This window comes from Pongo pygmaeus, chromosome 2, assembly GCF_028885625.2.
Source record: "Pongo pygmaeus isolate AG05252 chromosome 2, NHGRI_mPonPyg2-v2.0_pri, whole genome shotgun sequence".
Classification (NCBI taxonomy): domain Eukaryota; kingdom Metazoa; phylum Chordata; class Mammalia; order Primates; family Hominidae; genus Pongo; species Pongo pygmaeus.
Genome location: NC_085930.1, coordinates 61,171,189 through 61,312,967, shown reverse-complemented (window position 1 = coordinate 61,312,967; position 141,779 = coordinate 61,171,189). Strand labels below are relative to the sequence as shown.

The following is a 141,779-nucleotide window of genomic DNA, read 5'->3' as shown; positions in this document are numbered from 1 at the left end:
ATGGTGGGGAGAATGGATGAATAGACAGAACATGGGGGAATTTTTAGGGCAGTGATAACATTCTATGTGATTCTACAATGGTGGTTATGTGCCACTATACATTTGCCCAAGCCCATAGAATGTACAATACCAAGAGTGAGCCCTCATGGGAGTGAGGGACACTGGGTGGTGATGATGGGTCCAGGCAGGTTCATTGATTGTGCTAAATGCACCACTCTGGTGGGGATGGTGATAGTGTGTATGTAGGGGGGGCTGGGCATGTGTTGGGGCAGGGGGCACATGGGAACTCTGTACTTTCTGCTCAATTTTACTATGAAACTCAAACTGCTCTAAAAAATAAAGTTTATTTTAAAAACTGAAAATGAAAATGAAACAAAAGAATTTGAACATACAATCAAAGAGATTCGCTAACAGAGCTGAAAGAAGAGGGCATTTCTCATTCAGCGTAAATTCATGCTTCACTACTGCTCTCACTCCTTATAGTAACTCCAGATTAATATATACACATGTTTATAGATCTTCTAATGATCTGGGTGAGTATAATTACATTGCAATATTTTTTTTCCTCATAACAGCTTTAAGGTGTTAAACAGAAACACTTAAAACATCCTGTAATTTGGGATTTAAAAATTTTTAAATATTCTGCTGCGCATGGTGGTAGTTCATGCCTGTAATCCCAGTACTTTGGGAGGCCAAGGCGGGCAGATCACCTGAGGTTAGGAGTTCGAGACCAGCCTGGCCAACCTGGTGAAACCCTGTCTCTACCAAAAATACAAAAATTAACAGGATGCGGTGGCAGGCACCTGTAGTCCCAGCTACTTGGGAGGCTGAGGCAGGAGGATCACTTGAACCCAGGAGGTGGAGGTTTAGTGAGCCGAGATTGTGCCACTGCACTCCAGCCTGGGCAACAAGAGCAAAACTTTGTCTCAAAAAAATTTTTTTTTTTTAAATATTCTGGCGGCCCCCACAAATGGAAGTAGTTACAGCCCCTCTCCAGTGTGAAGGGCCCCACCCTCAGTCCCTTTCACAGGCCAGAGATGTCTCAACCCTCAGGCCCTTCTTCACTCCTCATGTGGTCTCCTACTCAATCCCGAGGTGGGACTCCCTCCTGTCATTCCCCTTGGTGACACTTCACGATGCTTCACCTCAACTCAGCTGGCTCTCTTGGCCCTGAGGCCCCCTGGAGAGCCCCAGCCGGCGTGCAGAGCTTCCTCCTCAGGCACTCCAGGAAGCCCTGGAGTTTCTTTCGTGCAGCTTCTCTGTCACCCCCTACGACAGCTCACAGGTCTGAGCTCACCAAGCCGGGGAAGGCAAATGAGCAGATCTAGGCTATTCCTACATGAGCACTCCTGATGTCACTGTGAACCTAGGTTTGTGGCATGAGAGAAAGGGGATACACCATGTGAGATGCAAAAGGTTAAATTAAAAATCCCAGGGTAGTGAACGTGATTGTCTTGTTTTTATTTTTATTTTTATTTTTGAGACGGAGTCTCGCTCTGTCACCCAGGCTGGAGTGCAGTGGCGCAATCTCGGCTCACTGAGATTGGGCCTCTTGGGGTCAGACAATTCTCCTGTCTCAGCCTCCCAAGTAGCTGGGACTACAGGCGTGTGCCATCATGCCTAGCTAATTTTTGTATTTTTAGTAGAGACGGGGTTTTGCCATGTTGGCCAGGCTGGTCTCGAACTCCTGACCTCAGGTGATCCGCATGCCTTGGACTTTCAAAGTGCTGGGATTACAGGCGTGATCCACTGTGCCTGGCTGAACTCGTGTATTTTGTGCTAAGATGTTATGTGTATTTTTTCCTGGCTGTTCAATGAGAGGCCTGAAAACAAGGCCAAAGGTAAGCACCCTTATGTTCTAATTGTGTTCTCTAAACACCATTCCTCACTGAAAGAAACCAGGGGTTGGCAGAGAAATGGCTGATTCCAGGTCTGGGGCAGAAGAGGAAGAAGATGAGGACATCTAGTAGCACTAGAAAGTAAGGACAGTATGCAGGTGATATAGGTTGGATGTCTGTCCCTGCCCAAATCTCACGTTGCAATGTAATTCCTAATGTTGGAGGTGGGGCCTGGAGGGAGGTGTCTGAATCATGAGGCTGGATTCCTCATGAATGGCTTGGGCCATTCCCTTCATAACAAGTGAGCTCTTGCCCTGAGTTTATGGGTGATCTGGTTGTTTAAAAGTGTGTAGCACCTCCTCTGCCATTCTTTCTCTTTCTCTATCTCTCTCTCTTGCTCTCACTCTCTCTCTTGCTGTGTGACATGCCTGCTCCCCTTCTCCTTCCACAATGACTGGAAGGATCCTGAGGCCTCCCCAGAAGCCAAGCAGATGTTGGCACCATGCTTCTTGTACAGAATTGTGAGCCAGTTTAAAACCCTTTTCTTTTCTTTTCTCTTTTTCCTTTCCTTTTTTTTTTTTTTAGACAGAATTTCACTCTGTCGCCCAGGCTGGAGTGCAGTGGCGCATTCTTGACTCACTGCAACCTCCACCCGCCAGGTTCAAGCGATTCTCCTGCCTCAGCCTCCCAAATACCTGGGATTATAGGCGCCCGCCACCACGCCCAGCTGATTTTTGTATTTTTAGTAGAGACAAGGTTTCACCATGTTGGCCAGGCTGGTCTCGAACTCCTGACTTCAGGTGATCCACCCGACTCAGCCTCCCAAAGTGCTGGGATTACAGGTGTGAGCCACCATGCCTGGCAAAATCCTTTTCTTAATAAATCACCCAGTCTCAGGTAATTCTTTTTTGTTTTTTTTTTTTGAGTTGGAGTCTCGCTCTGTTGCCCAGGCTGGAGTGCAGTGGCGCAATCTCTGCTCACTGCAACCTCTGCCTCCCAGGTTCAAGTGATTCTCCCTGCCTCGGCCTCCTGAGTAGCTGAGATTACAGGCATGCGCCACCATACCTGGCTAATTTTTTGTATTTTTAGTAGACCTGGGGTTTCGCCATGCTGGCCAGGCTGCTCTTGAACTCCTGACCTCAGGTGATCCCCTGCCTCGGCCTCCCAAAGTGCTGGGATTACAGGCGTGAGCCACGGCGCCCAGCAGATTGCTGCTAATATTATAAAAGAGAGACAGGCAGCCATGATATGCCTCCTGATGAAAGAATGATTGCCACCTAGACAGGATCTTGCCAAAAAAAAAAAAAAAAAAAAAAATCAGATCTGAATCCAATCAAGCATCTATAGATTCAACCACTGATTCAGGAAATGCAAAGGAGAAGGAACGTGGGGCCCTATGACTCTCAGGCTTCCGAGTGTGCATGAGTCCCTGGCGGGCTTGCCGGGTGAAGAGTCTGGTCCAGCAGGTCTGGGTGGGGCTTGAGACATTCTGTGTTGCTAGCACGCTCCCTGGGGAGGCCATGCTGCTGGCCCACAGACTACTCACCCTGAGTCGTGAGGTGTTAGAGGATGCCATCATGGTGCAAACGGCAAAAGCACATCAGGATAAACTCTAGGGGATGAACAACATGGTTTTCTTCAACAAATACATTGAAAAAAAGGAAGGAGACTGGGCACAGTGGCTCATGCCCGTAATCCCATCACTTATGAGGCCGAGACAGGCCTGGGCAACACGGCAAAACCATGCCTGTTATCTCAGCTACTGGGGAGGCTGAGGCATGAGGATCACTTGAACCTGGGAGGTGGAGGTTGCAGTGAGCCGAGGTCACATCACTGCACTCCAGCCTGGGTGACAGAGTGAGACTTTGTCTCAAAAAAAAGGAAAAAAGAATGAAAGAAAGAAAGGAAGGAGATTAAAACAGTCTTAAGACACATCAACCAGTTGCAGCAGGGGTCCTTGTTTGAATCATGATTCCAAAAAAAGTGACACTTGTGAGATAATTGGAAATTTGAATACTGACCAGGTTAGTTAGCCAGGGCAAAGTACCATAAACTGAGTGGCTTAGAATAACAAAAATTTATTTTCTCCCTGTTCTGGGGGCTAGAAGTTAGATATCAGCTGTTGGCAGGGCCATGCTTCCTGGGAAGGCGCTTGGGAAGGTCCCTCCTTGCCTCCCCCAGCTTCTGGTGGCCACAGACGTTCCCTAGCATGTGGCAGCATCGTTTCTCATGTGGTGTTCTCCCCGTGTCACTTTGCTAGTCTTCCCTCTGTGCGTGTCTGTTTCTGTCTAAATTTCCCTTTTTGATAAGGACACTAATCATGTTGCATCAGGGCCCACCCTAATGACCTCATTTAAGCTTGGTTACCTCTGTATGGACCCTTTCTCCAAATAAGGTCACATTCTGAGGTCTGGGGAGTGGGACTGCAGCATAGCTTTCTGTTGGGGGGTGGGGACACAACTTAACCCATTCCACTAGATTTCTGAGACTGTCAAGGGGATGGCACTAATTTTCTAAGGTGTCATAATGGTATTATGGTTATATTTAAAAAGTTTCTTTTTTCTTTTAGATAAACATCCAAAAGACTTACAAATGAAATGTTATGATATATACAGTTTGCTGTAGAATGATATGGGGACGGCAAATGTGCAGCAGTAATAGACGAAGTGACCCTGCCTCGTGTCCATAATTGTTGAACCCAGGGGAACCTGGGTATATGGGGTCAGTATATTATTCTGTTTACTTTTATAAAAGTTTGATTTTTTTTATAATAAAGATTTTACTTTTATAAAAGTTTGACATTTTTTATAATAAAGGTTTTATAATAAAGGTTTTATAATAAAAGTTTGATGTTTTTTATAATAAAGGTAAAACAAAAAGAAAAAAACGAATAGCAAGCAACAAAAAATAAGAAACTTTCCACATAGTTGACTCGGCCCCTCCCTTGACCCTCCTTGTACTCCCGGAGAGGGTCCCCACGGGTCTCCCCTGCTGGCTGGGGCTTCCCTCCTAAGTCCCCCACCCCCAGGCTTCCTTGTGCCCAGAAACTTCCCCTGAGCCCCGTTGCCACCAGGGCTCCCTCCACGTGGTGTCCCCGCTCCCAGCCCGCTCTCGCCTGCACAGGAAGAGCCAGCGCAGTCTTTGCCCTCATGGGGGCAGCCACCACTCAGGGAAGAGATGCCCGGCCCCAGCATAGCTGCAGGCTGGAGCTCCGCCCCAGTGGGTACTGCTGTGAGCCAGTCTGCTACATCCTCGTCTTCCGCCGGCCTGATGGCCTTTGAAAGGACAGTGGCTGGGATGTGCTTCTCTTGAGAAGGAAAATTCAGCCTCACTCCACTTCGGTCAGCTCTCCTCACCTGGCTCTTTGAGGGGATCTGGGCCAGGCCTCAAAGGCACGGCATTACGGCCCAAAGATCCCCTGGGAGGAAGGCCCCATCAGCAGAGGGAAGGAGGCTACTAGTGAGTGCCCCCAAAGAACCCCTGTGATCTCTGTCCCAGGGCCCTTCCCCCCAGGGGGAGAGAGCCTTCTAGAACCATAAACAATGAGGACAAGACAAACAGCCTTGTGACCAATGATGGGAGCTTGCAAGCGTTTACACTGCATAGATCAACACCTTTAAGAAAAAAACTTAACAATGAAGCAAGTCTTAGGTAAAATGTTCCCTGGCCTCTTTTGGGTCACACACGGCATCTCCCAGGCCTTTCTCCAAGGGCATCTTCCCAGGCTGACCCCTTCCCCACCATGATCCCACAGGGCTGGAAGGGTGGAGGGGAGGAAGTGCAGGGAAAAAGGATGTAGCAAGGGTCTCATGCACTCCATCCATCAATGTGAATATCCCTGTCCTCTATAAATAGGAAACCATCCAGGCAGATGTTTTTTCTACAAGTGTAGACTGCGAACTGCATGCTGCAGCCTGAAGAATCCCACCAGCTAGTGACGCCCCGAGCACACCCTGTTCTCCCACCAGGGGTTTCCACCCTGTCTACACCCTGGAATCACCTCAGAGAGTTTCAAATGCCCCTCCCCAGACGGAGGAGATCAGAACCACTTTCTAGTTTCCCCGAGTGATGGCAAGGTGCAGCTAGGGTAGGCGATCAGGAAGGTCTCTGCCAGCATGAGACGAGGTGCCCGAAGGCGATGGAAGGCAGGTGCCAAGGCATGTTTCTGGTGGATGGAGACTAGTAATGAAATGACAGATACAACGTTGGGGTAAAGGGTCTCGGATTGGGGGAGGATGAAACCAGGGTGGAGAACTTGAATAACGGATGACATTCAAAAAGCACCCACTCCGCAGGGGCCTCTTTCAGGCTGCTCTTTTTTGGCGTGACTTTGGCTCCACAATGGCCCAGGCGGAAGAGCCACAGGGATGTGGAGGCGTTTCCAGGCAGAGGAGGCAAGAACAGTTGGCGGGTGGGCCAAGAAGGACCTTGCATCCTATCTCAGCATCTGTGGACTTTGCCTCATTTGTGAATTTTAAGCAGGATCAGATTTGTGCTTTAGAAAAATTGCTGCCATCTGAAGTGGGGATGGGTTGGGGAGAGACTGGAGTCAGGAAAACCAAGTGAGGAGGCTGTTGCCTTGTCGAGAAGTAATACCACCATGCACTGCAGCAGGGGCTGGAGGTTTGGTGGGGAGTGGCTAAGGTGGGGAGTGTGGGTGGGATGCAGAGATGGGGAGATCCCCCTTTCCTGGAAGGCATCTGGATGTTCCCAGAGTTCCCCACAGCTCTACAGCTCTGGCAAAGAAGGTCAGCCCCTCTTTCTAAGGCGGTCCTCGCTCCCAGCCTCTTTCTTCAAGGCTCGGTGCTGCATGCTCCTTGCCACCATTCATGCTGGTGGAGGAGGCTGCTTGTGGGTTACTCAGAATATCTCAACTCTTCCTAGGGGAGGTGAGAAGCCTCCTGCACACAGGCTATGTTGCCGCCACTCTGTGTCACCAGAAACCACATCAGAAAATTCCCAAGATTTGATCAACATCAAATTGGTGACGCTTTGACCTGCAATCTGCCTTGGTATGTAAATATATCTGTTGTTTCAGATTAGATGTTGACAGGCTTCTATTTCTCCTGCACAATCAAATTGGTTTGATTTGCTGTTTCAGAAACCATGCTCTTTACACTTGATCCCATGCATCTAGTAATCCCCGTGCTTAAGAGAGAAAGCAAGAGTCCGGAGACACGAGTAAAGCCCAAATGGCCAGAGCCAGGATTCCTCTTAGGGAGGGAACCCCCATTACTCAAGAAAACACCTTCCTGAAGTATGCTGGAAGGGGACGAGTTGTGGTTTGGAAGGAGACAGGAAAACAGAGCTAAACTGTCACGTGAAGAAATAAGCTGTGATTTGATGGCCGGGCCCGGTGGCTCACGCCTGTAATCCCAGCTGCTTGGGAGGCTGAAGCAGGCGGATCGCTTGAGCCCAGGAGTTCGAGACCAGCCTGGGCAACAGGGCAAAACCCCATCTCTACTAAAAAATACAAAAATTAGCCGGGCGTGGTGGCATGCGCCTGTAATCCCAACTGCTCGGGACGCTGAGGTAGGAGTATTGCTGAGCCCGGGAGGCGGAGGTTGCAGTGAGCTGAGGTCGCGCCACTGAACTCCAGCCTGGGCAACAGAGTAAGACTCTGTCTTTAAAAAAAAAAAAAAGTAAGAAAGAAAGAAAAAAGAAAGAAGCTGTGATTTGGGAGGGCAGAGAGCTGAAGAGAGGGGGAGGGGTGGGAGGAAGGGGGCGCCAGGCCATGGAAAAGGGAGCCACTAAGGAATCTTGGTGATGGGGTTATTGCTGGGCTCCTAATTACTTTTGTGAAAGGATAATAAAAACTTGGAACCCCAATTCACTCTGCCGAAAGAAAAAAAATTAAGCTGAAAGCTCAGTTATGCAAGAAGCTGCCTTTCCTTTTGTTCCTAAGCAGATAGTGACAGATAAAAAGTTAAAGATCTCTACAGGTAGCTCCTCTCCATTCACCTTATTTTATAGTGCACACCAGGCCAGTTCATTATTGACTATGTGCCCCTACCTGCTTCTTTTCTCTTGCAGCATTTGGATTCAATAATGAGGCCACACCTTCCCTCTGTCCCCTCCAGCTGGCTTTTCCTTTTTAAATATTGAAGCCCTCAAAATCATCTTTGGAAAAAGGCATAGACTTGTCTCTTAGGCACACATCCTTAACCCTGGCAAAATAAACTTCTAAATTGATTGAGGCCTGCCCCAGATACTCTCTGGTTTACACTTCTATAAATCTCTGTGAGTTAGGGTGTTCCTATTTGATGAAGGTTTACACTGCTGTCATTAAAGTGCCCCAAATCATCAGTAAAATCCACTCAGGTGTCTTAGGTGAGCCATCTTGGGAGCACAGGGTGGATTAAGGAGAAGCGGCGCAGTTCTACCTTCAGGCTGGTGCAGAGATGAAGGACGTGGCGGATGAGTGAGAACGTGGGTCCACACGGAGTCACAGGTGATCAGGAGAAGAGCAGCCGCCAGGGCACCAGGAGAAATCTTGGAGAGAGCCCTGGACAGGCCACAGGATGAAGGCTCGGTGGCACGGCCCCATATTGAGCTTCCAAGGTCAGGGCGACCCCGAGGAACACCTGGGTTTTATGTAGATATATGCAGAAGCCACCACATACATCTGCCCACCAGGATAAAATTACCCTGTTTCAAGGTACATATTAAATAAACTCAGCTCAAAGATAATTTCTATAGTAGGACTCAGGATTTTTTTGTTGGTTTTAAGAGACTGACTCAACCCAAACTGACATAAAGAGGGAAAAATAATTTATTGGTTCTTTCATTTAGAAAGTCAGGGGTAGTTGGCTGGGAGCAGTGGCTCATGCCTGTAATCCCAGCACTTTGGGAGGTCAGCGCGGGCAGATCACAAGGTCAGGAGATCGAGACCATCTTGGCTAACACGATGAAACCCCGTCTCTACTAAAAATACAAAAAATTAGCTGGGCGTGGTGGTGGGCGCCTGTAGTTCCAGCTACTCGGGAGGCTGAGGCAGGAAAATGGCGTGAACCCGGGAGGCAGAGCTTGCAGTGAGTGGAGATCGTGCCACTGCACTTCAGCCTGGGCGACAGAGTGAGACTCCATCTCAAAAAAAAAAAAAAAGAAAGTCAGGGGTAGTTGCAGGCATGGCAGACTCAGGGGCTCATTGGGTCAGCAGGACTCCCATGTTTCTTAGATCTGGGCTTCCTTCTGAATTCTTTCCTGTTGGCTCCATTCTCAGGCAGCCTGTCCCCTCCTGGTGGCAAGTGGTGATAATGAAATGCAGAGAATTTTGATGTGTCGAGAGGAAATTAAACCACACGTATGCACACACACACACACCCACACACACACACAGAAATATTGCTGAATAATGCCAACAGAAACTCATTCACAGGGTGTAGCTGGAGAGAGTCTCCATGAACAGAAACGGGGTTTGCCTTTGGAGAGAATTCTCTTGTTTCAAGAGAAGAGAAAAACTGGCAGTAGACCCGAAGCAAGAGGAAATGTAAGCAGGTGGGAGGTCCTTTGGGTTAGAGTCTGCCTGGTCTAAGCCTGGCAGGACAACCTGCTTGCTTCCCAGCCTCCCTTGCAGCTAGGTTGGTCATGTGACCCTGTTCTGGCCAATGAGGCACAAGCAGAAGCCAGCTTGGAGGAATCCAGGCAGACCTTTTGCTGTCCTTGGAAAGCAGGATGGTAGCTGAGGCCTGGGCCGAGCCTTCCCCTCTTGTCCTTGAGCACTTGGGTTGGGTTCACCAATGCTGCTTCTTTCCTCCTGGACCAAAGCCATGCCTTGGAGTCCCAGCTTAGGAAAAGGTTTAGTTCTTGCTAAACCACGCCTATCTATCTATCTATCTATCTATCTATCTATCTATCTATCTATCATCTACCTATCTATAGAGAGAGATAGAGATGTAGATATATAATAGATATACACAACATATACATATATACACACATCTATGTATGTATTCTTAATTCTTAATTGGTGTGGTTTAGCAAGAACTAAACCTATATATGCAACTCTCTCTCATATATATATATATATATATATATATATGCAACACACACACACATATATATATGCAGAGAGAAAGACTTGCTCTTTTGCTCAGGCTGGAGGGCAGTGGTGCTGTCATAGCTCACTGCAGCCTTGAACTCCTGGGCTTAAGCAATCCTCTTTTTTTGAGATGGAGTTTCGCTCTTGTTGCCCAGGCTGGAGTCCAGTGGCATGATCTAGGCTCACTGCAACTTCCACCTCCTGGGTTCAAGCGATTCTCCTGCCTTAGACTCTCGAGTAGCTGGGATTACAGGCGCCTGCCACCATGCCCAGCTATTTTTGTATTTTTAGTAGAGACAGGATTTTACCATGTTGGCCAGGCTGGTCTCGAACTCCTGACCTCAGATGATTCACCTGCCTTGGCCTCCCAAAGTGTTGGGATTACAGGCATGAGCCACCGCGCCTGGCCTCAAGCAATCCTCTTGCTCATCCTCCCAAAGCACTGAGATTACAGGTGTGATCCACCACAGCCAGCCAAGAATATATATATATATATATATATATTCTTCGATTACAAAAGCAATAAGTACTCAATGTAAAAAGTTAAAATAATCCCGAAGTATGTATAATAAGTGCAGTTCCCTCACCTCCCCTTGTCTCCCTAAATGCTGACACTGCAGAGGTAGCCATGGTTCATGGTTTTGGGAGAATCCTCCAGAACTTTTCCTGTGCTATATATCTATATCTATATCTATATCTATATCTATATCTATATCTATATCTATATATGTCTCCACGTATGTATATATGCGTATGTATGCGCCATCCTGCAGCTTTCCCTACTGAAGTCTGTGATGTCCACACACATGAACATATCTAGATCAGCCTCATTCTTTTGTGTGGCTCCAGATGGCCCCATGCTGGGTTCAGTCTTATTTAGGTATTCCTCTGTGAGTCGACACTGAGGGCATCATTTTTTTCCATGAGAATACTAGTATTTGTAGCTTCATTGTCTTATTTTCCCAAGAAAAAAGAAGCCACTGTTATTGTTCTCATCAATGGCATGTAGTGCGTGGCTGCTGTGTACAGGACACTGTGCTCTACTGAGGGGTGTGGGACAGAATGGGACGGGATGCCCACTCCTGAGGGCTTGGATGAGTGGTGGGGAGAAGTATGTCAAAAGGTGAGGTCACCACCTGAGGACTGAGTGAGGTTGCCTGGGAGGAGGGACGTGAACTCAGGTGTTTGCTGGGCTGGGCCTCGCGGAAGGAGAGGCCTTCGGTGCTGGCTCTGGAACCTGGGGAGGAGTCTGTGGAGGGAGGGGGGTGGGGGGTGCCCCGAGTTGGGGAACAGGGTGGCCAGAGATGCAGAGGCAGGAAGAATGTGCAGACCTGGTTCTTCAGGTGTGCCCAGGAAGCACCGTTCTTTCTGACAAAGGTGAAATTAAGGTGCCAGAACTCATTATCTGGCCTATCTCCGTGCTGCAAGGCCCATCCTTGCTTCTGTGGTGGTATTTTCTCTCTTTCTCTCTCTCTTTTTTTAAATAAAAATAACTATGAAGGGTTCAAGGCGCCTTTCTTTCACGACATCTCAGCTCTTAGGTCCCAGCGGTGCATCGGTGGCAAAGAATGTCCCCTGTCACCACGGCTGCTTGCCTTTATTTGAAGTGTCTGGCTGAGCTATCTCCCTGTGACATGCTTCTTTCAGAGCGAATTATTCATCCCCCCGTGGCCCCCACCTCTCCCGGCCCTGGGCTCTGTTCATCCCCGCAGGTGTGAAGACAGGCCCGGCCTTTGTGTGTGAGGAGCCTGCCCCCTCCTTGGCTCCCCTCTTGGATCCCCTCCAGGCCTGTCAAGGCTTTCCTCGCTCCGGGCCCTTGCGGTGTGCGAGGCTGATGTCTCCTGTCATCCAGGGAGGGCTGCGCAGCCTCCAGCCCGCCTCTAATCTCCCCCTCCACAAAGAGCAGCCCTGTCACTCAGGGAGACAGTGGGGGAACCTGGATCCGGGGCCACACAATGAAGCATCCACCCTGCCTGAGTAGGAGGAAGCAGCCTAGCAGAGGTGGCTGTTGGGGCAGAGGGCAGGTGGGCAGGGGCCTGGGCAGAGAGAGCGAGAACTCAGCCATCTGAAGCCACCGAAGTCAGGGAGTCAAGCTTATTTTGGTGGAGTATGCAAGTGGCATAAGCCAGGCGCTGTGGCTCACATCTGTAATCCCAGCACTTTGGGGGGCTGAGGCAGGAGGATGGCTTGAGGCCAGAAGTTCAAGACTAGCCTGGGCAACATGGCGAGACCCTGTCTCTGCAAAAAATGAAAAAACAAGCTGGATGTTGTGGCGCCCACCTATAGTCCCAGCTACTCAGGAGGCTGAGGTGGGAGGATCACTTGAGCCCAGGAGGTGGAAGCTGCAGTGAGCTATGATTGCACCTCTGCACTCTAGCCTGGGTGACAGAGCGAGACCCTGTCTCCAGCAAACAAATAAATAAAACAAGTGGCACAGAGCAAGCTGGCCAATCCTGGTAGTGCTGGCTAATGGTTAGTGCAGAGGGGGCAGTCTCGGTGGCTGACTTGGGGCCATCCTACAAAAATGAGGGAGGCAACTGTAGAAATAGAGTCAGCTTCCCCATCCTTCACCAGACTCCAGAATTCTTCCTCGGCCTCCTGCATCAGTGGTGATGAAAAACTGATGCAGGGAGGAAGGGGTGGAGTGAGCAAGCCAAGACCAGCCTGGTGCCCAGGGCCAGGAGCCTGCTCTTTTGAGTCTCAGTCCCCTGTGTGTCCACAGGAAGCACAGTGCCTACTGCCCAGGGGGGCCTGAAGACACAGGATGGGTCCCTGTGGTGGAGGTGCCCGGGCAGCACCTGCATATAGCAGGTGCTCACCGTTGGTGTTGGCATGGCGGCACAGAGCAGAGGTGGAAAGCAATGTGCCGCCTGCAGACAGGCTTTTGTGACCTACCCCGTGTATAGAAATGTATCTTCTGAGTTACTAACAAGGAAAAATGTGGCCACGCAAGGTCCACCTTACTTCAAGGTATAGCAGGCTGGGTAGAGCAGCGCTGCCCCTGGAGATGGCACAGGGTCCCCCCTGCCTGCACCCCCGGGTTCTCCTCCACCTCCCGCCACTCCCCCTCTGTACACCAGCTGATGACACTCAGTCACAAGCTTTCGTTGGCTCCTGAGACATTTGAGGTTGAGAGCTCTGGGACCTGGAGCAGACTCGGGTTGGCATCCCACCACTTCATTCGCCAACTGTGTAGTCAGCCTTGCTGAGCCTCAGCGTCCTCATCTGTAAAATGGGACTCACAATCCTCACCAAATGAAAAGAGCAAGCATACATCACCTGCCCCTGAACCTGGAAGAGAGAGCGGATTCCCAACCAAAGAGAAGACACATTGCTGAGGCTGCCTCACCGTGGCTCACCGATGACAGAACGGTGTGCACCCAACAGGGCTCAGCTTTCCCCGCGGGTGGGCAGCGTGACCCGGGCAAGCAGGCAGGGCTGCCAGGGCCTTGGCCTCGGCCCAGCAGGGAGAGGGCAGGGGCTGTGGCCAAGGGTCTCTGGAGGAGGCTGCGTCTCCGCAGAGGGGACCTCTCCTGGAACAACCTCCAAGCTGGAAGCTGGCCCCTCAGGGGGGAAAACAGGTGCCGCGGGTGACTCTCAGCTCCCCACTGTAAATTAATCCACCCGAGCAATTGGGAACAGAAAGTGCTTCCTGTCCCAGCCTGAGACAATGGACAATAAACGCAGCCAGCCTGCTGGGCCCCGGCCCCTGACCCCAAGGCTTCAGGAAGAGGCTCCCACACGCACACACCTGCGGTGTGCGAAGCTCGCATTGTTCTGGGCTCATGGCCGAGCAGGGTCCCTTGCTCTCAGGAGCCTCCAGCTCTTTCTGGACCTGAGCCCCGGGAGACTTCACTCCGCCCAGATGTTCTTCCTGTGGAAGGAGACCCCCAGATGACACAGGTGAGCAAGTGTCCTTGGGTTCGGGTTTGTTTTGTGCCTATTCTTGAAGCCGCTACCATGCACGGGGCCTGCACACCAGCAGTACATTACAAGGCCTTTCCAGAAAGGCTGTGGTCTCACACTGAGCACCAGACAGCGCACGGGCCTGCCCCTCTCAGCCTAGCACACAGACAGGGCCACATACATCCTGCTGGGGAAGGCGCGGTGGAGGCGGCTTAATGGAGTGAAAGGCCCTGAAATACCAGAGGCTCCTGGGATGTGAGGCTCCTTCTGGATTTCTGAGGCTGATAACCAAATACTCTTGACTCGAGTAGATGATGAGCTTGTGGAACATGGTGTGCATGTGCACGCCACCACGACGTTAGTGATCAATCTTGCTTGCTGGGGCCACGTGTGTGTCCACATTTTGTCTTTTAATTTTTTTGAGATGGAGCCTTGCTCTGTCGCCCAGGCTGGAGTACAGTGGCATGATCTTGGCTCACTGAAACCTCTGCCTCCCGGTTCAAGCAATTCTCCTGCTTCAGCCTCCTGAGTAGCTGGGATTACAGGCATGCACCTCCCTGCCTGGCTAATTTTTGTATTTTTAGTAGAGACGGGGTTTCACCATGTTGGCCAGGCTGGTCTTGAACTACTGACCTCATGATCCGCTCACCTTGGTCTCCTAAAGTGCTGGGATTACAGGCGTGAGCCACTGTGCCTGGCGTCTTGTCTTTTAACTTTAGTTTTAGTTGGGGTCTCACTCTGCCACTCTGGGTGGAGTGCAGTGGTGCTATCATAGCTCACTGCAGCCTCAACCTCCTGGGCTAAAGCAATCCTCCCACCTCAGCCTCCTGAGTAGCTGGGACTACAGGCACGCACTGCCATTCCTGGCTAGGTTTTAAACATTTTTGTAGAGATGGGGTCTTGCTATGTTGCCCAGGCTGGTTTGAAACTCCTGGGCTCAAGCTATCCTCCCACCTCGGCCTCCCAAAGTGCTGGGATTACAGGCATGAGCCCCACCCCCACCTCAATGTCTTTTAATGTCATTAAAAGACAATCATTTTGTCTTTTATTTATTTATTTATTTTTGGTATGGAGTCTTGCTCTGTCACCCAGGCTGGAGTACAGTGGCGTGATCTCGGCTCACTGCAAGCTCTGCCTCCCGGGTTCACGCCATTCTCCTGCCTCAGCCTCCTGAGTAGCTGGGACTACAGGCACCCTCCACTACGCCTGGCTAATTTTGTTTTTGTATTTTTAGTAGAGACGGGGTTTCACCGTGTTAGCCAGGATGGTCTTGATCTCCTGACCTCGTGATCCGCCCGCTTCGGCCTCCCAAAGTGCTGGGATTACAGGCATGAGCCACTGCACCCGGCCTCATTTTGTCTTTTAATGAATAATGGACTAGCACAGCCTTAGAGAAGGAAAGAGCAGAGGTTCTATGTCCAGTCAGTGGAGAACTGGGAGATTCATTCCGAAAGGCTTTGAGGAGGAACCGGGCCCGGGTCACTCTTTGAAAGGGTGGCTCTCCCATTTTTCCTGCAGAAAATCTGAGCAGTGGGTGAGGCCGAGAGACTGCTCAGAGCCCCAGAGCATGGTAGTGGGCAAGCAGTCCTCCCTGTCCTGGGCATCCCTGTGGCCATGGAGCTCCTGGGTGAGCAGCTGCTCTGAGACAAGCCTGGTGAAGAATACAGCAGGACTCCTGAACATTCTTCCTTAAAATAAACGTTTATCTGTGGAAACCAGAACTGCCCTTGGCGTGTGGCTCGTGGACGTGCTGGGCGGCTGGGTGGGGCAGGTGCACGGGTGGAGCCTCAGCTCTGTTTCTTTCTCTGGGTGGTGTCCCCACTGCCCGGCTTCTCCCGCTCTCAGCTCTCTGGGGAGGTCCCCTGTGAAGGGCCTGTCTTTCCTGTCCCCTCCCTTGGATCATTAATGAACCACTCTCTCTCCCTTTTTCCTTTTCAGTGATTGGGCTGTCGGAATCAAAGAGGCCCTCCGGTGACTCAGGCGTTTCCCATTGCCCTATTCTAGCATCCTCTACTCTTAGCACTGAGAGTTTTTCACGTCCTATTTGGAACTGATAGGAAACCCTTTCATTGTTTCGCTACATGGATATTAGCACTGATGAAGGAAGCGCTCCATCAGATAGTCGTCCGCTGCAGTGAGCTGGTTTCCAGCACGAGCCTGCCTAGACTCAGCGTCTCCCGCCTCCAGGGACCCCCAGACTCTCAGCCCCTAGGCACCCTGGGCTAGGGTGGATGGAAGCTTCTAGGCATTGTGGGGTCTCTGGCATCAGAGACACTCCGGGGTCTGGGGACCGAGTTTGGGCCCTGTACCCACCCACTACCATTTGACATGGTGAGAGAGAGAGATGACAAGCTCAGGCAGGGATGGCTTCTCCAGTGCCCACAATGTGCCAGGACTCTGCTCTGCCACTGCAGGCCTTTCCTCACCCCTCCCTCCCAGACATCAAGCTCCGGTTTCCAGCTGTGCTCCGTGAAGCCCTCGGGCTCTCTGGTGACAGCCACAGAGCCTCTGAGCAACTTCGCTTTCGGCTATTTTCCATGACCTAGTCCTGGGTAAGGCTTCATTTGAACGAAGGGTTCTGCTGCTAAAAAAAAAAAAAGTTGGAAAAACCATCACCTGATCACAACTTTCTAAGGCAGATGTTTTGTTTTGCAATGAGATATTTTCAGTGGTTTCACTAAAGCCTGATCTTCCCACTGGACTGTTGGCCTGTGAGGATGAGGACGTGTCTATCACAATCAGTATACCCTGAATGAACGGGTGTCACCCTCCTCCCCCTAGTGAGAGATAAGGACCTCAGGCTCAGAGAGGTTACATGATTTTCTCAAAACCACACAGCAAGATTTGGCAGGTGAGCCTTACTTCTCTTCCCGGGCGAGCCTGCGGTCAGGGGCAAGGCTTTTGGATGATAAGAGTGAGATGGAGCCAGCTCTAGTTTGGGGGTGGCAGAGGGAAAAGGAGGGGGGGGTTCCCAAAGCACCTTTCTGCTTTCTGTGAGAAGGGGTTTCCCCTCAACAACTTCTGTCCCATTCTTCAGAGCTAAAGTGACAAGCCACATCCACGTCCCTGGTTAAAGGTGCTCCCCCAGCAGGAAACACATGTGCACTTGGGATGGAGCCCTCTGTGCGGGAGCGGCTTGCTCACCTCTCAGCCAGTGCCAACTGGGTGGGTCTCTCCCAGCTCTCGAATCCTAACTGCAACCACCATTTATTCAGCACCTGTTATGCACCAGGCACTTTATGTATGTTATTGCTAACCTTCAAAACAAGCCCTTCCCAACATAAGCGTTTTTGTACCCAACCCATAGGTCTGAAACTGAGACCCAGAGAGGCTGAATGACTTGCTCACAGTCACACAGCAGGCAATGGCAGGCAGTAGTGAAGTCAGCTCTAAGGATTGTATACCTGGGCTCTTCCAGGCCTCCCCGCTGCCCAGCCTGACACCCTAGCAGGTTGGGTATTCAGAGGTGCCTGGGGAGCTTGTTAAAAGTGTAGATTCCAGGCCTCCTTACCCTTAGAGACTGTGACTCAGTAGCCCGGGGCAGGGCCCAGACATCTTCATTTTGACAGGCCGTCCCGGTAGCTGCCATGCACAGGCAGGTTTTAGGAACATCATGGGTTGATGATTCCTGGTCTCCCCAGCCCTCTTGACCTGGCCACAGAGAGCTGCCTTTCCAGCGAGGTTGGCCGAGATGACGCTGCTGGGAGAGCATTCTTCTCTGTAGTCCCAGGAGGGGACTCCTCAGAGGAAGGATGAGTCTGAGGGTTCTGGTTGTCTTGGCCTAAGACCACCCAAGGTCTTTTAACAGAAAAAAACCTCACCCATTCCCAGCGTTGATTTCATACCTTTATTTTATATATCTATTTTTATTGTGGTGAAATACATATAAAAATAAAATTGCTGGGCGCGGTGGCTCACGCCTGTAATCCCAGCACTTTGGGAGGCTGAGGCGGGCGGATCATGAGGTCAGGAGATCCAGACAACCCTGGCCAGCATGGTGAAACCCTGTCTCTACTAAAAATACAAAAAATTAGCTGAGTGTGGCTGCACACACCTGTAGTCCCAGCTACTCAGGAGGCTGAGGAAGGAGAATCGGTTGAACCTGGGAGGTGGAGGCTGCAGTGAGCCGAGATCGCACCACTGCACTTGAGCCTGGGTGCAAGAGTGAGACTCTGTCTCAAACAAAACAAAACAAAACAAAACAAAACAAAACAAAACAAAACAAAACAAAACAATAAAATTTACCACCGTAACCATTTTAAGGTGTAGAGTTCATTGGCATGAGATACAATCATATTGCTTTGCAACACTCACCACTATTCATCTCCAGAATGTTTTTCATTGTCCCAAACTGAAATTCTGCACCCATTAAACACTAACTCCCCACTCTCCCTCCTCCAGCCCCCGGCAACCACCTTCTACTTCTCTGTGTCTGTGAATGTGACTGCTGGGGATCTCATATGAATAGAATCACGCAGGACTTGACTTTGTGTGCCTGGCTTATCTCACTCAGCATCACATCATGTTCACTGATGTGGCAGCACAGCTCAGAACCTCCTTCCTTTTTAAGGCTGAGTAATAGTCCATTGTGAGACAGGCTGCATTCATTTATCCATTCATCTGTAGATGGACACGAGTTTCTCCCACCTTTTGGCTATTGTGATTTTGGCTTATTTTAACATTATATAAATATGAGGCAGGCGTGGTAGCTCCTACCTGTAATCCCAGCACTTTGGGAGGCTGAGGTGGGAGGATCACTTGAGCCTAGGAGGTTGAGGCCACAGTAAGCTGAGATCAAGCCATTGCACTCCAGCCTGGGCCACAGAGCAAGACTCTGTCTCTAAAAAGTCAGTCAACCAATCAATCAATCATTCAATCAATCTGTGCTCACCTAAAACTAAACATTGCTACTGTCTACTACTGCAACAAGATGAAAACGAAAGATAAGTTAAATCCAACCAAAATTACAAGACAAATAAAATTCAAGTGAATGGTATTAGTCTATGCCAATGAATAATGCTGTCTTGCTTGAAACAGGAATGTGGTGCTGATGGCCTCAGTGCAGCTTCTGTGGAATCTGGCACATTCTCTAACCACTGTGACAACTCCATTTTCCTCCTCCTTTTCTCTGTTTGAACTCCTGCAAAGCCTCAGTGTCTTAAAACACATCCAAGTGCCATTGCCCTTCTCTTGTCATGAATGCATCCTTTCCAACTGACATCCACCTTTCTTTCCTTAGTATCCTCTGGCCATTAAAGTCACACCGAATGGCTATCAGGCCATGATCAAACTGAACGTTGGGACTGGAATTTTGCAGGTGCAAATAATCATGGGAAATGACTTCCTAAAGTTAAAAACTCTTGGTGAACTAGCAGTCTGGAGACCATGCCCATTGGCCCCAGCTTCAGAGGCGGTGGTCCAACCACATCTTCAGGTCGCTTCCACCTGCCTGTGGAGTTCTCTGTTGTATGAAGTTACTCTCTGGTTGCCCCGGTTATCAGGAGGCTTCAAGGCTGTGCTGGCTGACTGCAGATAGCCTCTCAATCTATTTCCAAATCCGAGTCCCCACGAGGCACCTGTCGGGCTCTTCTCCACTTCTATTTATTTATTTACTTATTTATTTATTTATTTAAAGACAGGGTCTTGATCTGCCCCTAGGCTGGAGTGCAGTGGTGCAATCATGGCTTGCTGCAGCCTCAACTTCCTGGGCTCAAGCCATCCTCCCGCCTCGGCCTCTCGAGTTGCTGGAGGCCACAGGTGTGCACCACCATGCCTGACTATTTATTTATTTATTTTTGTAGAGATGGGGTCTCACTTTGTTGGCTAGGCTGGCCAACTCCTGGCCTCAATCGATCCTCTCGCCTCAGCTCCTCAAAGTGTTGGGATTACAAGCATGAATCACCACACCCTGTGGCTTTTTCACTTTTAATTCCCAATGCATTGCCATGCAGAAAGGCTATGCAAGATCTGAGATCAGAAAAACCCTCTCCCCAGATTATGGACCCTGCACCATGCCTTTGGCATTCGGGATCTCTCTTTCCCGATTTCTTTCTTCTTTTCTCCCCCAGGCATGGGCCTTGCAGAACTTTTATTATTATTATTTATTTATTTACTTTGAGATGGAGTCTCGCTCTGTCATCCAGCTGGAGTGCAATGGCATGATCTCTGCTCACTGCAAGCTCCGCCTCCAGGGTTCAAGCAATTCTCCTGCCTCAGCCTCCCAAGTAGCTGGGATTACAGGTGCCCGCCACCACGCCTGGCTAATTTTTTGTATTTTTAGTAGAGACAAGGTTTCACTATTTTGGCCAGGCTGGTCTCAAACTCCTGACCTCATGATCCACCCACCTTGGCCTCCCAAAGTGCTGAGATTACAGATGTGAGCCACTGTGCCTGGCTTGAACTTTTATTATTTTTAACAATATGAGTCACCATTATTGAGCACCTACTATGTGCCAGAGACTGTGCTAAGTTGTTAAAAAAGTTTTTTTTAGAGATAGGGTCTTGCTATATGTTGTCCAGGCTGGTCTCAAACTCCTAGCCTCAAGTGATCCTTCTGCCTCAGCCTCCCACAGTCCTGGGATTACAGGCGTGAACCACAGCTCCTGGCCTATACTAAGTTCTTGACACCCACTGTCTCTGTGTCCTCAGTGCACCCCAGGAAGGACCGTAGTGCTTCTGCTCCCTGCATGGGGACCTTCAGAGAAGTCCAGTAGCTCTCCTGGGAGCACACATGCAGGAAGTGGCAAGGCCAGGTCTGGCTCACCCCTCTGAGGCTCCACACTGTCCCACCATTGGGTTCATTCTTTGGGTAAAATGTTGGGCTGGGTGCTGTCTGGTTCTATCAGTGGGAGAGACTGGCTTTGAAGCTGTTCCCAGGCCACCCCTGCCCCAGTGCGGGAAGTTGGCCGTTCTCTTCTGGGCTGGCGCTTCCTGAGGCAGCCAGTGCTGGAGACAACAAACATCTTTCTCCCAACATCAGTTTTTCCCTTCATTGTTTAATGACTGCAGCTCTAACCTGACTCCGTTCTGTTCTCTTTCACTGTAAATGTGTGGGGACCCTTCAGGCGGGATGGGTAAACCAGGCTTCGGGGGGCTAGCTGGGGCATCCACAGCCATTTATAACATTGTTTATGTGGGAAAGCGGTTTCGTCATCCAAACAACAGCCTTACAAAAGAATGTTAGGAACACAATTAGTCTGTAAATTGGTCACTTCCTGTCTTTGTTGGGGTGGAGTGAGGATGGGCACGGTAGTTAGTTTTAAATACTAAATGAGATAGTACTTGAAAAAAAAAGCCCAAAACACAGTGATTAGGGCTCTGGACCCTCTCAAAAAATACGTAGTCACCATGACATTCTTATTATTGTTATCATCGTTTCACATGATGGTAAAATCTGTGTGGCTCAGGAAGGCGGAACAGAGACCAGTGAGTTGCAGGTGGTGACCTTCTCCTCGAGTAAAGGGCTTCCTAATCCATCAGGTCCATTCACAGTGGAGCAGACTGGCAGTGAGCCCCCCATCCCTGAGGGTGTTCAAGCAGAGGCTTGGCCTGGGCAACAGGACCCTTGAACGTTCCATCCAAACGTCGAGTTCTAGCTTCTCTCCCTCCCTCAGCAAGCCCTCAGCTGGGGCCATGCTGCCCCCTGCCCCCAACAGCCAGCACACATCGCTGCTTTGGTTCTGCAAAATAGACCAAGCAGCTGCGATGGGCTTGCCGGACAGCAGAGCGCAATTGCCAAAGGCAAGGACTCTGGAGCGTGGAAGTCCTGGGTTCGAATCCTGACTTTGCCACTGCCCAGGAGCTTAAACATAGTCAGGGGACTAACAGTTTCTGGGCCTGTCAAATTGAGTGAGTAGCACTGATCAGCTGGGGTTCTCGGGAGGATTAAATTAGGTAAAATATGTAAAGTGCCTAGTTTGGAACAAGACTCTAGTTCCATCACCTACCAGCAGGGCAAGTCACTCAGTCTCTCTGAGTGTCACTAACTTCAGCTCTGAAGCCAGGTGGTGACGTCTTCTGAGCACAAGGTCACGGTCATCGTGATGCTGGCAGCCACTCTGGGAAATACCAGGCACGGGGTGGACCCTTGGCAGGTGGCGATTATCCCAGCCTTAGCCAAATCCATCCCCTGTGCCATGAAGCTTCCCTCAGTTTTTCTTTCTAATAACAGCTAACACTGAGCATGTGCCATGTGCCAGGCATGGTGCTAAGCAATTTAAATACAGTAACTCACATTCTCAGTACAGCCCTGTGGAATGGGCAGTGTTACCATAGCCACAGCATGGAACGGGCAGGGGAGGAGTGCAGAGGAGTGTGAAGGGACTCACTCAGATTCACACAACCAGTTAAATGGCAGGGCCAGGGTCTGACAGCAAAAGTCTTGCTCAAGAGAAGATCAATCTGCAGACCCACAAGGCTGGCCAGCTCAGTGCCCTGTGTCCAGCCGTGTCCCTTTGCCACATTGGTGGTGGCCCCAGTATGCCCAACTATGGTCTGGCTGGGAGTGTAAGGTGCTCACGGGCTCAGGGAGGGCTTGGAACCTCCCTTTGTACACACCAGCACCACGCTCTGAGCCTCCGCAGACCCCATATAGATAGTCTCTGGGAAGTCAGTTCCTCAGTCTCGACACCCATCCCCCACAGCTCAGGCTGCAAAAGCCCTGGCCTGGGACAAGGTGGTGTGGCCAAGAGGTAATGTGGCCAAGAGGTAATGTGGAGAGGGGCAGTAAGTCAGGAGGTGGCTGCTGTACCCTGGCCCTACGACCAAGGCTGTGACTTTGTGCAATCTAGCCGAGCTCTCTGAATTTCCCTTCCTCCTCTTTTTTGTTGAATATATATATATTTAACACAGATGGGGTCTTGCCATGTTGCCAAGGCTGGTCTTGAACTCCTAAGCTCAAATGATCCTCCCACCTTGGCCTCCCCAAGTGCTAAGATGACAGGTGTGAGCCACCATGCCTGGCCCCTTCCTCCTCTTTTAACGTGAAGAGTCACTAGAGATTTCCCAATAGCAATTCCAACACAAACTTTCTCTCAGTTAGGACAAGAGCTAGAAATACTATTTATATTGGTGGGAAAGTAGGTTAGGACAATACAATCAAGAAGAGAGACCTTGAGTGAGGCTGAATGTAGGAAGTGGCTAAAATATTGACCAAAATTCCTCCTGAGACCTTAGAGTTCCCTTTGTAAATAAGCTGTTCCCTACTGTGAGAACTAGGGATGGGGAAAGTGAGCAGATGGGCTGAGCTGGGGTCTAGGGCAGAAGGAAGAAAGGACCAGGGGCTGTACTGTACTCAGTCTCTCTTTTCCAGAATGTCTCCAGAATCTGTCTTGTAGATTGTTCCTTCCTTGTCAGATTTTGAGGCAGAGGCTTGGCTCTCAAACCTCCTGTAGTGATGCTGTTCTAATCTGTGACTTGCTTTCGGGCCTTTGTTTCCCATTCCCTACAATTAAAGCACACTGTCACTAAGCGGCAGTGGTGTTTCTATCTTGCCTATGTGCTCGGAAGATTTAACGGTGGCTGTGAATTCAACCAGAACAGAAGACATTGGCTTAAATTTTATTTTATTTTATTTTTTTTTGCGACAAGCCTTGGTCTGTTGCCCAGGCTGGAGTGCAGTGGTGTGATCATGGCTCACTGCAGCCTTGACCTCCCAGACACAAGCAATCCTCCTGTCTCAGTCTCTTAACTAGCTGGGACTACAGGTGTGTACCACTATAGTCAGTTAATTTTTAATTTTTTTATAGAGATGAGGTCCCACTATATTGCCCAGGTTGGTCTCGAATTCCTGAGCTCAAGTGATCCTCCGGCCTCAGCCCCCTAATATATTGGGATTACAGGCGTGAATCACCATGTCTGGCCTTTTTTTTTTTTTTTTTTTGGTGGAAACAGAATTATGCATTAGCATTTTGGCTGCTGCGAGTTGCCAACTCTGTTCTTAATACTGCCTGCCTTTAGGAGTCCATAGTTGCAGACCTTTTCCCTCAGATTCTCATTATATTCCTGATGTAACATCATGGTAGAGATCTCTTTAGGAATGGAAAGGGGAGACTTCTTCTGTGGAGTGAAAAGCTTGTCTTTTTCCTTTGAAAAATGAGGTGAGACTTTTGATTTTTGCAAAGGCGCTAGGTGGTTTGCAGCAGCCCTTCCACTGAGGACGCCCAGAGGAGCTGCACAAAACACAGCCAAGTCGAAGGCCTGCTGGAAGGCACTGGAGAGCTGACCGTGGGGTGAAGATCCACGCAACGGAAACATGGGGAAAGGTGAGCTCAGCATTTGGGTTCACTTTTTCCTTGAGGGCGATTGCCAGCGTCAGAAGAGGTGGCTGAGGGCTGAGTGGTGCTTTCGCAGATTGTGAGGATAATGGAGAGAAGGTGGTGGGAGCTTGTTCCTGGCTTGCATTTTTGGTTGGGACCACGCAGCACTACACCCAGGCATACGGGTGGACTGGAGACCTGCACCAGTCCTGGCGAGACCTGCTGCTCAGTTTCAGAGAATATCAGACTCTATAGCTGGATTTAGGATTGCTCGTGCCTTCGGCACCTGGAAGAAGCCATTTGAATACCTTTCTGGAGGAAGATAGCAGCATTCTAGGTCTCATTATTTCTATTAACAATGTTTAAAATTTTAACGTCAAGCACCCAATAATAGTAGCTAGGCCCAAGCAGAAACAAGACTGCACGAACGAACGCCAGGAGAGACAACAGATAACAGAAAACAGACAAGAAGAAACGGATGCCTCTCATTTTGGAAAATCAAAAAAGAAAAAAAATAGTGAGAAATGGACAAATCCACAATTATAGTAGGAGGTTTTTATATACTTCTTGCCTCTCTCACTAACTCATAGAACAAGCAGAAATACATTAGTAGGATATACAGATTTAAATAACATGATCAGCCAACTTCAGACAGATACAACAACTACTTAGGTTACTCATTTTTTTCAAGCCCACATTGGAAATTTACCAAAATGGATTCATACTGGGAAACAACTCTCAAAAATATTTCAAAGAATTGAAATTATACAAAATATATTCTCTGACCACGATATAATTAAATTAGAAATACTCATTAAAAAGATAACCAAGTCGGCTGGGCGCAGTGGCTCACACCTGTAATGCCAGCACTTTGGGAGGCCGAGGCAGGCGGATCAAGAGGTCAGGAGATCGAGACCATCCTGGCTAACACGGTGAAACCCCATCTCTACTAAAAATACAAAAAATTAGCCAGGTGTGGTGGTGGGTGCCTGTAGTCCCAGCTACTCGGGAGGCTGAGGCAGGAGAATGGCGTGAACCCGGGAGGCGGAGGTTGTAGTGAGCGAAGATCGTGCCACTGCACTCCAGCCTGGGTGACAGGGCGAGACTCCGTCTCAAAAAAAAAAAAAAAAAAAAAAAGATAACCAAGTCCTCAAATGTTTGGAAATTAAACAGTACTCTTTTTTTTCTTCTTCTTCTTCTTTTTTTTTTTTTTTTGAGACAGAGTTTCACTCTTGTTGCCCAGGCTGGAGCGCAATGGCACAATCTTGGCTCACTGCAACCTCTGCCTCCTGGGTTCAAGTGATTCTCCTGCCTCAGCCTCCCGAGTAGCTGGGATAACAGGCATGTGCCACCACACCTGGCTAATTTTGTATTTTTAGTAGAGACGGGGTTTCTCCATGTTGGTCAGGCTGGTCTCGAACTCCTGACCTCAGGTGGTCTGCCTGCCTCGGCCTCCCAAAGTGCTGGGATTACAGGTGTGAGCCACCACGCCCGGCCGAACAGTAGTCTTAAAAAACTCTCAGGCCTGAGAAAAAGCATGATGGCAATTAAAATTTTGTTTTGAACAAACAATAATTAAAATATTAAATGTACAAACATTGGAATGCAGTTAAAGCCATGCTTAGAGGGACAATTATAGCCTGAATGCATATGTTAGAATTGAGGAGAGATTAAAAATAAATGATCCAGGCAATTGTTTCTCTCTTTATTGCTCCAGTTTGAAAGTTGTACTGGGGAGTGTAACTTTACAGAGTGTCAAGTTATGCTATTTTTGCCTCCTGCCTGATCTACGTTTAACATTTTTGCGTGGCAAAACGTTACATCCATCACTGCAGAAGTCCTCAGCTAATTTGACATGTCAACAGCATTTAACATGGTTGTTCACCCTTCATGCTTGTAATTCTTTTTTTGTAACTCTCTGTTTGCTTGGTTTCCAGGCAGTGGGGAGCAGGACAAACTCATAATAGTTTGCAAGAGTTGACTATGTGCAAAGCTCCTGACTCCCTGTTCAGTGACGTCATGTTGGTAGCCTGAAATGGACCACAGTGGGAATATTTACACCATGGAAATTGGCAAACTCTACAAATCAATGCGTTTATTTCTCTATTTTCAGAGGGCGGGTTTACCAGCACACGCTATATCTCCTCTCCTTTGCTGGTATCTCTCAATCCACCTTTAAAGCTGGTTCTTTCTCATCTCTGGGCTGCTGGAATTTGGAGGGCCCTGGGACTCTGTCCTCCAACTTTTTCTATCTGCTCACTCCTTTGGTGACCTCACTCAGTCTCATGTCTTTAAGCACCATCTTCACACTGATGACTTCCAAATGGATTATCTTCAGCCCCAATTTCTCCCCTGACTCCAGGCTCATAAATCCAATTGCCGACTCCAGCATTGTCAGGTTAGATTTGCAGTGCCTGTTAGAAACCCAGGTGGACACGGGGTGTGAGAGAACACTCAGGGTGACTCTGAGGCTTTGGCCTGAATGATGAGAAGGATGGAGTTGCTGTCAACTAAGGTAGGAGATCTGAGGGAGGAGCAGGTTGGGAAGGTTGGGGAGAGAAGCAGTTGTCTCCCCCAGCGGATGTCAAAATACACGGAGGCAGTAAGGTTTAAGTGTATGATTTAAAGTTGAAAGTGTGGGACGGGTGCTTACAAGGGTTTCAGGTGGGATATCAATGGGCAGGGATGCTAGTTTAAATGTGTCTTAGCATAAGATTTAAAGAATGATAGTGAAGTAAATGCTTTCTTTTAAAGTGCTTTCATTTAAAAAAGCAAATCAATTAAAAAAATAAGTAGTAAGTAAACAGTAATACAGGTAGGCACTAGACAGATGAAGCAAAAATTGCAAAGGTGGCACGAGAATGACTGAGGGTTGATAACTCTGCAATGGAGGAACTAAACACATTAAATAAAACTGGAGGAGGTGCAGGTGGCGGCAGCTAGGTTTTAGCTGACTGTCCAGCTCGGCTGTCCTGGTAAGCAGTCAACAGAGCATGATTTAAGTTGATACATGAAATAATGGTAGTTTTAGGCTTAGTATTTAAATGTATGGAGATGAACTAATTAAGGCTGTCTGATCCTAGGGAGAGGGATCGGGGCCAATGCTTTTTATTATAAACCCTATGCTACTTGGTACTTTAAAAATTATTATTAATATACTTTATTTTTTAGAACAGTTTTAGATTGATGGAAAAATTGAGCACTTGGTACAGGGAGTTACCTTATACCTCCTCCCCTTCCCCTACTATGAACGAGGTGACTCTGAGAAACTGTCAAAGCCCAGAGGAGCCTCAAGCACGACTAACTGTAATGTGTATCCTGGAGGAGGTCCCAGGACAGAAGAAGGACATTAGGTGAAAACTAAGGAAAACTAAATAAAGTATGGATTTTAGTTAATAACAGATCAGTATAGCTCATTAACAGTAAAAAATGCACCACGCTAACATAAAATATTAATAATAGAGGGCGCTGGCTGTATATCCCCCGGCTGTGGGATATACAGGAGCTCTCTGTGAGACCTTTGCAGTTTTTCTGTAAGACGTTAATGAGTGTTGGGGAGGAAGTCCACAGAGGTAAGCATCCTTCTCATCACATCATATCCGAGGTCAGTACTGGCACATGACTTACCACAGTGATGCTGGCCTTGACCGCCTGGCATAGGTCGTGTCTGTCAGGTTGCTATCCTGAAAGATTACTCCTTCCCCCTTTCCATCCTGAACTCTTTCAAGGATGTCACTCTGGGCAGCCCACACTTGAGGGGTGGGGTTCTATCCTTGCTTTAGAATGGAGTAGCTTCATAATTTATTTGAAATTATTCTGTATAAGAGATTTTTTCCTATTTATGAATGTATTCAATCATTTATTGATATCGGTATGGACTCAGACTCTCACCCAGGCTGGAGTGCAGTTATGCAATCATAGGTCACTGCATCCTTGAACTCCTGGGCTCAAGTGAGCCTCCCACCTTAGTCTCCTGAGTGGCTGGGACTACAGGTGCCTGCCACAATGCCCGGCTAGATATTTATTTTATACTTTGGGCTACTTGACAGTTTTTTATTGTGGTAAAATGTATGGAACATAATATTTATGATTTTAACCATTTATTATTTCATTTTAATTAATTAATTAATTTATTAGTAGATATGGGGTCTTGCTATGTTGCCCAGGCTGATCTCAAACTCCTGGGCTCAAGTGATCCTACCGCCTCGGCCTCCCAAAGTGCTGGGATTACAGGCACGAGCTGCTGTGCCCGGCCTGATTTTAACCAGTTCAGAGGCGTTTAGTGAACTCACAGTATTGCGTTACCACGCCCACCATCTATCCACAGAACTGTTTCATCTTCCCAAACTGAAGCTGTGTCCGCAATCAGCTCTAACTCCCCATTCCCTCCCGAACCCCTAGCGACCACCTTTCTACTTTCTGGGCTTTTGGACTTTTGAATCCTGTAACTACATTAATGAAGATCTTGATATCGGTTGATTTTTCCAGAAAACAAACTCTGGGGAGTGTCCTGGGTGTGTTCTTGGGGACTGTGCCTCTGAGGGAGCAAAGGTAGCAGCATCGGCATAGCCCTCGGTGGACCCCGCGGCAACTCCGGAGCTGGGCTTTTGGGTCCCCACTTGGACCAGTCATTCCACACCAGCTGCACCCATGGGGAAGTGGGGAGAGGCAGCTGTATTCAGCTGGCAGCAGTTCCTGGAGAGGGACACAGCCGAGAGTCGGGCCGCCAGCCTTGCTGCCGCTGGGGACCAGGTCTCCATCCTGGGGGGCTCCGGGTGCCATAGCGTCTGCCACAGTTCTCTCTGTGTGTGGTGTTCTGCAGTTTCGCTGCGACGCATCCAGGTGTTGCTTTAGTTTTATTTATCAGGTTCGGGATTTTTGCTTCTCCATTTGGAGAATTTATGTTTTCTTTTTTTTTTTTTTGAGACGGAGTCTCGCTCTGTCACCCAGGCTGGAGTGCAGTGGCGTGATCTTGGCTCACTGCAAGCTCCGCCTCCCGGGTTCACATCATTCTCCTACCTCAGCCTCCCGAGTAGCTGGGACCACAGGCGCCCGCCACCACGCCCGGCTAATTTTTTTGTATTTTTAGTAGAAACGGGGTTTCACCGTGTTAGCCAGGATGTTCTCGATCTCCTGACCTAGTGATCCGCCCTCCTGGGCCTCCCAAAGTGCTGGGATTACAGGCGTGAGCCACCGCGCCCGGCCGGAGAATTTACATTTTCAATCGAGTCTGGCTGGACAGTTCTTAGCCATCGTTTTTTCAAATACTTACTCTCCCCAGACCTCTCAGTTCCACCGTTCGGGACTCCTGGTCGATGCGGGGAGAGCATTTTCCTTCTCTCCTCGACGTGGGGTCTCTTTTCCATAGTTTCCGTCTCCTTGCTGTGCTGGACCTGTTTCTGTGTGCTGCATTCGGAGTTTTCAGCTGTCTTTCACTTATGTTTAGATAAACTTCTTATTTTAGAGCACTTTTAGATTTACAGAAAAGTTGCAGAGATGGTACAGAGAGTTCCCATAGACACCACACTCAGTCTCCCCTGGTGTTAATGTCTTCTCTTACTGTGGTGCGGTTGAGCCAGCCGAGGCCGATGCAGTGTAACTGAAGTCCATGCCTCATTCAGGCTTCCCCATTTTACCCAGTGGCCCCAGGATCCCGTGCAGGGCTCCCCATTGCATTTAGTCTTCCCCTTAGGCTCTTCTCTTGGCTGTGACAGTTTCTCAGACTTTCCATGTTTTGGATGGCCTTGACAGTTCGGGGCAGTACAGTCAGGCATTCTATAGCATGTCCCTCTGTCGGATAAAAACAGGTGTTTTTCTCCTGGTTAGACCGGGATTGTTTGTTGGGGGAGGATGCCCGCAGAGGTAAGCGCCCTGCCCATCACATCCTAGCAAGGGCACCTGCTGTCAACATGACTCAGTGCCTGCGCGGGTGAGCCCGCCTTGGTCAGGTTTCTTGTTTACAAAGTTGCTTTTTTCTCTGTTTCCGTGCTGTGCTCCCTGGAAGGAAGTCTCCATGTGCAGCCCGCACTGAGGGCGAGTGGGGAGATCGGGGGTGGGGTTGGGTTCCACCTTCTTGATGCCCCTCCCACTTTTGGCTCTAATGAATAGTCCTTTTTTTTTTTTTTTTTTTTTTTTGCAAGCCCTGTCGTGTATTTAAAAAGATACTTAATATACTTTAACCATTTCTGGGAAATACAAGGCCACTCATGACTGTGTGACCTGGGCAGGCTACTTAACCTCTGTGTCTCAGTTTCCTTATCTGGGAAACAGAGAGGCTGATATTCCCACCACACAGGGCTGTCGCCGGCTGGCACATAGAACGTTCAGAATGGTGTCTGGTTGTAGTAAGTGCTAAGTAAGTGGCAGCTGTCATTAGAACGATGACTGCATGCTGCCCACTATCCTTTTGCCAGAAATGGAATTCCCATATACTTTTTTGATTTAACATTATTTATTTATTTATTTGAGACGGAGTCTCACTCTGTCACCCGGGCTGGAGTGCAGTGGCACGATCTTGGCTCACTGCAACCTCCGCCTCCCAGGTTCAAGTGATTTTCCTGCCTCAGCCTCCCAAGCAGCTGGGATTACAGGTGCCCGTCACTATGCCCAACTAATTTTTTAAAATTTTTAAGCAGAGACAGGGTTTCACCATGTTGGCCAGGTTGGTCTCGAACTCCTGACCTCATGATTCACTCACCCGGGCCTCCCAATGTGCTGGGATTATAGGTGTGAGCCACCGGGCCCAGTCAATTTGACATTATTTTTAAAAGGATGGTGATGGCCAGGCACGGTGGCTCACACCTGTAATCCCAGCACTTTGGGAGGCTGAAGCGGGTGGATCATGAGGTCAGGAGATCGAGACCATTCTGGCTAACATGGCGAAACCCCATCTCTACTAAAAATACAAAAAATTAGCCGGGTGTGGTGGCGGGTGCCTGTAGTCCCAGCTACTAGAGAGGCTGAGGCAGGAGAATGGTGTGAACCCGGGAGGCGGAGCTTGCAGTGAGCCAAGATCGCGCCACTGCACTCCAGCCTGGGGGACAGAGCGATACTCTGTCTCAAAAAAAAAAAAAAAAAAAAAGATGGTGACACCACGGGGTTGTGTGGCTACATACAGAAGCCTGGGGCAACAGCAAGACAGCAGCAGCCATGGCAAGGCAGAGGAGTCAACGCCAGCCCAGGAAGCATCAGGAAGTTCACATCAGGGGAGTGAGATGGACAGGTAGGGCAGGTGGTCAAACAGCCAGGTGCAGCCCAGATGGGCATGCTAGACAGGATACCATGCCAGGAGGGGGCCGGTGGGAACCAGTGGGTCTCTTGAACACCGGACTGGACTTCTTTTGGGTGCCAGAGATCAAGGAAGGTGGAACATTCTAGAGGCCTGAGACCCAGTTGGCTGCCCTCACACTGGACAGACAAGGAAGTTGCCCTGTAACCCTCACCAGAAGCCTGGAGATAATTTTAGAGGCCTGCCTGGAGTTTGAAGAACGCTCCTGGTATTGCGGGCTGAGCTCTCATTGGTTCTAGCACTGAGCACAGCTGTGTGCGGGTGGCTGGAGGCTCATTGCACAGTGGAACTAGGTGGGGCGGGGCCTTGGGTGACCCACAGCATCAATGCCAGATAGCTGCTGTGTAGGTTGTCCCAGCGTCTGTCCCCAGCCCTCTGCTCCCTTGGTGCCTTTCACTATACAGGCTGACAGCCAAATACTTCCCAGACTTCACTATAGCTAAGGGTGGCATGTGACTCATTTTTGGCCCATGATATATTAGCAGATATCTTCTGGGCATAGCTTTTAAAAAGCCTTTCTTTCCTGACAGAAAGAGAGGGACTCAGCTGGTGCAACCCTTCCCCTTTCCTCTTTCTCCTTGCTTTGAACATGAATCTAATGGCAGGAGCTAAGACAGCCATCTTGTGACCATGAGGAAAGAGACTGACAGCAATTTCAGCCGGGCATGCCTCACCCATTGAACAGCACCTTAGATTTCTCATGTGAGAAAAATAAATTCCTGTTTGTTTAAATCACTGAAGTAGTTTTTTGGTTATTTTTTTGACTGAAAACAATCTTAACTGTACCTTAGTCTACAGTCAACCTGGCCACCATGATGACCCTCCTAACACATAGATAGGCATGATGTGCTCCCTCTTCCGCTCAAAATCCTTCCTTTGGAAGATGTCTTTGTCCTCTATCAGACTGCAAGGATACTCCCTGCTTGTAGAAGGTATAGAGAAACAATTCCTAGCATTCACAGCTGGTGGTACAACACTTTGGGGAAATAATTGGCAATAGCTTTACAAATTAAGGATGCTCATAACCTTCTTACCACTAACCCCATGGAGCTGGCGGAGCAAGGCTTCCTCACACGGGGGCCCAGCCCAGGGCTGCACCTCACACCGGCTGGGGAAGCTGGGAACTCAGAGCTGTGGGCCTGTCCCCACCAAGGCCTGCACTGTTGTGACCAGTGGCCATGGGTTTCCACCCAGCTGGACGGGGCTGCAGCTGGGCCCTCCTGACGGTAATGAAGAGCCTGGCGACCTGCTTGCTGCCACAGCCCCGCGGCAGGAAACATTCCAGGAGCACCTGTTTCCTGAGGACCCTGTCAGGGGCTCCCGGGCACCATCTGGGCCCTGCCCCACATGTTGTTTGCATTAGGACTTTAGAAAAACAATTCAACTTTGACTAATGGGGCTTTAAGTTTTTCAGGCGCATCCCAGTCTCACCCCTGCCCCACTCTCTAGTTCCTCGCCAGCTCTTCTCAGGAGGTTTCTAGACTGTCACACACACAACACACACTCTCATACACACACACACATCTACACACGACGCAGTCTTACAACTCACGCACCACACCCACACACACTCAGAACACACTCAGATGCACATTCATACAGACACACTCTCATACTCTCACACACATGCACACCACACCGGCACGCAGTTTTGGGCAATAACCTACTTTCCTCTAAAAAGTGGGTCCTAAGAATGTGTGTGGTTCAGCATCTGTGACCGTGGGCCCTGGGCCAAGATGCCAGGGTCTCATCCAGTTGTCAGTGACCTGGCTCTGGGCACCGTGTCCACCTCTCCCTGCTGCCTTCGCTCCCTTGTTAGGGCAAGGCAGCTGCTGCTGGCACCTGCATGTAGGTGAGGAGTTAGAGCAGTGCCTAGTGCAGAGTAAGTGCTGGATGTGGTTGTTTTTAAAAATTCCAACCAAAGTAACAGCACAAGGCAGTACTGAAATTACGTGCTTTCCCTCCACGGTGTTCTGGTTCCATCATTCCGCTTCAGTTCTCCAAAGCTGAAAGGCTCTTTTTTCAGGGATGCTTTGCTTTACTGCACCGAAGTGGGAGTCTCTGGCCTCCTTTAGAGCAGGAAGCTGAAGCCCAGAGAGGTTAAGCTGCTTTCCTGACGTCACATGGCCTGCCAGGGCTGGGGCAGGGGCTGGGGTAGGGACAGGTCTTCAGAGTGTCCATTGGGGGCCATCCAGAGACCACCCTAGCTCAGTGTCCAGTAGGTTGCCATTGAGGGCTAGGTGGGAGGGAGAGGAGGGAACTTGGTGGGGTGGTCTCTGCTGCAGACAGCCTGCACGGCCACAGGAAATGGGTGGCTTCCGCGAAGCCCCCCAGCTGGAGTTGACACAGCCTATCCAGCTGGACCTGGCCCAGTTTCCAGGCGGCTCCAGGGGCGGGGGGCGCTGGGGGGACTGTGGCGCCGTTGGGTGGGGGTTGCCCGGGGGAGAGTGGCGGGCATGTGGGGCAATGCCCAGCGCCGCAGCCGCTGCGGGCTTCCTGAGGCCTGGCTCTGGCCTGCCCCTGGGCCCCCCCAACAGGTCCGATGGCTCTAGCAGCGCTGCCATCTGAGAACAAAGCGTCCTGCAGGAATTCCGGCCGGGTAAGGCGATGCATTGTGGAGCCGGGCGCCGTGCCCAGCCACTCCCCACCCCCACCCGGGGGCTTGGAGTCACCCCCAGCGCTGAGGATGGCAAGAAACCCAGTCCTCGGCCCGTCCCCGAATGCCACAGCTGCGTGGATGCTCAGGTCACCTCTCCCCTTCCTGTCCTCAAAAGTGCCTGCCGCGGACGCGCCCCGAGGGGGCGGACGGGACGCTTCCTGGCGGGGCGGCCGCGGGCCGGGCCAAGCCCCAGCCTGTTACAGGAGCGAAGGCTTCCTTCCTGAAAAACACGCCGGGTGCCCCGGCCTCCGCCGGTCTCTCCGCAGCGCTCGCGGCCGCCGCGCGCACCCCCGGCCGCCCGAGGCAGGGCGCACAGGATCGAGGTGGGGGACTGCCCGGCTCGCGCCCTGGAACGGCAGCCCCGCCTCGGCTCTAGGCTCTCGGCCCGGTTTTCTCGTGCGTAGACGAGGCTCTTTCCCATGCCCCTTCTGCGGCTGGCTCTGCGCGGAAAGCATCCTGAATCCGGACCCTGAGCCCAATCCCCTGCGCCTCCGGGTCCCCGTCCCCGCTGCCCCCTCGGGACTCCTGCCTTCCGCCCAGGCCACAGCGTCCCCTCCACACGCAGCCGGCAGGGTCTCGTTCATACCAAGCCTCCCCTCTATTCGAGCCCTCCCAAGGATGCCAGCCCTCCTCTCCCCTCTGACCTTACTCCCTCACCGGCCACGGCGCCCCCCAACCCTGAGGCTCCTCAAACCCACAGGCCCTCTAGCTGTGCAAGGCTGCGCCCCCAGGAGTGATTCCTGAGTCTTCAAGTGCTGCCTCTAAATAACCCTCCTCTGCCCTCCGCGGTCTCGGGGTCTTGGGAGGCACTCCCTTCCTCCACACCGTGGCTTATTTCGCCTGCTTCACTGGGGACGCCGGGACACTTAGAACAAGGCCTGGCGCTCAGAAGGTGCTTGATACACAGTCATTGCCCTCGTGGATGAGGAGTGCCCGTCTTGCCATTGTCGGTATGGGCTGAGGGGTCACGAGTAAAGTGCTCAGTCTGACAGGAGCTCGGAGCCTCCGTGGATGCTAATTCTTAGCAGCAGTGGCGCTGTGGTGTAGGTGCCCCTTTGCTGTAAGTCTCTGGTGGACCAGCATCTGCTCCCTCTTCTTTTGACATTCACCTTCATTCGCTCACCCACTCTTAGCCCGTGTGATTTGACTGCGGCTGACCCCATCACGCCCTAGCGGGGGTCACCTCAGCCATACCTAGTCAATCCTTGCATTCCTTTGCCCACAGCAGCTGACTCAGAGATGGGTATTACCATAGTCAACCAGAGGCATTCCCTGTTTCTCCATGGCCTCAGGGCTGAGCAGAGGTAAGGCCTGGAACTGCTGCAGCCATCCTGCCACCAGGAGGAGAGTGTGGTCATCTGAGGAGGTGGGCTGAGCTCTAAGACAGAAGCTAGCGCTGGCTGACCAGTTGTGTTTAGGCCCCAGTGACTCAGAGCCTACCCGTGTCTGGGTTTTTCCAGCTACCTATATCAACAATGCTCATTTCAGTTAAGATAGTCCTGTTAGGTCACTGCCACCTGCCACCAGAAAAGTCCTGTTTGACCTAGAATCTCACCTGAAATCCTTACCTTCTCTCCCTCTCATCTGGGTGGACCTGCTTGGTCCCCTCTGGTCTGGTGTTTGGGAACCAGTGGTTCCCTCTGGTGCCTCTCCTGTGACTCACTTTTCATGCTTTTTGTCTGGTCCCTGGTGATTGGTGTGTATGGTTCCTGCCTTTATTGGAAAACCAGAACTTAGGACATCTGAGTTTTAACACGTTATTTACTTTTTTGCCAAATTAGTGGCAAGGCCTCATTAGTGGACACAAGGCATTCCACTAGAGTGTTCTGGCTGAACAGAGGCTCTGGTCATCAGGGAGCTTGTGTGACCTCTCCAGCTCCTCTGTGAGCCTGTTCCTCCCTTCCTCTCTTGCTTACTCAGCTTCAAGCCACACAGCCACACCGGGGCATGTAGCTGTGTCAGCTCCCTGGACACAGTGAGTTCCTTACCACACCAAGGGCTTTGCCCTCTGTTCCCTCTGCCTGGACTGTGTTCTCAGTTGCCCACAGTGGTCTCCTTTTGCTCTTCATTCACTTCTTTTTTTTTTTTTTTGAGACGGAGTCTTGCTCTTGTCACCCAATCTGGAGTGCAGTGGCTCAATCTCTACTCACTGCAACCTCTGCCTCCCGGTTCAAGCGATTCTCCTGGCTCAGCCTCCTGAGTAGCTGGGATTACAGGTGCCTGTCACCATGCCCTGCTAATTTTTTTTTTTTTTTTTTGTATTTTTAGTAGAGATGGGGTTTTGTCATGTTGGCCAGGCTGGTCTCGAACTCCTGACCTTAGGTGATCCACTCGTCTTGGCCTCCCAAAGTACTGGGATTACAGGCATGAGCCACTGTGCCCAGCCTCTTCATTCACTTCTGAACTTCATTGTCCCCTCTTCTGAGGGGCCTTCTCTGACCATTCATCGCTTTCTATTCCAATCTCCCTGGGACCTTTCTGTAGTAGTTGTCATTTTGGAAATTATTTTATCCACTGGGTCATCCATCTCTCTTGCTGGAATAGAAGCCCCATGAGGCTTGGGAGTTTGTCTGTCTTCCCCTTGCATGCCTGATGCCAAGGTCACCCTATGTGCTCACACATATGGCCTTATTTACCTCCTTAGATACATGGAATCTCCTTGGTCCCATCCACCTGGGTTGAGACCTCAAGGTCATTCTTCATGGCCTCAGGCAAGCAGTGGCCGAGTCTGGCTTACTACTCACCCCCATCCTTCCTGCTGCTCCATCCAGTGTCCTTGCCTCAGTTCCTGCTTTCATCACATCATGCAGTAACTCTGAACTAGGCCCCCGCCCCTGCCTCTACCCCGCCCTCCTCCGTCTTTGGCTAGGTGATTACACGCATGCCAGTGGCTTCATCTGGAACATTATTTGGTGCCCTCTTTGCCTGATGTATTGGTTGCAGGAAACAGGAGTCACTCTAGGTATTTTAAGTGGGAGGAGATTTAATACAGGGACTTGGGTGCTTCAATACCTGTGGAGAGGCTGGTGGACTGTGTCGAGGCTGAAGATGGTCCCAGAAAAACACTGCGGAACTGGCTTGTCAGGGGATCTGCCGCCAGACCTCTGCTGTAGTTGGGGAGTAGGGAGTCATGAGATCACCATGGGAACTGCTGGTTTAAGGACATAGCATCTGAGGCCAGGTGCAGTGGCTCAGGCCTGTAATCCCAGCACTTTGGGAGGCCAAGGTGGGAAGATCCCTTGAGCCCAGGAGTTTGAGACCTGTGTGGTCAACATAGTGAAACCCTGTTTCTACAGAAAATTAAAAAAAAAAAAAAATAGCCGGGTGTGGTGACCCATACACTGTGGTCCCAGCTACTCGGGAGGCTGAGGTGGGAGGATTGCTTGAGCCTGAGAGGTCAAAGCTGCAGTGAGCTGCGATTGCACCACTGCACTCCAGCCTGGGTGACAGAGCAAGACACTATCTCAAAAAAGAAAAGAAAAAAAAGAATGTAGCTTCTCAGCTATGATCCAGGGATTAGAAGCCACTTCAACTGCTGCAGCTGCTGTTGGACACCCAAGAAGCTGAAGCCAGGACCCTGGATTGTCCTTGCAGAGAGACCCACCAACTCCATGCCTCACTTACCAGCAGAAAAATCCCCCAAAGTCACGTGGAGATGGTGTCTGTCTTCCGTTTGCCCTCCAAATCACACAAGTGCACATTATTGGCAGAACCTAATTTGAACTCAGTTGTGAAGGAGGCTGGGGAATGTAGTTTGTTAGTTTCCCAGCCTCTGCCTTAGGGTCTGGGACACAGAAGGAGGTGGGAGCAGACACTGAGGGCCGGCCACGTGGCTGAGCCCTGACCCTCGTCCTGCAGGTCCAGCCAGGGGAAGCCTTTTTTGGCCCCAGTGGAGGCATTGCCCGATGAGCCCCGTCTTCTCCACAGACTGCTCGCTCTGTGACGAAGGGACCACACCATGTCTTCCTGTTCCCCTGTGCTGGGAGGGACCCACAGGGGAACGGTCTTCAAGCCCACACTGCTGCGGCAGCCCTCCCCTCTGTCCTGTGGTGTTTGCTGCCTGCATTGCCTTCCAACAGCTCCCAAAGGCTGTCCTGGAGGCTTTCTGCCTCGGCAGCAGTTGTCCTTTCTCCTGGGGCTCTCATGGGTCAACTTTTATCCCTGGTCTCTTCAGGTGCCTGCTAGGTTGCAGTAAGTCCATCCTACACAGATTTTTAAGGAAGAGCTTTTAAAAAATATTTTGAATCAGGTCGGGCGTGGTGGCTCACGCCTGTAATCCCAGCACTTTGGGAGGCCAAGGTGGGCGGATCACCTGAGGTCGAGACCAGCCTGACTAACATGGAGAAACCCCGTCTCTACTAAAAATACAAAAAATTACCCGGGTGTGGTGGCGCATGCCTGTAATCTCAGCTTTAGATACTCGGGAGGCTGAGGCGGGAGAATCACTTGAACCTGGGAGGCGGAGGTTGCAGTGAGCCAAAATGGCGCCATTGCACTCCAGCCTGGGCAACAAGAGCGAAACCCCGTCTCAAAAAAAAAAAAAAAAGTCTATCTATCTGTCTTGAATCTTTCATGAGGCTGGGAGGGAGGATGTCCAGTGGAGGGGAGAGATCGGCTTAAACTCCAGGGAGGACCTGTGAGGAGGGAGACTTCTCAGGGCGCTAACCTAAGTGGCCTGAGCAGCGGCCAGAGCAGCAAGGACCCTGCCTTGTGTCCCACGCCGGACACGCTGGCGTCTGTGCTTGTGGTTGCTGAGCTGGATGTGATCACTAAGCATGGATGATGCCCAGTATGGGTGGGCAGGGATCCCCACCCCGCACACCACATGGTTCTTCCCGGGTCAGTTAGAGATGACATGGCCTCCACCTGCCTCTCTGAGCAGCCTTGGCTGGCCCGATGGCTGTAACCGATGGATCTTTTGGCCTGAGGTCGAGGAGTTCCTGTTTCTCACTGTGATGATGTCAGTGAGCTGGGTCCTGGTGAGATGGAGGAAGGGGCTGCGGGGGTGGGGTGGAGGCTGCCCCTGCAGCGGGGCCAGCACCTTCCCCCACCCGCTCCGTGGCTTGCCCCGCTCTCCCTCTCACTCACCCTGTCCTGGTGGTGCTCTGTGCCCGCGCACCTTCACCTCATCCCTGTCAGCTAGCATTCTTGGGTTGTAGACAACAGAGCACCAGCTTCAAACTGGCTTCAGTGGACATTGTTTTCTGGGTGTAGCACTTGCTTCAGGTGCAGGTGAATCCAGGCGCTCAAATAGCATCCAAGGAGCCAGTCTCTCCCCGTATGTTGGATCTGCTCCCTTCTCCGTTGGATCCACTCTCAGTACAGTTCTTCCTGCAGGGTGACAAGTGGCCTCCAGCTGCTTTAGGGCCCTCGTTCTCCCAGGTGTAAATCTTTGTCCAGGTATTGCCTGCCAGAGTCCTGATATTTGCCCCAGTTGGGCCAGCTGGGATGGCATTTCTACCCTAGGCCAGTCACTGTGGGATGGGGCACAGGATCTGAAGGTGGCAGGACCTTCATGAATGAGGAGTGGGCAGCCTGGAACTTAGCAGTGTTTTTGGAGCGAATGTGTGCACAGACGAGTGGATGAATGAGTGAATCAACCACTCCGCGTTGAGAGAGAAACACTTCTACACTGCTTATCCCACTTGCACTCTGGATTTCTGTCCTGTAAGTTCACTTGTGTGGGGAGGGAGCCCCTCCTGGCTAGATGCCATGGGGCCTACAGAAGTCTGAGAGAGGGACCCCCATGGAGCAGCTCCGCCCCCACCCATCAGCGGGATTCTCTGCCCAGCGACAGCTTTAAACTGCCCCCTCCTTTGTCCCCTCCTATTTCAAGTATCGTTCTGGCTGAAACTACAGGTCATACAATGGGACCCCCAGCCCCAAGCACAGGCTGTAGGTGCTGGGGCCAGGCTCAAAGGAGCCCCTAGGGCACCTCCTCCAAGTCCATCCCACCCTCCCCTTTGTCCACAGCCACCCACCCTAGAGGCCTGCTGAGGAGCGGCCGCCACCTCCTTCCCTGGCCTCCCGCCCCCACCCCCATGCCCTGGCATGTGCCAGGAAGTGCCAAGGATTCCCCATCTGTGAGAGGGGAGGCCAGTGCCCTGCCCCGAGAGGTCCACTGGCCTCCCCAGGCCCCTCCGTGCTGCCTTTCCAGAAACTCCCCAGCCTCTTCCTGCCTGGCTTCCTGCCCAAGCCCTTCCTGGAAACCAGGCCCACCCTGCCCCCAGCCCAGGGCGCCAGTATTTCCATGGGGTGATTCACACGGCCCTCCCCAGGCAGGGCCCCTCCTTCTACTCACGATACTGAAAGTTTGGAAAACAACCTGGGGGCGGGAAGGAGAGTCCAGCCATGGCCCCACCCCCACCAGACGGACCCTGCAGTCACCACAGACTGTGAAAGACAAGAAAATAGAAACAACAGGGCATGAAAAGCAAGAAAACAGGATATTTTCTATTTAAACGTTCATCTAAAAGAAGAAATTAATGCAGCTTTATTAAGACATAAAATGCAAATGGTGTTGCAAAATATGTCATCTATAAAGAGATGTTTATGGAAGTGCTTCCCTGTATTTTTCCCTGATAGGGTGCATGGTCCACAAAGACCATCAGCCTGAGGCTGTTCTGCTCAGCTCCAGTCCTGGAGCCTGTGTCCCCTGTGGGGAGGCCTGGGCCATCTTGGAGGGAGGACGGACCACAGGGCCAGACTGTGGGTGTCAAGAAAGGAGGGAGGGGCGGCCTCGGCTACTGAGGAACTGCCACGTTGTGTGTGGAGTGGGAGTGTGTTCAGATAAGGAGGTGATTGGACAGGCCTGGCAGGGAGACAGCAGGATGACTGAAGTGATGGGTTGGGTGTGGAGGATTTTATTTCTTACTCGATGAGAAATGGGCACAGTTTATGCCTTGCAAAATGTGATCCTGTTGGGGACAATAAATTGTAAAAGTGAAGTCAGTGTTCCACTTGAGTGCATGTGACAGAAACCCAACTCACCTTCAGGATAAAAGAGAAATTGTTGGTTTATGTACTTCAAAGCTCTACCAGCTTCAGGAATGGCTGGCTCTAGGGCTTCTGTGTTGGCTTATTTCTCTGGAGACTTTCTCCTTGTGCCAACAGGATAGTTCCCAAAGGCTTCAGGCTCGTACTTAATCAGCTCAATAATTCCAGTGGAAAGAAAACTTCCCCTTCCCATATGGGCCAGAAAAAAATCACCAGATTGGTTGACTATTGGCTCAAGCTGGGTCATATGCCCATTCCTGAAATAATCACAATGACTGTGATTGGCCTTGCATAAGCCACCGGTTGGACTCTGGTGTCTCTGTGAGAGGTGATGCCAACCCTCATAAAATATCCTAAGGAATTTCCCTTAGGAAAAGTCTGTTCTTCAGGGAAGGGGAAATAGAATCAGGGCAGCTGGCATCCGCCACATTAATACAGCTGACTCCAGGGACATCCAGTTGGAAATACAGGGTCATCTTTCAAGTGATCACACACTTGTTTTTCCTCTAGGGTTGGAGGGAAGATTGCATCCCTCTTAGCCAGTGACATGTTTGTGGGCAGCAGGACAGGGTCTGGGTAGGACCTCTGCAGAGAGCCAGGTACAGGCTTGGGGGCAGCTCTCCATGGTGTGGTGTGGAGTGAAGTGAAGGGCAGAGAACACCTTGGGTGCCTAGGGAGCAGGGCAGAGTGGTCCTCCCTTGACAACCAGTGAGATTGGAAGATGATAGGCAGAGCAGCTGTGCAACCCAGCGGGAAAGTTTCCCTATCATTTAGATCTGTATTCAAACCCCAGCTCAGTCACTATTATAGGTGATGTTGGTAAGTGATGTCACCTCTCTGAGCATTGCTTTTTATTCCCAGTGGAATGGAACAACCCCTCCCTGCCCCTGGTTGTTTTGAGGATTAAACAAGATGGTCTCTCTAGCTGCAGGACACTGTCCCTGGCACATGGTGGGGCTGGTGACAATTGTGATTATTGTAGGCTCTGGGTCTGCACAGTGTGTTCTGGGAGGGGTCTGGCCAGCATGGGGGCCGCCTTGCTCCTGTTGAGGCTGATTTGGGCCTTAGTCATGGCTGGCCTGAGTCAGCACGTGGGAGGTCCCTGCCGACATGGCTTTAATTAGCTGGAGTTTGAGGACTCTAGATAGGAGCAGGCAACAGGGAACTCCTGCCTGTCTCCTTCCCTGTTGCTGCAGGGCTCACCTCCCTCCTCATGAAGCTCCTCAGCGTGGGTGGACATGTTGGACTGGTGCTCAGCATCCGTGTCACCACCTTTTGGGGTCCTTCCTATACTGCAGAGGCTGGAAGGATACAACGTACCTTTTCTGGACTCCCTCGCAGCTAGGGCTCTGGAAATTATTGAGATTTGAGCAATCAAATACTCGTTTACCACCTAACCAAGATCCCTGGGGTGAGGAGTTCAGAGGACGTTTTCTGGACCAAAGCTTTGGGTAACACATTGGTGAGGGAAGCATGGACATCTTAAAAGGCTGTGCCATGACTATTCTTTGCAGGCCAGCGATGATAGTGGGAGATGTCCCCATTGAAATGAGCTCTCTGAATAAATTGTAACAATGGCCACGAATACTTCTCCTCTCATCCACCACACTCTGCAGCTCTTCCCAGGTGGAGTCTGTTGCTCCACACCTTGTCTCTGGGTTTGGACATGTGACCTGCTTTGGAAAAATGGAACAGTAGGAAAGGTGATGCAGGGCAAGGCTTGGAAAGACCTTGTGCATTGGGGCTTGCTTGCTCTTCTCTTTCCTTCTGCCCTTGGAGCCCAGCCCCAGTGAAGTCTGGCTAGACTGCTGGATGATGAGAGGCATGTGTGTCCAGTGCCACTGCACTCTGGCCAACAGCCAGCCCATTGCCAGATATGTGAGTGAGGTTGTCCTGGGTTGTGCAGCCACCAGCTGACTACAGGCACGTGAAAGAGCTCAGCAGGAATCAGCCCAGGTTACCCAGAACACAAGAACCATTCAGCTGCTCCACAGAACTGCAAGCAAAACGAAAGGTTAGTGTTTAAGCCACTAAGTTTTGGGGAAGTTAACTGATCTGAGGAAGCAGGAGAGTACGGGAGGTAGCCCCATACTGCCAGAGATAACGTGGGTTGGAGCAATAATCAGGATGGTTTGGCCCACAGAGATCTTCGGTGGTGTCTAATTGATCATGATGTCCTTGAACTAAGTACCTGGCAGCCTACGAAAGTCTGACCTGATCTGCATGCCTCACAATTTGCTATGCCATGTTTTCATTTGCATTTGTTCAAATGTTTTCTAATTTCATTTGCAGTTTTCTTTCTTTGACTCATGGGTTATTTTTTATTTTTTATTTTTTATTTTTTTGAGATGGAGTCTCGCTCTGTCACCCAGGCTGGAGTGCAGTGGCGCAATCTCGGCTCACTGCAAGCTCCGCCTCCCAGGTTCAAATCATTCTCCTGCCTCAGCCTCCTGAGTAGCTGGTACTACAGGCGCCCGCCACCACGCCTGGCTAATTTTTTGTATTTTTAGTAGAGACGGGGTTTCACCGCGTTAGCCAGGATGGTCTCGATCTCCTGACCTCATGATCCACCCGCCTCGGCCTCCCAAAGTGCTGGGATTACAGGCATGAGCCACCGTGCCCGGCCAACTCATGGGTTATTTAGAAGTGTGTTATTTAGTTGGGGATTGACTTCCAATTTAATTCTATTGTTGTCAGAAGAGACACTGTATGATTTTCACCCTTTAAAATATATTGGCACTTGCATTATGGTGCAGAATACAGTCTTGTTTTGGTCAACGCTCTCTGTGTACTTGAAAGACATGTATTCAGATGTCGGATGGAGTGTTCTATAAATAGTAATTAGGTTAAGTTGGTTGATAATGTTGTTCATGTCTTCTATATCAGAGATTGGCAGGCTGGGTGTGGTGGCTCATGCCTGTAATCCCAGCATTTTGGGAGGCCAAGGCAGGTGAATCACCTGAGGTCAGGAGTTCAAGACCACCCTGACCAACATGGTAAAACCCTGTTTCTACTAAAAATACAAAAATCAGCTGGGCATGGTGGCACATACTTGTAATCCCAGCTATTCAGGAGGCTGAGGCAGGAGAATTGCTTGAACCTGGCAGGCGGAGGTTGCAGTGAGCCGAGATTGCACCACGGCACTCACACCTGGGTGACAGCGTGAGACTCTGTCTCAAAAAAAAAAAAAAAAAAAAAATTGGCAAACTTTTTTTTAAAGAGCCAGATTATGAATATTTTTGTCAGTGGAGGCCATACCATCTCTGTTGCAACTCAACTACTGAACTCTGCCATTATAGCATGAAGGCAGTCACCAACAGTATATAAAAAAGTGTTTGTGGTTGTTTTCCAATAAAACTTTATTTACAAAAACAAGGCTAATCTGTTTTCAGACCTCTGTTCTATAAGTTTATTGGTTTTCTGTCTGCTTGTTCTGTCAGTTATTGAGAAGATGTGTTGAAATCTCCAGCCATAACTGTGGATTTGTCTATTTTTCCTTTTAGTTTTTGCTTCATGTATTTTGAAGCCATGTTATTGGGTGCATTAATATTTAGGATTTTTATGTTTTCTTGACCAAGTAACTCTTTATCATTATGGAATGTCCCTCTTTATTCCTGGCAATAGTTCTTGTTCTGAAACCTATTTTATATGATATTAGTATAGCATCCCAGCTTTTCAAAAAGAGTAACTTCATGGTGTGTGTGTGTGTATTATATATATGGAATATATATATTATATATATGAAATACATACAATATGGAATATATATAATATGGAATATATATAATATATGGAATATGCATGTTATATATGCAATATATGAATATGTATATTATATATGGAATATATAATATATGAAATAATATATAATGAAATATATATTATATATTTATGTGTTATAAAATATATATAATATATAATTATATATACAAATGAAATATATATATATTTACACTCCACTTAAAAATTTTTAACCTATCTGTAGCTTTTATATTTAAAATGGATTTCTTGTAGACAGTATATAGTTAGGTCTTATTTTTAAAAAATTTGGCTGTGCACGGTGGCTCACGTCTGTAATCTCAGCACTCTGGGGGGCCGAGGCAGGTGGATCACCTGAGATCAGGAGTTCGAGACCAACCTGGCCAACATGGTGAAACCCCGTCTGTACTAAAAATACAAAAAAATTAGCCAGGCATGATGGAGAATGCCTGTAATTGCAGCTACTCGGGAGGATGAGGCAGGAGAATCTCTTGAACCCGGGAGGCAGAGGTTGCAGAGAGCCGAGATCGCACCATTGCACTCCAGCCTGGGCAACAAGAGCAAAACTCCATCTCAAAAAAAAAAAAGTTTTTTGATCTGATAATCTGTGCCTTTTAGTTAGAATGTTAGAACATTTACATTTACTGTGATGATTGATATGGCTGAATTTAAATCTAGCATATTGCTAGTTGCTTTCTATGCCATCTGTTCTTTGTTTTTCCTTCTTTTCCTGCTTTATTTTTCTTCTGCAATGTCTAATATGCTGTTAATCCCATCCATTGTAGTTTTTATTGGTAGAAGCTTAATTTTTGACTTTTTTCTATGTTCAATTTCTCTTTTCATCATGTTCATGTTTTCTTCTCCCTTCTTGAACATGTTGAGTATTTTTATAATAGTTGTCTTAATACCATAATCTAACAATTCTATCATTTGTGTCATTTGTTGATCTGTTTCTATTGATTAATTTTTCTCCTTATATTTTCCTGTTTCTTTGCATGTCTGATGATTTTTGATTGAATAGCAGACATTGTAAGTGTTTCGATCCTTGGTGTTGGATTTTGTCTGTTTGTGCTTTGTTCTGGAATAGAGTTCGATTCTTTTGTGACTTGCTTTTAAGCGTTGACCCAGAATAGCCTTTAATCTAGGACTAATTTGGCCCCATTGTTGAGTTCCATTCTGGCCAGTGGGAACACGAACGCTTCCTGGCCCTGTGTCAACCCTAGGGATTGTTCTGTCTGCTACTTTTCAGTGGTTCTTTACTTAGCCTCACAAGTTTCTTCACATACATGCAATGATCAATATTCCACTGACTAACCAAGGAGAGCCCTGTGCAGAATTTCAGTACCACCTACCCCCTCTCTTCAGCTCTCTTTCTGGTACTCTGCCCTGTTAATTCTGTCTACCTTGTCTTTCTGAACACTGTCTCTGTAAATCAGGGAGACCACAAGAGTCTGTTTAAGCCTCCCTCCCAGCACTGCAGCCTGAAACTCCCTTCAGAGATGAGACAGCACAGCGATGGGGCTCACCTCATTTGTTTTCATTCCCTCAGAGATCATCATCCTGCACTGTTGGTAAAATCTGAAAACCATTGTTTTGCATATTTTGTTTTGTTTTGTTTAGTTGTTTAAGATGGGAGGGTAAGTCTACTCCCTGTTATACCATCATGACCAGAAGCAGAAGTCATATAATTTGATCTGTCTAAACACCAACAAAAAAGGTTCTTTAGGTCAGGTGACTAGAGCCCTGAATTGAATTGCCATAATAGGGAGTCACAATCCCTTATCCAGTTCTGATACCAGAGCCAGTTCACAGACCAGGTATCCCTTGAATAAAGGGGAGGCTGGAATCCCTGAGGGATTACCTTGTAACATTGCCCCCAAGCCAGGCCCAAGAGACTCAGGCATGGTATTCCTTTTAGAAGTGCTGAGAAAAGTTACTCTTTCTCTGCTGGGATTGCTCAGCTAGGAAGAGGTAAGGATAGAGATGCTGTGGCCATTGCGGGGTGGGTCAAGACATGTGGAGGAAACAAGAACAAAGAAATGGACACAGCCTGGTTCCTGAAGCCATCTTTTGAGCCCCCACACCAGCCTTGTGGGTCATGGTTGTTCAGTCTCATGAGCCAATGTATTACCTGTTTTGCTTAAGTCGCTTTGAGGTGGGTTTCTGTGTTGGGTTGAGACCTGAGGAATTTGTATCAGGGCATGAAATGAGCTTCTTGAGAGAGGAAGCACTCCCAGGGTTTGGATCACATGAAATAGCCCAGGGAAAATCCAGGCAATGTGAGTCTGCAGATTCCAATTGGGAATGCCAACTAGGGATACCAAGGAGCTCACCTAGCCCCAAGAAGATGAGGGGGGCAAACCAGACATCCCAATTCCAGAGCTCAACCCTTGCCAGGATCCTAGCTGCAGCCCCTCTGGGAATTTCATGTCCTCTTTCTTGTCTCTATAAGCATACGTGACATGTGACTTGTGACAGGTCTGGGACTAGTGCTCCAGTGGGGAGGTATATTCAGCTTTTTTTACACTGCTATAAAGAAATACCTGAGACTGGGTAATTTATAAAGAAAAGAGGTTTAATTTGTTCATGGTTCTGCAGGCTGTACAAGCATGGTGCCGGCATCTGCTTGGCTTCTGGGGAGGCCTCAAGAAGCTTACAGTCATGGTGGAAGGTGAAGCAGGATCAGGTACCTCATATAACAAAAGCAGGAGCAAAAGAGAGAGAGAGTGGGAGGGGGTAGGTGGCACACACCTAAACAACTAGATCTTGTGAGAACTTACTATAGTGAGGACAGCACCAAGCCATGAGGGGTCCACCCCCATGACCCAAACTCCTCCCACCAGGCCCCATCTCCAACACTGGGATTACAATTCAACATGAAGATTTGGTGGGGATAAATATCTAAACTATGTCAGGAGGAGAAAGGGATGCACAGGGGTCCTGCATTCCTTGAGGGTAACGTCCAAGCAGGAGGCTGGGAGCTGATTTTCTACACAGGCTACTCTGCCCCTTCTACACCCTATCATACTCTGGGTGGTGTCCTTAGATATGCATATCTCCCCTCCCAGCCCCCAGACTTCTCAGATATCACTGAGCCCCAATTGCACTGAATCCAGTATCCCCCTCACCATGTACCTCCGTCACCCAGCCCACTATCCATCCAGGAGCCATTCAGGGGTGCATCCTTAGTTCTAGGCCCTGGACCAAGCTCTGGGGCTACAGTATTGCCAGATATGTCCCTTCTTTCTACAAGTGGAGGTGAAATTCAGCCAGTCCTGGGAAGCCCCAGCATGGCTCCACGTGGATGCATTGCCAAGAAGCAGAAGTGTGTGTGAGTTCTTACCCACTAGAATGGCCATAGTAAATTAGACAGACCAAAATTACTGTCGAGGGTGTAGAGAGATGGGAATGCTCATACACCGCTGGTGGGGATGTAAGGTGGTGTAGCTGCTTTGGAAAATAATTTGGTGGCCAGCCGGGTGTGTAATGGTGGCATGCCTCACGCCTGTAATCCCAGCGCTTTGGGATGCTGAGGTGGGAGGATTGCTTGAGGCCAGGAGTTCAAGACCAGCCTGGGCAACATAGCGAGACCTCATCTTAAAAAGAAAACAAAAATAATTTGGTGGTTTCTCAAACAGTTAAACATAACACTACCATACAACCCAGCAATTCCACTCCTAGGTGGAATAAAATGAAAATAAGAGAAATGAAAGCATATGTCCACACAGAAACTTGTACATTAATGTTCTTAGCAGCATTATTCATAATAGTCAAAGAGTAGAAACAATCCAAATGCTCATCAACTGATGAATGGATAAACAGTATGTGGCATAATGAAACATTATGCAGCTACGAAAAGGAATGAAGCCCATTTACATGCTTCAACATGATGAACCTTGAAAACATTAAACTAATTGAAAGAAGCCAGTCACAGAAGGTCACATATTGTATTTGTTACTACAAGTTGTTGAATTCTATACTTGAAATGGATGAGTTTTATGACATGTAAAATACACCTCAGTAGTTTTTTCTTTTTAAAAAAAGTGTGTTAGGAGACTGAGGAGGAGTAACGTGGGTGGATGGTGGAGATGGAAGGCTCAGTCCTGAGGTTTGTCTTTCTTAATAATTCTGAAACCTGCCCAGTTCTCTTTCTCTCCATTCCTACTGCCACCACCCTGGACCAAGCTGCCATCATCTGTCTGTCTGTTTCCCTGACCACTGCCACAGTGTCCTCACTGACCTCCCCATACCTGCTCCTTTGCCCTCTCCATTTACTGGCCACACCACAATCAGATCGGGGTTTTTTTTGCAATGTGGCTTTGATTGGATCACTGCTGCTTAGAAAAAAGCACAGGCACAAATCTCTGAGCTAGGCAAGCATTTGTAGATATGACACCAAAAGCACAAGCAACCAAAGGGGAGGAAAGCCAGATAAATTGTACTTCATCAATATTTAAAACTTCGTGTTTCAAAAACACTATCAATAAAATGAAAAGACAAGCCACAGAATGGGAGAAAATATTTGCAAGTCATATCTCTGATGAAGGTCTAGTGTCTAGAATATATAAAGAACTCCTTAAACTCAACAATAAAAAGATAAGTAATCCAATTCTTTAAATGGACAGAAGACTTGAATGGACATTTCTCCGAAGAAGATAGACAAGTGGCAACAAACACATGAACTAATGCTCAGCATCAGTAAAATGATGTGCATCAGAAAACGCACATCAAAGCCACAGTGAGACACCACTTTACATCCGCTAGGGTGGCTGTAATAAAGATAGACGATAGCAATGGCGAGGATGTTGAAGCATTGGAACCCTCTTGCATTGCTTCTGGGGAATGTAAGATGGTGCAGCCATTTTTGGAAACAAGTAGGCAGTTTCTCAAAAAGTTAAACATAAAGCTACCGTATGACCCATCTTCTGCTCCTAGGTATATATCCAAGAGAACTGAAGACAAATGTTCAAACAAAAACTTACATTATGTTCAAAGCAGCATTATTCCTAATAGCTAAAGGCTATAAACAACCCAAATTGTCCACCAACTGATGAATGGATGGGCAAAGTATGGAATGTTGATGCCATGTAATTTTATTTAGCCATAAAAACAGTGAAAAAGTGATATGTAAATTATCTTTTTGGAGCATAAATATTTTAATTGTCTAAAATGATATTTTCTTTAAGAGTTGTCTTCAGTTCAAAGCTCACTTTTTGAAGTGTCACATCTGTCAACCTTTTAAGAGACATAAAATTATGAGAAGATATCACCAGAAGCTATGTAAACATTTCAGCTAAAGGCAAAAGGAAAGTTAAGGGTGTTTTCACAAGGAAACCCAAAGAACACAACCAGAAGGAAACAAGTTCAACATGGCCATACCAATCTGGGTAAAAGAACTAGAGTGGAAACCCAAGCTGCCGAGAAAGCGGGAGAAGGAAAGAAAACTTGGTTCAAACAGATCGCACAAGGAAACCCAGTACAAATCCTGGCTTTGGCATTATTTTGGTAACCCTTATTTTTGGTCATAGGTGACTCTAATACTAGTCGTATTGTTGCAAAACCAGTCCAAATCCTACCAGCTAAAAAGAAATCTCTCATTGACTTGTTGGGTAGATGGTACCCATGTCCTCCCCCACCAAGAGATCAGTTCTGGCAAGAGGGCTCCAGTGCATCTTGATGGTGCTGTTGGTAGGATGCCCAATGATGTTCTGCTGCCTGAGATACAAGGTGGGAGGAGAGTGCACTTCGTTCATTACTCAATCAACATCTTGGCCTTGAAGAAGCAACACAGGTAGAAAACCTGCCAGGTGGCTAGTCCAATGAAGCAGAACATTAAAGAGACACTGAAGTACAGGGCTCAAGTGTTTGTTGATTCATTAGTATCACACATCTCCTCTCTCTTCTTCATGTAGCAAAATCATTAACAATAGATTCTGACAGGTCTTCCAGGCATTGCAGCTCCATCTATAATTGTTTAAGCTTCTCGACTTTTATAATCTCCTTGTAATTTTTTTTTTTGCCTCTACTCCATGCTTCATGCCTAGGATTACGAATTGATCAGGCATCCACCCTGTTTCCTTGCTCTCAAATCACAGTTCAAACATGTCATAATCTTCCAGGATAAAGGCGAATTTCCCTTTGGTTGCATCCTCTTTGGAGTAGAGAATGAGGCCAGCAGAATCTGTGACCTTGAGGTGGCTGTGCAGGCTGCCAGCACCCCCAGACTAGTTAGAGATCTCGTAAGCGCCCATCACTAGCAGGTCCTTGTGGATCTCCTCACGGAGGAACTTTCAGGAGTTAATGGGCAGGTGGAAGGAGATGCTGAGGACCAGGCTGGGGCTGAGCAGAAACAAAAACAGCCATGCCAACATTGTTACTGAAAAAAAAAAAAAAAAAAGGAGTGAAGAGTGAGGCACTGATGTATGCTATGCCATAGATAAACCATAAAATATGTTATGTGAAAGAAGTCAGACACAGAAGGCTGCATGTATAATTGCATTTACATGAAATGTTCAGCAAAGGCAAACCCGTAGAGACACAATGTAGATGAGAGCTTTCCAGAGGTTGGGGGATAGGGTGAGGGAGGAGTGACTGCTAAGGGGCACAGAGATTCTTTATGGGGTGATAAAAATATTCTGAAATTAGAACAGTGGTATTAGATAGGAGTGATTGTTGCAAAATCTGGATATACTCAAAACGACTGAATCACAGAAGTTTTTAAGGTGAATTTATGGTAAGTGAATTATACCTCAACAAAAAATATTGACAAGTAATAAGACACTCCAAATTTTAGTTATGTATACGGCCACCCAGCTAGTGACCACATTTCCCAGCCTCTTTGTAATCAGCATGGTCATGTGATTAAGCTTGGGCCAATGAGATTCCAGGAGAAGTGATGAGCCCCAACAAGCTGTTTCCTTTGGAGTCCTCATTCTCCTTCCCCTGGGCTGGAGGGCAAACATGGAGATGATCATTGTGCCACCAGGGGCTAGACAGAGGCAAAACCTGAGGATGGCAGAGCAACAAGATGGAAGGAACCTGGGTCTCCAGATACTCTTGTGGAGAATAGCTGCCCTACCAGCCCTGGGCTGCTCCTCAGCAGACTGCATTTTGAGGAGGAAATAAGCCAAAGCCATGAAGAGACTCATTTTTTCCCTCTGCTTCCTGCTTTGACATGTCCCTCCCAGAGGCAATGAGTACAGAAATGACCTGATGACCTGAATAGGGGAGGAGGTAAAAGAGGGCTTGAAGGAAGTCTTTGGGCAAAAAATTGATAATTTTAAAAACATCTTCCCACAGCAGTACTTCTCATGGCTGTTAGGATGAAGCTCAGAATACGAAATATGCCCCTCCAACGTGCCTGGGATCTGGCCAGATCCTGGATCAAGGCCAGGATGTGGCCTTGCCTCTGCTTCCAATTTAGTGCAGGTTCTCCAGGTACTTGCATGGAATGGTCACTTCAGAACACTTTCCACTTTGTCTCATTATAGGTTAATTTGTGCTTCCTCTTGGTTGATGTCTGTCTTCTCCATGAGGCTGTGAATCTGAGGAAGTCAGAGACTGTATCTGTTTAACAGACCATGGCTAGCACTTGGTGCATGATAAATGCTTCATACCATTTGTTGAAAAAAAAAAAAACTAAATGAATGAGGGAAGGTGTTGTAAATTAGGGGCTTTTGTTAGTCTGAACTATTGACTTCAAATGACAGAATTGCAACCCAAATACACAGGCAAAAACAAGTTGGTGTGGCTGATGTAACTGGGAATTATAAGGCACTAGACACAGACAATAAAACCAGTCTCTCTCCATTACCTTCTCTCTACTTTCCTCTACGTGGGCGTCTTACAAGGTGGCACAGAAGTCCCCGGTACTCTCAGGCTCTTGTCCCTCCAGTTGAGCTACTTTGTGGGAAAAAAGGACTTTTAAATTTTCCAGTGATTCCTGCAAAAGTCCCAGAATTTACTGTAATTTGTCTAGTGTGTGTCATGTGATCACCAATGATCCATTCACTGAGGCCAAGGACATCTGGTACTGTCTTATTTTTGAAGTGATGTTTGAGGCTACACTGAATTCAGGATAGAGGAGATTTGTGAAAGTGGAGGTGAGGAAAGGGCTTTTCTTGGCAATGTTTGAGGATAGGCACAGTGTGAGGGGTAAAATTAAAGCCTATATTAGGGGCATAGGTTCATGAGAAAGGCAGCTTAGAGTCATGACTAGAACTCAAGATGTGGTGTTAACAGGCCTAGGTGAAGTGAGCAAAGGCTCTGCCACTTACTAGTTGGGGCATCTTGGTTGAGTCTTAACTTTGCCTTGCCTTGATTTCCCCACCCATAAAATGGGGATTAAAAAAAATCCTAATTGAGAGGGGTCTTGGGAGAATTTCTTGAGACAAAGTATATGAAAGAACTTTGTAGTCAGGAAAATGGACAAAGATAGAAGCCAACATGAAGCTGCAAAGGTGGGGGACTCAAATGGTAAAGTCCTTGAGTGCTATGAGAAGGTGTTAGGAGAGGGAATGTGTTCATTGGTTTCTGTCCATTGCATGTAATAGATGATCAACTATAAGTCTTTGTCAATGATAGTTATTTTCTCATATAACATGAAGCCCAGAGGATTGGGCAGCTCCAAGTTTGGATAGGTTAGTGGCTCACAAATGCCAGCAGGAATGGACCCACAAGTGGGTCCGGGTGCCACTCATCTTCCTCTTACAATCCTCAGCATGTTCATGGTCATGAATTGACTGCTTTGGATCTATTTGCCAAGAACAGACAAGACCACATCTGGCGAAGAAGATGTGCATCTTCTCTACCATCACAGGAAAGCTTTCAATTGGGGTTCTTGTTTGCAAGCAATGCAAACTGACTCCATGTAACTTAAGCTTATACCGTCTCCCCAAAAGGAGTTTTTGCAATGGTATATTAGTTAAAATTAGATTTTCTGCAAGTAATAGACAATCTCAAAATAATGGTGGTTTAAATAAGATGGGAATGTATTTCTTATTTTTGAGAAGTCCATAGGTGGACAATCCACGGCTGCTGTGGACTTGCACAGCGCTAGGGACCCAGGCTCTTCCTAGTTCAACACTCTGCCATCCTAGATGAAGGTCTTCATCCCATGGCTCAAGATGGCAGCTAGAGTTCTGCCATCATATCTGCATGTCAGGCAGCAGGATGTGGAAAAGGAGAGAGAAGAGAGGACAAATTCCAAATGAAAACGTGTGTGCACACAAAGACCTATATGAGAACAGTTAGAGATGCTTTATTCATACTGCCCAAGACTGAAAGCAACACAATTTTCTGTCAACTGATGAATGGATGAACACATTGTGGTTTATCCATGCAATGGAACACCATACAGCAATAAAAGGGATAGAGCTATTGATACATGCAACAGTACAAATGAATTAGAAAGCATCATGCAAGGCAGAAGCTGCATGACCTTTATGACCTAGCCTTGAATGTCACATAGCATAATTTCCACCACCATGATAGAAATGGTCAAAAACCTGTCCAGACTCAAGGGGAGGGATCAAAGGGAGATAGTGTCAAGGAATTTGCATCTATGTTTAAAAATTACCACAGTGTTATCTTGGACCAGAGGTAGAGATGGGTGGTTAATGGTGTTTGATGATGCTGAGTGGACAAATAGATTGAGGCAAAGGGAGAAATTACTAGATTCAACAATTAATCCATCCCCATGGAATTCCTTCAAGAGCTTAAGGGGGAGGTGGGAAAGCCAAGACAACCAGTGTAGGCTGCAGAAATGCAGCACACCTAAGGTAGATGGCTTAGCAGAATAGAGATCTCCTGCAGACTCCTCTTAGGAACTTCTGAAAAGAGTTGTCTATACTCCTGTCTTCTGCTTCTTTAACTGCCTGCCCTCTCCCTCAGCCTTGGCCACCTGGATTCTGCTCCCACTGCCATTGAAACTTCTCTGGAAGGTACTCCTCTCCTCTGCTTGGGCCACCTGAAGCACTCGATGTGTGGATCCCACCCTTCTCCTTTGATTTCTTCTCCTGGTTGTACTCTCCTAAATTCCTCCTGATTTCATGCCCACTCCTTGTCTGATGCCAACTGTCTCTTCTATCACCTCAAAGTCAGTGTTTTCCAGTGATCTTTCCTGGTTCCTCTTCTCTCTCAGCCCACTCTTGTCCATGCTGTGGCTTCAGTCTTTACCTCTTTGTTGATAATTTTCAAATCTTGGTCTGAAGTGCCAGAGATTAGCCTTTGTTGATAATTTTCAAATCTTGGTCTGAAGTGTAGGCTCCTCTCCTGTACTTCAGACCTCAATACTGCATCATTTCCTGAACAGTTTGATGCCACACAGGCATCTCAAATTTGGAATACCCAGAGTTGAACTCATGATCTCTCCTTCTCATCATGCTTGCTTCCTCTTCCCAGGTCCCTGTCTCTGTGAAGGGTCCAACCAACTATGAAGCTATCAGATAAAAATCTTCACATCATCTTGTCATCTTTCTTTTTCCTGTATCCAATCAATCAGTAGGGTCTCTTGGTTTCACCTCCTAAGTGTTTCTTCTGCTCATCTTCCTCTCCATCTTCACTGTTAGCCACTTCAGTTCCTACCTCCGTCAATGGCAGATTAAGTTTTCCAGACCAACCCTTCCTCTGAGAATAGCTAGAAAATCTGGACTAAATATTTTTAAAAACCTCTTTGAAGAGCTACTATAGCAATGAGAGATTGCAGGGCTAAGATAATTGGAGTTAAGTTAGTAAAAATCTGTGTAGTCCCAGCTACTCAGGAGACTGAGGCAGGAGAATTGCTTGAAGTCGGGAGGTGGAGGTTGCAGTGAGCCAAGATGGTGCCACTGCACTCCAGCCTGGCAACAGAGCAAGATCTGAAGTTGATGGTAAGCCCTAGATCAGCCACTAAGGATAGAAGGGACACCCAGAAATGGGTGTCTGGCAGATGGGAGTCTGGCATTTGGTACCATTTCCCTCTCAAGGCTGATTCTGAAAGGCTGAAAAGTTAAGAAGTAAACCGAACTTTTTTTTTTTTTTTTGAGACAGTTTGGCTCTGCACCCAGGCTGGAGTGCAGTGGCATGATCTTGGCTCACTGCAACCTTGGCCTCCTGAGTTCAAGTAATTCTCCTGTCTCAGCTTCCCAAGTAGCTGGGGTTACAGGCATGTGCCACCATGCTTGGCTAATTTTTTTTATTTTTTCAGTAGAGACAGGGTTTCACCATGTTGGCCAGGCTGGTCTTGAACTCTTGACCTCAAGTGATCAGCCTGCCTGGGCCTCCCAAAGTGCTGGGATTACAGGCGTGAGCCACTGCACCTGGCCGTAAACTGAACTCTTGACAGATTCATGGTCCTGAGAAGATAAGAAACAGAAGTCAGAAACTGCCCGGAAGCAGGGGCCTTGATAAAATCCCCAGGTTCAGACCCCAAAGGGCACTACACCCTGGAAGCAAGTTTATACTCTGGCTTGACAGCATGAGGAGCTCTATGGACCTAGCTGCAATCAAAACTGGTAAAAAGTTATTCTAAAACAATCACTCTGGAAATGGTCCTAAGAACATACGGCAAATGAAGAAATATTTATTCAAGCAAATCTCCTAAAACTCAGTCTGTGGTATTTGAACCAAGACCCTCTTTCCCCTTGCTCCCAGCTCAGTGAGATAGTGAAACCCTGCATCGTGCTAGTATAGTCAAGGACACAGGACTCCTTCCCCCGCCGCCCGGCAGCTTTCTGTTGAAGGGCTATTCTCCCGGGAGGGGCAGATCTTCAGATTTTTCTAATTCTGCCCACAGCTACCTGTTTCTGAGGCTAAATTCTGGGCAAGTGCATCTCAGAAGTGGAGGCTTCCTTCTTTCCGGCACCCCTCGACTTGTAGGACAAAGGCTCAGTACAGGGCACAGTACCACCGAGAATCCTGGGGCCCCTACTGCTCACCCCCTGTCCTGTGGGATGAAGGATTCACACTGGGAAAGGTAAGCTGAGGAGACCTGGTGCTGCTGCCGCCCCCTCTCCACTGAGTGCTCAGCTCCTAAAACTGGGGTGTCACTGAGAGGAGAGCATGCCATTGTTCCTGCCCCAATTACCAGAACCGTGGCTCAGAGATTTTGCCCAGAGAGAGAAGCAAGCCATAAAATAGAAAACTCCAGATCTCTCCCCAAAGGAACTGACTTTATATGCAACAGAGTTTGGAGAAATTCAAGCCTAAGAGCACTCTGAAAATCAGTGGAGGTTGTGGTGAAAGGCCATGAGGGGGATGTTGCTAGATTCAGTGGAGAAACAGGCTAAACTGCAAGCTGGCTAGTTTGCTGAATAGAAATGGGGAAGAGACAGCTGGAAGGCGCCCTCTTGGGAGTTAGAACAAGTTTCAAACGCTAACCTTGGGAATTATTTGTGCAGTTTAGGCCAAGTGCGAAGTCAGAGGGGACACAGTCCACATGAGACTGCCCTTACTTTTAATATTAATTGGAAGTTTGGGGGGTCCCCAAGTTTTGACAGTTCACTGGAAAGACTCACAGAACTCACTAAAAGCTGTTAAATTCGCAGTTACAGTTTATCACAGGGAAAGGATACAGATTGAGATTAGTCAGAGAAAGAGGTAAAGAGGGCATAGTCCAGGAAAAGTACCAAAGCAGAACTTCAATTGTTTTTTTAAGAGAACAAGGAATGATAAATAACATGGCTAATATAATAAAAACTATAAATACATAGTTTCTCTCTTTTCTCCTCACAGCTTCTTTGAGACCTGAAGTTATATAAAGTAATAATTATAACACTGTAATGTTGGGTTTATAGCATTCATAAATGTAATATATAAAAATAACAATAATACTGTAAAAAAGGGGGAAAAGTGAATAGAACTATTAGGAGTAACATCTCATTGGAGTTAAGTTAGTAAAAATCTGAAGTTGATGGTAAGCCCTAGATCAACCACTAAGGAAATATCTCAAAAGGATATATTGAAAATAACATTACATAAATTTAAAGGCTAAATTAGAAAATATTTAATGCAAAGGGAAGGAGTAAAGTAGGAATAGAGGAACAAAAAAGACAGTAGACAGAGAAAAAAAGTAAAATAGCAGAAGTAGATCCGATTATATCAATAATAACATTATATGTAAATGGATTAAACAATCTAGTCAAAAGTCAGAGATTGTCACACGGGAAAAGCAAACAAGACCCAACTATACATTGTCTAAAGGAGCCACACTTTAGAGTTACAGATACAAATAGACTGAAAAAAAGAATTGGAAAAAGACATATTATGCAAACAGCAAACACAAGAGGGCTGGATTGGCTATACTAATGTCATGTAAAATAGACTTTTAGCTGGACTGAATAAGTAAAAGAGAGAAAAGACTCAATATTTAGAATCAGGAATGAATGAGGGAATGTTACTACTGACCTTACAGAAATAAAAATGATTATAAATGAAAACTATGATCAATTATATGCTAATAAGTTAGGTAACCTAGATGAAGTGGGCAAATTCCTAGAAAGGCACAAACTACCAAAACTAATTCAAGAAGAAACAAACAATCTGAATAGACCTGTAACAAGCAAAAAGATTGAGTTAGTAAACAAGAACAACAGAACTACTCTCAAAGAGAAACTCAGGGCCAGATGACTTCTGGTGAATTCTGCCAAAAATTTAAAGAATTTCACAACTTTTTCTCCAAAAAAAAAGAAGATGAGAGAACAATTCCCAACTCTTTCTATGATGTCAGCAGTACACTGATACCAAAACCAGACAAAAAAAAATTACAAGAGAAGAAAACTACAGACCAATATCTCACGATTATGAATGCAAAACTCCTACACAAAATACTGGCAGACTCAATCCAGCAACATATATAACAAATTATACACTATAACCAAGGGGGATTTATTCAAGAATGTAAGGTTAGTTAACATTTAAAAATCAATCAGTGCAATACACCATATCAACAGAATGAAGGACAAAACCAAATGATCATCTCAATAGATGCAGAAAAAAGCATTTGACAAAATCCAACAACATTTCATAATAAAAACATTCATCAAACCTGTAGTAGAAGGGAACTTCCTCAACCTGATAAAGGACATCTACAAAACACCTACTGCTAACATCATACTGAATCATGAAAGACTGGATACTTTTTCTCTAGGATCAGACACAAGGCAAGGATACCCACTCTTGCCACTTCTATTCAACATTATACTAGAGGTTCTAGCAGGCTAGTTGGTCAATTAAAAGAAATATAATGCATTCATATTGATAAGAAAGAAGTAAAATTATCTCTATTCACAGAAGACATAATATTATAAACAGAAAATCCTAAGTAACTCACTAGAGAAAGTATTAGAGCTAATAAATGAATTAAGCATGGTTGCAAAATACAAGATCAATATATAAAAGTCAATTGTATTTCTATACACTTGCAATGAACAATCTAAAAATGAAAGCAAGAAAACAATTCAATAGCAAATAGCACCAAAAACCTAAAATCCTTAGTGATAAATTTAACAAAAGAAGTGTAAAACATATAATCTGAAAACTACAAAACATTTTTATTAAGCAATCTAAAGAAAATAGAAATAATTAGCCAGGCGTGGTGGTGCATGCCTATAATCTCAGCTGCTTGGGAGGCTGAGGCAGGAGAATTACTTGAACCCAAGAGACAGAGGTTGCAGTCAGCTGAGATCGAGCCATTGCATTCCAGCCTGGGCAACAAGAGCGAAGCTACATCTCAAAAAAAAAAAAAAAAAAAAAAAAAAGAGGAAATAGAAATAAATGGAAGAACATCCCATATGCATGGATCAGAAGTCTTAATATTGTTAAAATGACAATATTCCCCAAATTGATCTACAGATTCAACAAAATCTCTGTCAGAATCACAGCTGAATTCTTTTAATGGTAAAATAGAAAATCTGGTTCTAGATTCATATGGAATTGCGGGGGATCAAGAATAGCCAAAAACAATTCTGAAAAAGAAGAACAAAGTAGGAGGACTTACACATCCTGATTTTAAAACTCACTACAGGCCGGGTGTGGTGGCTTACACATGTAATCCCAGCACTTTGGGAGGCTGAGGCAGGTGAATCACGAGGTCAAGAGATTGAGACCATCCTGGCCAACCCAGTGAAACCCCTTCTCTACTAAAAATACAAAAATTAGCTGGGCATGGTGGTGCACACCTGTAGTTCCAGCTACTTGGGAGGCTGAGGCAGGAAAATTGCTCGAACCCAGGAGGTGGAGGTTGCAGTGAGCCAAGATAGTGCCACTGCACTCCAGCCTGGTGAGAGAGTGAGACTCCATCTAAGAAAAAAAAAAAGAAAAAAAGTACTACAAAGCAACAGTAATCAAGACAGTGTGGTACTAGCATAAGGATAGGCATAAAGACCAATGGAATAGAATAAAAATCTGGAATTAAACCCATGCATTGGTGGCAAACTGATTTTTCATAATGTTGCCAAGATGGGGAAAGAATAGTTTTTTCAACCAGTGGTACTGGGACAACTGGGTAGACATATGCAAAGGAAAGAAGTTGGACCCTTACCTTACACCGTATAAAAAATTAACTCAAAATGGATCAGACCTAAATATTCACTTCTATACAGTTTATCCATATAACCAAAATCCACTTGTACCCCTAAAGCTGTCAAAGAAAAAAATAGACCTAAAACTATAAAACTATTAGAAGAAATATAGGAGTAAATCTTCAAGACCTCAGATTTGGCAATGATTCTTAGATTGAACACCAGAAGCATAAGCAACAAAAGAAATAAATAGAAAAATTAGAAATTTGTCAAAATTAAAAACTTTTGTGCTTCAAAAGATACCATCAAGAAAGTGAAAAGACAACCCACAAAATGGAATAAAATATTTTCAAATTATGTGTCTGATAAAGGACTTGTATCTAAAAATATTTTAAAAAATCTTACAACTCAATAATTTTTTAAGAAACCAAATAAGCAGCTGGGTGTGGTGGCTCATGCCTGTAATCCCAGCACTTTGGGAGGCCAATGAGGGTGTATCACGAGGTCAGGAGTTCAAGACCAGCCTAGCCAAGACGGTGAAACCCCATCTCTACTAAAAATACAAAAATTAGCCAGGCATGGTGGTGGGCACCTGTAATCCCAGCTACTCGGGAGGCTGAGGCAGAAATTTCTTGAACCCGGGAGGTGGAGGTTGCAGTGAGCCAAGATGGCACCACTGCACTCCAGCCTGGGCGACAGGGTGAGACTCCGTCTCAAAAAACAAGAACAAGAACAAAAACAAAAACAAAAACCAAATAAACAAATTCAAGTCCTTTGGCCATTTCAAAATGGCATTTCTCCAAAGAAGATACACAAATGTCCAATAAACGTGAAAAAATGCTCAACATCATTAGTTATCAGGGAAATGCAAATAAAAACCGGGACACACTGATTCACATCCACTAGGATAGCTATAATAAAAAGTCAAATAACAAGTGTTGATGAGGATATGGAGAAATTGGGGCCCTCATACAGTGCTGGTGGGAATATAAAATGGTACAGTCACTTCGGAAAACAGTCTGGCAGTTCTTCAAATGGTCAAGCGTGGAGTTACCCTATGACTTAGAAATTTTACTCTTGGGTATCTACCCAAGAGAAATGGAAACACACGTTTACATTAAAACTTGTACACAAATGCTCATAGAAGCACTATTCATAATATCCAAAAGGTAGAAACAACCCAAATGTCCATCAACTGATAAATGGGTAAATAAAATGTGATATAGCCATAGACTAGAATATTATTCAGTCATAAAGAGAAAGGAATACTGGCGCATGTTACTACTTGGATAAAACTTGAAAACATTATGCTAAGTGAAAGAGCTAGTCACAGAAAGACCACAAAAAGAGCTAGTCACAAAAAGAATATAATCCCATTTTTATTGAATGTCTAGAATAGGCAAATTATAGGGACAGAAAGTAGATTAGTGGTTGCTTAGAGGTAGGGCATATGGGGGTGATAAGAGGGGTGATAGTTAAAAGATGTGAGTTTTTTTTTGAGCTATGAAAATATTCTAAAATTGATTTAGAAATGCTTGCATAAATCCATGAATATATTAAGCACCACTGAATTTTGCACTTTGAATGAGTGAATTGTATAGTGTGTGAATCATATCTCAATAGAACTGTTATTAAAAACCAGGCAAGAGTGAATCAGAAATAGGCCATCTCTCATTGAGATTGATGCTTAGTTTTGAATTATCTCCACGATTGGATTGAGATGATCGAAGACTGGTAATGTTTCCACCCTGGCTGTTCTCTAGAAGCAAATGTAAATCCTTTCTAAAGAGAGATACCATCATTCAGAACTTTATATTATCTCTATAGGTTTTCATAGGCAATGTCTGGCACGCAATTAAAAATCACCAGGCAAATGAGAAGATGGGGTGTGATTGAAAACACAAGAAAAAGGACAGAAGAAACAGGCTTCATTATCTTTTAGGTTTCAGCTTAAACATTAGTTCTTCAGGAAAGTTTTTCTGAACTCCCTGGAATTACAAGTCCCTAAGCACATTTAGTTCTATTCCACCCTATGCTTCCCCTAGTTACTTATTCAACGTCTGTAAGCAAACTGTATAACCATGTTCAGTATATAAGTTTTGCACAAATTAGAATTTAACTTGTTCTATTCACAATAGGAAAGTCATAAAATCAACTTACGTGCCCATCAACAGTGGATTGGATAAAGAAAATGTGGCACATGTACACCATGGAATACTATGAAGCCATAAAAAAAGAACAAAATCATGCCCTTTGCAGCAACATGGCTGCAGCTGGAAGCTATTATCATAAATGAATTAATGCAGAAATAGAAAACCAAATACCTCATGTTCTCACTTATAAGTGGAAGTTAAATCTTGGGTACACATGGACATGAAAATGAGAACAGACACTGGGGACTCCAAAAGGAGGGAGGGAGGGAGGGAGAAGGGCAAGGACTAAAAATCTCCCTATTGAGTACTATGTTCACTCTCTGGGTGACAGGATCAATAGAAGCCCTAACTCCAGCATCATGAAATATACCCTCCCCTCTTTTTCTTTTTTTTTTTTTTTTTTGAGACAAGGTCTTGCTCTGTCGCCCAGGCTGGAGTACAGTGGCACAGTCATGGCTCACTGTTGTTTTGACCTCCTGGGCTCATGCAATCCTCCCACCTCAGCCTCCAGGTGCACGCCACCATGCCTGGCTATTTTTTAAAGTTTTTTTTTGGTAGAAATGGGATTTTACCATGTTGCCCAAGCTGGTCTTGAACTCCTGGCCTCAAGGGATCTTCCCGCCTTGGTCTCCCAAAGTACCAGGATTACAGGTTTGAGCCATTGCACCCGGCCGAAATATACCTTGAAACAAACCTGCACATGTACCCCCTGAAACTAAAATTAAAATAAAAAAGAATTTAACTTGTTATAGAGTTTCAGTCATCTCTCACATTTCCTCTGAAAAACTTATATATATATTTTCACTTACATGTTAAAGTAAAATTTGACATGTAATATACATACAGAAAATTAAAATACATATAGAAAAACGCACAACTCACAACTGGTGAATTTTCAGAAACAGAACACACCCTTGTAACCAGAACCAGACCATCCTAGGATCCCAGAGACCCTCTGGGACCCCTTCCCGGTCACCAGCCTTTCCCCAAAGGGTAGCAAATTTCTGTCTTCTAACACCTGTCTGTCAACGTTTCCAGGATTAGTTTTGTTTGCTTTAGTTCAATGTATTTTCAAAGCTTACACAGATGCATGTGCAAGAACGTTCACTGCAATTTCGTTTATGATAGCAGAAGATGGAAAAGAATGAAAATGTCTATCAATAAGAGACTGAGTAAATTTATTATAGTCCTTCTTATAATAAAATTCTATGTAACCATTAAAAGTAAAGATCCAGATATGAATCTACTAACATGGAAAGATGTCCAAGATATGTCAGTAAAGTAGAAAATCAAGTTTTATATCTGTCTATCTATATCTCATTTATGTAAAAAATTTCATATTGATTTGTGTGTTTGCAAATGTATAGCAAATATGTGTCCACTGTTCACAACTGGGAGAAGGGAATGGGCTAGGAAGGGTGGAAATTGCGCTTAAAAAATATGGGCGTCTATTTTTTACAAGGAGCATGCATTCATTGTGCAATTTTAAAGGCAACTTAACAATTAAGAAAAAAACCCACAACACCTGAAACTTGCCTTTGGTGTTAACGCGGCTGAATTGAAAATTGTATTTATTTACTAATGAATTTTCACTGGCTTGTATCTATTAAAATGACAAATGTGCATCCTGTCTGACATAGAGATTCCCCTTCTTTGGGTATTCTCAAAGTAGCCTTTGTGTATACACACCAGAAGGCATCAGTGAAGATAGCCATTGTTTGTAAGAGTGAAACAATAGAAATAACGTCAGTGTCCAATCATAGAGGAAGAGCTAAGTAAACCATGATGTAGCCATTCACTAAATAATGTAGTAGTTAAGGAGAATGAGTGGCTCTATTTATTAGCATGAATAGGTCTCTAAGATAAATCTTTGAGTGCAAAAAGCAAGGTGCCGAGTACTGTGCAAAGCATCATAACCCTCCTCTGGCAATGCATACATATGTACATAGGGCATATGAAAACATCTAGAAAGATGCATTCCAACCTGATGTCCATTTTATCAGCCCAGGAGGTGGTGAGTCTAATGTGTAAGATTTCAGCGTGAGGGCTGAAGGCAGCCAGGTGTGAGCTTGAAATAACATGAACTTTCCTTCTCCTGAGCATGGACTTCCTATCCATTATGGCATATAATCCTCAGAGGCTCAGAGAAGGGAAGGGACTTGTGCAGGGCCACACAGAGGGTAGGTGGCCGAGCTGGGATCAGCTCCAGGTGGGTTTGGTTTCAAAGCCCGTGCTCAGCCCACTTCCCTGGGGTGGGTGACATGGAGGCTCAGGGGAGCTGGAGGGACTCGGTGGGGAGGGGAGGCGCCTCCTCCTCACCAGGTTCCCTGCTTGGTCTCAGAATTCCTCTCCTCACTCTGCTGAGCAGCCTGGTGGGTGAAGGGCACTTTCAGGCCAGGGACACAGACATGCCAGGGGTTCCCGTTAGGACATCCCTCTCAGCATTCCTTCTCATTGGTGGAAGCTCTGGGCAGGAGGAAGTTCTTGTTGATATGGAGCTGGAATCTTCCTTTGTGGGAGTTCCCCACAAGCCCCAGTGTTGCCATCTGTGCCCTGAAGGCCGCTTGCTTCCTTAGAGGGATGGTGAGAGGGTCCCCAGCACTGCCCTTCTCCAGGCTAAGCCACCTCAGCTCCTCCAAGGGTGGGCCTCCAGCCACCTCCCTTTTGCAGTTATCTCCTCGAGACCCTTGCCCCGGTCTGGGCCTGTCCCCTCTGAGGTGGGCCTCCTAGGGAGGATCGGCTGCTGATAACCAGATGATGCTGTCTTCTGGATTCTGTAGAATGGGAAGGAGATCCTTGGAGGAGAAGATGCCAGCTCTGCCGGGGTCTCGTGGGTCATGTGCTCCCAGGGTGACTTCAGGGAAGACCTGTCACCGTTCTCGACACCCCACAGGCTGGGCCACTTTTCACACTGCCAACACGGAACCAGAGCCTGTGGCCAGCGTGGCCAAGCCAGGCACCTCTGCTAGCAAGGCACATCGCTCGGTGGTTTCCGTAAGTTGGTGGTGGTTGCATAACTCCTTCACCAACTGCCATGCCAGATATATTTTGCAACCCAGCCCGCTGTGCCACACACGTCGCGGGCACGGCCAGGCCTCCCACAGCGGCGGGAGGAAGTCTGAGAGTGAGACCCTGACAGCGCCTCCCAGGAGCCTTCCACAGGACACCGCCTCTCCCCAGGCTCTGCATGCACCCCTGGCTGGGCAGTGCAGGAGGCTCCTGGGGCCCCACTGTCCTCTGAGAGGACACCATCCTCTCGGGGATCAGGTGGAGATAGGGCCTGAAGTCCTACTGGAGGGAGACAGCCACCCTCAGTCCACAGGCTGGATCCCACACAGGCCACAAGCCTGGAAAGGACCTGCAGACACAAGGGAGAAGCTCAGCATCGTTCCAGGAGGCATGGGAGGGGGGCTCCAGAGCTAGTCCCGAGGACAGGTGGACCCATGGCCACCTGAGAGGAGAGAGGGAAAGTTCACCCTGACGCAGGAAGAGACAGGAAACTGCACCAGCCTGTGCATCTCTCACCACAGAGAGCTGTGAATGGCTGGCCAGTGCTTAGGGCTTGGCTGTCTCCAGAGAGCATCAGAGCCCAGGGGGCATTTGTCCACACATTTGTCCACAGGCATTTGGGCCCCGTCATTCCAGAGGTGAGGGTGATCCACATGGCTTCGTGGTGTTCCCAACCAGAAGTGAGGAATCTCTGGGGAAAAGGAGCCAAGGGCGGAGAGAGGACTGGGGACATTCCCATTCCTGCAAAGGTTGCTGTTGGAGTTGGGAGTATCGTGAGCACTGTGGTGAGTCTCACAGGTTCCCTGCTCAGCCTCATGAGATTGGCTGAGCCTCTGTGGTGGCCGCAGCCCAACTCCTCCCTCTGCCCAATCCTGTCTCCTTGTTCCCGCAACCAGATGCTGATTTTGAGGACTCTTCAACAGACCTCTTGGAGCCTGCTCCAGAGGGAGCCCACCTAGCAAGTACTCGGACCACAGGGGCACAGACGGGCCTAACTAAAGAAAAGCAAACACGTAGAATTCCAACTGGCAGATCCTCTGCTTCCCAGTGCCAGTCTCTTCCAGCTTCTTCCCGTCCAGCCTCTCCCATCCTGCTGCCCGTGTTGGAGCGTTGTTTGCACTGCCTTAAACCAAGAAAGACACTGTCGGGCTGAAGGAGAGAGTGGTTGGCCATTACAGACAAGTGTGAAAGACCAGCGTCTAACTGAGGCTTTCTGACGAGGACATCCCCACTCAGGAGATAGAACATTGGATGGAGAGTTCGCCTTTGGTATAAACACTTGTGAATTACTCTACTTTGGAAGATGTCTAGGACATTTTTGGAAAGATGAAACCTTTGGATTGCCTTGTAACTCCCATAGCAAAGGTGAGCCTTTACCACACCATATCTAGACAGAACAAAACCGGGACTAGCCGTCAGCAGTTTTGCTCACCTATCCGGCAGGAGTGATTTCAAGCACATGTCTAGGGTTGAATCATTTACCAAACGCCCTTCTGTTATTCATTGCAGTAGTAGGGATCCAAACTCTCTTTAAAAAAAAAAAGGCCGGGGGGGAAGGAGGTGTTGCTGCATGTAACGGAAAAAAAATCTAAGGGTGGTCTTTAGGTATGGTTTGATCCAGGGGCTTAAATGATGCCGTGAAAACTTTGTTTGCTTTCTGTCTCTCTCTGGGGTCTGCTTCCTCTGCATGACTCCATTCTTAGGAAGCCTCTCCTCTGGTGTGGCAAATTAACTTCAGCAGTTCTGGCTTCATACTCCCCACTGTTAAAGAGGTGAGTGGGAAAATTAATATCTTTTCCAGCTGTCCGAGCAAAAGTCCTGGGACTCACTTCAATTGGCTTGAGTGAGTTGGCTTTGGCCATCTCTGAACCAATCGCTGTGCCTTGAGAGAAATGCAGTGCCCTGATTGGTCATGCCTAACATTCCCCTGTAAACATTTCCTGAGTATCTGGCTGGTGTGAGGCCATGTCACAGGTCTGTGGATTATATAGATATCATGGCCATTCATTTGCCCTCAAGAAATCACTCTTCTAGTAGGGTAAACTGACATACAACAAGCTTAGAAAATAATCCATTATCTGATTTGATTCACACAAAGATCTTGTAAGAGAGACTGTTATATATATGAACTTTTTCTGCAGATAAGGAAACAGAGGCTCAGAGAATTGAGTCCACATACAGCCTAACGGATGCCTGATGAATCCTGATGTTGGGAGGAGTAGAGCTTTCCCAGCTCTCGGCATGCCTGGTTGCTGAGAGACATGATGAGGATTGGCGGTCCCAGAAGAGTCCCGGCCCCTTGCACCAAGGCAGGAAGAATCCAAGTCCTGAAGCTCCCTTCAGCATTCAGCCCAGGGCAGTTTTGTTGAGGACGCATGAGCTCCTGAGGAGGCTCCCAAAATATCCTGTTACTTCTGCCACAAGTGACAGAAAGCCTGGCGACTTCTGGCTTATGCATCAAAGAGTGGTCCTCTCATGTCACAGGGAGTCTGGAGGCATGCATTCTCAGGCTGGTTTAAACAGTGGAAGGGGGACATCATCCAGAAACCCTTGGCTGTCCATCTTCCCCTCTGCCAGCCTTGGCAGGTTCACTTTCCTCCCTAGGATTGGCTCTTTAAGGTCAGAAGGTGGATGCATCAACTCCAGGATTCATATCACAGCCATGTCCAAAAGCCACATGAAGGCAGGGTCCCTTCCTGTGAACCTTTAGGAAGAGGAAAAAATTCCTCCAAAGCTCCCCAGAAGATCACCTCCCATGTCCAGTGGCCACAATTGTGGCACATGTCCATGCCTACTCAATGTAGTACTCAAGTTCAGTGGCTACGACAAAGATCCAGAAATGACAGTGGCTTAAACAAAAGCAATGTCTATGTCTCTCTCAAGGAAAAGCCCAACTTGGTGGTCCTAGACTGATTTGTGTGTCCACAATGAACATGGACCCAGGTTCTTTCTATCTTGTGCCTCTGCCCCTTTCTTCTGAGGCTTATATCTTGTAACCCAAGGTGGCTACACCAGCTCCTGTCATCACATCTTCATTCCAGGCAGTAGGAAGGGGAGAAGGGATGGAGACACACCACTATCCCTTAAAGATATGACCTGGAGGTTCAGATGTAACTTTTGCTTATTTCCCCTCGGTTCAACGAATCTTGTGTCCACTCTGAAGTGCAAAGGAGGCTGGGCATGTAGGCTTTGTCCTGCTACTAAGGAAAGAAGAAGGAAATGGATATTGAGGAAGAGTGAGCAGCCTCTGCCTCAGCATGGAATCATGAGGAGGATTAATCGAGGCTAGACTGAGCTTCTTCCCAATGGGCTGGGAAGCAGGAGCCAGTCCTCAGTGTCACAATGACCATTATTTATGAGGCCTACCGTGTGCCAGGCACCGCAAAACACACACATTTTCACTTCGATCTCCACTACTCAGCAGGGAGCAGATATTATTTGAGTGACTCACCCAAAGTCCCATGGTTACTAAGGGGTGAAGATGGGATTTGAACCCAGGTCTGTTTGAAGCTGATGTCCGACTGTTTGTCTCCACACCACACAGCTCCCCATATCCGCAGGAAGATCCTCTGGGGATAGGAGCTGGAGGAGGGGCAATGGACTTAAAAGCTCTATTCACAACAGTAGCTATTCCTTAGCCAGGACTTTCTCAGTGCCAGGGACTTGCTATTATAGTTTGCATTATACACAGATTTTCTGTAAATTAGTAGTAGTATCCTGTTTTACAGAGGAGGACATCGAAGTTCAGAGCAATTATTTGTCTTATGGAAAAATCACATGGCCAGTAAATGACGTCTCAGAATCTGAACCCAGATTTGTCTGACTTCAAAATAATTGATCTCTCTGTGGCACCAGGAAATTCATGAAATTGCGGCGGCTGAGATGGTCAAGGTGTCCAACATGCCATTCACCAAAATTGCGAGCCCTTGCAGGTCCTAATCTCTACCTTATCCAGCCCCATCTTCCCAGTATGCAGCACTGGGTCTGGCACAAACATCTCCTCCCCACCCCCACCGCCGTTTCAGTTTGTGAAAGTTTTAAAACACAGAAAAATAAGAAGAGCAATCTCATAAATACAGACTCCCCACAATGCACATTTTACTACTTTTTCCTCAGTTCTTTTTTTAAAAAAACAAAATATTCCAGATGATGCTGAAGAATCCTTTGTCCCATTCTTTTCTCTTCCTTATGCTTTTTCCTTGTTATAAAACCATGCTGCAAGGAGCATCCTCATATTCAGGGGAGACAAAATGGCTGGGTGGACAGGTGTCTCAATTACCACCCTCCTGGATGTTGCCAAGTGGCTCACCCAAAGGGTTCCATGGGTCTTCCTTTTTTCTTTCTTTAATGTTAAAATTTTAAATCAAAGCTTTACATATATAGATTGAAAAAGGGCCAATGGTTCTGCAAGGCTTTTTAGGAGAAATAGCATGCTCCTGCCCTGTGTGACTGTTTCCCCCTTCCCTTCCAAGTTATCTTTCAAACTTCTTGGCTCCGTCTTGTACTGTTTACTCTATATCTCCAACCAGCATACCTGTCATGCTACTTTTGGATTTTCAGCTTCAAATCATTTTTAAGGGAGAGGAGGTGTCCCTGTCTGTCCCCACCCATGCTCTCTGTCTCCCACTCCAGCTAAGGCATCGCTTTGGTTAGATTCCTTCCAGCCAGAGTTGTGAGCCTTTGGATTATTCTCTCTCATTCTTGTTCCCACTTAGCCTCAACTTGAAACTCAGTGTGCATCTCTGAATTAAAAGCCTCTACATTCTCAACCAGGATCACTACCAGGGGAAGTGCTCTGTGGATTCCAGGAGCTGGATTGTAGACCCCAACAATCTGCCTGCAGAGATGGCTCACAGGCAGGGAGCAGGCCTGTCCTTTTGGGAGGTTGACCAGGGACGGGAGGGTGAGGAGCGTTGGCCTTCAGTCTTCTTGAGCACAATGAAGACAACAGCACTGGCCCAACGCTCCTGAAGTCCAGCAGGTGTGGCCAACTCTTCCAACTTTTCTAAAGATCAGTTCCCTAAAGGCCATGTTTCTGTTATGTGTAAAGTACAGTTACAAAAAGAATACAGCCCATAAACATAGCCCTTAGAACAGTTTCCACTTCAATCTCCACTACTTAGCAGGGAGCAGATATTATTTGAGGGAGACACCTAAAGTCACATGATTCCTAAGGGGTGAAAATGAGATTTGAACCCATCTTCACTGGGTTCATAGATAAACTGGGAAAGTAATTGGCTTTCCAAAAATTGCCTTTTTTTTGGGTGGCTGATTGACCTGCGCTGAGGGAACATCGCCCTGGAAGAGGTCACCAGGGCGTTCCTCTTCCCTGCCCTGACAGAGGCCCCAGCTCCTTCCCTAGTCGGGTAGAGAAATGCCAGCTCAGTGGTTTCACGACCATGTCCACACCTGGGCACATCTTGCCTCCTGGTGACAGGGAAGGAAGCAGGTGGCTTCCTGATCCCTCTCCGGCCCAGGCCTCTCTCCTGAGCTCCTGCAAGTCCAGCAGCCTCACGAAACTCCACCACCAGCTGTCACAGGAACCATGGACCCTGCTCCTCCATCTCTGGTGGGGTTCCCAAGAAGCAGAGCCTGAGATGGGATTGGTGTGGATGCGGCTGGTTGGGGGGAGCCCCGGGAGAGCCATGAAAGGGCCTGAGGGGAGAGGGCTGGCAGGACAAAGCTAAGTACATCTCACGATGTGCTCCACAGTTGGAGTGCGGCCTCGGCCTGGTCCGGGGAGCTGAGGAGCAGTCATGGCACCACAGATTCCAGCCATCTTGAGGCTGGGGATTTGGCCTTTTGTACTGCGTCAGGTAGTCATTTGCACTACACTGCCTAAGAGGGAGGGATGTAATCAGATGAGGGTAATTCTGCAGAGAAGAGGTGGTGGGAGCAGTTAGCACCCAGCACTCACAGCAGCCGGGTGCACTGGTTCAGGAAAGGGGGACTGCAGCAGGGTCCACGAAGCATCAGTGCAGCATCTAGCACTGAGCTAGCCTCCTTCCCTTCGGACGGACCTCCCTGCATCCCTGATGGTGCTGGCACCATCTTCAGGCGCCACCAGGCCCAGGCTCCTCTCCCGTCACTCCCAACATGCTTCGGTGAGGCCTTCCTGCAGCAGAGGGCAGTTCCCAGGGGGGACTCAGCAGCCTACTCTCCCAGCAGCTGTGAGGATGAGGGCCTGGCCTCAGGGAGATCTAGGTGTACCCGAGCACACACTGCGTGTAGATATTGCTCCAGTTTTACAGAGACTGAGTCTGGGGAGGTTAGAGAACACATCCAAGGCCACACAGTTACTATAATATAATATAATATAATATAATATAATATAATATAATATAATATAATATAATAGTAAACAGCAGAGGCATGAGAGACACCAAAAAGTAGAGTTTCTGAGTCATATGCAGCAATGTGGTGATAGATGTTTAACAATTGATTCTCTGGGGAAATAAGAAGCCCTGGTTTGTAGTGAGTGCCAATTTCCAAAGCTGATTCAAACTTCCCATGTGATGTTACAGAGCACAGAGCTGGGAAGAGACGCTCAGTACTGTGTAGTATTATTTCCCTCACACAGACATGCCAGGCACAACTCACACCAGGAGCATAGCTGACAGCAAAATGACACAAAACAAATCGAAAGGGATGCATTTTAAGTACTTATTACCTTCGTTGTTAATATGTTATTTAATTATAAGTTTACATAATTTAATTTTTTTTGAGACAGGGTCTCATACTGTCACCCAGGCTGGAGTGCAGTGGTGTGATCATAGTTCACTGCAGCCTCTTGCTCCTGGGCTCCAGTGATCCTCCCACCACAGCCTTCTGAGTAGCTGGGACTATGAGTGTGCACCACCACACCCAGCTAATTTAAAAAATATTTTGCAGAGATGGGGTCTTGATATGTTGCCCAGGCTGGTCTTGAATTCCTGGCCTCAAGCAATCCTTCTGCCTCAGCCTCCCAAAGCACTGGGATTACAGGCATGAGCCACCGTACCTAGCTTATAATTTCTTGAAAATTTAACTGTAAATTCTGGTGAGTTGCTAAGAGCCAGCCCAGCCCAGCACTGGGCAGTTGAAGTTTTATTGGGAAGCAATCCTTCCAAAGGACAAATCTGATCATGCACTTCCCTCATTCAGTTACTGCCAGTGGCTCCCCATTCCCTCAGGATCAAGTCAGAATCAACCTACTTTTCTAACCTCATGTCTACACCTTTGACTCCCCTGGTTCTCCTGGTGCTGGTCTGTGACCTGAAGCCCGCCCCTTGGTTCACTCTGTTCCTCCCACCCTGCTTTCTATGTCTTTGCTTCTCCTCTCATTCATCCTGTGAGATTCAGAGTGGACCCCCTCCCCCAGCATGCCTCTGAACTGTCTTGCAGGGACCACTCCCTTCTCTGAACAGCCCACAGGCTGTCTACCCCCCAACACCATTGATCTCTGATTGGTGATGGTCACACTAGCTTCTCTTAGCTAGTGAAATGAAAAGTGAAAGGTGAAATGAAAAGGTGAAAGGTGAAATCTCAGTCACTTAGCATGATAGAAGTGTATGGCTTCCAATCAAATCAGCGGGAATTAATCCAGACTTTTTTTTTTTTAACATCAACTTGTGGCAGCTTTTGTTCTAGGCACCGGGACTGGAGCTTACATCAAATATATGAGTACCTAATGATACTTAAACAACAACAACCTCACCTGTCACCATTGGAGAGCACTAGGGAACCAACTCGTTATTTTGCAAACTGGTAAATAAAGGGAAAGTAGCATTTATCCTGCCTTTCCCATGTGCCTCCCCTTGGGACAATCAAATAGTTGGTGAATGGAAGTGTACATTAGCTAATGAATGGGAGTGAATGATAGAATTAGAATACTGCGATTATGCAACCACTAATGAGACCATAGATCTTGGAGCTGTCATCAAGGCTGCTAACTTCACAAAAAGCCAGCCTCATCCACAGGTGGTGCCTCCTGATTGAGCGAGGTAGACACCATCACCCGTTAAAGGCTCTTGCCAAAACAGTCAGCCTTGAATCTCGTCAGGATGTAACAGGAAATGGAGGATAGTGGAACTCGTTAAAAGGCACCACAAGGGCTGCAAATCAGCAGAATCCAGAGTGTAGGATACTCTACAGGTAGATAACCTGGCTCTTTCAACAAGTAAATTGCAAGGAACAAAAGAAGGGGTGGCATGGATTCAAAAAAACTTAGGAGACTTATCAACCCACTGCAATATGTAGACCTTATCTGGATCCGGTTCAGACAGACAAGCTGTAGAATAACAGCAAGGAGACGTCAGGGAGATTCAAGCTATGAGTAAATCATTTATATTAAGGAATTATTGTTAATGTTTTAAAGTGTGATAACTTTATTGTGGTAATGTTTTTAAAAAACCTTTACGCTGGGCACGGTGGCTCACACCTGTAATCCTAGCACTTTGGGAGGTCGAGGCCAGTGGATTGCCTGAGGTCAGGAGTTTGAGACCAGCCTGGCTAATATGGTGAAACACTGTTTATACTAAAAATACAAAAAATTAGCCAGGCTTGGTGGCGCATGCCTGTAATCCCAGCTACTCAGGAGGCTGAGGCAGGAGAAGTGCTTGAACCCAGGAGGTGGAGGTTGCAGTGAGCCAAGATCACGCCACTTCACTCCTTCACTCCAGCCTGGGTGACAGAGAGAGACTCCGTCTCAAAAAAAAAAAAAAAAAGTCATTACCTTCTGTAAATACATATTTAAATCTTTACAGATAATAGATGATACAATGCCTGGATTTGCTTCAGAATAATCCAGGGGGCTGGGCATCTGTAATCCCAGCACTTTGGGAGGCTGAGGCAAGAAGATCGCTTGGCCCCAGGAGTTTAAGACCAGCCTGGGTAACACAGGGAGACCCCCATCTCTACAGAAAAAAAAAAATTAGCCGGGTATGGTGGCACATGCCTGTAGTCCAAGCTACTTGGGAGGCTGAGATGAGGGGATTGCTTGAGCCCAGGAGGTCAAGGCTGCAGTGAGCTGAGATGGCGCCACTGCACACCAGCCTAGGTGACAGAGTGAGACCCTGTCTCAAAAACTAAAACTAAAACTTAAAAATAATGCAGAGGAGATCTAGGCTGGTGGGAAGGTTCGTCCTGGCTGAGTTGAATGCCATTGAAGCTGAGTCAGGGGTGCAGAGGGGTGCACTCGTTGCCTGGTGCTGCTGTAATGAATTACTACAAACTGAGTGGCTTCAAACCAAACACATTTATTATTTTTTTGCTTTGTGGGTTAAGAGTTTGACCTGGGTCTCACTGGACTGAAATTGAGGTGTCTGCTGGGCAGTGTTCCTTCCCAGAGGCTCCAGGGGGAGAATCCATTTTCTGGCCTTTTCCAGCTTCTGGAGACCACTCGCAATCCCTGGCTCCTGCCCCTTCCTCCACCTTCAAAGCCAGCGACCTTGCATGTCTCAGACCTTCTGCCATTGTCACAGCTCTCTCTGACCACAGCCAGGAAACGTTCTCTGCTTAGGATTTTTGTGATGACACTGGGCCCATCTGGATAATCCAGGATCACCTCCCATCTCAAGGTTCTTAACCTTAGTCACACCTGCTAAGTCCCTTTTGCCATGTAAAGTGACATATTCCCAGGTTCTAGGATTAGGACGTGAACACCTTTGAGGGGGCATTATTCTGTCTACTGTCTCGGAGGGCATAGTAGGGAGTATCTCATTCTCTCTACTTTTGTGTAGGTTTGAAATTTTTCACAGTAATAAGTTAAAAGTGAGTTTGTACCGTGCTGTGCGCTGGGGGCTGCAATTCTAGGAAGGGTGGTTGGGCAGGTCTTTCTGAAGAGGTGACATCCAAGCTAAGATACGATGCACACTGGGTGCTCCATGAGTGGCCCCTGCAGCGCAGGGAGGAGAAGCAGGAAGCAGGGACAGGTGGGAGGATCGTGAGAGCCCTGTTCCCTGGTTGTCTCGGCTGGGGGTAAGGGGCAGCCTGGGGCCCTGGACAGCCCCTGTGCTCTGAGAAATGGGGCACAGGAAGCTTCTTGCAGTTGGAAGCTCCTCAGCTCACTTTATTCATACTCCCGGGGTCGCTCCAGGATGGGGCTGCCTGAGGGAGCTGTGTTCTGCATCCCCCTGGAGCCGGCCTGCTGTGGTACTGGTGGGACAGAGCAGGGCCTGGCCACCAAGGCCATTATAAAATGTGTTTTGTAGCCATTTTGTGCTGTAACGGTTATTTGGAGCTCACTTTGTACCAGGCATGATTTTAAACACCTTATTTATATGAGCACATTTCATCTTCACTGCTATCCTGTGGCGCAGGCCGTAGTGTCCACCACTTTCAGACAGTCTCTCAGCCAGGGTTCAACCAGAGAAGCAGAACCAGTGAGAAATCTACAGCAAGATGTTTATCGCAAGGAATTGGCTTATGAAATGGGGGTGGGAGTAGGGAGGGGTGGCATGAAGTTGCTGTCCACAGGCGGAACTTCTGGAAAGCCTCAGCTCTGCCCTTAAGGCTTTTCAACTGATGGAGTCCAGCCCACCCCAGTGATTTAGGCTAATCTGCCTTACTTAAAAGTCAACAGATTATGAACTACTTTAATCCTACCTGTGGAATACCTTCACAGCAACACTCAGACTTGTATTTGATTGAAGAACTGAGACTGTAGCCTAGCCCAGTTGACACATAAAACCACCATCACTGCTGGGGAAACTGAGGCACAAGGCCGTGAGACCATCTGCTGAGGTCTTGCAGTGAGTAAATGGCAGTACCAGGACTTGAACCTAAGGATCCTCAGCCCTCTTCCACACTGCCTGTCTCAGCCACTTGCTGGTCAGGAAGTTAACCTTGTCCCTGGCTGCCTTCCACTGTCTTGTCATATGGGGTGTGATGGATGTGCTGGAGCCGGAAGCACGTCAGACCTAAAATGTGGGGGGCTTCAGGCAGGTGGATGTCGTGGCTGGGAGCACCTGCTCTGCAGCTGGATTCATGTTCTGGCTCTGCTCATGATAGTTGTGTGATATTATTGGGCAAGTTACTCAACCTCTCTGTGCCTCAGTTTCCTCATATGTAAAATCTGCATAAAATAGTACCTGACTCATTTTGTGGGGATTACGTGAGATCATAGACATAAGACACTCAGAATAGTAAGAAGTCAATGAATATCAGTTTTAAAATTCTGGTCCAATAGCCCACTGCCCCCTCCCTCAACTGCCTGGCTCAGCCCCAGGGCTTCCCCAGAGCTGGCTGTCTGTCTGCCCTGCAAACCCCCGGCCCATCAGGAAGCTGCTGATCATGTTCCCTGGCAGGCTGCCCTCCTGAGGGTGGATGTGTGGAGGCAGCTCCTCCAGTCAAGACAGCCCCCAGAGACATATGGTTTTGGCACTGCACTGCATAGGGCTGTGCGCTGCCAAGGAGCGGGCACAGAAGCCTGGCCCAGCCTCGCTCCCCTTGGGCTCAGCAGGTGCTCCAGGCATGAGGAGAGGCCGAGATGGAGGAGGAAATCTACCGTGGGGGGAAGGCAGGCTCTCAGGAGGCAGGACTGGCCGCAGAACCCTGGGGGGCATCAGGGATGGAGTGTGGCCCAGGTGGGTGGAGGTAACTGGGCAAGTACCCAGGACAGAGACTCTGGCAACAGAGACAGTGGCCTCTAGCAACCTTTGCTAAGGGAAGAAGGACCAGACTGGCTCCCACCCTATCCTACTCCCGAGCCTCAGTCACTCTCACTGCCTCTGCTCCTGCAACCTTCTCTTCAAAGTTGGTCTCAACACCGAGCCCCTGGCACCATTGCAGGACTTCCTCCCTGCTGTATCAGTTAGCTACTGCTGCGTAAGAAACCACTCCAAGGCTTGGTGGCCTAAAGTGACAGCCATCTGTTATTGCTAATGAGTCCATAGGAGCACCTGAGTGGTTCTACTGATCTGGGATGGGCCTAGATAATCTTGTCTCTGTCTCTGTAGTTTTGCCAGAATGTCATATAAACAGAACCACACAGTATGTGACCTTTGAGCCTGGCTTCCTTCACGCAGTGCAACTGAGGTGCATCCATGTTGTTGCATGTATCAGTAGTTCATTCCCTTTTATTGCTGTGTTAGTTTCCTCTTCTTACTTTAACAAATTACCATGGTGGCTTAAAACAGTGCAAATTTATTATCTTACGGTTCTAGAGGCCAGAGGTCCTAAAATCAAGGTGTTGGGGTGGGGGGCGGGGCTGGTTCCTTCTGCAGGCTCTGAGAGGAAGATTGACTCCTTGCCTTTTTCAGCTTCTAGTAGCTGCCTGCCTGCCTGGCTCATGCCCCCTTCCTCTATCTTCTCTCCAATCTCTGCTTCCAGCCTCACATGGCTGTCTCCTCTGACCCCACTTCTGCCTCCCTCTTATGGGAACACTTGTGATTGCATGGTGCCCATCTGGATAACTCATGATCATCTCCCCATATTAAGATCCTTAACTTGATCACATCTGCAAAGTCCCTTTGCCATGTGAGGTGACATAGTCACAGGTTCTGGTGATATGACATGAGCATCTGTGGGGCAGCCATTATTCTGCCTGCTGCAATTACTGCTAATAGCTCAGCATGAGCTTGCAGCAGTGGGAGGAAAAGAGCATGCATTGAGATTCTCCAGTCAACCAACTTTTCTCCCAGCAAAAACTGGGAAAGCATACTGCACTGTAAGGTGAACTAAAAAAATTAAAAAATTAAAAAATTTTAAAAAGAAAAACTCCTTTATTGGGTTTTAAAAATATTTATTTTTTTAAAATAACTTTATTGAGATATAATTTACATACAATAAAATTGTAGTGTTGGATGAATTTTGATGATTGAGTGCAGTTGTATTGCTATATACTTTTGCATTTTCTAGAACTTCATTAAAAAGAATTATACAATATATGATCTTTTGTGTTTGACTTCTTTTCCTTAGCATGTTTTTGAAATTGATTCTTGTCATTGTGTGATTTAATATTTTATTCCTTTTTATTGCTGAGTAATAATTCATAGTATGGATAAATACCACAAATTTGTTTATCCATTCCCCCAGCTGGGGGCCATATGGGCTACTTCCTGTTTGGGGCTATTATGAATAATGCTGCCATAAACACTTGCATACAAGTCTTTGCATAGACATGTTTTCATTTCCCTTATGTATCTATAGCTAGGAGTGGATTTGCTGAGTAACATGATAAATTATGGTTAATATTATAAAACACTGCCATACTGTTTTCCAAAGTAGCTATACCAGTTTGCATTCCCACAGTGTATGAAAGTTACAGTTGCTCCACATGGTCTTCAACGCTTGTTATTGTCAGTCTTTTTAACTTTAGCCATTTTTTGTGAGTATATAGTGCCTTTAATTTGCATTTCCTTGAAGACAAGTGATGTTGAGTATCTTGTCATGTTCTTACTGGTCATTCATACATCTTCTTTTATGAAGTGGCTGTTCAAATCATCTGTCCACTAAAGAAAAAATCAGATAGCATGTCCTATTATTGAACTGTAGGAGATTTGTTTTTAGAAAACCTAAATTCTGGATACAAGCCCTTACCAGATATCTATTTTTTTCAAGTATTTTTTCCAAGTTTGAGGCTTGATCTGAGTTCCAACATTAAGAAATCAGAAAAAGAGAACAAAATAAGTTGAAAAAAAGAAGTAAAATGAACAGAAATCTATGAAATAGACAATAGATAAATCATAGATAAAATCAGTGAATCCAAAATCTTGTTCTTCTAAATGAACAATAAAATTGATAAGCCTACAACTTGATTGCTCAAGAAAAAAGATACAAATTACCAATATCAAGAATGAAAGAAGAGACATCATTAGAGATCCTACAGGCATTTAAAGGATGATAAGAAAATGTGAACAAATTTGTGCCAATAAATTTGGCTACCTAGATAAAATGGACAATTGCCTTGAAAGACATGAATTGCCAAAACTGGTCCAGAAGAAATAGAACTTTTGAATAGTTCTCTATCAATTAAAGAAAGTGATTTTGTCATTTAAAACCTTTCCACAAGAAAACATTAAGGAAAAAATAATATAAATCCTGGCCAGGTGCAGTGGCTCAGGCCTATGATCCCAGCACTTTGGGAGGCTGAAGTGGGGAGGATCGCTTGAGCCTAGGAGTTTGAGACCAGCCTGGGCAACATGTTGAAATCCCATCTCTAAAAAAAATAAAAAATTAGCCAGGCTTGGTGGTGTGCACCTGCAGTCCCAGCTACTTGGGAGGCTGGGGCAGGGTAATTGCTTGCACCCGGGCTGCAGTGAGCCATGTTAGTGCCACTGTACTTCAGCCTGGGTGACAGAGATGAACCCTGTCTCATAATCATCATCATCATCATCATCATCACCATCCTACATGAACTATTTCAGGAAATATAAGAGGAAGAAATACCTCTGAACCAACTTTATGAGGTAAGTATTATCCTGATAGCAAAAACAGACAAGAGCATCACAAGAAAAGAAAACTAGGAGCCCAAATCCCTCATGAACATAGATGAAAAAGTCTTCAACAAAACATTAACAAATTGAATACAGCAATATATGAAAAAGATAACATCATTACCAGGTAGGGCTTATTCTAGGGAGGCAAAGTTGATTCAATATCTAAAAATCAAAGAAATTCATTGCATTAATACAATAAGAGGTGGAAACCATATGATTATTTTGAAAGATGCAGATAAAGCATTTGATCAGATTTAACCCTGATTCCCAATAAGAATTCTCAGCTAAAGAGGAACAGAAGGGAGTGTCCTCAGTATAATGAAGGACATCCATTAAGAACCTACAGTTAACATGATCCTCAATGATGAAAGGCTCAATGCTAAGATTAGGAACAAGGTGCAGACATCTGCTCTCAAGCTTCTGGGCAACATTTATACTGAAGGTCCTAGCCAATGTAATAAGGCAAGAAAAAGAAATAAATGGCATAAGTATATAAAAGAAAGATGTAAAATTGTCTTTTTTAGACAGCATGATTGCATGCACAGAAAACTTTAAGGAATGGGGGCTAGGGAAAGCTAGAACTAACAAGTGAATATAGCAAGTTTTTAGGATAAAAAACCAATATATAGAAATCCATCATATTTCTATATACTATCAATGAGCAATTGGAAAGTGGAATTTAAAGAATAACTCAGTTTACAATATCACTAAAGATAAAACACTTAGGAATAAATTGAGCAAAAGATGTGCAAGATCTGTACACTCAAAACTATGAAACCTTACAAAGGGAAAGTGGAGATCTAACTAAATTGAGAGATATACCCACATGCATGAAATGGAAGCCCCCATATTGTTAAGATGACAATTATCCTCAAATTGATCTATACATTCAATGCAATCCCAATCAAAATCCCACATCTTTATTAAGAAGAGAAATGGACAGCTTAATTTAAAAATTTATATAGAATGGCAAAGGACCTAGAAGAGCCAAAATAATCTTGGAAAAAGATGAAGGTCAGAAGGATAACACAATCTGCTTTCAAACCTTTCTAGAAAGCTATAGTAATCGAGATGTTGTGGTATTGGTGTAAGGATAAACCATAAATCAGGCTGGTCTCAAACTCCTGATCAATGAAGAAGAAACCAAAAATACTCACACTTATATGGCCAATTGATTTTTTACAAAGATACCAAGGTACTTCAATGAGGGAAAATATTGCTATTTAGACATATGGCGCTCAAACAATTAAATATCATTATGGTAAAAAAAAATCTAACCTTTACCTTGCAACATTCTAAAAAATTAACCAAAAGAGATTATAGATCTAAACATAAGTGCTCAAACTCTCAAATTCTAGGAGAAAACATAGGAAAAAAATCTTAGTGACATTGGGTTAAGCAAAGATTTTAAAAATAAGACACAAAAGGCACAATCTATAAAAGAAGAATTATAAAATAGACTTCATTTTTATTATTTTAATCACATACTTATAATACATTCTTTTTTTGTGTTTTTAGACAAAGTCTCTCTCTGTTGCCCAGGCTGGAGTGTAATGGCACCATCGTGGCTTACTACAACCTCCGCCTCCTGGGTTGAAGCAATTCTTTTGCCTCAGCCTCCCAAGTAGCTGGGATTATAGGCATGCACCACCACATCTGGCTAATTTTTGTATTTTTAGTAGAGACGAGGTTTTGCCATGTTGGCCAGACTGGTCTTGAACTGCTGACCTCAAGTGATCTGCCCGCCTCGGCCTCCCAAACTGCTGGGACTACAGGAGTTAGCCACTGTGCCTAGCCTTATAATACATTCTTTATTAGATTTTTAAGGTGTTTTTTAGATTATAAAAGAAATATAATGTTTGTTATTACAATTCAAACAATGCCACTTATAGACAAATAGGCAACCCTAAAGAATGGACATATATATATATAATCATACACAGTTTTAAAATATGAATGGGGCCATAATATGTCTATTATTCTAAAATTTGATTTTAAATACTTAATTTTTTTAGAGCAGTTTTAGGTTCTCTGCAAAATTGGGAAGAAGGTACAGAGAATTCCCATATATACACCCCCTGCTCCCCCACAGACGTAGCTGTGGAGCGACTTGTAAAGAAATTGTGGAAAACATTCCCTATCAGCACATAAATGAATCAATCATTTAAAAAGGTGGATGAAAAGCCACGTTGTGATTATAACCAACATCTATTTAATCAGTCCATATTTATGGACTTAAAGACGTTTCTGGCCAGGCCTGGTGGCTCACGCCTGTAATCCCAGCACTTTGGGAGGCCAAGGCAGGCGGACCATGAGGTCAGGAAATCGAGACCATCCTGTCTAACATGGTGAAACCCCGTCTCTACTAAAAATATAAAAAATTACCCAAGCGTGGTGGCAAGCGCCTGTAATCCCAGCACTTTGGGAAGCCGAGGCAGGTGGATCACGAGGTCAGGAGATCCAGACTATCCTGTCTAACACGGTGAAACCCCGTCTCTACTAAAAATATAAAAAATTAGCCAGGTGTGGTGGTGGGCGCCTGTAGTCCCAGCTACTCGGGAGGCTGAGGCAGGAGAATGGCATGAACCCAGGAGGCAGAGGTTGCAGTGAGCTGAGATCGCACCACTGCACTCCAGCCTGGGCAACAGAGTGAGACTCCGTCTCAAAAAAAAAAAAAAAAAAAAAAAAGTTTCTGATGCTTTTATTGTTTTTTCATTTATTTTCTTAAGTGCTAGTATTTCTGAACGCTATATTACTAAGGGTGTGATTGTGGGTATGTACAATTTACATTAACATAGATTCCAGGCAATTGCTCTCCCAAAAAGGTTGCTTCAATTTAAATTCCTGCCAATAGTGTAGAAGAATGCTTACTTTCCTGTAGGCTTGCCGTTGGATGGATATTATTGCTCTTGTTATTTGCGTGAATTTTTTTTTGCCAGTCTGCTAACTGAAAAATGGTATCTCATCATTGTTTTAAGTTTTCATTTATTTGATTATGAATAAGGGCATACTTTTCATACCTTAATTGACCACTATATTTCTTCCTGTGTGAATTGCCTATTTTGCTATTGTTTTTTTTTCTTTTTCTTATTTTTTTTGGAACACTTTGCATATTGTAGATATTGATTCACTGTATACATTGCAAATATTCTCTCTATCTATTTGTTTATATTTTAAACTTGTTTACAGTATCTTCACTAGGCAGAAGTTGAAATTTTTATATAGTCCAAGGAATCCAAGGAAGCATTCATTTTTTACAGCTTCTGCTTTCTGTGCAATGCTCAGAAAATCACCTCCCACCCCAAAGTCTAAGAAAGTTGTACATTCTATCTAGCATGTAGTAAATTTCAACTACAACTATAATTGTACTTTAACTACAATTTCAATTTCAACTGTATTCCCGCTTCAACTGTATTGGTGACATTTTAATACTTAATATGTAAGCTAGGTGTTGGGTATATAGGTGTTTTTTTATATTATTCGATCTAATTTTTTGTGTGCCTGAAGTATATATATGTATATACACACACACACATCTCTCTCTCCTCTCTCTCTCTCTCTCTCTCTATATATATATATATAATTTTTTTTTTGAGACAGTGTTTGGCTCTGTTGCCCAGACTGCAGTGCAGTGGTATACTCATAGCTCACTGCAATCTTGAAATCTTGGGCTCAAGCAATCCTCCTGCCTCAGCCTCCTGAGTAGCTAGGACTACAGGCATGTACCACATAGCTTGGCTAATTTTTTTTAATTTTAATTTTTAGTAGAGATGAGATCTTGCTATATTGCCCAGGCTGGTCTTGAACTCCTGGGCTCAAGCAAGCCTCCCTCTTCAGCCTCCCAAAGTGCTAGGATTACAGGTGTGAACCACCACGCCCAGCCTACAATATGTATATATTTAAAAATAAAGACAGGGAAATGCCTAATAAATTTTTGATGGAGGCTGGGTGCGGTGGCTCATGCCTGTAATCCCAGCACTTTGGGAGGCTGAAATGGGCAGATCACTTGAGGTCAAAATTTTTTTTGATGGAGTTGTACTGCCCCAAAACTTCAAGTCTGGTCAAAAAAACCCCCACAAAAAACAAAAAGCAAAACAAAAAAACAAAAAAACAAAAAAACCCACAAAAACAAGACAAAATTTTTTTTGAAAAAGGCTACGTGACATTATTTCCAAGCCCAAGCAATCTCTGCAGTCTAGAATCTGCACCATTAGGAATTGGCCACTAGAGAACTGAGATCCCCAATGCCCACTTCAGATGTGGGAATGGAGAAGGGTGGGCATGGGGTACTCCTTTCCCTCTCAGAGGGCAGGGCTGGGCAGTTGAACTGGCTGCCCAAGAAACTCAATATTTTTTTTCTTACATCTTTATTGATGTTAAACAAATCTTTTACATCTTTATCGATATAATTCACACACTATAAAATTCACCCATTTAAGATGAACCATTCAATGCCATTCGATGCTTTTTAGTATATTCACACAGTTGTACATCCATCATCACATCTTAGTTTAGAACATTTTCATTGCCCCCAGAATAAACCGTGTTCCTGTTAGCAGCCACTTTCCATTCCTCCCTCCCCACAGCCTGTAGCAACTACTAATCTGCTTTCTGTCTGGAAATGGAATCACACAAAGCCTTTTGTGTCTGGCTTCTTCATTCCTTTTTAAGGCCATATAATATTCCATTGTATAGGTATGCCATATTTTGTTTATCTATTCATCAGCTGATGGGCATTTGGGCTATTCCCATTTCTCAATTATTATAAATAATGCTGCTATGAACATTGTATGCAAATTTTTCCGGGGACACATGTTTTCATTTACCTTGGGTAGATACCCAGGAGTTGTAATCCTGGGTCCTGTGTAAGGTAGTTCAATGTCTAACGTTTCTCAGTATTTTTCTAGCAGGGCTTTGGATGTGCTGCAGGCTAGGGATCTCCCATCCTCCTTTTCCTCACTGGGGGTTGACATGGCACTTTTCCTTCCCTCTCTGCACAGGTAATGTTGGGAGTGAGGGGGGCCTTAAGCCTCGACTGTAACACTGCGTCACTGGGGTCCAGCTCCTGGAGCTGGACCTGTCACTGGGAGAGACAGTGTTACCTCCAGTATTCATTTTCCATTGCTGCCGTAACAAAGTGCCACCAACTGAGCAGCTTCAAGCAACATCCATTTAGCATCGCACAGTTTCTGTGCACTGAAAGTCTGGGCAGAGAGTGCCTCAACTGTATTTTCTGCTTAGGGTCTTACAAGGCAAAATCGAGGTGTTGGCAGGCTGGGCTCTTTCCTGGAGGTGGTCATTAGGGTTGTGAGCAGAATTCAGTCGCTTATGATTGCAGGCCTGGGGTCTCCATTTCTTTGCTATGTGGCCCGAGGCTTCCTTTGTTTTCAAAGCAGCAATCGTGCTTTCCATCCTTCCTTCCCAAGTTTTAAATCTCCCTTTCCCCCATGCTGTCTCTTTCCAATGTCCTTTCTACCTCTGCCACCAGCCATGGAAAGTTCTCTGCTTTTAAGGGCTTGTGTGATCCACTGAGCCCATGTGGATGATCCAAGACACTCTCCCTATTTTAAGGTCAACTGATGAGCAGCCTTAATTACATCTGCAAAGTCTCTTTTGCTACATGAGGTAACAAATTCATGGGCATTGACAGTTTCCAAGGATGAGGGTGGCATCTGTGGGGAGCTGTGCACATATCTGTGCTGCCTAGCACACCTACCCCAGAGGGAGCGCGGGAAGAAGCATGTGCATGGATATTGGACAGGCAAGGGCGTGGGTCTGGGTGGGTTTCTGCGGCTTCGCCACCCAGCATCCATTTCCATCCTTCTGAAACTGCATCTTGATTTTCCACTGGGGGCACCGCTCTGCCCCAGCCAGCTGTGATTTGTGAAGAGGTTGGACTTGGGGCTTGGGGCTCAGGCCTGGCCAGTCTAACCATAGTGCCTTCCTGACCCCAGAGGCCAGGTCAGGGATGACATAGGACCCAGCTGAAGCTAATGAGAATCTGCAGAAGCTTCTGGAAGAAGACCTCACATTCTTCCCACTGGACTTGGCCACAAAAGGGTGCAGGGGCTGGAGCTGCTGCCACCATCTTGCAGCCACGGTGGCAGAGTCTGTTGGAGAATGGCACCGCCGTGGCAGGGAGAGAAGCCTGTGTGCTCATCTGGATGTTGTCAGCACCTCGATTAAAGCCACCTGAGGCAGTCCACACTGGAGCGTTCAGTTTTGTGAGCCCAAGAATTTTCTTTTTCCATAAATATGTATAGTCACGTGAATGCCTTAAGTGTGTGTTTAGTCTTGAGGGTACACATCTGTGAAAACACATGACCTTTGGGTGTGGGGTGCTAAGTGGGACTAAGACCCAGAGAGACAAGAGCCAGAGCACGGGTGCTGGGTGCCCCATGTGTGGGGACAGGTTGTGCTGGAGGGAGAGGCTGGAGGCTGTTTTTATAGAAGAACTGGGTTTTCTCCCCCATTTTCATAACTTTTAATTTTGATGCAATTTCCCATATACCCTTTACCTAGGTTCACCAATTGCTTACAACTTGTCCCACTGGCTGTACCATTCTCTCTCTATTAGTATGTACGGAGACACACGCATATTTCTCCTGAACCATCTGAGAGTATGATGGAGACATGATGCCTCTCTACTATTGTATATTTCAGTGTTTGTTCCCTAAAAACAAGGACATTCTGTTACATAAACACATATGCTTATCAGAGCTAGGACAATTTGCATTGATATAATACTATGATCGAACCCCACAATCCATATCTAAACGTCATCAATTGTCCCAAGAATGTCCTTTATAGCTGTTTCTGTCCTGCTCTAGGATCCAGTTCAGGACTCCACATTGCATTTAGTGGTCATGTCCCTTTAGTCAAGGACGTGACATGTGAACGTGGCTTGGAAACTGTAGTGGGTCCTTGACATCCCCAGGAGTGAAATCCAGAAGAGCTATTTGAATGGCCTCATACATATGCGTTCTTTGGTGACTTGCTTTTTTCTTTCACAATATTGTTGGGAGGTACATCTGCATTGATGCGTGACACTGTTGTTCATCTTCATTGCTGTCGAGTATTCCATTGTGTGGGCATGACACGGTTCATTTATCCTTTCTCCTGTGAATGGACCTGGGTGGCTCCCAGGCGTTGTTACTGTGGTTGTGTTTATATCAATGGATGCTGCTGAGATTTTACTTGTGCAGGGAACTGCTGAGCTCACCTGTACACATCTCCTTATTAGTGTTGCCAAATTCTCTTACAAAGTGCACTTTCCAAAAAACACTCCCACCAGCGGCGTGCAGAACTCCTGCTGCCCCACCTGTCCACTCACATTTGGACCTGTCAATTAATTTAATTTCTTCCTGCAGGATGTGGATGAAGCCATCCCCACGCATTTGCTGGGCCACAGGAGTATGCTTCCTATTCCTTTGCCAGTGGTTGGTAGCATCCATGTACTTTGCACAGGTTTTGCCACAGTTAGAGTGCATAGAGGGCAATGGCAGGCAGAGCCCCAGCCCTGGCTGCATGGTTGTTTCTCTCTTCCTGTCTCTCTGTCTCTGTCCTTTCTCTGCCTGTTGAGGACATGCTCACTCTCTGCCCTGGCGGGATAGGAGCTCATCATGGAGGATTCTGGGTGTTGATGGAGGCTGAGAGAGAGGCCAGGCTCCAATGGACAGGGAATGAAGCAACTTGGGCTAAATCCTCCAATTGGGAGGCTCCTCTCGGATCCTGGCCAAGCAGAATGCCACAGCCATAACATGCCTCCCTTTGTAGGCCTAGCACCTAGGAGCCTTCACAGGTACAAGAGTCGTTTCGTGGACTCTAAACAGCTTCTATAGGTGCTAAGGTGAGTTGAGAACCCCAATCTATTCATCCACTGTTTACTGAGGTCCTACTGTGTGCCAGGCTGTGCCTTGGAAGCTCCAGATGCAGAGGATAACAAGACAGATGAAGTCATTAGTGCCAGCCCTGGGCTAGTTTGCCCTCAGCTCTTGTTATCCCATCCCTTGGCTCTGTGTCACCCATCAGGGAGGGGAGCTTAGCCCCAAGGTGTGAAGCCAGCTGGATTCCTGCTGGATGCAGCCAATGAGAGGCCCTGGAGTGAACAAGGGAGGAGCCAGGGTATTCTCGCCCTTCCTCTTCATCTCTGGTGGCATCTCTGGTGTGGCTCTGTCTTTCCTACAGCTACAGCTCCCACCAGACAGGCCTGCTGAGTCTCCCTGTATCACCCAGGCCTTGGGCTCTGGTAATGCCATCTCCTCCCATTGCTCCTCCAGCCCTGGGGAGGTAATAGCTTCTTGCTCCTAATTTCTGTGCTGCCTCATTGTCCCCTGTTCTTAGCAATTCCATCACCTGCACAATCTTAACTTTTAAATTAAGCTTTACACTTTCAAGTGACTTCTATTTCCCTGGTGGGACCCTAGAGATACTCTCCCTCTGTTTGTGTTGTGTATATTAGAGTGGAGAGAGATGGATGATGAACAAATTAAGAAACAAATAGTTATGGTAAATGATGTGAAGAAAATGAAACAGGGTATCCTCTTGGGGAGGGAGCTCATCCTTAGAGGTTTGGGGCAGAGAAACGCCATTGAGGAGAGCAGCAAGGTGTGCAGCTAGAAGAGCAAAGAAGGAGGCCTCGTTTATTGGGCACCTACTATGTGTCAGCCCCTGTGCCATGTCCTACAAAAGACCTGATTATGTCTTTTGCAGTTAGTTTTGTGGAAACTGGCATGCAGCAGGGGTTCAAAACAAAAGCTCTTCAAAATCACGTCAGTCATTACATAAACTCTTGACATAGATACTTTTGGCAGAGACTGTCAGGTATCTTCCAAAAGCTATTCTTCCTCCATAGAATTTTAGCTGAGCACATGATTTCCCAAAGCAAGACTACATTGCCCAGCCTCCTTTGCAGCTAGATGTGGTCATGTGACTGTGCTTTAGCCAATGGGACACAAGTGGATGTGTCAGCTTTCAGGGGACTTCCTTAAGAGACAGCTGATGTGAACCTTTTGTTCTTTTATTCACTTCCTCCTTCCTGCTCCCTGGAATGTAGATACAATGGTGAGGCTGTAACAGCCATCTTGGAACGTGAGGTGATGAAAGCCAACCTTGGTTTCTGACACCAGGGAGTGATATAGTAGCCCTGGATTGCCTACCTGTGAATTTTCACCTGACAGGAAAAAAAATTTGTATCTCCTTGTTACGTGGAGCTGAATCTCGTCCTAGCAACACAGTACTAATATTTTTATTTGATAGGTGAAGAAACAGAGGCTCGAGGAGGGGAAATAACATAGCCCTGGGACTCAGAGCTGGTCTCACAGCAGAGTAGGGACTCAAATTCAAGGCCATCTGCTATCAAGACCCTTTCGGCTCCACTATCCTACTCATGCATCCTGCACTCATACGGGCGTGTGTAAGAATTCCCAAGGAGGTGAGTTGATCCTGTGCACGTTGGCAGCCCCATCTCTGTCTTGCTTCCCAATCCAATAGGTATATGTGGCCCTTTGCTCATTACTATTGTTCCATCTGTCTATTGCTGCTTTAAAAATGACCCCAAAACTCAGTGGCCTAAAACAGTTCATTATTATTATATCTCACAAACTGGTTAAAGAATCTAGACCGGCGGTGCAGGGATAGCTCGTATCTGCTCTGTGATATCTGTGTCCTCAGTGCGGATGACTCAGATGGCTGGGGGCTGGGGCAATGGGAACTGGTCCGGCAGCTCTTTTGCCACCATGGCCTCTCCACCTGGCTCCGGCCTCCTCACATCATGGCGGCCTCAGGGCAGTTGGATTTTTAACATAGCAGCCCAGGACTCCCAAGGAGAGACTTTCAAGAAGCAAGGAGTGGGCGCTAATCATCTCTTCAGGCCTGGGCTGGAAACTGCAGTGTCACTGCTACCGTATTCTTCTGGTCAAGTCATCTCAGAGCACACCCACATTCAAGGCCCCAAGTATATAAGGGTGTAACAAAGACCTGGTGGGCATCTTTAATCAGTCATGCCTGTGACCACCAGGACTCTTTCAGTTGTAAGAGGCAAAAACCCGGCTTCAGATTGACCGGAGGGAGAGAACTGGGAGTTGTCATTGGCTCATGTCACTGAAAAGGCCAGGGCTCTAGCTGGCTTCTGGCACTGGGGCTGAGACGCTCGGGAGCCAGTCTGTCTCTGTCTCTGCTGCTCTGTGCTGGCCTCACTCTCGGGCAGGCTTTCCTGGGTGGCAGTAAAGATGGCCACCGCAGCTCCCAGGGCCACATGATCAGCCCATGACCCCAGCAGGAGGGCAGTCCCCGAAGATTCTTGCCAAGTTTCCAGGTTGGACTCTCCGTGGATCCTCCAGAGTCATGTGCCCAGAATCAATCAGCCAGGATGGCTCTGATTGACTGGGCCAGAGGTGGGTGCTCCACATGGACCACCTTTAACTGAGAGTGGGAGGGGGTGGTCCCTGGAGGGAAAATCTGGGTGCGGCTACCTGGATATAGACACACAGATGCTGCTGCAGTGATCCACTGGGTGCCCAGTTCCAGGCCCCTGCTGTGTCCCATGCAGGTGGTCTGGACAGGCACAGGGCTGACCTGTGGTCCTTGCATGGACTCCCGAGTTCCCCTCCTCTAACATCCCAGGCCTTGGCTCCAGATGGCCCCATGTTCTGGGCCTCAAGCATTCATCTCTGGAAGGACAAGACCTCTGGGACCTCTTGCCGGGAGCTGCAAAGCCTGGAGACCGGCCTCTCAGGCTTGCCTGCTGGCCCTGGGTAGTCTTCACCCTGACCCCAGGCTGCAGGGCGTCCAGAACCCACCTACACCCCAGCTGTCACCCACAGTTCATCAGGAGGTGGTCCAAGAAGGTGACCAGGCCCAAAGTGTGAGGAAGCCATGTGGTATCTGGGTACAGGGACAGCTAGTGCCAATGTTCTGGGGTGGACATGTGCCAGCTGTTTGAGAAACAAGAAGGAAGCCACCGGGGCTGGAGTGGAGCAAGCAAAGGGAATGAGACCAAAGAAGCCAAGAGGGACCCGGGTGCTGCGGGAGGGTGTGGCACAGACAGGACAGGTTTGACTTACATCTTTTTTTGTTTTTGTTTTTGTTTTTTTTGAGACAGGGTCTCACTCTGTTGCCCAGGATGGAGTGCAGTGACGCAATCAGCCTCACTGAAGCCATGACCTTCCGGGTTCAGGTGATCCTCCTGCCTCAGCCTCCCAAGTAGCTGGGACTACAGGCATGCACCACTGCGCCTAGCTAACTTTTGTATCTTCTGTAGAGATGGGGTTTAGCTGTGTTGCCTAGGCTGGTCTTGAACTCCTGGGCTCAAGCAATCCACCCACCTTGGCCTCTTGAAGTGCTGGGGCTACAGGCGTGAGCCACTGTGCCTGGCCTGACTTCTATCTTCACGGGCCCCCGCCGGCCACTGTACTATGAACAAACAGTGGGGAAGTTGAGGACTTCCAGCAAGGAGGCTATTCCAGTAGTCCAGGCGAGAGACACCGGTAGCTAGGACCAGGCCGGCTGCTTGTTGAGGCGGGAAGTGGTCAGGTTCTAGAATGACAGATGGGAGGCTGGTGTGTGAGGAGGGGACAGGCAGGGCCCCAGGCCTGGACACTGGCTTCTACCTCCTCACTTTCTAAGGAATGGACTTTCTGGTCACCTTCATGCTCACTCCGACTCCCTACCCATCCAGTCCCTCCTGCCCACAAGGTGGCAGGGCAACTTCCAAAATGCACATTGAGCCCAGCACACTAAGGTAGCTAATGCCAGACACTGTTTCCTTCTTAATGGTCAATGCATTTATTTCCATGTGATTCAGAACATACATCACTAGCTCACTGACCCTTGATTTTGGCAGTAATATAAATTTGCCTTTTAGAAATAATTTGGTTTATAAAGACGTGATTAAAAAAAATGATTAAGGAATCAGGGGAGGAAGAGATGCAGCAGAAAGACCTGGGCAGAAACCTGTGAAGACGGTGCTGGGAATGACGGGGCTTTGGGGGCTTGGGCCTGCGGCAGAGCACCAGCCCCTCTCTGTGCATTCCTGGCTCACGGGCCCCCACCCCTGTGCTCCCACACACCCAGGTCTCCACCATCATCCCAGCCTTGGGGAGCCCTACCTTTTCCAGAACATGCTGGGCTGCTCCACCCCTTGGCCTTTGCACGTGCTCTTCCCACTCTCCAGATGGCACAGGTTGTCTCCAAGATTTTTTGCAGGACTGTTAGTCATTTATATTTTTTACATTCAAAGTTTTAATCCATCTGAAGTTGATTTGGATCTCTAAGAGGAGTGCAATTTTATTTTATCCCAGATGGATATTCAGTTGTGGCTGGTACCACTTACTTCACAGTCTGCCCTTCTCCCACTGAATCAAAATACTACCTTTGGCATATATCTCATTCTCATATATCCTGAAATTTATTTTTGTATTCTCCATTCCTTTCCATTGTCTAGTCCTCTGCCAATGCCATATTGATCTGATTACAGTGACTTTGTAGTATGATCTTATTTCCAGGAAGGCAAAACCCCCACAGCAGTCTTTTTTCCAGTCTTCCCTGGTAATTTTTGGGCATTTATTCTTCTGCATAATCTTTGAGGTCATTTTATCTAGTTTTTAAAAAAATCACCCTGTTGGTAATGAAATTTGAATTACATTAAATTTATATGGAAAAAATGCGAAAATGGACATTTTTCTGGTATTGTTTCCCCATCCAAGAGCATGTCTTGCTCTTTTTTAGATCTTATTTTAAAATCTGTCAGAAGATTTAATTCCATCTGTTTCCACACTTTTACTTCATATGCTTCATTTTCATAAACGATAGATAGTGCCCTTTCGTGATGAAAATCCTGCCAGTTCTTTCTTCAGCTGAAATGCTGTGTGCCTTGTGAACATCAGCTTGGATGCCTGCAAAGGAAAGGTCATGTGGCGTCCACCTGAAAAAGGTCCCAGCATCTGCTATCTGGTACCCTCAGGATGGGCCGTCTGCTGTGTCCTAAGTTTATTTCTGTTTCTTTTCTTTCTTTCTTTATTGATACAGGGTCTCACTCTCTGTCACCCAGGCTGGCATGCAGTGACACGATCACAGCTGATTGCAAGCTTCGATCTTCTGAGCTCAAGTGATCCTCCTGCCTTAGCCTCCCAAGTAGCTGGGACCACAGGTGTGTATCACCATGCCCGGCTAGTTTTTTAAATTTTTATTTTTAGTGGAGACAGGGTCTCCCTATGCTGCCCAGGCTGGGTATTTCTTAATTTCTTTTTTTCTGTTTTAACAAATAGGGCTTCATGAATGTCTTTGGCCACATCCCTTTCTTGCTCATGTGTGAGGGCTTCTCATATGCCTGGAAGAGGAATGGCTGGGCCGTGTGGCATTCCAATCTTCAGATTTGCCAGAAACAGCCAAATTACTCTGCAAAATAGTTGGAACAATTTACATTCCTGGTAATAGGGCAAGGGAATTCTTGTTTCTTTATGTTTTAGCCAGCGGCTGGAATTTTCCCCCAGCTTTTCTTCCTGGCAAACTTTTTTCCATCTTTACTTTGCAGTCAAAAAGTTTTCATTTTGCATTTTAATCTCGTTTTCCTATATAGGATATATATATATGTGTGTGTGTGTGTATGTATCTGTGTCTGTGTATATATCTCTCTATCTATCTATCTATCTATCATCTATCTATCTATCTATCTATCTATCTATCTATCTATCTATCTATCATCTATCAGTCTATGTAATTTCAACAGGAATCAAAGGGTACACCGTGAAAATCTTTCTCCTATCCCTGTCCCCAGCCACCCAAACCCAGGTCCCAAACCCAGGTAGATGTCAACCATTGTTAACAGCTTCTTTTGTTTTCCATCCAGAGAAATTCTGTAAATATGTAAGCAAATGTATATATTTTCTCTCCTTACCCCAGTTCTTAATCAAGTGGTAACACATCACTGTCATCACTGTACTGCACCTTTATTTTCACACAAATTCTATCTTGGGATAATGCCGTATCAGTATGCAAAGAGCTATTCTTTCCTTTTTCTCATCCTTTCTCTCTCTCTCTGTTTTTTTTTTTTTTTTTTGACAGTGGCATAACTTTTCACCTGTAGACAAACATCTTTTGTTTCCAAACTTTTGCCATAATCTATGAGGCTGTGGTGACTTTCCTTATACATTTTACAGATGTAAAGCATATATATCAGATAAAGTCCTATGAGTGGAATTCCCAGCTCAAAGGGTAAATGTATTTGTACGTTTGACAGCGTCCTGTTGCCCACCCCAACCGAGAATGCATCAGTGGACACTTGCCCCAGGCTGTCTCCCCCATGCCCTTAGGAACATAATGCATTATCTATTTTGACATTTGCTAATACCAACAGGTATAAAATGGTATCTCAAAGTGTTTTTATTTTTAAAACAGTCTTATTGTGATATAACTGACATACTATAAAGTTCATTTGTTTTAAAGGTACACTTCAATAAGTTTTAGTAAATTTATAGGGTTATAACCATCACCACAATCTAATTTTAAAACACTTCCTTCACCCCAAGTATCTTGACATGGGTTAAATTTTCATTTCTCTGAGTGAGAGTATGTTTTCATTCATTTAAGAGCCATTTCTATTTCCTTTTCATTGAATTTTCTGTTCATATACTTTGCTTTTTTTAATTTTTTTTATTGATTTGTAGGTACTCTTTATATATTATGCTTCCAGATTAGTGTAAGTGCCTGTCCTCCAAAATTCACCCTGTGGTTCCTATTCTCACAGGCTGGAATTAATAGAACCTGTTGATGGGGTTGCTCCTTTACCACACCGTGAGTTGCCTGCACACAGTGACCTTATTTGATTTTATTCCATGTCCTCCGCTGCCTAGCATAGGGCCTGGCCAGCATAGATCTCTGCAAGTAAGCCTGGACTCAGCAGAAGTCCATCTATGTTCTTTCTTCTCTCAGCATTCTTCTCATAATTTGTGGAGATTTTTCGATCTGTGTGGTGAGTCATATCTGACTCCTCCACTGGACTGACTGCTCCCTGAGGGAAGGTACCATGGCTGCTTTGTTTGCTGCTGTATATCTGGGGTCCATGACAGTGTGGCCTAGCACATTATTTAAAAGTGCTGATGAGATGAATTTATTAACTAATTAATTACTAAGTGGTTTACAGTACCTGGAAGGAGAAAGATATTGGAAGGTTACAGAGAAGGAAAGCCAAAACCAGCAGAGCCACAGCACCTGGTATTTCCATGAGGGGCACATCCCTGACCCAAGGGCCTGAAGTGGGTGGTTGGGAACCCCGGTGCACAAGTCCACAGGTGGTAATACTGCAGGACTCTGCCATTACATTGCCATTCAGGAATACAGTTCCAGGGTAGCTCATCTTACAACTTTTCAAGAGAAGCTCAAAATGACGCTCTTTATGTGAAATCTGTCACTTTGAAATGTTGGTAATGATCAGTCACTGCACAGACCCCTGAGACGTGGGCTGCCAATTTGCAAAGCCTGGGTTTACAAAACAAACCTCTTTTTAAATGTATGCTCACACATAATTCTGCCAGTAATCCTGGGGGGAGGTGGACAGAGGAAGACCCTGAGGCTCAGAGTAGAAAAATGACTTGCGTACAGCCACCCAGCTGGTAGGGGTATGTGTGTGCAGAGGAGATGGGGGGAGTCCTGACTCCCTGGCCTGAGCTGTCACACAGCTCCTCTTCCAGGAGGCTGAGGGAAGTGAAGCTAATTCTCAGAGCTCCTGGCCAAGGAGTTTGTCACAAGCCTGCCTGCATGCTTGGCCTGACACCTCTGAGTCCCTTCCACGGCAGAGATGGGCAGGCTGAGCTCCCATCTGGAAGCCCAGTTGGGCTGCGGCGTTCTCTCCACTCTCTATACCTCGCTGTCCGTCCGTGCCCCACGCACAGCAATTAAACATCACCGCCTCATGACAACTCTGATATAATTATCTTGTATTATGAATGAAGTCTCACCAGCAGGCCAGCCCTCCCTAGAGAGGCCACAGCTCCCTGAGAGCCGGGTGAGAAGTGTTCTCCACCCCCATGGGCACAGCGGGTGCAGGGATGTGGAGGGGCCTCAGTGGTTCTCTCCCTCCATCCCAGGCCCCTCTGGGATGGGGGCAGGTTGGTGGGGCTGGAGTGGCTGCTGAATGACTTCCAAAGTCATGGGGGGAAGGAGGAGTTACCGTAGTGATAAAGAGAAATGACAATGATGAAGACAGGTGGCTGGGCCCATCCAGCCCCCTCTAGTCCTCATTCCCTCATTCCCAGAGTTGCGACTGATGCCAACCAATTGTCAGATATGATTCCGGCGGCTGAGCTGTAGCCACAAGCAAAACAGACCCCCCCGCCCCCACCTCCAAGGATCCTGGCATTCTAGACGGGGAGTCAGACAACATGCTCACAGGGGCGAGACTATTTCAGACTGTGTTAAGCACTATAAAAGAAATGCATAGACAGAGAAGAGCGGGGGACAGGGGAGCAACTTGGCTCTCGGAGAGTGACACTTGAGTGGAGGCAGAATGCATTCGGGGTGGAGGGGACAGTAGACTCAAAGGCCCTGGGGTGGGAACACTCTGGAACAAGAAGAGAGTCACTGTGGCTGCAGTGAGGAAGAAGGAAATCAGGTCTGAAAGGTCAGTAAGGGCCACTACATAGGTTCTAAGAGTTTGGCTTTTATTCTAAATTCAGTGGGATGCACTCTCAGAAACGATTTTTTTGCTGCCAACTAAACTGTAGCCTTTGGCAGTTTGCCCCAGTCTATAATTTCCTGCCCATCCATCCATCCATCCATCCATCCCTCCAAACATCCTTTCAAGAAACACTGATGGAGCACCTACTGTGTGTTAGTCTGGCCCTGGGGAACAGCAGTGACAAAGCAAAGCCCCTGCTCCCGGAGAGCCCGCCTTCTGGAGGTAGAGACCCTCACCCCACCTCTTCTGCACGGGCGCCGGCTCCGCGGACCCCACCCGAGACCCCGCCGCCGCCAGGTGGCGCTCTGCGCCTGCGCTTGGGCAGCGGCCGGGGGTCGCCGGGCTGGGGCCCGGGCCGCGGCCGGGGCGGGGGAGGGGCGGCCGGGGAGTGGGGGCGGGGCCCGCGTCGCAGGTTGTGTGACTTTGGGTTTGACCTGCCTGGAGATGAGCTAATCCCGCCGTATAATAGACTCCGGGGAGATAGGGAAAATGGCTGCAGCGCTATCTGCGTCGCCATGGGGACCATCGCGCGCGCGCGCGGGCGGGGCGCGAGCCTGGAAAAATACAGCCTTTGTCGGTGGCGCGTGTCACTCACGGCGCGGGGACCTCAGGCGGCGGGCTCGGGCTTCCTCGTCCCAGCTGCAGAGGCTCTGGGGCTTGGACGCCCGGGTGTCCCCAAACTCCGCGGAGGGCCCCTCTTCCTTCCACACTCGCACATTCCGTTTTGGTCAAGAAAGTCTCCCGTGACACAGCACGTTCCACCCCGCCGCTCTGGCGTCTGTCACACCCGCACACACCATTCCCTGTAGCTTCCCCAGCCCGGAGTTCACCCACGCTGGCACACGGACAGGCCCCGACGACTGCCCTTCCCCGTGCCCCTCTCGCAGCTCACCTGGGCACACCTGGGCAGAGATACGGCAGGACACACACAGCCTCACGCAGACCGGAGCACACTCCAAAGGCACGCCCGGCGGGAGCGGTGACACTTGCACGCTCATCCCGGTAGGCACAGGAAGCTTGTGTGCCCCGAAACACAACGTAGGGTGGGCACTTGCATGCACACAGCACATCCACCCTAGTGGCCTCTGGCGTGCTCCCCTAAACAGCCACCTCCTGGGCAGACACAGTGAGGCACTCGCAGGATGCTCATCCGCTGCACTCGGACACGCGGGCTTGCAATCCCATTTCTCCACCACGTGTCCAGCCACCCTGGGCCGCATGCCTGCCCACAAGCTTAGTGCAGCACCGCCTCCTGTGTGGACCCTCCAACCGCCTCATCGGCCGCCTCCGGGCACTCAGCAGACGCCTGCCATGCGTGTGCATGGATGGGCTTGCACACTTGCACTTTTTTGTGGTACACTTGTTTGACACACCCGCACACTTGCATCGGCGTTAGCCCATGCACTGGGACACCCACGTGTCCATCCAAACACGCCGGGCACACCGGGGCGCACACTCAGTGGCCCCGGCAGGCAGGCGGGTGGTACGGGCACGGGGAGCCCGCGTGCCCCCAGCGGACGGCTATCTGCCTGCCCATCAGCGCGCGGATCTGCGGTGGTAAATGATGCATTCGATGGCGGGCGCATTTGTTGTGCGCTCTCTGAAAGGGCTCCGATAATCTGGAAGGCAGAGATAAGGAACACCATTTATTCCGCGGCACTTTGGAAACAATTCCCAGCCCTGTACAGCCCCATTCTCGGGCAGCCTCCGGGAGCCGGGCAGATAACGATTGGCTATTCATTATCTTCGCCGGGAACAAAGATTAGCCGGCCGAGATGAAAAATTACCCCGGACAGCGGCGCAGCCCCTCGCGGAGCCCCCTGCCCGCCACCACCGCCCGCGCCTTGGTGTCCCGCCCTGCCCGCGGCCCGCAGCTCATGCCCAGCCCATCCTCGCCCAGCGCCCGGCCTCCCGCGCTTCCTTGGAGCTTGGCTGCTAAGCCCTGTCGGTCTTTCCATCTCAGTCTGTCCATCCCATCCTGCCCATCTTTCCTTTGTGTCCCCACTCTTCTCTCTGGGGCCCTTCTCACCCCTGTCCCTCTTCTCGCACTGGCTCTTTGAGCCTCTCTGGGGTTCTCGCCCCATCTCTCTATTTTTGTCTTATCTCTCTGTCCTCTCTTATCTCTCTCATGTCTCTGTCCATGTCTCTCTGGTTATCGCCTTATTTGCTTTTATTCCCATCTTTCTGACCCTTTCTGCCACTTTTTTGTTGTTTATTTCTGTCTGTCTCCAAGTGTCCCCAAGCCCCAGGCCTGTCCCCACCAGTGCCTCTTCCTCATTGTTTTTTTTTAAATCTGTCCTTGGGCCTCCCATCTCTTTCCCCACTCCTTGTCTCTCTGGATCTTTCTGTCACTGAATCTCCATTTCTCTTCATCCACCCCACCCTGAGGGCCCCACATCTCCAGGCCTCGTACCTCCTGCCCTCTCAAGGCTGTGAACCTGGCGACAGACCAGAGACTGGAAGGCTCCAGCCAGCTCTGGCCTGGCCAGCCCAGCCCCGCCCAGTAGGCAGGAGGCAGGTGGGGTGGAGAGGTGCAAGGCCTGGAACCCCCTTTCCAAGGAAACAAGACAGTAGAAAAGGCCCCGTAGGCACCCAGGCCCTGCTCCTGTGCTTCAGACAAGCTCACGCATGCCCCTCCCCAATGAGGCCCGGGGCCTTGGGATCGGGTGGTCCCAGTGAGGACACCTCATTAGAGCAGTTATTCAGCATGGCGCTGGCGACAGCAGATAAGCCTTATCAGCTCATCTCCCCTCCCACAGACAGACAGAAAGTGCCCGAGCAAATGGTACCCTGGAGCTCCACTGGCGGCCTGCCCTGCTGGTTAAGGAAGGTCTGGATGGTGTGTGGTCCTGCAGGATGCACACCCCGCGTGTCACCCAGGACACACTTTTCCACAGTCCACAGGACAGGGCAGTGCTGGCCACAGAAACATGCATTTCAAAGATGTAGTCATATACACAGTTGCCCACAACCCAGATACGCAGACACAAACATCCACTGCAACACACATCAATTCATAGATGGAGCTGTATGTAGACATGCAGACACACTCGGATACATCTCCTCCTCCCCACCATCAGTTCAAAGATACAATGATATACACTGATACCTATGCTGTTAAAGACAGATGGACACGCACACAGCCAAATGCATGTTCAAATACACAAACACAAACACACGCCATCAATTAACAGCCATCAATTAATAAAGAGAAGTATACATGGATATCCAGACACATGCAACACAGCACACACACACACCTACACATACACCAGTTCAAGGACACATGCAGATACCCAGGTACAAACTATTAAAGACACACACAGGCCAGGCGCAGTAGCTCATGCCTATAATCCCAGGACTTTGGGAGGCCAAGGTGGGAGGATTGCTTTAGTCCAGGAGTTTGGGACCAGTCTGGGCAACATAGTGAGACTGTGTTTCTACAAAAATAAAAATAAAAATAATTAGCCAGGCATGGTGGCACATGCCTGTGGTCCCAGATACTCAGGAAGCTGAGATGGGAGGATGGCTTGAGCCTGGGAGGTTGAGGCTGCAGTGAGCGCTGATTGAACCGCTGCATTTCAGTCTGGGTAACAGATCAAGACCCTGTCTCAAGAAACAAAACAAAACAACAACAACAACAATACACACAGTAACACATGTCTAGATACATGCACATACACACACAAACACACACTCCAAAACACCAATTCATAGACATGCCACATACTGCTACAGACACATGGGCAAACACTTGGAAATCCCCACCCCTCATTACTTGAGTCTCTGACATGATGACCCCACAGACACAGAGCCAAAGGGACACACAACCATTTCCACAGACACACTCTCTTGTGCCAAATTCCAGGGTCATGCTCTGAAATAGCCACACTGTGACCTACTGCCCAATACACAAACTCTCAGGAACCCACAAGAAGAAATGAACATACTCATACACCCAGTTTTGCAGACACTCCTGTGTGCTCCTAAGTGCACACAAACACACCTGGGCACACAGGACATAGACTCTGAGCCACATGCATAGAACACACACACAATGCAATAGTCACCACCAGATTTGGAGAAAGACCTATGGACAGCAGGGGTTACAAAGACCAGGGGACAGAAACACTCCTCTGGGGTACACCTGGGCACAGGAGCACAGTCCCAGTCCTTCCAAGCCCAAGCACTTTCCCTCTGGGTCCAAGGTCCCCAGGACACTTTCACTCTCCCTGATCTGTTGGAATGGGAATCAGGGGTGGGGGTGGGGGCACACTGACTGGCTGAATCCCTTAGAACTTTGGCAGCACAAGAACTGGACTCTCTTTGCCCACAAACCCAGGGGCCTTCTGGAGATGAGGACTCCCACACTCACTTTCTCCCCTCCTCCTGCCCCCCACTTCTGTGAACAAGCCCTCTGCAGACTTCCTCGCTTCCACCATTGTGAGAGTCTGCCCCAAGGAGATGGGCCAGGGGGACACCAGACAGTGGACTTCTAAAGTGCTCAGGGGTCCCCCAGAGTTAGGAACTGGAGTGGGGGTGGGACAGGGAGAGGGGCTGCGCCTGCACTTAGCTAAACCAGCCTGGCAGTGAGGGCGTCCTGAGTGTGAGCCCGAGTGCCGAGTTGCATCTGATTGTGTGGCCATGTGTGTCGGTGTGACCCAGGCCGTCTGAGGATGTCCTCGCGGCCACAGCTGTGTGCACATGTGCAGGGATGTGTGCGTGTCCGTGTGAGCACTCCTGGAAGTGGATTGAAGACAGAGGAGCGGGCGTCTGTGCACCATTATCAGTGAGTGCGTGTGCTCACAGATCCTGAGGGTCCCCGGGGAGAGTCTCAGTAAAGACGTGTCCCAAGCTTTCTGAGCGAGCATCCCTGAGGTCAGGGGCGCGCGTGTGCGCTCCGGAGAGGGCGGGAGCGGCCTGGAGTGTGGATGCGCAGGGTGTGCGCGCCCTGAGTGCCTAGCGGCCCTTGGCCGGCCAGGCGGCTGGACCTGGTAGGCCGGGTGCAGAGCCCCGGGTACCCTCCTGCCCCCTGCGGCGCTCCCGCCCCCGTCGCCACCCCCTGCCCCCCCGCAAAGTGATGTCGAAATAAAAAGCCGCGTTGCGGCCGGTGGGGGAGAGAGAGGCAGCGTGAGCGCGAGGAAGGTAGCGAGGCCAGCGTCGTCCCGGGACTCGCTGCTCCAGTCTGTCTATTGCCTGCCGCCACCTCCATCCTAGCAGGGCCCCGTCGCCCACCAGGCGGACAAAAGCGGTCCGCTGAACACCATGCGGCCGCTCGGCGTGCCGCCCAGGCTCTGCTGGTGAGCGCCGCCACCCCGCGCCCAGGTCCCGCGAGCCCGCCTGCCGCGCACCTCGCCCTGCTCCCAGCTCTGCTCCAGGCCCCGTCCGCCCGGGGGCGCCGCCCACCGCGCCTCACTCGGTGAGTTCCTTCCACTTCCACCCTCCCCGGGCCGGGCCCTTCCCGCCCCCGGCCCGGCCTGCCTGGCACCCGAATCGCTTGGTCCGTTTGCCCTGTGGCCCCTACCTTTGGGGCTCTCCTTGGCCCTGCCAGAGACCGGAAACCCTGGTTATAGGGACTTCAACCAGAGGGAGTATTTGGTTACCTGGGCACAGCAGGCCCGCCTCGGGCCTCCTGTCTTCCCATTTCTCGGAGCCACAGGCCACGAGACCCTGGCATTCCCAGAGCCTCGCAAAGCACCCGCGCCTCCCGGCCCCCGAACTGGGGCCTTTGTCTCGGCCGCCCCCAACCCCCAGGCCGCCGCGGCGGATGCGTCCGAGCCGGGCCGCCGAGCGGCGGCTGCACCTGCCGGCTGGTCCCGTGCGCCGGCTTTTCGCGGCTTAACCCAGCTCGCTCCTGCTTGCGCCCCCGCGCGCTGCGCCCCGCAGCCCTTTATCCTGTGTGACTGGGGTGCGTGTGGGGGAGAGCGCCGGGTCTGGAAGTCTCCCCCGCCCCAAGCCGGAGTCGGAATCCGTTTAGTGGGATTTCAATAAGAATGGGGCCGCCGCGGGCTTGAAGATCTGCCGCCGGTAGGCGTAGACGGCGTTCTGGATCTGTCTGAAAACGGGGCATTTAAAATTATTCGGTGGCGGCCAGGCTTGAACTCCGGGTTGCTCCAACCACGAGGGGAAAGGCCCCGCGTTCAGGGACCCCGTGTGTGGCGGCCGCTCCTTTACCGGAAAACAAGGAAGGAAATTCGTTGTTTTGGAAAAAGCCTCCTCTCCCGAGGTCGGGAACATCTGGTGGTGAGCTCCAGGTCTACGCAGGCACCGCGTGCTAGGATTCGTTTATGAGCAGGCAGGATTCGAGAACGAGGTAGGGCCCGTGCGGCAGCCGAGGCGTCTGGAGAGCGTTTCCCAGCCGGGATGACAAATTGCAGACAAATTGTGTCTAACGATACGGATTTACCAGTTGTCAGGCCGCCGGCCCCGGCCGCTCCGAGTAAACCGTGGCTGTTCGTGGAGGAGGGAGAAGCACGGCCCGATTGTCTCCGGGTCTCAGCAGGGTCCCGCGGGGAGCCTGCCAGGCTTGAAGGTAGGGGTCAGAAGCGATATAGAATCTCGGAGGCGCCTGGGTCCAGGGTGCCGAGACACCTAGGACGTGGGGGCCACAGACTCTACGATTCCCAAAGACACAGAACAGGAATGAGGTGGGAGAGCCTGCACTGATGCCGAGGGAGGGAGCCTTCTGCTTTAAGGGGCTGGAATTGAACCTCAAAGAGCAGGAGGGGCCGTTATAGCAGTAGTCCCCCCCTTGGAAACCCCCCCTGGAGGGATGGCTGCTGGCCTGAGATCTAATGCCCCGGCTTTAAGGGAACTTCTGAACCCATCTGCTAAGGCACCCCACTTCCTCCCCGTACCCCTTAAGGTTTATTGCCAATGTGGGGCTGGGAGGCCGCTGGGCTGCGAATTAAATTTCTCTATGGAAGGTAGTCCCTTAGCAAATGGGTTTCCTTGACACCCCACCCCCAGCCCCACACCGCGGGCCAATTAGCTGCCCATAAGGAAAAGGCGAGAAGAATTAGGTTACAAAGGGAGGGCAAACTTATGGTCCCAAAGGGGCCGCCTCGGATGAGCTAAGTTTAAACAAAGGGCTCATAGGGGAGGGCTGGACGGCCGGGGAGACCTGGGCAGCTCTGTATCCCACCTGGGACCAGTGGCTTAGTAGAGGCCTGAGAAGCACTCTAGAACCGGGCACCAGATCTGCTACCTCCCCAGCTCCCAGGCAAAAGCACCCAGGTCAAATTGTGGCGATCGCCGCTGTGAGTTCTCGGGCCACTTGAAAAGAGTCCTTCGAAAATTCTGCTTCCTGACTGACCTTCTCCAGTCCTCAGAGAAATCTTGTTCCCAAGTAAGGAAAGTGACAGCTTCTTAATGTGATCAAAGGCAGCGCCAGCATTTCCAACTATGCTCCCGAACGAACAAAATACTGAAAAAGGGAACGTGTCCCTCTAAAGGTGTTTTGGGGACCCCAAAGTTCCAGCCCATAAATTGGAGTAAATCTGCTCTCACCAGGCCTGGAACAGCGCCTCAAGACCCCAGCCGATTCTGGGGGCTGCGTTGACCCTCCCCGGGAGTTTGTTTGGGGCCCGAGGTGGGAGGACCATGTCTTCGGCCTAGTGAGGAGGGGCCCGGTTGGTGTCCCTCGGTCTGCCTGGCTCACACAGACACTGTCGAGCGCGGGTCCCCCTTTATTGGCCAGCTGGGCGCCCTGCTACCTGGCGTCGCATTTCTCTCTCCCAGGCGGGTTCGTTTCCGCCAGAGAATGCAGCAGTCCCGCATCCTACGCAGGACCTTCAACTGAGGTGGAGGCTTCGGTCAAGCCGGCCTCTGCCTGCGTTGTCGAGGAAGGCAACCCCAAGGCCTGAAAGGACCTGGCAGAACTCCTCTTTCCTTTTTTTCCTCTACACCGGATTGCAGGCAAGGAGGCTGGTTCGGGTCTCCCGAGGCCCCTGCTCAAGCACTCCTTAACCGTCCTGCTAAGCCCCTCTGTGCGGCGATTTTCTGAGCTGCCGAGCGGGGTAATTAAATCCCCTCCCTTGCTCCGCTCTGCGCCAAGCAGGCGGCAGCGCAGGGCTGACGTTTGGGAAGGGGACTCAGCCAGGCTGGCCACCTCCACTACCGCAGTGGCCGGGACCCTGCCGCGGAGGGGTTAGACGCCGAGCTCGCTGCGCTGAAACTGGGAATACACACAGAACGGGGGGGGGGGGGGGCGGGTAATTTTTACCGCGCCGGTGGGAGAAAAAGGTGAATTACCTGCTTTCCCGAGGGCCGCGCGTAGCCATTTCCCTGAGAGCCGCGGCACCGATCGCGGCCGGGCTGGAAGCTTCCGCTCGGTCCTGGCGTTCACAGCCCAGCCGCCAGCTGCTGGTCTGCCTCCCGCGCTGGGTCCCAGGGTTCGCGCTCGAGCGGGGCAGCTTTGCCGGACACGGGCGATTATCCCTGGGGACGCGGTGTCTTTCAGAGGGTCTTGCTAGTCTCCGGAGACGCCAAATAGGCTCGAGCTCCGCGGCGATCTCATTTTACGAGTTGATGAAGAATCGTAAGCTAAAGGATGGGAGAAGTCGAGAGACAGACGGACGGAGAGACAGTGGGCCCCGGCGGGACCGCACGCGTTGAGGGGAGCGCGAACCGAGAGGCACGGAGACTGCTCACCTGCCCGGCCTGGCCGCGGAGGCCCGGCGCCAAGGGCCTCGCGCTCGGCCTCCCGCCCCCTGCTCGCCTTCCCGGGCTGGCGCCGGCCTCCGCTCCCGTAGAGTGGAGTTCCGAGCAGACTGGGCTCCGCGCGCTCCAGCGTGGAGGGGAGCGGGAGGCTCAGCAGGCGGCTCGGGCAGGCGGGTCCCCCAAGGGCACGAGACGCGCTGGTTCCCAGCCCAATGGAGCTCTGCGCCCCCCAGCCCCGCGCTTTACCTGCGCTGAGGCCTCGGACAGACAAACGGACGCCAGACGCCTAGGCAGGAGGAGGCCTCAGCCTGAGCCCGCGCCCCCTTGGCGCTGCCCTGAACTGGCCTGGGAGGGGGTGACGGGGGCGCGTCCGCGGAGCTGGGCCCAGCTGGGCGCCCCCGGAGCCGAGGGGACCGAGGGCTTTCCTCCCTCCTCGGATTATTAAAAAGTTCATTTCCTGGCGAATCGGGTGACGTCAGGGGCTCGGCGTCGCGGTGGCGGGGCCGCCCGGCCGGAGAAGCCGCCTCCAGTTACCCAATTACCGACTGTCAATCCCGCCGCCCCTCCCCCACTCTCCCGGGGGTGGCCGGGACCCCAGCCCTCCTCCTGCCCCCGACCCACCTGGGGGCCCTCTGGACATCTACCCCAGGAGCCTCGGGCCCAACAGGGAAGAGGGCTGGAGGACGCTGTTGAGTCCCCCCAGTACTCGGCACCTGTCTAGGTCCCCCAAAATGTCTTTGTCCTGGACCTCCCTCCTCGGCCCGGGGCTCCCTTCGAGCCTCCGTCTCCCCAGTCTGTACAATGGGAGGGAGGAAGACTTGTGCGCCCGGCCCACTCGACCCATAGAGCCGATCTCCGGGCTAGAAGTGAGTGGGGAGCAGTTCCAGGTGACTTAGAAGACGGAGACCTCAGACCACCGCCTCCCCCTCACCAGAGGCCACCTCGGGGACCCCCCCCGGAGGAAAAAAAAGCCACCTCTTGCCCGGGGGCGTCTCCCTCCAGCTGGCGCCGGCGCCAGCCCGGGTCTCCACGGCCTCGCCCCAGGCAATTGGGCCCGTTGGCCTGCGAAGGCCACGCCCGGGGAGGGGATGCCCCCTCCCCCTTTCTGGAGCCACCGGCCCGGCCACCTCCACTGGGTCAAGCACAGCCCTGAGCAGCCGCGTGTCCGAGGCCCAGGTGCCCTCTAGAGCCCTGTAGTTCCTGCCCCTCTCTGCCCCTCTCGGCTCCTGCTGTTCCGCCGCTGTCCTCCGAACCCTCCCAACCCCCAGTCCGCCCAGACAGCGCCCGAGCTAGGGGAGGGAATGGTCTGGGTAGGTAACTGCGCTCGGACTGACCACGTTCAGCGGTGAAGGAGCGTGGCGGGGTTAGGGACTCGGGGAGAGGCCATCCAGAGGGTGCGCGGCCCGGGCTCCTGGGGAGGGGGCAGTTGGTTGTTAGTTACTGCTAGGGAGGCCCAGAGCATCGAGGGATCCCGGAGTGTTCGCAAGAGGGGCTGCAGGGGTCGGGCGTTGGGGTGAGGGTCCCTTAGTGGTGGGGCGCGTTGGCAGCAGAGGCCGCCAGGAGCGCGCAGGGAGGGGGCCCGCCGGCTGAAGGGGGCCGGCCCGCGGGTCAGTCCTGGAGTCCAGCGGTTCGGGAATTGCGGACGCAGCCAATGGGAGGCGGAGGCTGGGAGGCGCGCGGCGCTGATTGGCTGGCGTGGGCTTCTTAGGCGTGCGCGGCCCCCGCTTCATGTCTGTGCAGGAGTCGGCAGCTGGCGCCAGGGCGGCCGGAGGATGCCGAGGGGCCGCAGCCGGGCGGGCCCGAGGCCGAGGCGCACGCTACCCCCCGCTCCTACCCTGTAAGCCCCGCCAGCCTCCGGACGTGCTGTCCCTGGGCCCGTCCCCCCCGGGGCTCCCGGCGGAGCTCCTTCACTCTGAGGCCGAGTCCCTCCCCTCCCCACGGCTGCGTGTGTAAGTTTGGGGTTTGAGAGCTGGCTGGGGGCCTGGGGCGCTCCTAGCTTTGAGGGGACTCTGGGGGGACTTAGGGCGGGGGGCCAGGCTGCGGGCGACTGCTTTGGTGTGCTTTGTTGAGAGGTCCTGATTGTGCCGCTTAGTACTGCGCTCAGGGGGCTGCGTGTGCGTGTTTTGGGGGTTGAGATCAGTATGTGTATCTGGCGCCAAGTGTGGGTGTGTGCGTGTCGCTGGGATCAAGTGCCACACTGGGTGCCCGGGCGCCTGTCTCCAACTTTTGAGTCTGTGTTCATGTGTTTGTCTACCGGGCGGGGGGGCTCAGTGTGAGTGTCCGACTGAAGTGCTGCTCTGTGCTTTTGTTGGGGTCACTGGTGTCGGGACCCGTCCCCGGGTGTGACCCCATGTGCACGGGTGTGTGATTTTGGAGCCGCGGGTCACCACGTGAGTGTGCGTGGCTGAACCCCCTCCCCCGCCTTCCTTTCGTTTTGAGCCTTGGGCTTTCCTCCCACCCGGGACTGGTGCTCTTTCTCGCCGGATCTGGGCTGGGGCTCCGTGGCGCGCGGGACACCTCGTGGTGGGACGTTGTGGGGTGTCAGGCTCTGGCGGCACGCCTCATGCCCCTTTCCTCGCGCAGGGCCGTTGCCCTCTCCACCCAGACCCTGAGCCGCCGCCGCCGGCCATGGAGGTGGCGCCGGAGCAGCCGCGCTGGATGGCGCACCCGGCCGTGCTGAATGCGCAGCACCCCGACTCGCACCACCCGGGCCTGGCGCACAACTACATGGAACCCGCGCAGCTGCTGCCTCCAGACGAGGTGGACGTCTTCTTCAATCACCTCGACTCGCAGGGCAACCCCTACTACGCCAACCCCGCTCACGCGCGGGCGCGCGTCTCCTACAGCCCCGCGCACGGTGAGCACTGGGCCCGTGGTGATGAGAACCCAGGCGCCGCGCGCCAGGCGAGGGAGGGGAGGAGGGCCGGTCGGCTTGCTTCCCGGATGTAGGATTCGCAGGAATCGAGCTGCTGAAAAATCGGGGCGGGAGAGGTGGGAGCAGCGGCCGATTGGGGAGGGTCTGGGACCCACAGGGTTTCTGCCCACTTCCAGCTGGCCCGTGAGGGTTCCCTGTACGGTCTGTCCGGTGGGGTTCCTTCTATGCCACTTGTCCTTCAGCTTGGACTGACATTCCTGATTATTACCGGTGGGGTATTATGTTTCTGGTTTTCTTTGGGGAGGGGATGACTGCTGGTTCTGGGAGTCGTGTTCTCATGTCTGTCAGGGGCGTCCCTAGCTCTGCCTGCCCTGATCTTTCTGCCCACCCTGATCCTCTCTCTCTCTGCCCGCAGCCCGCCTGACCGGAGGCCAGATGTGCCGCCCACACTTGTTGCACAGCCCGGGTTTGCCCTGGCTGGACGGGGGCAAAGCAGCCCTCTCTGCCGCTGCGGCCCACCACCACAACCCCTGGACCGTGAGCCCCTTCTCCAAGACGCCACTGCACCCCTCAGCTGCTGGAGGCCCTGGAGGCCCACTCTCTGTGTACCCAGGGGCTGGGGGTGGGAGCGGGGGAGGCAGCGGGAGCTCAGTGGCCTCCCTCACCCCCACAGCAGCCCACTCTGGCTCCCACCTTTTCGGCTTCCCACCCACGCCACCCAAAGAAGTGTCTCCTGACCCTAGCACCACGGGGGCTGCTTCTCCAGCCTCATCTTCCGCGGGGGGTAGTGCAGCCCGAGGAGAGGACAAGGATGGTGTCAAGTACCAGGTGTCACTGACGGAGAGCATGAAGATGGAAAGTGGCAGTCCCCTGCGCCCAGGCCTAGCCACTATGGGCACCCAGCCTGCTACACACCACCCCATCCCCACCTACCCCTCCTATGTGCCGGCGGCTGCCCACGACTACAGCAGCGGACTCTTCCACCCCGGAGGCTTCCTGGGGGGACCGGCCTCTAGCTTCACCCCTAAGCAGCGCAGCAAGGCGCGTTCCTGTTCAGGTAAAGGCAGGTGCTGGGGACTTCGTGGAAGAGGGGAGCATTTGCGTTTTTGTGGTGGGGGGCTGTGACTTGGGAGAGGGGGCAGTGTCGGTTTCCCAGATCTGGGGATGGGTGATGTCTCTCTCTAATAGCCCCCAACAGATGTTTGAGACCCCCGGGTCAGGGAGAGGAGACTCTAAAACTTTTGCCATTTTCTTAAGTACTTCCGGTGTACCCCCAAAGTTCAGTTCCTTGCACCAGGGTTGGTCACTGCCTGACCAGAACACAGAACGGGAATTCCCCCTTCCCCTCCCTGAATCTTAAGTGAAAATTCAAGCCACCTCAGGACTTAGCATGTGAAGCGAGGGAAGCGAGTCTGTATGTGCATGTGTTTGGGAGTGTGTGTGCATGTGTGTACGTGTGTCTGTGTGAATGTTGTGTGTGCATGTTTCGGGCACTCCGGAGGTTCCAGACCCTTAAGGAATCTGGGTCTCTAACTCAATCAGTCTGATCTTGGGATTTCGATGGCTCCCTGATCTCCTCGGGAGATTTCCCCCAGAGCAAAATTCCCAGGACCTGCTCCTGCTCCCTGCCCTCCTCAGGCCCTTCGCTCTCCCTCCCTGAGGGCTGGAGTGAGGGGATGAAGCTGCAGTGCCCCCGCCCCTTTTCCCGCAGCTGGCTGGGGCCAAACTGGGTTTGTCCAAGAATCTGGCCACAGAGCATAAACCCAGAAACTGGTGGCTAGTGTGGAGTTCCTGCGTCCATGTCTCTTTCCCGAATCCCTTTGAGCCACAGAGGGGGACGGTTTTTAAAACAGTTACTCCTGAGTGCAGGAACCACCTTCTCTCGCCAGTCTGTACTCCTCATTTAGTTTAAACTAAATCAAGAACAACTTCCTGGGGAACACCATGCCAGTCAGTGATCCTGCTCAACTTGGTCCCCAGCCCCAGCCCCAGCCCCCGCTGGCCCCAGCACCCGCTGAGCCCCGGCTCAGGGTCCTAGTTCTGCTCAGGCCCATCAGCTTGCCTTTTCTTGGTCCTTTCTCCTGTTTGTTTTGCATTTTATTTGAATTCCAGATGGTCTTTTAATTGAAAAAAAATACAAACAAACAAACAAAAAAAAAACAAGGCCACTTATCTAAAAAAGAGCTTATTATTTATTTTATTTTAAAGAACAACAACTTCGATCCATTATTTCCAGGACTCAGAAAAATTCTAGAGCTTCGGTGGAAGAGGAGAAAAGTTGGGGAGAAAGAGGGAAATGATTCCGGACTTAGAGCAGAAAGACGGGGTGGGGCAGACACAGTTGGGTAGAAAGGAGAGGGACAAAAGAGGAGAGGGGAAGAGACGTGCCAGAGCGGGAAGGAGAGAGCCTCCTGGGCCCAGCCAGGTTGAGCTGGGTGACTCCTGCCACCACCCTACCTTCGGCAAAGTTTGCAGTAAATACCCTCCTGGTTGCTCCAGAACGCCTGGGGCCCTGGGCCCCTCCTCCCCTCCTCCTTCGTTTCCATCCCTCCCCGTGAGGATTGGAAGCAGGGGATTTGGCCTTCAACGACTCTGGACCTGCGCCCGCTCCCATGTGGGAGACCCTCTGGTCCCTCTTCCTGCCCAGGCTGTTGCAGCCAGGCCCAGGCCAACCGCGTGCCTGAGAGGCACCGGCACTGCTCGGCGGGCCGCTTTCCTGCGCTGGACTCCCTCCCGAGAACTTGCTGGTTAAGCAGGCCCCGTGTCTCTCCCTGTTCCCCTGCAGAAGGCCGGGAGTGTGTCAACTGTGGGGCCACAGCCACCCCTCTCTGGCGGCGGGACGGCACCGGCCACTACCTGTGCAATGCCTGTGGCCTCTACCACAAGATGAATGGGCAGAACCGGCCACTCATCAAGCCCAAGCGAAGACTGGTAGGAGCGGGCACAGGTGGCTGGGAGGGGGCTGCTGGGCAGGAGCTGGCGGTTAATTACAGGGGAAAAAAACTCCTTCAAATGCAGACGCTTTGCCGCTTGAAATCCTCTTTTATCATGAAAAGCACTGGGATGTCAGTTGGGGTCGTCTCTTTCTGGCCAGATTCTTTCGGGCCAGATTTCCTCCTCGGGTATAGGGAGCCCACCGGGCACCCTTGCGCCACCCCACTCTGCTCCGGGATCCCCAAAGTTGAGTGTCCATGGGCTGGACTGTCCTCTGGCCTCTGCTTAGCTCTTTTTTAAAAATAGGGCCATGAAGTACTTTTCCTTGTGGCTCAGCCCTCCCCGACAGCCCCGCTCACAAGCTCCTCGTGCTTATTTAAATAAAACACAAACTCACACCGGCCACTAAAAAAATCTGCCCTTTATTATTTTTCCATGGAGTCACCTATACTGTGTATTTTCATTTGAGTGATTTTAAAAAAATGCCCTTTCGGATCTCCTGCCGGAGTTTCCTATCCGGACATCTGCAGCCTGAAGATAAGGAAACTTCGTGTATCTGTTTCCGGACTCTGCGAGTTTTTAGAGTCTCCTCAGCTCAGTCCTGCCTCTCGCTGGGCTGTTTTGAAATTTCTAATACCCTGCACTCTGCAAATAATGCGTAAAATGCTAAGAATAATAAATATATTTTTTCAGGGCGAAGTGATTTATGAGGCTTAAATCGTTCCCTGCTTTGGGGGCCTTTTTTTCCCCTGGAGCGAGGGCGGGGTGAGGCCCGGGTGGGGGTAGAGGTGGAGGACGCGGCGTTGGCCCCTGAGTCAGAATTCCAGCTTCAGGCTGCTTACTCACCCCTCCCTGCCCCCGCGGCTGCAGTCCCTCTGTCCCTTCTGTGACCAGGCTTGGGCCTGGGGCTGTTCCAGGCTCTGCAGGCCTCAGCCCCCAGCCCCCCACACTCGCCACCTGGCGCACTCCTGCCTGCGGTTCTCTGGGAAGTGTTCGGGGACCCCCTCTGTCACTGTGGGGCTGGCGTTGGTGGAACCGGGAGAGGGGATCTGTTTTCTTGGGTAAAGCCTCCCTCTAGCTTCTCTCTGCAGGGACCAGGCACTCATTTCCAGACCCTACCTCTGCCAGGCATTTCCTGAGGGACTAGGACTCAGAGGGGCTGGGGGGTGGTTAAAGCTCTAAGGGTTGGGGTACGGGGGGCTGGATAGGGGGGGATCAGCACTCAGATCAGCTGGAGAGATGGAAAAGTTCTATGTCTGCACTGCCCACTGTGGTAGCCCCTGGCCACATGTGAACATTGATCACTTGAAATGTGGCTAGTGCAATTGAAGGAACTGGGTTTTTAATTTTGTTAATTTGTAGTTAGATCTTATTTAAATGGCTGCCTGTGGCCAGCTGCTACAGTGTTGGATGGTGCAGCTCTGCACTCTGTAAACCTGCGCTGGCCTCAGCGACACTGACTCACCCAGGATTATGGATTTTGAGCGGAGTCGTGCTAAAGGAGACACAGAATCGGCCCCAGATCCAGGGGCTCAAGGGGGACCAAGCCGGCTCAGCCTCAGGATGCCTGTGCTACTAGAGAGCCCTTCTCAGGGCCTCAGTTTCCCCATTTGTGGAGTTAGAGTGCAGGGTAGTTGGGGGAGGTGGCTAATTCTCCCCTGTAGCTCTTGCAATCCCGTTGATTCTAACATCAGGCTTCTGAGAGTTCTTTATTCCAAAGTTCTGTGAGTCTTGACTTATTTCGTTCTCAAATTCTAAAATTCCATGGTTCTGAGATGCTTTGAATCCCATGTGAGATTTAGCCCTCCTTGACTGAGTTGGTGGGGACTGGGGGTGGAGCGAGGATCAGGGAGGGGGGTCGAGGTGGGCGTGGGAGTCCAGCCTGCTGACGCTGCCTTGCCCTCCCAGTCGGCCGCCAGAAGAGCTGGCACCTGTTGTGCAAATTGTCAGACGACAACCACCACCTTATGGCGCCGAAACGCCAACGGGGACCCTGTCTGCAACGCCTGTGGCCTCTACTACAAGCTGCACAATGTGAGTGCGCCCCGCCCCGGCCACCCCACCCCTCCCAGGGGACCTCTGCGCTTTGTGCTGCCAGGCAAGAGGCCTCAGCCACAATATCCAGCTTGGCTTGGCTTGGGAAGCCGCTGCCCTGAGTGAGCGCCAGAAGGGCTTCCCGTAAGAGGGGGCGCCTTGCCTCTGCTCAGGAGGTGGAGCTGGCTAGGACAGGGTCTCAGGGGCTAGGGAAGTGGTTTCTCTGCTTAAAAAAGGTCAGGGTGGAGGGGAGGACTTCAGTTGGCTGGGCAGTGCTGGCATGCGGTGGGCAGAGCCAGGGAGGGTGTGGGTCAGCCCCATACGCCAGAACCCGCCCTTCCTGGAACGGTAGCCATCTGGTGATGTGACTATGAAGGTCGGGCACAATTCCTGGCTTCCTGGGACCCTCAGCTTGACCTGTCTCTGGTCCACGCTGTGGCGGGGTGGGAGGAATGTTGCTGGAGGAAGGAACTGGCCCTCTGAAAACTGGTGGTTGCCTCTAGGTTAACAGGCCACTGACCATGAAAAAGGAAGGGATCCAGACTCGGAACCGGAAGATGTCCAACAAGTCCAAGAAGAGCAAGAAAGGGGCGGAGTGCTTCGAGGAGCTGTCAAAGTGCATGCAGGAGAAGTCGTCCCCCTTCAGTGCAGCTGCCCTGGCTGGACACATGGCACCTGTGGGCCACCTCCCGCCCTTCAGCCACTCTGGACACATCCTGCCCACTCCGACGCCCATCCACCCCTCCTCCAGCCTCTCCTTCGGCCACCCCCACCCGTCCAGCATGGTGACCGCCATGGGCTAGGGAACAGATGGACGTCGAGGACCGGGCACTCCCGGGATGGGTGGACCAAACCCTTAGCTGCCCAGCATTTCCCGAAGGCCGACACCACTCCTGCCAGCCCGGCTCGGCCCAGCACCCCCTCTCCTGGAGGGCGCCCAGCAGCCTGCCAGCAGTTACTGTGAATGTTCCCCACCGCTGAGAGGCTGCCTCCGCACCCAGCCGCTGCCCAGGTGGGGTTTCCTGCATGGACAGTTGTTTGCAGAACAACAAGGACAACTTTATGGAGAGAAAAGGAGGGGATGGGACAGACGAAGGCAACCATTTTTAGAAGGAAAAAGGATTAGGCAAAAATAATTTATTTTGCTCTTGTTTCTAACAAGGACTTGGAGACTTGGTGGTCTGAGCTGTCCCAAGTCCTCCGGTTCTTCCTCGGGATTGGCGGGTCCACTTGCCAGGGCTCTGGGGGCAGATTTGTGGGGACCTCAGCCTGCACCCTCTTCTCCTCTGGCTTCCCTCTCTGAAATAGCTGAACTCCAGGCTGGGCTGAGCCAAAGCCAGAGTGGCCACGGCCCAGGGAGGGTGAGCTGGTGCCTGCTTTGACGGGCCAGGCCCTGGAGGGCAGAGACAATCACGGGCGGTCCTGCACAGATTCCCAGGCCAGGGCTGGGTCACAGGAAGGAAACAACATTTTCTTGAAAGGGGAAACGTCTCCCAGATCGCTCCCTTGGCTTTGAGGCCGAAGCTGCTGTGACTGTGTCCCCTTACTGAGCGCAAGCCACAGCCTGTCTTGTTTGTCAGGTGGACCCTGTAAATACATCCTTTTTCTGCTAACCCTTCAACCCTCTCCCCTCCTACTCTGAGACAAAAGAAAAAATATTAAAAAAATGCATAAGCTTAACTCGCTGATGAGTTAATTGTTTTATTTTTAAACTCTTTTTGGGTCCAGTCGATTGTACATAGCCACAGAAGCCCTGCTATGAAAGGAATAAAACCTACACACAAGGTTGGAGCTTTGCAATTCTTTTTGGAAAAGAGCTGGGATCCCACAGCCCTAGTATGAAAGCTGGGGGTGGGGAGGGGCCTTTGCTGCCCTTGGTTTCTGGGGGCTGGTTGGCATTTGCTGGCCTGGCAGGGGGTGAAGGCAGGAGTGGGGGGCAGGTCAGGACCAGGACCCAGGGAGAGGCTGTGTCCCTGCTGGGGTCTCAGGTCCAACTTTACTGTGGCTGTCTGGATCCTTCCCAAGGTACAGCTGTATATAAACGTGTCCCGAGCTTAGATTCTGTATGCGGTGATGGTGGGGCGTGGTGGCCTGTGAGGGGCCCCTGGCCCAGGAGGAGGATTGTGCTGATGTAGTGACCAAGTGCAATATGGGCGGGCAGTCGCTGCGGGGAGCACCATGGCCAGAAGTAACTTATTTTGTACTAGTGTCCGCATAAGAAAAAGAATCGGCAGTATTTTCTGTTTTTATGTTTTATTTGGCTTGTTTCATTTTGGATTAGTGAACTAAGTTATTGTTAATTATGTACAACATTTATGTATTGTCTGTAAAAAATGTATGCTATCCTCTTATTCCTTTAAAGTGAGTACTGTTAAGAATAATAAAATACTTTTTGTGAATGCCCCTGGCCTGTCTTGTGGGCTCCCAGGGTGCTGAGTCCCGGGTGTGAATTTGGGCAGCCAGATTGCATTGCTCTTGTCGCTGGGGTGGCTGCGAGGGGAAAGCCCCTGGAATCCAGGATGGGGCCTCTGTTGGGCCTGGGTCTGATTTTGCCACTGACGTCCTGAGGCTCCTCCCCTGAACTGCTCCCATCTGGATTTCCTGTCACTGCACCAGGGGTCCTAGTGAATGGGAAGATACTGGGGAGGTGCAGGGAGGCTGTGGTTTCTCCAGCCTGTGGTCCACCCCTGAGGGCTCAATGAGGCTCCTGCAAACCCCATCTCCATTTGCTTCCTTCCAGGTGCTGAGCTTCCTCTCAGCTCTGGTTTCTGAGATATTTGGTCATCAATATTCCTGTTCATTGGCAAACTTCACCAGCAGTGTCTGTGATCACTGATGTCATTGAATGCTGTAATCTTTGATCAGTGATGTTGGTCATCAATGATAGGCACCATGACTGATATTCCAGATCAATGACATGTCAAATCATGAGAACCTGCCATCAGAGACACCTGATGACTAACAACTGATCACCAATATTTCATCAATGCCTCTGCTCAACCATGAGTTTGATCACTGACACCCACCAAATGTGATCACGAATGTCTCCAGTGACCATCTTTGCTCACCAGTAGTATGCCTGATCATAGTATCTCTTCTCACCAATGTGTTGATCGCCAATGCGCTTTGTCACTAATGTTCTAGGCCATCAATAAGTATGACCACCAATGTAATCGATCAGTGTTTTTTCTAGTGATAGACCGATCACTCACATGTAATCTCCAGCATCTCTGATCACACTGTTTCTTATCACCAGTGTTTCTTTAACAATGTCCTTGGTCAGTTGTTTCTGATCACCATTATTTCTAACCAGCAATGTGCCTGATGACCAATGTTCCTGATCATAGGATCCTCTCCCCATCAAATTTCCTACCAATATAGTCACTAGTGTTTCTGGTTCTCAATACCCCTGATTGCTCAACACTGATCATCAAGATCTCTTATCACCAATGTTTCTGATGCCCAACATCAGTGATTGCTGAATCGTCTTCAAAGTCTCTGCTGACCAATGTCCCCGTTTTCCAAAGTCCCTTATACCTCTGATCACTGACCTCCCTGGTCATTGATATCCCTGGTCATCAGAATACCCAGTCACCAATGTCTGATCACCAAATTCTCTAATCATTGATGCCTCTGCTCACCAGTGCCCTTGATCCCTAATGGTCTGCATTTGGTTCTCTTCACCAAGATCTCTGGACCCCATGTCTCCAGTCATTGAATCTGGTCACTAATATCTCATATACCTTTGGCCACCAAGGACATGGACACCCAATGCTTTCCCCACTAATGCTCCCGGTCACTCAGAGCCAAAGCCACCCATGCCCCTGATCAATGATTGATGACATATTTGTTCAATGATAATTCTGGTTGCCAAGACCCCTGAACACTGGCTCCTGATGGCCAGCGTGTGACACACCCCTCCCTGATCAGGTTGTGTTTGATGGACATCATCTCTGGCTGACTTCACCGTCCCTAATGAAAAATCACTCTGATTGTACGTCCCTGGTCAGCCATGGCTTCTCTTCACCTTAGTTGTCATCATCTTTGACCACCAGGATCTTTATTCACCAGGGGCCCTGAGGACTGGTATTTCTGATTGTCACCATCCTTGTTCCTTGACAGCCCTGATGTCCACCTGGTCCAGGAGATTTTCCTTTAATTCTTTCCATTAGCAGGCTGCTGACACTGGGAGGTCCCTCGCTTAGAGCTGAGTGGGCCAAAGTACCGGGAAGGTCAGCACCTTGTCCCAGCTGCCCCAGCCCATCAGGATAGACTCTGACCTCCAGACTCTGCCCTGGTGTGCCACTAGTACCCCCTCCTGTCCTTCCCTGTGAAGTTGACACTGAGTACAGAAAGGAGCCAGCCTGGGGCTTGGCAGGGTAGGCACGTGCCTCCTACCTGATGCATAGTGGCCCTGGGTCCCCCTGGCCTCCACCCCCTACAGCTCCAGAGCAGGAGGCCTCCTCTCCTCTTGCCAGCTGTTGCCACAGTGAGGGCAGGGTTGGTTCTCTCTCCTATGCCCCTGGATCGTGATGGCAGGATTGCGTGTTTCTGCGGTCGGGTGTTCACGTGTGCACAGCCTGTTGAACATTTCCTGTATGCCACGCACTGTTGTAGGCATGGGGCTACAGCAGGGAATAAAACAAACAAGAATCTGTCCTCAAGGAGCTTACATTCCAGGCATGAAGCATAAATAATAACTCTACTTGGCCTCTGGCGAACCATCCTACTTGCTTGGCCCAAAGTCCAGAATCCAGAGCCAGCCCTGGACTGCAGAGCTTAGAGTCGAGAACCTGCAGCCTAGATCCCCAAACCAGGAGCCATAGCCCTAGGCCCCAGAACTCAGGAACCAGAGCCCAAAACATACAGCCCAGAGCATGGACCCTTCAACCCAGAACCTGCAGCTTGGGGCTGAGAGCTCAGAACTTACAAAGATCTCTAAGACGGGGGCCCAGAGCCCAGACCTCAGAATCGAGTTCTCAGAACACAAAGCCCAGAATCTGGGGCCCTGAGTGTGGAACCCCAAATCTACAACATAGAGCTTGGAGCTCAGAACCCATGACTCAGCATTAAGAACATGCAGCCTTGGGCCTAGAATCTAGGTCCCAGAACCTAGAACCCCATATCCGAACCTAGAACTTCGCTCAGGACTTAGAGGCCAGAATCCAGACCCATAACCCAGAATAGCCATCAAATGAGGCCTCCTTGTTTCTCTGTTGTGCCCCTGGCTTATGTGCTTCCTCCTGTCAACTAGCATTTTTGGAGCACACAGTGCCAGGTGCTGTCATGAGTGCTGAGAGATGGCTAGCCAGCAGAAACAAGCAGAGAGGATCCCCTCGTCTCGTGACGTCAGCTGCAAGAGAACAGGGGCTGTGTCTGGTCACTCTTGTGTCCCCTGTGCCCCCAATGGCTGGTGTCAGGTGCTCCCCAGTCCTCTGTAGACTAGATCTATTCACTTTCCCACAAATGTTCATCAGCCTCGTTTGTTCTTGGTGTTGGGTGGGGAATAACACACACAGAGACTCTTGATCCTATGACAAGCTCTCTCTACTCACTACCAGGAAACTCTCGGAAAGCAGGAGCTGTTTCTTTTTTCTTTCTTCCTTTTTGGAGACAGGGTCTCACTCTGTCACCCAGGCTGGAGTGCAGAGGTGCGATCATAGCTCACTGCGGCCTCAAATTTCTGGGCTCAAGCCATCTTCCCACATAGCTAGGACTATAGGTGCGTACTGTCATGCTCAGCTAATTAAAAAAAATATATATATTTTTTGTAGAGACAGGATCTTACTATGTTGCCCCAGCTAGTCTTAAACTCCTGGGCTCAAGTGAACCGCCTGCCTTGGCCTCCTAAAGTGCTGGGATTACAGGCGTGAGCCACCGTGCCTGAATTGCAGAGGCTGTTTCTCACAAGGAGGCAGCAGCCAGAGCTGGGGGAGGCTGGGGGGTGGTGTTGAGTAGAGATGGGGGTGAGGGCCTCAGATTCAAGTCCCAGCAAGTCACTTCAGAGCAAAGAACCGAGCTCAGGGGCTACAGTTTACAGCTTCTCTTCCCTCCTTCATAAAACAATTCACTTCTAACAGTGACTCCTGCCTCCTCAAGTCACTGTGTATGGTAAACAGTTTGAATTTTGTGGCCACAAAGTGCCCAGGCATGGCCAGGCATGCAGGCCAGGAGCTGCAAGTGGCCATCTTGAGTGGGTCAGGGTAGCCTTGATGATTCCCCACGGCCTGGTGCCAGGGTGGCAAGGTGGGTCGGCCTTCTTCCCTCTGTTTGCACCCCGGTGGGGCTGCCGGCCATGGACTCAGCTCAGCTTGCCCAGCCCCTTCTTCCCTGCCTTGCACAGCGACACTTCCAGGCCTGGCTTTGACACCCATTTGTAGGAAGAAACCAAGTGCCCTTTGCAACTCTTAGGGAGCAGTGCTGTTCTTCCCCACAGCACCTCCTGCCCCCCGGTGACCCAGTGCTAGGATGGGGAAGGGCCCTCAGGGCCACAGAAATGGACACTGCCCTTGGGGAATGCCTGCCATCCGCTTGACGCAGGGACAGAATCACCCGAGCAGCGGGAAAGATGAGGAGCAGCAGGGGAGGAGGTGGGTAGATCCTAAATGAGTTATCATACAGGATGGTTTGATCAAAACTCTGCTGGGTTTTTTTTTTTAAAGGCAAAATGACAAATGATTCCAAACTTTATCTGGAAAAACTAATAAGATCAGCAGAAGAAGTCAAAAATTAGGAAAAATAAAGTGAGGGGTGTGTGTGTGTGCGTGTGTGTGTGAGAGAAATGCTTTCCGATATCAAACAAGATTCTATTATCAAAATCGTTCAAACCCTGTGGTTCCGCTGTAAGAATAAACAGATCAATGGTACAGACTCAGTAAACCCGCAACAGACCCTATTATTTACGAGATAATGGGTGATAAAGGAGGTGTCCTGAATCAATGCAAAGGTGGAGGGTTACCCAATCCAGTGATGTTGGAACAACTAGCTGGTTAGCATCTCATTTGGTGAACACTGACTGTTCTGTCCAGACAGCAGGCAAGTGTGTGTGGGCGGCGTGAGACTTTACAAAGTGTGAATGAGTTGCAAATGATTTCAAATTAGGAGATTCACATAACAAGCTGTGGAAGGAAACAGGCAGAAGGATACACAAGAGGTCATCCCCAATAGCAATGTGAATCCACAGCCACCAGACATCCCGACAGGTGTTGAGTCTCACAAATGATCAGATCCATGCCCATTCCACATAGGACACCACTTCCCCCTCTCAGCAGAAACGGAAAAGACTGGGCAGGTGTGGAGAAGCAGCCTGGAGATGCCTGTATGGGCAGAAATGATCTAGGTTTTGCATGCTCTCTGGCCCAGCGAGCCTCTTCCCGTACATCTCACAGAAACACTAGGATACGTGAAAATAAGCAAGCTGGAAAACAACATGTAAAGCGGACTCCGTTTTTGTTTTTAAAATATTTGTGTAGAGATTGAAAAACACCTGGGGAGACATGTACCTGGATGATGATAGTTGTTAGTTCCCAGGAGTGTGCTGCAGACCCGGGGTGCGGAGGGGGCACTTTTCCCTTTATAACTGTGGGCTGTTGTTTTGATATGTTCTGAGTATATGCCACTTGTGTAATTTAAAACATAGTCATTCAAAAAATCTGTCTTCTCTGCCTTGTTCCTAGCTGGTCTCTCTCCCTGGGATGTTCTGTCCTTCAGATCAGCCTGGAGAATTTTCTTCATGCTTCAAAACCCTGATCAAGGATCCTAGGGAAGCTTTACCTGAGTTCTTTCCCTGGGGCACTTCAGGGCCTCCCTGGTCCCTAACCAAGGTTACTCAGGGTAAAGCCCCGTCCGAAGGACAGACCTGACTCCCCCTTGCTGTGCAGCTTTGAGCAAGTGGCTTGGGTTCTCTGAACCCGGGCTCCTCATCAGTCAAACAAGACCACATCTTGCAGATTGTTGGAAGGATCATACAAGGAAGATGGAAGGTCTTGGAGAGGCCAGCCAGCAAGGAGACCCTTCTAATGCCATTTTATTCCTCCACTCTAGGCTCATCCTGTGTAGCCCAATGGGCTTCAGACTGAGCCCCCAAAACCCACCTCCAATCTTAGAAGACCAGGGTGTTTGGGGACCCTGGACAAACTGCCTGCCTGTTCTGTTCCTCCTTCTCCCACAGAACCAAAGGCTGCCAGGGCTGGCGGGAGTGCCAGTGGGGTGCCCTAGGCTATTTGTAGGTGTTCTCATGTCTTTCTCTATCCCACCCAACTCAGGGGGGGTCCTCACAGATCGTCTCTCCGGTATCACTAGGGAAACTGAGGACTGGTGGGAGCAAGGATAGGAGGAGGGTCTCACGATCTCTCCCACTGGTATGCGGACTGGAGTTGGGGAGCGGGCATCCCTGGAGAGGGGAGCGGCAGCTGCTCCCTCCCACATCCCCATCTGTCCTCCTCAGCCCCACCCCCAGTCCACACTGCCAGGCTCCCCAGGGGACCCTGGGAAAATACTGCCTCTGCTCCTTCTCCCCGGCCCCTCCCCTGCCAGGTCTGGCTGTTCTGATGTTCTGATGCTGTGAGGCTGGGATCCAGGTTTCCCAGGCTTTGAGGGGATGCTGGCATGGGCCCCTCCCTTTCCTCAGAATCTAGGGATGAAGGGGATTTTCTACACACACACACACACACACACACACACACCACCAGCCCTGACACCAGCTCATACTGCTTCCTCACCTTGGACTGCATTGTCTGTCCCCTCTCCGTTGTGCCAGCCTCCTCCTGGGCCTCCCAGCCTCCAGGCTCATGCCCTGCACTCTGTCTCTTCTTCCTGCAGCTGAGGCCACCAGGGGCTTTTCTTAACCTCTTAATTATGAAATATTTCAGTTATCTAAAAATATAGCTAGTAATATAAGCAACACCATGGTAGCCTTGGTATTGATTTTCTATGCTGCATCACAAACTGCCACACACCTAGCCCCTTGAAACCACATGTGTTTAGTATCTCATGGTTTCCATGGGCCAGGATCCCAGGCATAGCTCAGCCACGGCCTCTGCCCAGGCCCTCACCAGGCTGCAGTCCACCTGCTGACCTGGGCTGGCTTCTCATCAGAGGCTCAACTAGGAAAGGATCTGCATCTCAGCACCCCCCCAGCTTACTGGCAGAGCTCACCTCCCTGCAGCTGCAGGAGTCTCGGCAGCTCACTCCTGCACAGTGCACAGCTGACGGAAGCGTCAAGAGAGCTGGTGAAGCACGGCCCCGATAACATTCCCCTGCCTTGCGTATGCTATTGGCTGCATGTAGGTCACGTCCCTGCTCACTCTCCAGGGCACAAGCTCCAGGAGTTAGGAGAGTGGAGGCAGCGTCAAGTCCCTCTGATACCCTCCCCAGTCCAGCTTGAGGGAAACACTACAGAGATCAAGGAACTCTCCTGACCTTGTTGTCCCCTTTCCCCGCCTCCAGAGGTAGCCAGGACGTCATTTTCCCATGCATGTTGTTATAGTTTTACTCTATATGTATAAATCCTTAACGCATTATTCTGCATGTTTGTATGTTTTCTATAAATGGTGTCACAATGATGCTTTCAGTGACTGGTTTGTGTTGCTCACTGCCGTGCTGGGGCTGCTCCTCCCATGCTCATGTATGGAGTTGGTTTCTTTGTTCTCACTGCAGTGTCATAGTCCCCTGTGCAGCTGTAACACAATGTATTTGCTCATTCTCCTTAAGATGGACATTTCAGTCACTTCTGTCTGTCACTACCATAAACAGTGCAGCAATGAGTGTTCTTGTCCCTATTCCCACATGTGAGGGTTTCCCTGGGGGCATAAGCCTTAGAAGGATTTTCCATATTGGTTGTTCCAATGTATGTTCCCGCCAGCAGGGTGTGGGAATTTCAGTTGCTCCGTTTCCTTGCCAACACTTGGCAATGTCAAACTGACATTTTTACCAATTTTGTGGATATGAAACTGAATCTCATTGCTGTTGAGGGATCTTTATAGGGTATGCTATAGATCCCATTCTCCCCTTGCTTTAAATGTTCTCAAGGTCTCCCCCTCCCAGGACACAATCCATGCTCTGTGGCCTGGGGTCTGAGCCCTGCCTTGTGCAGCCCCTGCCCCTCTCTGGGCTCTATTCCCATCATCCCTTCTGTCCCAGGTGCAGTCGACTACAGATGCCTGCTCTCTTTCCACAGAGCCACTGAGCCTGGTGCATGCTGTTCCCTTTGCATGGAACCACTCCCATGTTACAAGGCTCCTCCTGCTTTATTAAGAAATAAATCACGAAACAGGTCACCTGTGTGTTTTAAATATTCACATTGAAGACATTAATGGCTTTGGTGCATCAAAAAGACATTGAATTGTAATTGCGCTTGTCAAATGATAATTTCAGGGCTTAGAACAGAGTTCTCAACCTTGGTGCTGTTGACATTTGGGGCTGGATGATTCTTTGTGGTGGAGGCTGTCCTGTGCACTAGACAGGGATGTTCAGCAGCAGCCCTGCCTGGCCTCCACCCAGGAGATGCCAGTAGCAACTCCTCCAGTCATTGCCAAGTGTCCCCTGGGGAGGGAGGACTGTCCCTGTTGAGAACCACTGATTTAGGAGACGAACTCCTCATGCGCCCAGGACAGGGTGGTCTGCAATGGGCACATGATCATAGCCGTGTGATGAACACCTTCTTCCCGCCTTGAAATGTTCCATGACTGAATGAACTACCTCCCTGGGGAAGGATGTCCAGTGTTGACATCCAAGACCCTTCATGTGTGTGAGGCCGACCCTGCTGGAACCTCCCTCTCCAAGCCCTGCCAAGGCGTCACCTCCTCTGACCAGCCTTCCCAGATGCCCCAGACAGTGTCACCTCTCCTTCCAGCGAGTGTTGCAGCTGCATTCGCACACTGGTGTGTGTCTGCTCCTTCTCCCAGAGCCTGGGGTTGGGAGTTCCCTGCGTGGGAGGACAGGGTTGATGCTGCTGAATTCAACTGTTTCCAGCCCCCACTCAGACCAGCGCAGGGAAGAATTGTGAATCTGAATTGTTGACTGCATAGGAGCCCCCCAGGCCCTTTGCTGGCAGACCTAGTAAAACCCAGATGTGCCCTGGACTCCAGGGAGCAGGCCTGGCTTGGGTCATGGGAGGGCCCAGGCTGAGAGAGGCATGAGGCAGCCAGACCTCCCAGTGAGGGACGGCAGGGCCTATGCTTTTGGAAACACAGCAGGGCTACAGGCCTCAAGGAGGGCCTGTGTGCACATGTGTGACCATTCTCAGGCATGGGTGCCTGAGAATACCTGTGGAAGTGTGGGGCACCCAATCTGACCTCCCTAAGAGCCCCAGCTTCCTGTAAGCCCCCGTCTTGCTTTGTTTTCTCTCACGGCATCTATGACACCTGCCATCATGTTAAATGTTCATGCATTATCAGTTTCTCCTATCTCCCCAACTGCATGTCAGCATCATAAGGGCAAGGCTTTGTCTGGTGCCTTCACTGACATATGGACCCCAGACCCAGGGGAGTGCCTGGTACATGGCACGTGTATGGACAAGTGCTCAGGAAACGTGTGGGTGGCTGGGTATGTGGGTGGCTGGGTGTGTGGGTGGCTGGGTGGCTGGGTGGCTGGGTGTGCAGGTGGCTGGGTGGCTGGGTGGCTGGGTGTGCAGGTGGCTGGGTGGGTGGGTGGCTGAGTGTGTGGGTGGCTGGGTGTGTGTGGCTGGGTGGGTGGGTGGCTGGGTGGGTGAATGGCTGGGTGTGTGGGTGTGTGGGTGGCTGGGTGTATGGGTGGCTGGGTGGCTGGGTGGGTGGGTGGCTGGGTGGCTGGGTGTGTGGGTGGCTGGGTGTGTGGGTGGCTGTGTGGCTGGGTGGGTGGGTGGGTGGCTGGGTGGCTGGGTGGGTGGGTGGCTGGGTGGCTGGGTGGGTGGGTGGCTGGGTGGGTGGGTGGCTGGGTGTGTGGGTGGCTGGGTGGATGAGTGGCTGGGTGTGTGGGTGGCTGGGTGGCTGGGTGGCTGGGTGGGTGGGTGGCTGGGTGTGTGAATGGCTGGGTGTGTGGTTGTGTGGGTGGCTGGGTGTGTGAATGGCTGGGTGTGTGGTTGTGTGGGTGGCTGGGTGTATGGGTGGCTGGGTGGCTGGGCGGGTGGGTGGCTAGGTGTATGAGTGGCTGGGTGGCTGGGTGTGTGGGTGGCTGGGTGGGTGGGTGGCTGGGTGTTTGGGTGGCTGGGTGGGTGGGTGGCTGGGTGGGTGATTGGCTGGGTGGGTGGGTGGCTGGGTGGCTGGGTGGGTGGGTGGCTGGGTGTGTGGGTGCTGGGTGGGTGGGTGGCTGGGTATGTGTGTGGCTCGGTGGGTGGATTGATGGGTGTGTGCATGGGGAGATGGGTGGCTATCTGCTGGTGTAGATGTGTGCATATGCATGCATGCCTTTATTCTGGAAGATACTTCAGGCTCTTTTGTTCTATACTCTTTCCAGAAAGACCCCGGAAACTCCACACCCCAGAAACTGCAGAGCCCCGTGGGTAAATGGAGAGGCTCTGGGGTTGGATCCTCCTGGAGGCTTCGAGTAACTGAGGAACTCAGGGTCACAGCCCTGCCTACGGTTGCTCCATGCCAAGGGGTCTGGGTGCTGGGACCCTGGAGGAGGAGAGCTGCCCTAATTGGCTGAAGCAACTTGGAACTCAGAGGGCCCCACAAATGATGCCTTCACTCAGGCAGTAAACCCCTACTTGGGGCTAGATCTGAGCCTCCAGAGACCACATGAGCCACCACCAGGAAGGATGTGCCTGGGTTGGGATGGCAGGGAAGGGATCTGGGGAACCCAGTGGGCACCTGTCATCACTGGCTTGGAGGACTGGGCAGGAAGGCTGCCTGAAGAGGTCTGAGAGCAGAGCTGAGATCGCCCTGGCACCACTGGGGAGGACGTGAGCTCACTGGCCCTTCTACGGTTGTGTAGTCCACCGCCTTCCCACCCCATCAGCCACCAATCTGCATGTAAGCCTGTCATGGGTCTGTCTGCCTACCATGCCTTCCACTGGCTCACCAGGCAGGCTGCCCTTTCATCTGTCTCTGGCCACCCGTTATCGACACTGCCAGGATGCCAGCACACGCACACACAGCTCCTTCTCCATTCTGAGCTCCTCACAGTAACCCTGTGAGAGGGGAGCATCATTACTTCCCTTTTACAGATGAGATGAGGACACTGGGGCACAGCCAGGTTATGTGACTTCCCCAAGGACACATGGCTGGGGAGTGGCAGTGCTGGGGTTGGAACCCAGCCTGTGTCACCTGACAGGCTGAGCTCTTCCCCACTGTGGGATCTGCCCCTTGGCCCGTCTGTCTGTCCATCCGCCCATCCACTCTGTGACTGCCCACTGTTCAGCCCCTTCACTCGCCTGCCACTCTGTCCATCCAGCCGCCCGTCCATCCATCCATCGCTGTCGCCCATCCATCCTGGAGCTAATGCAGTTAGAGGACCAGGGGCCCTGAGGGGAGAGAAGGCCCCAAACTGCCCATCTGGCCGGGCCAGGGTGGCCGGGGGTGGGGTGGGCTGCCCAGGCCAGGCAGGGCTGCAGGGGGCTGGAGGGAATTAGCTGAGTGACTGCCAGGATCATCTAATTAGGAACTCTAGTGATAAGCAGATAGGATCGGGGGTGATTAGAATCCTTTTAAAAAGCCACTCCATTAATTACAGAGACAGAGAGGGGCCTCTGGCTGCTCCGAATACCAATTGGCTGTTTAATCGGCTCCATCAGCTCGCCCTGGGGAGACCTTCCTGGTACTGCTGTGTGACCTTGGGTGTGCCCTGACCTCTCTGGGCCTCGCTTGGTCACTGAAGGTCCTTCTCTCCCTGGCCATGGCTTGGGGTTGGCTTTAGGGTGGGCCTGAGACGAGGGACATGGCACATCAGTAGCCAGGAAGGCTAGGTTGGCTCCCCAGAGAGGGCAAAGCCCCAAAAGCACCCACTGGTGAATGAGGACAGAGAGGCTTGAAGAGGGAAGGTGGCCTAACAGAATTGAGGGTGGAGCGTGTGGGGCCTAAGTGTGCGCTCATGCCTGTCTGTGTGTCCCTGTCCCTCCAGCAGGCCCTATGGAGGCCTCAGAGCCCCTGTTGCTCCCCATTGGCTCCCCAAAAACTGGCGTGGAAGGAGACTAGCTTGAACCCTTTGCAGAAGGGAATATCCTCTGCACATTGCCCGGCTCCACGGTCCACAGCTCCCTTCATGGGGAGCTCCCCACAGGGGCCTCCATCTCAGGATGCCATTGATGCTGAGGTGCGGGACCTGCTCCCAGGTGACACACCTGTTCCTGTAAGTCCTACTGAGTGATCTGTTCTGTGTGCCCTAAGACAGCCCTGAATGGGTGGTAGTGAGGGGGTCTCCGGCCCTGTCTCCATCCTGGCTGACGCCCACAGACCCATCCCAGGAACAAGGGTCGGAGCAGGGCAGTGGCTGGAAGAAAGATCCCCTGGGAGTACAATGCAGACCAGAGCCAGGGTCTCCAACAAGGCAGGGAGGGCCGGGACTGGGAGGCGGCCACAGGATTCTCGGATGCCTCGTCATACTAGGTCCCTTGTCTCTTAACATTGTTGTCACCACCCCCCCTCCACTGTCCTGATTCCATCGTCATGGAAACTTTGGGCTTCACCTTTACAATGTCAGGCCACCAACACCCTCAGCAGTGTCACCATCACCATCAACACCCCAGCGTCCCATCCCCGTCTCCTCTACCACCACCACCAGCCCCACTATCACTATCATCTCCATCACCGTCACCAAGGTGCTCTCCACCCGTGTCAGCATTGTATCACCACCACATCACTGTCACCACACTTCCTCCACCTCCATTTCCACCCACCATCCCATCTGTGACATCACCTTATCAGCTCTGCCACGAGTATCACCACTCCCACCGCCTTCGCCATCACCACTGTCATTGTCCCCTCTACTACCACCACCATCACCACCACCAGGTCTGCCTCAGCCAGACCCACCACTGCCTCTGATTAGACTGCCACCATCATCACTGCCACCACCACTACCCCTCCAATGCCTTCCTGATGTCACCATCTGCTTCCTCTCTGCTATCCTCACACCCACCTCCATCACAACAACCACCTTCATCTGAGCCGCCATCACCCTCACAGTACACAGCCCTTGAACGTGTACCAAGGAGGACATTTACTACATGCTGCACCCTGAACAGTCTGGGACCAGCGGTCAGGGAACAAGGAATCGAGATGCTCACCTGCAGCTCCCAGGTAAGCGGCTCTCTAGAGCTTGCCTGGGAGTTGCTGAGGAGCTCACAGTATTCCAGGAAGCTCCCCATCCATGCCTCAGCCTGTGGCTCGGAAGCAGGGTCTTCGCAGAAGATTGCCCCGAGCTGTTACAAAGCTCACCATTGTCACCTGCCTGCAACGGCCTCTCTTTTCCACTCTCCAGATCCCTTGTATTGGCAGGCTCTAATCTGGAATTATACTGGTGACAGGATTCTGGAAAATCCCTCAGATTTCTCCAGGATGCAAGGAGACCATGGAAGAGGTTGGTGTAATGCCAAGTTAGCAACAGAAAATACAGAGCCCCACACCTCGGTGCCATTACCATCACCATCGGCACTCACACCAGCATGTCCACCACCGTGTCCTTCTCACCACTCAGCACCCCCCTCTACCACTGCCTCTTCCACAACCACCCTCACCACCATCCTCCATTAATAGCACAATTCCTGCCTCCTACCCCATCACCACCACTGGCGTCCCCGGCACCAGCAGCACCGACACTGCTCCCAGCAGAGCCATCTTTACCACCCCCGCTGTCAGTCCCACCATGAGCATCTGGCATATGTCGGAGAACTGCTCACTCCCTCTTCCCCATGGGAATCTCAGGCCTCTATTCCTATTGCCCTGAGATTTGCAGAACCTTCCTGAAGGAAACATTCTTTGCCCCATGGATACTGGCCTTGATCATGGGATGCAGCGAGATTGTCACACATCATTGCCCAACAGAAGCTTTCAGAGGCAGCCCAGGTTCCTGCTGGCTCTGAGTGGCACCGTCATGACAGAGGGGTGTGCGGGTCAGAGTTTCTCCTCCAGCCTGGGACCCACAGTGAGAAGCTACGGGAGGCGGGGTCCTGGCAGCTGCCTGTAGGCACCAGCGAGTGAAGTAGGGGGAACTAGATGTTTGTCGTGAGCCACTGAGAGGTGGAAGCTGTCACTGTGGTACAGCCGAACAAGATAAAACCTCTGCTACCTCCAACACCTTCACCTTCATCATCACCATTACTGTCACCACTGCCAACCACACCAATGGCTCACTAGGAGCCATTCCCATCCCCTCCTCATCATACCTGCACCATCACTGCCAACCACAACACAGGCTCACTATTACCATCTCCTCTGGCATGACCATCACCACCACCACTACCATCATCAATTACTCTCAAGCACAAGCCTTGCTGCTGTCACAACCATCATGATCAACTCCACCATCACCCATAATTACTCTCCCCCTCACCCCCACCATGACCATTACCTCCACATCAACACTACTCCCATGGTCACCTCTACTATTTAATGACATCTTATCCATCTCCATGGACACCCACCGTGCCTCTCCCCACCGGCACCACAGTCAACAGCAGTGCCTCTCCCACTGCCACCACCATCATGGAGAACTGTGCAGGGCAACATCTTTCTCCCGCCCCAGGGACAAGCCTGCAAGGGACAGCAGGTGCTAAATGCTAACAGAGACATAGTGACAAAAATCCAGCCACAGAGATAAAGAATCAGGTTCATCTGTAGCTATATCCAGTGGAGAAGTTCTGCTCTTCAACTCCTCTGCTAAGCCACATGTGTCAGCAGGTGTAGGTGGGTGGATGCCCGGCACGTGGGTGCGAGTCATGCTTTTGATAAGCTGCATAGAGAGACAGTGATGGTCACTGGAGGCTGGGTTTACAAAGTGTCTCTACAGTCTGTCTCCATTCCTCCTGGCATTTGGGATTGGTTAGAACACACACTGTCCCCTGCTAGGAGCCTGAAACCTAGCACCCATGAGCACTGAAAGAAAAGAGAGAGAAGGAGGATAATACAAAGGGATAAAGACTAGAAAAAGGAAGAGGAGGAAGAAGTGAGGAATGAAGGAAGGAAGGAGGAAGGAAAGAAGCCAGGAGTGAAGAAGGGAGGGAAGGGAGAAGGGGGAAGGGGAGGGAGGAAGGGGAGAAAGAAGGAAGGAGAGAAGGAAGGAGAAAGGAAGGAAGGAAGGAGAAAGGAAGGAAGGAAGGAGGGAATGAAGGAAGGAGGGGGAAAGGGAGGGAGGGAGGAAGAAAGAAAGGAGGGAAGGAGTGGGAAAGGGAGGGAGGGAGGAGGGAAGGAAGGCAGGGAACAGAAGGGAAGGGAAGGGAAAGAAGGAGGGAGGGAGGGAGGAAGGGAGGAAGGAAAGAAGGCAGGTAGGCAGGCAGGCAGGCTATCTTAGTTAAGACTTGGTGACCCAAACATCTAGGCTCTTTACTGGTGTGGTTAGTAGGTGGTTTAGCGTGCTTTTGATCTTAATTGGAATGGGGTGAGGTGAAGGCAGGAACAGATAAAAATCAGTATTGTGAATTGCTGTTTCTATATATGATCCAACACCAGAACAAGAATTAAAGGAATATAAATGCCAAGAATATTTGGTTACCTCACTCACCTGATTCGTTTTCTAGGGCTGTTACAAATTATTACAAACTGGGTAGCTCAATACAAAAGAAATCTCTTCCCCCAGTTCTGGAGGCCAGAGGTCTGAAATCGAGGTGTTAGTGGGGCCGCACTCCCTCTGGAGGCTGCAGGGAGAACCCTCCTGGCCCCCAGCTTCTGGCTGCGTCAGTGTCCATCTTCTATAAGGACATGTGTCACTGGATTTAGGGCCCACTCAGATAATCCAGGATGATCTCATCTCGACATCCTTAATTTAATTACATCCAAAAAGATCCTTTTTCCAAATAAGCTCACATTCAGAGGTTCCAAGGATTAGGACAGGAACATACCTTTTTGGGGGCCACCATTCAACCCACTACACTCAGTAATCAATATTTATCATCAATCCTTATTTTTCTTACCAGAATTGAGTGGAACACTTCTTTGGATTTGCTGTCTGCTGCAGCCTTGGCCCTGGTTTCACACCCCCTCCCTCACTGACTTGCTGTGTGACCTTGAGCACTGCGTGTCTCTGAGCCTGGTTCATCCAAGTGTTTACCGATGGCCCTCGTGTGCCAGCCACTGTCGTAGACAGGGACAGACTTTCCTGCCTTTGTGGAGCTTACCACGGAAGACCTGGCCAGATAATGGGCACAAAAAAAGCAGGCTCTTTTCCCCACCCCAGCCTGCCTGAACCCCACCTTGGCCTCCTCTTGCCTCAGCCACTGCCCAGCCATCGGCCGAGTGGACATACCCAGGAGGCCCTTGCCCACCTCCCCCACCACGGCCACAGACCTTTGTCACCCACCAAGGCTGGAATCCCATGGCTGATCCTGCCTCTGCCTTTTGGCTCCCGGGACTCAGCCCACACCACCTGGGTCACAGAGCATCCCATTCCCATGCACCATTGCGGCCGCCTCACCGGCAGGGGCAGGCCCATATGCCCAGCTTTGCCTGGTGCAGAGCTGGGGGCGGGGGTATGCCCCGCCCCGGGAGCTGATGTCATAAAAGGAGCTCTGGAGGGCAGCCCACCCTGGCCTGGCCCCACAGCGGCAGTGTCCCTCCCCTCCCCCCACTCCTCTCAGTGGGGGCTCCTCCAGTCCCTGAGAACTGGTACTATGAAAAGGTGAACTCCTGGGCAGAATCTTGCCTGGAGCTTGCGGAGTCCAGCCAGGCCCCTGCTGAAGGGCCCCAGACCACCAGCCACTTCTCCCCTGTCCATCTGACCAGCTGGGCCCCTGCGCCCACCTGGCCTCCACATCCCCTCTCCTCTTACCCACACCCCTGGCCATGGCTAACTACTACGAAGTGCTGGGTGTGAAGGCCAGCGCTTCCCCGGAGGACATCAAGAAAGCCTACCGCAAGCTGGCCCTTCGTTGGCACCCCGACAAGAACCCTGACAATAAGGAGGAGGCGGAGAAGAAGTTCAAGCAGGTGTCTGAGGCCTACGAGGTCCTGTCTGACTCCAAGAAGCGCTCCCTGTATGACCACACCAGCTGTGACAGCTGGCGGGCTGGTGGAGGGGCCAGCATGCCCTACCACAGCCCCTTCGACACCGGCTACACCTTCCGTAACCCTGAGGACATCTTCCGGGAGTTTTTCGGTGGCCTGGATCCCTTCTCCTTTGAGTTCTGGGACAGCCCATTCAATAGTGACCGTGGGGGCCGGGGCCATGGCCTGAGGGGGGCCTTCTCGGTGGGCTTTGGAGAATTTCCGGCCTTCATGGAGGCCTTCTCATCCTTCAACATGCTGGGCCGCAGCAGGGGCAGCCACACCACCTTCTCATCCACCTCCTTCGGGGGATCCAGCTCTGGCAGCTCGGGGTTCAAGTCGGTGATGTCATCCACCGAGATGACCAATGGCCACAAGATCACCACCAAGCGCATCGTGGAGAACGGGCAGGAGCGCGTGGAGGTGGAGGAGGACGGGCAGCTCAAGTCGGTGACTGTGAACGGCAAGGAGCAGCTCAAATGGATGGACAGCAAGTAGGCGCCGGCCACCCGGCCCTGCCTTCCCACAGCCAGCACCGTGCACAGGGCAGCAAACACATGGGGCCACAGACACAGCCCGATGGTTAATAAATGTGCCAAGTGAGTTCATGGAATAGCTTTCCCAGCTTTGTGAGGACATGTTTTGTGGGAGAATAGCTTTCCCAGCCTAGTGGACATGAAAGAGGGCGTGGGTGCTGCCTCCAGGGCCTGGGCTGTTTCCATCAGGAAGCCAGGGGTGGTTCTGCAGGGGGCCTGTCATCTCTCCCGTGTCCACCATCTGGGTTGACAAATAAGGTGGCTGCCCTGTCCTGATTACCTCAAACCCAACCCTGACCCCCATCCACTCTCTACTGCTGGCCCCTGCCATCTGCACAGGCCTTGCTGCTCCAGTTCTCAGCCTTCCCCTTTCTACCCACCCGCATAGGTTCTTCCTGGGACAGCTGTGCCAAACCCACGTTCAATCGCATTGCCTGGTAGCTTTAAACCAGGCTCCCCCTGCTCTAAGCATAAGGACTGCACATCTCATCCTCACCACGAGGGCCTGGTGGCCTGGGCCCACCCACCTGCCCCTGGCCTTCCGTCTCTGACCTCCCACCATGCTGGCCTCCCCAGTTGTTCCACTGCACCACACACCCTGCAGCCCCAGGGCCTTTGTACAGGCCATGCTCCCTGGCGAGTGCCCACTTGTCTTCAGGCCTGGCATCCATGGGTGGGGGCAGGATCCCAGGGAGCAGGTCTCAGCCATGTGGAGCCAGAGGTTTCCCCAAGTCAGAGCCAGGCTGACCCCCTCGGAGGGTGAGTGAGCTCCCCATCATGGGAGGGTGCCGGTGCTAAAAAGGAAAGGGGACTCTGTTCTGATGACCTGAGTCCTGCTGAGTGCCAATCTTTAAAAAGTGTGTATTTTAAAAGTAATATTTTACTTTGAGGGTGAGTGCGGTGGCTCATGCCTGTAATCCCAGCACTTTGGGAGGCTGAGGCAGGCGGATCATGAGGTCAGGAGTTCAAGACCAGCCTGGCCAACATGGTGAAACACCCATCTGTACTAAAAATAAAAAAAAAATACAAAAATTAGCCGGGCATGGTGGTGAGTGCCTGTAACCACAGCTACTCCAGAGGCTGAGACAGGAGAATTGCTTAAACCCAGGGGGTGGAGGTTGCAGTGAGCTGAGATCATGCCACTTGCACTCCAGTCTGGGCAACAGAGCAAGACTCCTCCTCAAAAAAAGGAACATTTTCCTGTGAAACAATCTCAAACTCACAGAGGTGTCAGGCACTATTAATTGGATGCAATTCAAGAAATATTGACTGAGCTCCTGTTAGACACTGGGGATACAGCAAGGAACAAAACAGGCAGACCCTTACCCTCATGCGGTTAGTATTCTAGTTGAGAGAGACACATGAAAAACAGGTGTGCAGAACATGGTCCCCACTAGCAGTGAATGCTGGAGAGGAAATGGGCAGGTGAGCTGACTGAGAAGGGGGCTCAGGGAGTGGGCAGAGGAGTGTTGAGTCACTCAACACTCAACAGAGTGGCCTTGCCAAGCGCAGTGGCTCACGCCTGTAATCCCAGCACTTTGGGAGGCCGAGGCGGGTGGATCACGAGGTCAAGACCATCCTGGCTAACACGGTGAAATCCCGTCTCTACTAAAAATACAAAAAAATTAGCTGGGCATGGCGGCGGGCGCCTGTAGTAGTCCCAGCTACTCGGGAGGCTGAGGCCGGAGAATGGCATGAACCCGGGAGGCGGAGCTTGCAGTGAGCCGAGATCCCGCCACTGCACTCCAGCCTGGGCGACAGAGCGAGACTCCGTCTCAAGAAAAACAAAACAAAACAACAACAACAACAAAAAATGACAAAAACAAAAGACAAAGCAAAACAAAACAAAACAAAAAAACAGAGTGGCCTCCATTTCTGAGGGGGTGACATCCATCAGGAACTAGAATGAAGGTCAGGTGCTGGACCATGAGGCCATCTGGGGAAAAAGTGTTCTGGGCAGAGGGAACAGCAAGTGCAAAAGCCTGGGGCAGGAACACACCTGCCCCTGTTTGGAGAACAGCAAGAAGGCCAGGAAAGTGGCTATACATGGTTCCATTTAATGCCCACAACTGTCCACGACCCTCCCAGACAGGGGTCATTGACCCCACATTATCCAAGAGGAAACTGAGGTCTGGAGAGGAGAGAGTCACACAGCTGGCAAGTGGCTGTGCTAGAATATCACCCCAGGTGTTGACTCCAAAGGACCTGCCTTTAAAATGGTGGTGATGATGATGATGATGATGCTGGCAGTGACAGCCCAGGGAGATGCGTTTGAGTGCTTGTGGCAATTCTTTGTTCCTTGGGGCTGGAGTAGAAGCCAAAAAGGAGGTGATTCCAGGTTTGGGGGTTAAAGGATGGTCAGTGACAGGGTCTCTGGCTCCCTGGCTGGGGCAAGGGGATGTGGTATGGCCACAGAAGGTGTAGCACCAAGTGGACTAGGATCTGGTCAGATTTTGCTCACTTCTGCATCCCAACTCCCAACCCAGCTTGTGGCATCTAGTAGGTGCCCAATAAATGATATGAAATGAAAGAAGGGAGGAGCACTGTGCCAGGGAAGAGCGGGGACCAAGCAGCCTGCTCAGAGGACACTCTCTGGAGCTCAGGACAGGAGAAGACACTAGGAGGCCTTTAACCTAGAGGGGAGGGTGAGGCTTGGTTGAATAAGGGGAACATCCAGTGAAGAACTCATCCCATTTCCAGATGCAGAGCTGATCTGAGGGGCACTCACGAGAGATGGAGAGGCTGGGAGGCAGGCCTGCTGCTTTTCTCCAAGGGAAACCTGCTTAAGTCCTCTTCCAGGAAGACAAGGGGCATCACCCCAAGATCTTTAGGGCTTGAAAAGCCCCCTTGGCTTCTGCATGTGTCTTGGCCTAGAGGACACAGTCGGCAACTTGGCACTGCGGCTGCATCTTGAGGCTCAGGCCAGGTTGTGGCTCCCTGGGTTCTGCCTCTGAGAGCCCCTGGGACAAGCCGGCAGCTGGAGGTCCCCTAACCACGTTACAGGCAGGGCAGGAGAGCCCCGTGACACGCAGAAGGTCAAACCCCAGCTCCCAGTCCTTCCCTGGGACTAACTTCATCAAAGCCCCCACTACAGCATTAACCACCTGACCTCTGTCCCCGCCGACTTGCTAATTTCACCAATTACTGGCCAGCTGTGGCTGCGTCAAGTGGGCCTGCTTAGCACAGGCAGCTGCTGAGCAAATCCAATTACAGCCTGGCAGCCCAGGCGGCCACAGTCCTGGCGCTGGGTGCACAGCAGAAATCTGGGTACTTGCACAGCACCGGTCCCCAAACACCCCAGGACTCCTGGCTCTCTGCTTCCTTCTTGTCGCCCCTCTCTGCTTCCTTCTTGTCGCCCCTCTCTGCTTCCTTCCTGTTGCCCAGCCTCACACCTGGAGCTGGCACCTGCTCTCTCCAACCAGACCCGACACGGCATCCCCTGCTCAAATGCCTCCGGGACCCCAGCCACTGACCCGCCCAGCCAAGCATGTGAAACCTGGTGGAATCCCTGTGTCCACCTTTAGCCCCACTTTATAGACAGAGAAGCTGAAGCCTGGCAGCTTGAGTGACTTCCTCAGGAGCACGTCTGGGGTAAAGTCCAACCCCCACGCGGCACTCATGGCCCGGGGCCTGCCCCACAGCACTGCCGGCTCCAGGCCCTTTCTGCTGCGGCATCACGCTGTTGCCTATGGGCCGCCTTTCCCATCTCCTTCGGCTTGTTAAAGTCATCCCAGGAGGCCCCCACTCTGTGTCACTTTCTTGAGGAGGCTTTGCCAAGCTGCACTGCTGTGGCAGGCCATTCTGGCCTTTCCTGGAGTCTCTTCTATGCTGGGCTGTGTGTCTGGGGGCCAAGTCTGAAGCAGCGAGGTGTCCTGGGAGCCACTTTCAGAGCCAGACAGGGCAGTGAGAGGTCCAGGAGCCACTTTCAGAGCCAGGTGGGGCAGCGAGGGGTCCGGGAGCTACTTTCAGAGCCAGGCAGAGGCTGGCCACGCCTTGTGCAGTGGCACACTAAGCGGAGTCTGCTGAGGCTCTTCTGCTGCCCCAGGCCCCATCCCAGCGTGGATTCTCCAAGCAGGGTTCAGCAGAGGGGCAGGGGACATTGCAGAGGGTAGCTCCCCGCGAAGATGATGGCCGTGTCACAGTTGGGTCATTGCGCCCACTGGACATCACGCCAGCCTCCTCCCTGGCCTCCTCCCTTCCCTCTTTCATCCTGTTTTTATCCCAGCAGCCAGAAGGATGCTGTGAAAGCCTGAGCTTTGCAAAACACTCAGGAGTGGAAGCTGCAGTCCCCACGGCGGCCCACAGGCCCTTCCCCAGCTGGCATAGTGACCGCCTCGGCTTCCCCATCACTCTTTGCTCCAGCCCCCTGGCCTCCTCCCCTTCCTACTCACACTGGCGTGTTCCTGCATGGGGCCTCTGAGCTGGCTGTGACCTCCACACAGAGCCCTGCTCCGGATCTCATGCAGCCCTCCCTCGCCTCAGATCCAGGCGCGCCTCCCCGCTCTCTCCTGCTTTCTGGGCTCTGGCCCCGCCCTGCCTCCCACCTCCAGCTTTCGAACATGCTGACCCCATTGCCTGGGACCCACAGCCCGCCCAGCGAACCCCATCAGTTGCTACTTCCTTGGGGGGGGTCTCAAACCGGGGCAGGTCTCCATCTTCTTCACCCTCCACTCCTGGGTCCATACATCCTGTGAGGGCCCTGGCTGTCTGAAGGGACCAAAATGCTATGGTGGAAGGAGTGGACGAGATGGCATCTAAGCAAGGATTCAATGACGCTGGAGCATTTTACAAGTTAGAGTGTCAAGGCCCTGGGAGATGCGCTGGGCTTGCAGAGCAGGTGGGGAGCCAGGCCTGTGGCCTCTCAGCCACGAGGAGCTGGTTTACTCAAATGGCCTTGGCCCCTAAGGCCTGGCCAGGCAGGGGTTGCCCACTGGGGCTCAGGCTTTTGCATGGACTGGGTGGGCAGGTACAGTGTTCTCAGCCTACTGCACAACCTCCCCCACGCCTTCCACCAAGCCAAGCAAGAGATATGGCTGTTCACCCCCATTTTGCAGATGCAGAAACTGAGGCTCAGAGGGTGAGAGAAGTGCTCAAGGTCACAGGGCCACAGTGGGAACCAGTTCTGCCCCCTTCTTCCTCTCCCTCTGCACTGGGCCTGGGGTGGGGTGGGTGGGGCGCAGGCAGCCTCCTGCCCGCCTTCCCTCCCTCTGGCCAGTCGATGTTATCGCAGCTGATTTAATTTCAAAGACGGATTGAGCTGCGGAGGGAGGGAGAGTGGCTAATCGCAGCCGCCATCTGCCCCGTTGTCATGGGGATGGGCTCCCAGCAATTGTGCGGGGCAGACCCAGATAAGGGCACCAAGTGGGCTGGAGGGGATTGTGGTGGGCGGGACGGGGAGGGCAGGAGAACTGGGAGCAACAAGACACGGTGACAGAGACAGGGAGAGACACAGAAGGAAGGGGAGACTGGGATTCCGGGGACCCAGGGACCATAGAGACACAGAGATGCCAAGGAGCCAGGGAGATAGCTCGAGGTGCCCAGGTGAGGGGTGGAGACAGAGCCCCTGGAGGGGGCTGGGGGAGGGTGTGAGACGGCCGCCTTCCCGCCTCGCTGCCTACCCGGCCCCAGGTGGCCCGGCTGCCCCCTCTCCCCCGGCAGCCTGCCACTGAGCAGGAGATTCTCCTCTTGTCTGCTGGGGAAGGGTCTTGGTAGGAAGTTCAGGCCTCCCCAGTCTGCCCACTCTGCCATGCCAGGGTCACAGACCTCACGACCCCTCCCTGGCCAGACAGGGAACCAAGCTCAGCTCAGAGCTGGGATGTCCACTGCTTCCACAGACAACTCCCAGGGCCCTTGGTATGGCTTTTACAACAATCACATCATCGAAATTTGCCAATACTGACTTCATCTTGCGAATGGAGGGTGGCACTGAGCGCCTGCATTGGGCTTTGTCCACTCACTGTCATCTGCCTTCCAGGGAGCCCTACCCGGTGGGCATCCGTAGGCCCATTTCACAAGACAGAGTCTTCCGATCCCTCCCAGAACAGGGGCCTGGAACAAGAGCCCCCATCTAACTTATCCCAGCAAGCATTTATCATCACCTCTGTGTGCTGGGACTTGGGAAGGTGCCAGGAGACAGCAGAGAAGGAGGCGAGACGTCTGGACTCTGCTCTGCCAGCCACCACTGCTCAGAACTCTTCACCAGGCTCGGGCTGGCATGCCTCAGCCCTGCCCTTCTACCTTTGCAGATGCTGTTTCTCCCTGGAGCGACTCCCTGCCACCTGCACTAACCCCACTGCCACCCTGCCTATGCCCCCCCACAGCCTGATTCTGCCTGTGCCTTGCATCCACCAGGAGCTAGGTCGAGGCCCTGGGAGGTGGGTGCTGCTCACAGCTTTGTTCCAGTGCCCAGCTCACAACGTGGTCCTCAAAATACAGGCTATGAATCAGGGCTACACCTCTACTGGCAACCTCAGCATAAGACTGGGACTCAGACTTCAGGTCTGCACAGCACTGTCCACTGGATGCCTCCCTGGTGGCCCCCGGGCTCTGCAGGTGCTCAGTTTCCAATGTACCTGATCCCTGCCCCAGCCTCCTCCCTGGGCCCTGGGCACCAGCACCAGCCTGTCAGAGGCGGCCTCCCCAGGGCCCGAGCCATCCTCCAACCTGGGCACATCTCCTCCAGCCTTCAGAAAATACCAAGGTGCTCTGCTTCTTGCTGAGGGCATGGATCATTCATTGTCATGAGTCTGAAGTCCAAACTCCCCAGAGTGGCTCACAGGGAAATATTAAAATCCCCTCCAAGGCCTTCAGGACAAATTCAAACTGCCTGCTGTGTCTGCGGGTGGAAGCCTCCACATTCCTCACCAAGATCCTGGACAAAGTCCAAACCCCAGTTGGGACCCAGAGGCTTGCATGGGGTCCAACCTCTTCTCCAGCCTCATCCTTTACCACCTCCCACCTCTCTCTTTTACCATCAATGGGCTATTTTTGTATTTGTTTAATTGTGGTAAAATATCCACAACATGATTTACCGTTTCATTGTTTTTATGTGGACAACTAAGAGGCATGAAGCACATTCGCACTGCTCCGTTGCCCTCACTGCCATCCGTCTCAGGACTCTTTCCTCTTCCCAAACGGAAGCTGTCCTCACTCACCTCTAACTCTGCACCCCCCAGCTCCTGGTGCCCCCCATTCCAGTCTCTGTCTCTGTGAAGTGGACTACTCCAGGGACCTCAGGGGCCTGGGGGCTGGGACAAGGGTGTGGGCAGCCCACCTGCTTCCTGCTGCCTCTGAGGCCATGCTTGGGCTTTGCTTGGGTCTCTCCTCACCCCAGCGCGTCCTCTTCTTTGCAATTCTCTTTCACTGTCTTTTGGGTTTTTCAGAAAAGGAGCCTGCAATCATTTTCTATTGCTTCTGTAGAAAATTACTACAAACTTTGTGGTTTAAAGCAACCCAAATTTATTGTCCTACAGTTCTAGAAGCCAGAAGTCCCAAATGTGTCTCCCTGGGCTAAAATCAAGGTGTCTTCCTCCTGAAGTCTCCAAAGGAGGACCCGTCTCCTGGCCTTTTCCAGCCCAGAGGCCACCTGCATTCCTTGGCTGGTGATCCCTTCCCCCATCTTCAAAGCCAACAGCACAGCATCCTCCAGTCTCCCTTTCTGACTCTGACCCTTCTGTTTCCTCTTGTAAGTGCCCTTGGGATTACATCTAGGGCCCACCTGGATGATCATGTATAGTCTTCTTGTCTCAAGATCCTTCACTCAGTCACATCTACAAAGTCCCTTTTGCAATCTAAGGGAACACACAGGTTCTGGGGATTAGGACGAAGACATCTTTGTGGGGAGGGGACATTGTTCCACCCACCACAGAGCATGCAGAGAGGAGAGGTGATCTCCCCACAGGGCTGGACAGAGGGGCTGTTGAGAGGCCGGCTCAAGGCCACCTACTCCTCAAATGGCCTCCCACCTGGGGGAACCATATTCCAGGTTGCTCAGGGAGGGGCACTCGAATGCCTGGATCCCTGGGCAGGACCTGCCCCTAGGGCCCGTCCCTGAAGGGGAGCCTCCTGGGGAGGAGGTAGATTGTGCCTGGGATGCAGAGCAAAGGAGGAGAGTTCAGGAGGCTAGGGCTGAGAGGCAGGGCTGGGAGGAGGCCCATGTGGCAGGAGCTTGGCAGCAGGACCTGGGAGGTGGGATGTGGGGGCAGGGCTGGGGGTTCCTGAGCAGAAGAGCCAGTGCCTGCATGTGGCCAAGGCTGGGAGGGTGCAGGACCCGCTTGGCCCCCCTGCTGGAGACCTCAGGTTTGTCCCTGCCTCTCTCTGGGACTGGCTTTCTCTATCTTTCTCCCTTGGCTCTGGGGACACTCCCAGCGGTTCCTCCCCAAGGCTGTGTCCCTTGTCCCAGAGCCCTGGCTGTGGCATCTCGTCTATCTAGAGGCATTAGTCACCCTTCACTTTAACCCTGGGAATGGTCTGGGTCTGGGTCCCCAGGAGGGCCCAGGATCACAGCTCAGAGCAGAGGATACAGAGGAGCAGCTGGCCCCTGGGGACCCAGGATGCAGACCATGTGGAGATGTGGGTCCACAGGTGGTTTTGTTTTGTTTTAAGAAAAGATATGATCACAGCCTCCATCAGCATCTCAGAGGGGTCCAGGACTCACCAAAGGTTGAGTGTGACCTCAGGCGACATTGCTGAGCATCCCTCCCCATCCCTGGGGCCATGTCCCTGGGCCTGGCACTCCCTGGCTCGGTGGGGTGTGGCCTGGGGACAGGCCTGCCCTCCATGGGGCTTGGGAGCACGGGTGCTGGGCAGCGCGGGGCTGGGGCCGCCTGCCCGCCAACCACACTGCGCTGTCACACCCCAAAGCAGGAACCTGGCACCGCCAGTCACTCAAGCCCCCGGGCGCCGTGGTTATGCCTGCGGTCACCCGAGCAGCCGGTCAGGAAACCCCTGGGGTCGTGGGGTTCTGGGGTGGTGGTGAGGGCACGAGTCTCCTTCAGGTTCCTGGGTCGCTGCTGGCTTTGGCCACCTCCCACCACCTTGAGCCTTGCCATACCCACGCAGCCATCCCCCAGCCACTCGGCTCCCATCCCCGGGAGTGTCCCTTCAACGCTTCCCTATCAAGGCCGGCTGGAGCTGC

At 50.2% G+C, this 141,779-nt stretch overlaps 2 protein-coding genes, 3 long non-coding RNA genes and 1 pseudogene across 12 annotated transcripts; 2 read left to right on the top strand and 4 right to left on the bottom strand.

Annotated features, from left to right (window-relative positions):
* Nucleotides 1–50,495: 50,495 nt before the first annotated feature.
* LOC129032863 (transmembrane emp24 domain-containing protein 10-like) lies at nt 50,496–51,114 on the bottom strand (annotated as a pseudogene).
* A 39,719-nt stretch (nt 51,115–90,833) lies between these two features.
* Nucleotides 90,834–105,616, bottom strand: LOC134739164 (uncharacterized). Of its 3 annotated transcripts, none has more exons than XR_010125693.1 (3): nt 104,745–105,616; nt 91,927–98,110; nt 90,834–91,354 (listed from the first exon to the last, which is right to left on the bottom strand). It is a non-coding gene; the product is annotated as an uncharacterized LOC134739164 (long non-coding RNA). The 3 variants fall into 3 exon arrangements; XR_010125692.1 differs by having other exon boundaries at nt 91,927–93,214; XR_010125694.1 differs by lacking the exon at nt 90,834–91,354 and having other exon boundaries at nt 91,580–98,110.
* On the top strand, nt 101,608–115,394 carry GATA2 (GATA binding protein 2). 4 transcript variants are annotated; one of them, XM_054482133.2, is made up of 7 exons: nt 106,267–106,462; nt 106,893–107,101; nt 107,736–108,009; nt 108,443–109,084; nt 110,813–110,958; nt 112,870–112,995; nt 113,499–115,394. In XM_054482133.2, exons 3-7 carry the CDS (start codon nt 107,781–107,783, stop codon nt 113,796–113,798), a joined length of 1,443 nt encoding a protein of 480 aa, XP_054338108.1. In that variant the 5' UTR covers nt 106,267–106,462; nt 106,893–107,101; nt 107,736–107,780; the 3' UTR covers nt 113,799–115,394. The 4 variants fall into 4 exon arrangements, with proteins under 4 accessions (XP_054338109.1, XP_054338107.1, XP_054338108.1 ...); XM_054482135.2 differs by lacking the exon at nt 106,267–106,462 and adding an exon at nt 106,529–106,546; XM_054482134.2 differs by lacking the exons at nt 106,267–106,462; nt 106,893–107,101 and adding an exon at nt 101,608–101,910.
* Nucleotides 115,395–119,668: 4,274 nt separating this feature from the next.
* Nucleotides 119,669–131,589, bottom strand: LOC129033500 (uncharacterized). Its single transcript, XR_008501595.1, has 3 exons — nt 131,425–131,589; nt 121,716–121,815; nt 119,669–120,311 (listed from the first exon to the last, which is right to left on the bottom strand). It is a non-coding gene; the product is annotated as an uncharacterized LOC129033500 (long non-coding RNA).
* On the bottom strand, nt 123,309–126,106 carry LOC129033499 (uncharacterized). Of its 2 annotated transcripts, none has more exons than XR_008501593.2 (3): nt 125,995–126,106; nt 123,836–123,919; nt 123,309–123,557 (listed from the first exon to the last, which is right to left on the bottom strand). It is a non-coding gene; the product is annotated as an uncharacterized LOC129033499 (long non-coding RNA). The 2 variants fall into 2 exon arrangements; XR_008501594.2 differs by having other exon boundaries at nt 125,975–126,103.
* DNAJB8 (DnaJ heat shock protein family (Hsp40) member B8) lies at nt 128,900–132,720 on the top strand. 2 transcript variants are annotated; one of them, XM_054482136.1, is made up of 2 exons: nt 128,900–129,815; nt 131,042–132,720. In XM_054482136.1, the coding sequence occupies exon 2, from the start codon at nt 131,907–131,909 to the stop codon at nt 132,603–132,605; it is 699 nt and encodes a 232-aa protein (XP_054338111.1). In that variant the 5' UTR covers nt 128,900–129,815; nt 131,042–131,906; the 3' UTR covers nt 132,606–132,720. The 2 variants fall into 2 exon arrangements, with proteins under 2 accessions (XP_054338111.1, XP_054338112.1); XM_054482137.1 differs by having other exon boundaries at nt 128,936–129,678.
* Nucleotides 132,721–141,779: the final 9,059 nt, after the last annotated feature.

Bases quoted from the DNA above. Each gene is read 5' to 3' on its own strand.
- GATA2 (XM_054482134.2), top strand. From the start codon at position 107,781: ATGGAGGTGGCGCCGGAGCAGCCGCGCTGGATGGCGCACCCGGCCGTG. The intron at 108,010-108,442 runs GTGAGCACTGGG...CTCTGCCCGCAG, and splicing joins CTCCTACAGCCCCGCGCACG to CCCGCCTGACCGGAGGCCAG. The intron at 112,996-113,498 runs GTGAGTGCGCCC...GGTTGCCTCTAG, and splicing joins TCTACTACAAGCTGCACAAT to GTTAACAGGCCACTGACCAT.
- DNAJB8 (XM_054482136.1), top strand. From the start codon at position 131,907: ATGGCTAACTACTACGAAGTGCTGGGTGTGAAGGCCAGCGCTTCCCCG.